The sequence below is a fragment of the Canis lupus genome, chromosome 16 (assembly GCF_011100685.1).
Source record: "Canis lupus familiaris isolate Mischka breed German Shepherd chromosome 16, alternate assembly UU_Cfam_GSD_1.0, whole genome shotgun sequence".
NCBI classification, from domain to species: domain Eukaryota; kingdom Metazoa; phylum Chordata; class Mammalia; order Carnivora; family Canidae; genus Canis; species Canis lupus.
Window position 1 is genome coordinate 11,783,993 of NC_049237.1, and position 144,179 is coordinate 11,928,171.

General features: G+C 40.1%; 1 non-coding gene across 1 annotated transcript; it reads left to right on the top strand.

Moving 5' to 3' along the window:
* The first annotated feature begins 22,733 nt into the window (after window positions 1-22,733).
* On the top strand, window positions 22,734-22,842 carry LOC119869665. Its single transcript, XR_005371757.1, has one exon. It is a non-coding gene; the product is annotated as a U6 spliceosomal RNA (small nuclear RNA).
* Window positions 22,843-144,179: the final 121,337 nt, after the last annotated feature.

Here is a 144,179-nt window from a genome sequence, read left to right on the forward strand (position 1 = left end):
CCACTGAATTTGTAGGTTAAAACAGAAATGAACAATTAAAAAAACCCTAAATGAGTTTGTAGGGTGGTACAATGTGCAAACAATTTTCTAACTTCAAGGTGGGTGCCTGAATGTATGTACTTCCGCTGCCATTTTGATACGCTTTTCTGGTTTCTCCTTAAATATTTACTTTAAGAATGCAGCCTCTCCAAGCTTTTCCAGAGTAGACAGATACAAACTTCTATAAGGACCACTACCTGAAATGTGCTTCACCAAATACTCCATGCTCAACTCTTCACATTAATTCCTGGATTTTATTATATTAGATATAGATTAGATATAGGTGATACCCCTGTATTTGAACCTGATCAAAAACCACCACTGATCTCCACCACGAAACAATACTCTTCCTTCCCTTTTCCCAGCAGCTCTCTCAGAATACGGTAACCAAACCATAAGAGGATCCTTCTTCCCAACTCCTGTATTTGAATTACTGAATTCTCGTTTTAGGACGGTGGTTTTCAAACATGGATGCATATTGGAATCACATGGAGAACTTTACAAGTTACTGATGCCTCAGTGACATCACTGGAGAGTGTGAGTCACTTGATCTAGGCTGCAGCCAGGGCACTGGGGTTTTTCAAAGCTTCCCAAGTGACTCTAAAGTACAGCCTGGGTTGAGATCCAGAGACTTTAGAAAGCTGGGACTGGAGGGACTCTGCTCACAACCATCCCTCTGGGAGGCCTCCCAGAACTCCCCACTGTTGTGTTGACCACATCTCCCTTCCTCAATTCCTTCTTTTGGAAGGAATTGGATCACTTTCCTCAGCACTTCCTTTATAGCATCTCTTCTGCTGATTTGCATTGGTTTGTTTCCATGTTCAGCTCTCTGTTCTTCATTATGAGCTCCTGAAAGCTGGGACTATTTCTCTCTCATCCCCAGCACCTCCAACAGAAAGCTGGAGAGGATGCCCCATGGATGTTTGTCGCATCAAACTGAAAGTGTCAATTCTCACTCCCTAACCAAAGTAACCAGGCTAGAGCAACCCCTTCCAGAAAGCCAGGACTATGATGCTACAACAGAGCCCTTGAAGGGCACCCCCAAAAGCATCCAGTGAATGAACTTGCCCCTCATCGATAAGTCAGAATCAGGTGTGGCAGCTCCGGCACCAACAGTTTATAATTCGCGAAGTCTGGAGGCTCCTCGGGTGTGAATATAATTAAAGCCTCTGCATATTACCTCTTCATTGTGCCTGGTGCTGGTCCCCGTTGGTTGTTCAGATAAGACAAGACTGATGAATGTGAATATGTCTGAAGTTAAAGCAGGCAGGAGATAATGAAAAAGGCTGATTGGAAAGTCCTTATCAACTAAAGAGAATTCTGAGATATACAGAGCACAAGGACTACACGCAGACCCGTCTTCCAAAGTCAAGAAGCACAACCGCAGTTGCTGCCAACCCTACAACCTTCTCCCCACTGACACCAGGGAGGCAGTAGGGCCACTTATGTATAACTCCAGGGGAATAATATTCTATGGGAATGGAGCCCTTTGAGGTTGTGTGACTCAGTTGCCCTTAAATCACCTGTAGTGGAAAGATTCATAGCACATGTAACACAAGGATGCTTCCCAGATGAATAAGCTTCAAAGCAATCAAAATCACTTACGGTAGTAATCATGATTTTTTACAACAGAGTTTTTCGGACCTCGCTTCTCCATGCAGATCCCATTATCAATTTCTGAGACCCTCTGGTTCTCAGTCCTGCTCCAAGCTTCTCAATCCTCTCACCCCCAAGCTCTACCCACCAGCCTTGCATCATGGATAGTATTAAAACCATTGAAAAAATTTGGTGGTCTTTATTCTTTGTCACTGTTGTTACCTTGCTGTGATGAGATGAGGTTTGAGCCTCAACTCTCATCCCATTGCTGCCATGACTGAGGCTGGCTCACTCTTTTCTTAAACCAAACCATCATTACCTCCGTTGTCCAAAGGCTCCTCTCAAGGTAGTATGGTGTAGTGATGAAGGGGATTGATTTTAGCTGGATTGTCTGGGTTCAAATCTTAGATTCATTGCTCATAAGCCTTGACACCTTCAGCAAGTAGCCATACTTCCATATTTTTACCTTTAATATGTGGGCAATAGGAATAGTATCTACCTCATGAGATCGTTACAGGGATTGAAAATGTTATCTTGTAGGCCAGTGCTGTACACATACATATCAGTACTCTTCCCGGGCCTGAGGTTTGGTGAGATTGACTAAGCCAGAATAACACTCATAGGACAAGCATGCACCTCATCATCCCTTTAGTTCCCAAGATGGGTAAATTCCTTTCTTGTCTTTCTTCTTCATCTATTCTAGAACTTACATTTCAGAGAATGCCTTGTTGTTTCCCCTACCCTCCTATTGATTAAATTTACTTAAAACTGAGATTATTTCTTACTGTTATCTTTCTGTTGTTAAAAAATGTCCGTGGTATCCCTCTGTGGATCTCAAGTGGTAGACACTTTCTCTACTGTCAGATTTCCAGTTCACCCTGTCAGCTTCCATTATATGCTCATTGGCTTCTTTCTTAAGTTACAACCTGCCCATCTCTACCCCAGCCATAGGTTTTCAACTCCTACCATAGCCAGGAAATGATTATTTCCCTTTATGATGTTTTATTTATGATTTTTGAAATCTGAACTGACTTTTGAAGAGCCATCATGACCAGAGCTTTAAAAAATTATTGAGACTATCCATTTATATTTTAACAGAAGTCTCCAGGTAGTTCCCACACTTAAAATCACTACTTAGGACATGCAATGTTTTCCCAAACTGGAAATAAGAATACAAAACTTAGGTGAATTCAAATACTAAAACAAATTAATTGGACAGGATACTGCTAGATAAGGACAGGAAGGAGGGATTATACTTTAGATTCCCTCTAAGACGTGGCAACAGAACAGTGACAGAATGATGATAAGTTCAATATGCTGATGAATGTTACCTCCAAGGCCCACTCTGACTCCAACTCTGCTTCTCCCACCAGCACATGCTTGGAAGTTATTTTCTACTTAGCTGTAACTTGAAGCTACTTGCTCCTTTGGGTGGAGAAGATGCAATTTTGAGAGAACACATTACTTCTAAGAGCTTTTCAGAGCAACAAGCTACTGTGTTTCATCCACAAATGACTCATCTGAAGAGCTTTTTAGATCCCAGAATGGCTGGGTGTGTGGTCTAAAAATGTCCCAAAGAATTGTTTTTCTCCTGCAGCTTCCTGTATTGCAACTTTTAGCCACTTGTCTCCTAGTGGTGTTTCACAGGGTTTCATACCTCCTCATGAGTATATCCCTATCTCCATGGTTTGGTATACCACAACATGGTGGGCAGGGACAGGGGAATGATGGAGATTTCTGGGAGAAAAACCATCTGGACATACACCAAAACAGATGACCATGTCCTTTAATTCAGTTCAGAACTGTGTCTATCCTCAACCAATACTTGCCCTTACCATGACCTGTTCCACTCTCTGTTAAGGAACTTCTTCAATTTGCAGTAGACTAGGAGTAACTTTGAATCCTGAGTAAATCAATCACCCAGTTCTGACAACAAATGCTTCCAATGTACCTCTGTATGTTTCAGTGAATGCAATCTTTTTAAGAGGAATGGCATTTGGGTGGGTAGTAAGAAAGGTTAGTGGATTTGAGCAGAAAGGGAGACAGACAAAAGCCAAGGTATAGGATAATTGGAGATTAGGGTCTTATGTAAAAACTTGGAAAAAATATGAAAACAAATATAAATGTGGAATGTTGAATATTGTGAATATTGTTTTGTGTTGAAACAGCACTAAATAGAAATTAGGCAAAGATTCCTTAATTTAAATGAATCTGGAGAGCTGGATAAAAAGACTGAATGCCCTGATTGGCTGTCCAAAGCTATGGAGAAGTAGGGAAGCCCTCTGTAATCGTGGGAATGGAGAGTGAACAACGTGTAAAAAAAAAAGAGTGAGTAATAGAAGACAGACTTTAACAGCCTCCTATCACTGCTGCAACAAATTACCACAACATGGATAACCTAAAATAACACACACTTATTGTCTTTCATTTCCTGGAGGTCAGAAGGCCAAATGGGATCTCACTGGCTAAAATCAAGGTGTTGGAGGTCTACATTCTTTCTGGAGGGTCTGGCATAGAACTCATTTCCTTGTCCTTTCCAGCTTCTAGAAGCCCCTGGCATTGCTTAGCTCATGGTCCCTTCCTCCATCTTTAAGTCCAGCAACAGCCAGTTGAGGCTCCATCATATTCTATTGCTCTGACAGACTTTGGCCTCCTCTTCTATATTTCAGAACCCTTATAATTACACAGGGCCACCCAGGTGATTCAGGACAAGATCAGGATCAGTCCTCAGCAGTCCTACTTCCATCTGCTACTATTAAGTCCCCTTTTCCAAGCAAGGTAACCTATTCATAGCATCGGGGAATTAGAATGTGGACATCCTTGGGAGGGCATTATTCCACCTACCACAATAACTCCTTTAAAAAAGCATTAAGAGAATGATGGTTCAGTGAGAGAAGAAAACCCATAGGTGGAGAGGAGGTACAGCTCCAGAGTTAGTTTAAATTAGGAATTAGAAATTGAAACAACCTTAGGACTAGTTCTCTAAAGGAACCGCAGCAGAGCAGACATTCTCTTCTAACTCAGGATTATTTGTAATGTCAAACGGGAAGGAGAGGAGTTTTGTAACCTTTTTTCTGTGTCTCCATGTTAATTGGAATAACATTCTTGAACAAAGATTACTAATCCACTCATCACTCAAGGAATAATTCAAGCACTGCCTTCCTGTGAAGCTCTCCCTACTCCACAGGCAGAATTAATTTCTCTTCCTTGGATCACTGTCCTGATGCTTTCCTTTCCAACAGTACTTATCATTCTGTAATGTAATTTCCTGTTTTCATGCCTGTCTCCCTACTGGATGATGAGGTCCTTTTGAGGACAGAGACCATGACTTATACATCTTTGTATTCTAAGCACCTAGCAAGGTGGCTAGCATAAGAAAGGCATTCAACATGTTTATTGAATGAAAACCTGCAGGAGAATTAAGAAGATTCTGAACCACCTCCAGCCTTAGGGGAAGGTGAGAGGGTGGTATTTGGGATTGAACACTAGATGATAACTTTAAAAATGAGAATAATACACTCAAAATCTCTAAGTCTTGAGGATACCTCCAAGAGGGAGACAGGAAACTGATAGGAATTAAGAAATGAAGAAATTTTCCTCTGAAACTCTGCAGATTGAAAAAGCAAGGTCAAAATGCAGACAGGAAAATTTACCTGCTATGACTTTATACATTGTGGACCACATTTAGCATACAAATGAGTGTTGAAAAAAGACAAAACAAAACAAAACACCAAAACTACAGTTCTGAGAAGAGGAGTAGGATGTTATATAATTTTTAAGCAGCCATAACATTCAGTCAATAGATGATATACGTTAGAAAAATGTTCTTCATGCACAATTTTTTCCACATTACTTTCTGAATAGCATTAACATGAACTACCTAGGAAGAAGAGCAATTTCTAAACTGCTTCCATCCTCCCTGGATATACAAGATCAATTTGAAGTTTCATTGATTCTCACTTAATTTAGGGAAAAAAGGAAATGACAACTCTGACCCAGCTCTCTGCAAAAAGAAATGGAAGAGAGGAGTTGAGGATAAAGAGAAGATAGACTATCACAGAATTCATATTCAAAGTTTCTTTCCCTCATGCTACCCTTCACCGAGATCCTTCTTCTCCCTCCATACCCATCAAGCATGCGGTTATTCTATTTTATGTGTATTAGTCATTAAAAGGAGAAAAAGTTAGGTAACAGTTAAATTAACCTAAAGCTCAACACTAATAAAGACTGGTATGATAATTGAGCAATACCATTCTTTCTCAGTAATACTGGAATTTTCTTGGATGCCTATACTTGATCTGCCTTCTCCTGCCTGTTCTGCACACTATTCTCAGACACACATGGTCTCACCATTTGTAGGCTCATGGAACCCCAACTTGTTTTTCCTGGTTCCCCTATTCACCTACTCTTCCTAATTATCTGTTGCTTATTAGGTATGAGGAGAAAAATGGAGACATACAAATTCTTTGCCCAAAAAAGGAGTCTATTAAAGTACTTGGTAAGGATAAAATGAAGAGGTTGGAGTAAAATTATGAGAAAAATGTCCAGAAAACCAAAGGAAAATGTTTCAATCAGCCAGTTGACAATAGCAGGTACTGCCAAATAAAAAATACATATATGGTAAATGGGATAAATGAGATAGGCCTAAGTATTTCCATTGTGCATAGCACGAAGAACTATCTTCTAGAAATACTAGCTCTTCCTCCATAAAGTGTATTTTTGTAGCATATAGTCCTCTGTAATACTCCATGCTCATCCCGAATACATAAATTCAACTGTGTGCACACACACACACATACCACATTCTTGTTGATGCCTCAGGAAAAAGGAATTGGAGTCAATTCTGACAAACATTCCAATAGGTAAGAGGAAAAGACAAAATACAGCTCTCTTCATGGCTGTTTTCTTTTTCATAAAGGTCAGTAGACCAGTTGGCTCCACTGATTTGGAAAGAAAACCATTCAACCACAAAGCTAAAGGTTAAGGCATGGTTAACTTACGCAACCTTGCCATTTTTAGGGCAAGACCAACAACTAGCTAATTTACTAGCTAATCAAAGGTGAATTGTCTTCATCAGGTAAATCTCATTAATTTCAGATTATCTCAGAATATGACTTTTACTAAGTTTAAAGACCCAAGGCTATGGATTAGAAGCATTGTGCCAAAGGAAAAAAGAAAATGACGGGATATCAGCAATTAATCATATGTAAAACATTTTATATTCATCATGAGGTAGGAAAGGTAGCTATTATTATTCTAGTATCCAAATAAAGAAATAATCTCAGAAGTTATATTACTGGAACCTTCTACACAGAAGGGTAAAGCTGAACGTAGATAACATCATGATGACAATAGCAACAAAACCGAGAACCTCAGAGGAAGAGCTCTAAATCACTGTCAGCTTTCCTACACATATAAACAAATCTGAGTTGTTGAGAAAATTGGACAAACATACCACTTTGGAAAAAAAGACTGGGTGCCATGTGAAAGCTGGCTCACATCGGCCAGCCAGAGCCTAATAATGCACAGGTTTCTTTCCAACTCTATATGCAGTACATCATGCTGGTATGTTTAAATCAGTCTTAATGGGAGTATTTTTCTGCTTTATGGAAGTATGACTGACAACTAAAAATTGTATATATTTAAGGTGTACATCGTGATGTTTTGATATATGTATACATTACAAAATGGTCATAAAAATCAAGCTAATTAAAATATCCATCACCTCACAGAGTTATAGCTTTCTCTGTGTGTATGTGTGTGTGTGTGTGTGTGTGTGTGTGTGTGTGTGTTTGGTAACATTGGACATTTACCCTCTTTACACATTTCAAGTATAGAATACAGTATTATTAACTCTCATCATTATGCTGTACATTAGATCTCTAGACATGTTTAACTTATAACTGAAAGTTTCTACCCTTTGATCAATATTTCCCCTTTGCTCCCACCTCCCACCTCTGGTAACCACTACTCCATTCTCTGTTACTATGAGTTCAACTTTTTTTTTTAAGATTCCATATCTATGTGAGATCGTGCAACATCGGTCTTTCTGTCTGACTCACTGCACTTGCCATAATACGCTCCAGGTTCATCTATGTTGTCAGGAATGGTAGGATTTTCTTTTTACGCTGAGTCATATTCCATTCATTGTGCGTGTGTGTGTGTGTGTAACTCATATTTTATTTTTTTAAATTTTCATTTATTTATTCATGAGAGACACAGAGAGAGAGAGAGATTGAGAGAGAGAGAAAGAGAGAGAGAGAAGCAGAGATACATAGGCAGAGGGAGAAGCAGGCTCCATGCAGGGAGCCTGACATGGGACTCAATCCAGGGTCTCCAGGTCCATGACGTGGGCTGAAGGCAGTGCTAAACCGCTGAGCCACCCGGGCTGCTCAATATTTTCTTTATCTCTTTGTTGATGGATACTTAGTTATTTCCATGTCCTGTCTAACGTGAATAATCTTCAATGAAAATGGGAGTACAGGTATTTCTGTACTTTGAGAGAATTATTTTATTTCCTATGAATATATACCCAAAAGTGGGATTGCGAGATCATAGAGTAGTTACAGTTTTAATTTTCTGAAGCATCTCCATACGGTTTTCAGTAATGGCTATGACAATTTACATTCTCACCAACAGTGTACAAGGGTTCCATTTCTCTACATCCTTGCCAACAGTTGTTAATTTTTGACCTTTTGATAGCCATCCTAACATTCTAAGTGAGATAATATTTCATTGTGGTTTGATTTGCATTTCCCTGAATATTTAGTGGTGTGGATCATTTTTTCATATACCTGTTGGTCATCTGTCTGTCTTTCTTGGAAAACAGCCTAATCAGTTCCTTTGCCCAATTTTAAACCAGGTTAATTGTCTTTTTTTTTTTTTCCTATTGAGTTGTAGGAGTTCCATACATATTTTGGATATAATCTCCTTCTCAGATAGATGGCTTGCAACTATTTTCTGCTGCTCTATAGACTGCCTCCTCATTTTATTGGTTGTTTCCTTTGCTGTACAGAAACTCTGTAGTTTGATGTAGTCCTACTTGTTTCTTTTTGTTGCTTGTGCTTTTGGTGTTTCCCTATATTTTGTGCTCCAGTCACCTTAATTTGCTTCAATCTGGTCCCAGTCTTGCTTTTTTAACAAAAGAATCCGCCAAATCTAATTTACTTTCCATGAAAAGATGACTTCCATTTTTTTATTTAACAAGTCATACATATTGTCTTGAGAACCATGTCACCCCTGCATACTAAACTAAATTAAAAAAATTCAACTGATGGATCATTAGGCCAATAGATGGATAGAAGACAGGGAGTAGGGGCACTTGGGTAGCTCAGTGGTTGAGCATCTGCCTTTGGCTTAGGTGGTGATCCCAGGATCCTGGGATCAAGTCCTGCGTCAGCCTCCCCACAGGGAGCCTGCTTCTCCCTCTGCCTATGTCTCTGCCTCTCTCTCTTTCTCTCATGAATAAATAAATAAAATCTTTAGAAAAGAAGAAGAAGAAGAAGAAGAAGAAGAAGAAGAAGAAGAAGAAGAAGAAGAAGAAGAAGAAGAAGAAGAAGAAGAAGAAAAGGAGTAGCAGAATGAACTTGGCCGTAAGTGTGTTAACTAGAATAAATAGGGTGCTCTGACTCCACTATTCTCTATGTGCACTCCCTCTCCTTTGTTTACAAAGAATTTTCCCAATAATCAGTGTCCCTTTAAATAATCAACAAGTTTGCTGCTTCTCCAGGCTGGCAAGTAGAGGCTGGCAGTCTGTGAACAGAGTCTACACATACAAGCACTTGGCTTTATGCAGGTGGACCTGCCTCCTGCTTCTGTCCCTGCACGGATATTCCACCTTCATCCTTCACAAGGCCCTACATCTAATGGGAAACCTCAAGGGGACAAGGTAATGAATGCGTTCAGTTTACCCTGACCAGCATGACTTTGACTTTTCTCTAGGGATTCTCCTTTTCTCTCGGTTATGTGTGTGTGTGTGTGGGGGGGGGGGGGGGGTGTTTCTCCCAAGTAATTTGGTGTATTTTTTTTCCCAGCATTTCCATACGTGAAAATTAGAAACTCGGCCTATGCATGTCATTTCTATCTTCCATTAGGCCAGATGTGTCATTGATTTCACAATAATTAAATGTTGGTGGGGAAATAGAGTATTAGTTATATATTGCTGCACAGCAAATTATACCGAAACTTCTGTCTTAAAGCAGCAGTAAATATTTATTGTTTCTCATGATTCCTGTAGGTTGGAAATTCAGGAGCAACTTGGTAAGTGGTTCTGGCTCAGGACACCCCTGAGGCTGGCCACCTTCAATTCTTTAGAGGGCCTTTTGTTTCAGAACAAAATGGTTCTCTAACTTCCTCACAAAGAATTTAGTAGTTACACTCTCAGCTTTATCTTTACACTGGGTTTTTCTCAGAGTACCTTGGATTTTATCTTTGCACAAAAGCCTATTTTTCATTGTAGCATATTTGCCATCTGAAGAGGCTTGGAATTTTCTTTTCTTTCTTTCTTTTTTTTTTTTTTTTCTTTTGGCTTGTCTCTCTCCTTTTGCCTTTCACTGGAAGCCACAGAAGGAAACCAAGGGGAACCTTCATCATTCCTCTTAGAGATCTCCTTAACTAGACAACCCAATTCATTATGGTACATTGTCCATATTACCACAGGTGATGATGTTGCGGAACCCCCTGCCATTACTAGAGGAGAATTTCCTTTCTTTTAGTTTCCAAAAACAGTTTCCTTCCCATTCCTGAAAGCCCTCACCAAAAGCTTCCGCAAGGGCATTCACATTTCTGGAACAGTCTCTTCAAGGAAGCCTTTTCACTTCCCTCACACACTCCTCAAAAATTCTTCCCAGTATCTACCTCCCACCCAATCCCAATGCCAATCCCACAAACTTAGCTTTTTCTTACAGCTTTTTCTTACCCATTACCAAAATCTATATTAGTTAGCTACTGCTGCATAAACTATCACATCTAAAACCTTGTGGCTTAAAACAACAATAATCACGTCTTACCTTTCACAATTTCTGCAGGCCAGAAATTCAGGAACAGCTCGATCAGGTGGTTCTAGCTTAACACCTATGCTAAGGTTGCAGTCAGATGCCAGCTAGGATTGTAATCATCTGAGGGTTTGACCAAGGCTTGAGGGTTTCCAGTGTGGCTCACTTTCATACCATGTCATGCTGGCTTTTGGCACGTCTCAGCTTTTCTCCATGCAGGTCCTTCTGTTGAGTTTTCTCACAGCATGGTAACTGACTTACCCCAGAGTCATAATACAAGAACCACAGCAGTGGGGCAGGAGCTGTATCCTTTGTGTGACCTAGCTTTGGGAGTCACATAGCATCGTGTTTGCCATATTCTATTTGTTAGAAGTGAGTCCCTAAGTCTGGCCCATAATGGTGGGGAGATTAATTAAACTCCACTTTTTGAAGCAAGGGATATCCAGGAGTTTGTGAACACACTCCAAGACCACCACTCTTAGAACTATAACAAGCTCACACTAATAAAGCTGCACTTCTTATACATTTTTATTTGAAGAAAAAATAAAATATTGATAAGGAATATCAATATATCTTGAAGAATATCTTGAAGGATCAAGAATCTAGAAGACAGTATAGGAGTAAGGGGTCAGAAGAATTAGGTTGATTCTTCACACCTGGATTTTCTCATCTTCTAACAGAAGGATAGGTGCTGGGATGAAGAGGTCCATGGGCACAGAAGGCCAACCTGTCAATCATACTTGCACAAAATAGAAAGCTGGTGGGTGCCAAGCTCTGCTAATGATTAGCAAAGAACGCCAAAAAAGATCTACTGCACAGGCCACATAGATATTTGGGAGGTTCTAAATTCCCATTTCTGCACTGGGATGCAATGGACTAGCACGACGTTTAAATTAACAGAGAAATCACCTGGTTTTGAGGTCTCCCTAGTTAGTCTTACAGCCGTCTCCCTTTAAGTGCAGCTGCAACTCATCAATCCACAAAATGCAGATTTACTTATCAAAATGCTATCCAGATATCCCCAAAATATTCCTTAATTTCGTAACCAATATATTATAAACTCCTCTAAGATCCTCTTTTATCTTCAAACTTACAAATCCCACCAGTCAATGCTCACACACTGCCAGCGTCTTGGAAGAAAAAGACTGTCTGCTAACCCTTTCTTTCTCCGCAGGAACCAAGGAAATCCACCGGGGGTGATTTGTTGGACACTCATCTTCTCACTTGTTTATCCTTCCCATTTAACCATCCTAATTCCATAATCTAAATGGACATTCATCTCAAATTCCTTCTGCTTTCTTTACCTATTCCTTTGAGAATTTAACAGGTAAACTTTATCACAATGGTATTATGGGAACAGATTGTGGCCACAGGACCACTTCCCCAAGAAATTTGGACCTCTGGGGTACTGAATCATACACATACTATGAATGTGAGGGATGGTTCCTTGTTCACAAGGCAGTTTATATGAAGGGCTCTCAAAGAGAGAGATTTCAACATACTTTTAACTCACTGAAACTATTTGTTCACTACTAATTGACTCTTTGGCTACAGAAATTCAGCAGCTGCATAGAGTGCCCAAGAAAAGTTCTACCACTAACTTGCAAAATTTGCTGGAATTATACCTCAGATTATTTACCTTTGATCATTGTTTTGCATTCTTCACCTTCACGTGTTCCCCAGTTCTTCCCTGTTGCTCATTCCCTCCATTCTCTTTTACATTTTCTTTGCTGCCATGCCTCCACCACCTTGCAATTCACTCTCTGTGCCCCCAAACAGTCACCCCTGCCTTAAATACCATTAAGATCAGTTTTAAAGCATTAAAATATTCATGAGAATAGAAGTATAATCTCTTTAATACCAAATAAGTCCTCTGACAATGGCCAGGCTTGGGGAAAACATAATTAAGAAGTCAGCTACAGGAGTTTCTAAGGAAATTAGTTTTAAATGAATGGAAGTAATTAATCAGTAAGGACAAATACCTGATGGAAAGAGAAAGGTTGACCTAGTGATCGGAAAAGAGCAATTAAGTCAGGATTCAGGATAGTGTCCAGTGTGCATACTGTGGTGGTAATCATTCCTTTCTGGCCTTTGAGAGGCTAAATAGAGCATAAAGCAATCTTTCCATGATTCAGATAAATACGGATTAAGCAAGCTGAATAGAGGGTAGCAGCACTGGACAGCCTGTAGAGATTTTTAGTTAAAGGAAAATAGTAGGAGCTTTAGCATTGAGAAGGGGTTGCCAGGGGTCTTAGAGCCATGAATAAGCCTCAAACCAGCAAGGAAATATTGAGAGCACATTGTTAAATTCAAATACAGGTACAGAGCTAGGGTTGGATCAGGTAAATTTTGAAAACAGTAAAAAAAAGTTAACTACCAATGTATGGCAGGTGTATATGTTTATTTTAAAACTGTTTTAAGTGGGGCACCTGGGTGGCTCAGCAGTTGACTATCTGCCTTTGGTTCAGGTCATGATCCTGGGGTCCTGGGATCGAGTCCCACATTGGGCTTCCTGCATGGAGCCTGCTTCTCCCTCTGCCTGTGTCTCTGCCTCTCTCTCTCTCTTTCTCTCTCAGTTTCTCTCATGAATAAATAAAAAAAAATATTTTTTAAAAAACTGTTTTGAGCTGTAGCAGAGTCATGTAAATAAATATATTAATATTGAGCAAGGGGTGCAAATCTAGTTACCCATGCCTCTGAGAAACCTCATTGTTCAATATGCCACTCAAATAAGAGGCAATCAGCTTTGCCTGGGAGCAGTTCCTCTGAACTGCAGCTACACCCACTCTCTGTTATTGTTTTGCCCATATTGCTTCCTATCATATAATAGGACTTATTACATATCCTTGACCTTCTACCACTCTTTCTTCAAGTGTTTACTTCTTGAGGGTAGGATTTTACTGACTTTGTTCACTGTTATATTCTCAGCACTTGAAAAAGTGCCTGCATGTAAAAGCTATTCAATAAATATTAGTTGAATGAATAATCTGTCAGTGTAGCACTTAGGATATTAACAACATTCTTAGGTGTCCCATCTGTTGCAATACCCAAAACACACAAAGCAAGGCACCATTCAAACTCAACTTCTCGCCTCTCCTTTACTGCTGTGCTTCATTCTGTTCTCCATTTCCATCTTGAGTTTACTTACATCCTTTCTCAGATTTTCACTCCAATGTCAAGTACTTTTTTTTCCTACAACTTCTCAAATGATTAAAAAAAAATCATTGTTTTAACCTGGAAAGTGATTGGTTAAGGAATACATAGGTAAGTTTCTCTGTAATCACAATAAGGAACACCCTTCTAGTTCCTGTCTATTAAGAAGTTTGTATGAGGGGCGCCTGGATGGCTCAGCGGTTGAGCTTCTGCCTTCGGTGCATGGCATGATCCCGGGATCCAGGGATTGAGTCCCCCATTGGGCTCTCTGTGGGGAGCCTGCTTCTTCCTCTGCCAATGTTTCTCACTCTCTTTCTATGAATAAATAAATATTGTTTAAAAAAGAAGTTTGTATGAAACATCAATTAAGTGTATTACATAAGGCACCAGGAATACAAAAAGAAATTAGAAACCTTGTGTTCACCTGAGAAAATAAAGTGCTATATGCTCATATTCCAACTACAAATTATAATTCTAAGAGTTATCTTGAATTCTAACCTTGAAAATTCCCTGCTTTATGCTTTTGAATTTTTTTGCTTTCTTTCTCATATATTTTTATTTAATGGCTGTGTTATATGGGGCGCCTAGGTGGTTCAGTCAGTTAAGCATCTGCCCTCAGCTCAGGTCATGATCCAAGGGTCCTGGGTGGAGCCCTGCATCACACCATCATCATATCATCATCATCATCAACATCGGGCTCTCTCCTCAGCAGGAGGCCTGCTTTTTCCTCTCCTTCTGTTGCTCCCCCTGCTTATGCTCACATCCTCTCTCTGTCAAATAAATAAATAAAATCTTTTAAAAAACCAAAAGCTTTGTTGCACAATGCTAACTTGCCTATGCATACCATCACATATGGCTACCAACTCCAAACATTCTTAACATGGAAGCAAAATAGTAGGCTCTGACTCATCCTCACCAAACTTCCAATTTACAAACCTTTAATGATACAGACTGAATATTTGTTTCTCCCTCCCCAAATATCTGTATGTTAAAATGCAATGACATTAGGAGTTGGGGCCTTTGTGAGGTAATTAGGTCATGAGGAGAGAGCCCTCATGAATGGGATTATAAAAGAGACTCCAGAGAGCTCCCTTCTTTCTTCTGCCTTGTGAGGACACAATGAGAAAACAGCCATCTCTGAACTGGGAAGCAAGCTCTTACCAAACTGCCAGCACCTTGATCTTGGACTTCCCTGCTTCAAGAACGTGAGAAGTAAATTTCTGTTGTTTACAAGCCACGTGAGCTATGGTGTTTTGTTTTGTTTTGTTTTTATAGCAGTCTGCACAGACTAAGATATACGAAGATGCAGAAAATGACAAAATCTAGCATGAATCACACAGACAATATCTGAAATGTCACAGTTATGTCTGCTAATGACAAGTTTCAAATGTAAGTTAAAAGATAGTTCCTGAGGAACTTTTAGGACTCAAAAATTGCCTTGAAAGCACGCAAAGCTATAACTGCTCTGAACTTCTGGGATCCATGTTCTGAGGCAGAAAGTGTCATATTAACTTTTCTCTCTTTGGGCCTTTGGACTTTATATTGCAGATTATAAAATGCTGATACAGAAGATGAGTGTTGCTGAACTGTAGCCTCAAGTGGAATGACACAACAAGACAAGAATAGAAGAAATAATGAGAAACTGAATAGCCCCTTTGAGGAGCATGTGCAGGAAAGGGAAGGAGGAAGATTGTTCCAAAACATGTGAAGAAAAGTGGCATGCTTTGTCTGACTGCTGCCCAGAGAACTTAAGAGGTGCTACAAAAAGCCTGGGTGAATTTGGTAGACTTGTACCAGATAAATGCTTACTGGGCCATAAAAACTGGGATACATTTCAAGGCAATATTTGGGAAAGAACACATGCAAGGACCAGTATGGACTATGAGAGGGGCTAAGATATTCCAGAAACACTATTTTGTGTCAAGATTTCTTCTCCTTTAAAAATTAGTAAAATAGAAGGGGTATCACATTTGGAAAAATACTTAGTGTAGGCAAAGTCTTTATTTAACAACAACAAAAAAAAGTTTAAATTATCAACTCTGATAAGAGAAAAAGTAAGACAAGAACAAGTTGTGCAAAAGATAAATGAACTGAAGAGGGAGCTAGCTCAAATGAGGAAAGATTCCAAGGTCACCTAAAATACAGTCATAGAATTGTAATCTATAAAGATATAAAAGACAGAACAAATGCTACTGAAAAGAAAATAAGTAATATGGAGGACAAACGAGTAGGATTTCTAGAATATAAATCAATAATTTTAAGGTACAAATGAGAAGATTTATGAAGAATATTAAAAAATTAGTTAACCTGAGGATCCCTGGGTGGCGCAGCGGTTTAGTGCCTGCCTTTGGCCCAGGGCACGATCCTGGAGACCCGGGATTGAATCCCACATCAGGCTCTCAGTGTATGGAGCCTGCTTCTCCCTCTGCCTGTGTCTCTGCCTCTCTCTCTCTCTGTGTGACTATCATAAATAAATAAAAAATTTATAAAAAATTGACTATGCTACATGAGTATGAAAAGGCAAGTAATCTCAGAAGGAAAAGAAGACTCAAAAAATTAAAATCATAATTTACATTAGAAGAAAATATCCTTCACTTAAAGAAATGAGCAAACTCTGCAAACTGAAATAGCTGACCCATACTAAATAAAAACAAGGAAACACTAAAAAAACAGATTTTTTAAAAGTTGAAGAAAATAATCATGTCAGTATCCAAGCAAGAAAGATACAGTCATCTTCAAAAGAAAAGTGTCATTCAAGCTGAACTCATCACTACGCAACCCCAAACCAGAGAAAATACAATAATGTGTTGGTTTCAGATGAGAATAATTGTGAAGCATGGCAAGCTATTTTCATTTGCTTAGGAAAATGAAGGTATTCATGATACACAAGCATTCAGAAAAATCTTTTAAAAGAATGAAACTGGTATAAAATAGTTGGTAGTGAGCATGTGGGTTTAAATATCTATTTTAATCATGGTACAATAATGGCTATACATGCAAAATGACTGTTAAAAGATATATAATATTAAAATAATGAGTGAAATCTACCTATAATCTCACTTAAACTAGCTATTATTGGAAACCAGGAAGAAGTAAAAAAAAGGACAAATTTTTTAATTTACATGCATAAGAAGAAGTCAAAACTAATTCTTTTACTTTTTGCAAAAAGAAATATTTTTCAGGTTTAAAAAAAGCAAAAACATTTCTAGTAGCATTTAAAATAGCATTTAAAATAGGACATATAAGAAAGATCCTATAGATTAATATAAACAAGTTAAAAATAAGTTCCAAAAATAAATGTTAATTATTTTTGTATATTACTAAGAGAACTCTTCTTAACTGAACTTAAAAATAAATCTCAACTGCCTTCAATAAAACATGTAAAATAAAATCACATAGAATCAACAAATTAAAAGGATTATCATAGAATTATATTCAAGCACAAATGAAATTAGGAATGGCAATATTAGTATGGCAACAGAAATGTAGGCTAAAGGTCAAATTATAAAATAATTTGTTTAATTAATAAATAGGTATTATTTAAGACTTGATATTTATTGATCTTTGAGAGCTTATTAAAAAGCATCAAAATATATGAAATAAAGTCATAAATACACAGAAAAGTTATCAAAAATACAATTGCACCAATAGACCACACAATTTTTAATCTAAGATGTATAGAAAATGTTCAAAAATAAAGACAAAGTTGGAAACAGAATAAAACTGAATTCTTACATGAGAACATCATTTATAAGAGAACCAAAATAATGAGTGCATCCAAACAATTAAGTTGTTCTGGAATTATTTTTAAGTTCTTTGGAACCACTAATGGCATACAGCGATCTCCCCAGACATGAGTGACTGGGTGATTTCTCTGGGGCTCAGTCCAGGCAAAAGCAAATGCCAGTTGGGGCACCTGGATGGTTCAGTTAGGCATGTGACTCCTGGTTTCTGCTCTGGTCATGTTCTCAGAGTCATGAGACTGAGCCCTACATGCAGTTCCATGCTGAGCATGGAGCCTGCTTAGGATTCTCTCTACCTCTACCTCTCTCTCTGCTCCCATCCCCCTCACCCACCCCTTCCTTCCCCCTCCACTCACATGTATGCTCTCTCTCTGAAAGAAAGAAAGAAAGAAAGAAAGAAAGAAAGAAAGAAAGAAAGAAAGAAAGAAAAAAATGTGTATCTGAAACACCAGTCTGACACCACAGCAAGGTGACATATTACAAACACGCAGTAGTGTTTTTTCATTATACTAAGTGAGGGAAACCAGGGACAAAAGAGTGTCCAGTGTATGATTCCATTTATATAAAGTTCTAGAAAATGTAAATTAATCTATAGTGACAAAAATGGGTCAGCAGCTTCCTGGGGCTAGGAGTAAAAGAAGAAATGGGCTGCAAACAGGCACAAAGAACCTATTAAGAATGATGGAAATATGATATTGCAGCTATACTTTTGCAGACATATACCTCTGTCAAGACTTATCACACTGATATTTTATTTAAAGGAATGTAGTTTATTGTACTTAAATTATATACAGTTGATACAGAATAAAATTTCAATATAGGCAAAGTAACACTACATATCACAAACATAATTATCAACTCATATCTCTAAATGTTAACAAAGGAAAATGGCATGATCAAGTCAACAGACCCTAAGGGCATTTGCAAAAACTCTGCACCAGTTCTTGATTTTAAAATATATATATAAGAAATACCTGATAAGGAGCATCTAAAACTAACATTCAGCTATAGTCTCAATAGTGACACACTACACGCATTCCTCTCAAACCAGGAACGAGACTGGCCATCGTCCCTTAAGTTGATAATTGAGTCTGTCTACTGAAAATGAAGAGTTGGTGAGATAAACAAAGGGAAGTGACAAAAGGAAATTCAACAACAACAAAACTTTACAGCTTTCAAAATAATTGGATGCAAGAAAAAAGTGTAAAAGCCAAGTTTAATATGTTAGTAACAACCAGTTAAAAAAGAAAATGGAAGATAAATCCTATTCATCATTGATAATTGTAGCCCAAAGCATAAAAATCCCAGGCTTTAATAATAAAATGTGGTACCCTTATAAAGAAAATTACTAAACATAACTGAGAGACATAAAAGTTAATCTCTAAAAACTCTACAGATATTATAAGATCCTAGATAAGAAGTAAATCCTCCACAAGTTAATTAATAATTTTATTTCAATACCAATTAAAAGCTCCTCTGATGCCATGAAACTGCCCTTAAATAAATCTAGAAGACAGGTGGATTATACCACCGAAGAAGAAAATTCTGAAAATAAAGCATAATGAAGTGTTTTTCATACCAGGCAGGAAAATCATACAATTACAATCAAAACCACGGAATACAATAACTGAACAGATCAGCCAAAAACAAACCCTAGTCTATATCAGAACTTAATATATAATAATTGTGGCATCAAAATAATGAGAAGACCAAACAGAACTAGAATAGCAGTTAGCTATTTTTAAATGCCTTAAAGTTATATAAAAATCACGAAACACACTAAAAAAAATTATAAATGGATTAAGGAGTAAAGGTTTTAAGAACAAAATCTAGAGCATAAAAAAATGTAAGAAAATATAGGTGAATATCTAATTTCAAAAAGGAGAGTACTAAGTATTAAAACAAGAGAAAAAAGTTAACTAAGACATGATACATAGTTTTAGATTATTCTTTCTTCTTTTTTTAAGTTGCAAAAGTGACACATGCTCATGACATATTTTTAAAAGTAGCACAATTACTTTTGTAGTGCATCCTTTCCTCTACCCCATGTCAATTTATCACACCTCCCAGAACTAAAAACCATGTATATCTTCCTAGATTTTTTCAATATTGCACAAATGTTTTTAATGTGCGTAAGCAATTAACTTTAAACTATTTTTATTCTAAAATAATTATCAGGTGCCTGGGTGTCTCAGCAGTTGAGCATCTGCCTTCCGCTCAGTTTGTGGCACCCTGGGATCAAGTCCTGCATCGGGCTCCTGTCAGGGATCCTGCTTCTCCCTTTGCCTGTATTCCTGTCTCTCTCTGTGTGCTTCTCATGAATAAAGAAATAAAATCTTTTTAAAAAATAAAATAAAATAAAATGATTGTAGATTCCCAGGTGCTACAACTAAGTGTACAAGGAGGTCCTGCACACCCTTAATACAGCCTCCCCCAACACAGATAACCTCTTACATAAACTATAGTACTCTGTCAAAACCAGCAAATTGAAATTGGTACAAAGCACAGAAATTATTCATACTTCACCAGTGTTATATGTGCACTTGTCTGTGTAGTTCTAAACAATTTTGTAATATGTGTAGATTTGCTTAACCACCATCAAAATCAAGAAATTTAAGTATTCCATTACCACAGGCTCCTTCTGTGGTAGAGCCACATCTATATCCTCCTCCCCCCATCCTAAACCCCTGGTCACCACTAATCTGGGTAACTAATCTGTTACCCATCTTATAATTATGATATTTCAGCAATGTTCTATAAATGGAACCATGCAATACATATTCTTTTGAGATTGACTTTTTTTCACTCAGCATAATTTCCTTAGAGTTCATCTAAGTTATTGCATATATCAGTAATTACTTATTATTGCTAAGCAGTATTCCATGGTATGAATGGACCAAAGTTTGTTGGACTGTTCAATCATTAAAAGAAATTTGGGTAGTTTAGAGTTCTCAAATATTAAGAACAAAAATTTCCATGAACTTCTATGCTCAAGTTTCTGTGTGAAAATGGGTTTTTTATTTTTCTGGGATAAATTCCCAAGAGTGCAATAGTACATTTGGCAGGTCATATGGTAGTAAGCAAAAAAAAAAAAAAAAAAAAAAACTTATATACAAATATGTTAATGCAATATGACTCCAAATACATGTATATAATATACATGTATATATTTTTTTTTAGAAAGGGAAGAGGGAGAGGGAGAGAGAAAATCTCATGCAAGCTCTACACCCAGCATGGAGCCTGACCTTGGGTTCCATCTCACAACCCCAAGATCATCCATCACCTGAGCCAAAATCAAGAGTCAGATGTTCAATTGACTCAGGTTGACATTCAGCCACTCAGGTGTTCCCCAAAAAAATCTTTTTAAAGTATATTTTTGTATAGAAAAATAAACTGTTGAAAAATGTCTTAAAATTTTGAACAATGTCTTAATAAAATATCTTAAAATTTGAATCATTTTTCCTTTTTATACTCCTCTGTAGTGTCTGCCTTTTGTACAATAAACATGTACCCATTCTATAATCAGAAAAGTATTCATTAATAAAATGCCAAGCAATTTTGGTCATAGACCTAATTTTCCTAACTCAGATTATGGGCTGATGTAGCAGCAGCCTACTTATGAAGTCCTTCTGGGGATTGGTTGTGTGGGAGTAAGGAGTCTCATTCCCTCAAAAGTAGAAATATTTTTCCTCGTGTACAATTTCAGGAATGAGTTGTCCAATTAAAATTGAAAAGAAAGACTATAATGAATAATAATTTTTAAAAATAGCACCAATATTAAGATTTTCCCAATAGAAAGTAATGTTCCCTTTTAGAATATTTGGTGCCTATATTCTCTTGATCTGTTTCCAGAATATGTCCCTGTGTAAGTACCACTGACGGAGAGAGCTAGGAAAAAAGTAAGGCACACACAAAGCCACACTTGTCTGCTTATTGGAAATTGAGTAACTCAAAGATTGGTAGCCTGCTCTAAAAATGCCCTGTAACTGCCAGAAAGGTACATTGGGCTCACAGTTTTTAAATAATAATAATAATTAATAATAATAATAATTCATATGCAAGTTATGCCATGATGAAAACTTTAAGCACATTTCAAAGTTTTAAAAGTTCAAGCCTCATTAACCTCATAACTGCACTCCATAATTACTTAACAACTAAAACAATCTTCAGTTGCAGATGCAGAGAAATGCCGGGACACCTGCACCCCGATGTTTATAGCAGCAATGTCCACAATAGCCACACTGTGGAAGGAGCCTCGGTGTCCATCAAAAGACGATGGATAAAGAAGCTGTGGTCTATGTATACAATGGAATATTCCTCAGCCATTAGGAACAACAAATACCCACCATTTGCTTCAATGTGGATGGAACTGGAGGGTATTATGCTGAGTGAAGTAAGTCAATCGGAGAAGGAAAGACATTATATGGTCTCATTCATTTGGGGAATATAAAAAATAGTGAAAGGGAATAAAGGGGAAAGGAGAAAAAATGAGTGGCAAATATCAGAAAGGGATACAGAACATGAGAGACTCCTAACTCTAGGAAACGAACTAGGGGTGGTAGAAAGGGAGGTGGGCGAGGCTGGGAGGTGATTGGGTGGCGGGCACTGAGGAGGGCACTTGATGGGACGAGCACTGGGTGGTATTCTATATGTTGGCAAATTGAACACCAATAAAAAATAAATTTAAAAAAAAATGAGAGTGGAAGAAAAAAATAAATAAAAATAAATAAAATAAAACAAACTTCAGGCCATATCAAATGTTGTCTTTGAATATTTATCAGATTGATCATCAGGACACTTTTTTGCATGTGAAAATGGGTGCCATTAACAGTTAAGCTGGGTCAATAAATATAAACTAGAACAGGCTGAGCAAATTGGGCTGCATGATTGACTGTCCTGTGGTATGATGAAACTTGCATGCAGCCACATTCCACAAAGGGTTCAACATCATCTTGGGTTTACATTAAAGTAATAAATAATTATCTCCCAGTCTAATCTATGGAACTGACAGAGAAATCCTTAACAATAACCTGATACTCCATTACCATACAAATATTGCTGCCTGAGTAGTATTTTTACTCTGATTGGTATTCATAGGTGTTCAAAATGCCATGATTTTGAACTGGTAACTGTGGGTCTAGGGCAAACACATGAAGTTGAGCAAGCACATCCATGTTAAGTTTAAGGCAGTTTAAAAGGTATCTATTTAGTACTCACTTTGGCAATGCATATGCTAAAGAACTGGACTGATGCAGAGAAGATTAGGGTGGCCCCTGCACAAGGGTGACAGGCAAAAATGTATCTATTTGGAAACGGTTCCTGGATGGTTCCATGTTGATGATTTATCCTCCATGGACCTTCACCACATTTTCCCCCAACATTCAATTCTATCGCCAGGCCCTAAATTTACTCTCACTCCAAAGTACTGCATTTCATTGCTTTCCGATGGACACACCTATACTCCAGGCTGCTTACTCCATCGGAACCTATCCTCCTACTTTCAATGTTTCGAGCACATCTCTCCTTCAAGTCATTAGTTCTCTTGATTTTCCATCTGTCCCTGAGCCCTATGGTATATGTGCTTGGGGTAATTAACACAAGCTACTATATTGGATAATTCCAACATCTCACTGACTGGATACAACAAAGGGCCCTTCTTACTCACTCAACACCAACTGTAGTTTGGCCAGTTCTCTTTGGCAGAAACTCTAGGATCGGAGGCCTTGTGTGCTAAATACATGGCCTCAGATATTTTTCAGAAGGAGAAAGTGGAAAGCCCAAGTTTTGCTGGGGACTTTTTTTTTTTTTTTTTGAAGATTCTATTTATTTATTTGACAAAGAGAGAGAGAGAGAACACAAGTAGGCAGAGCAGCAGGCAGAGGGAGGGGGAGAAGCAGATCCCCACCAAGCAGGGAGCCCAAAGCAGGGCTCGATCCCAGGATCCCAGGATCATAACCCAAGCTGAAGGCAGTCCCTTAACCGACTGACCCACCCAGGTGCTTCTGCTTGAGACATCTTAAGGGCCGGGCCAAATGTGGATTTCTATCACTTGCACTCAAGCTTCACTGGCCAGAACTGAGACAGACCCTTACCTAATTCCAAGTAAGGCCAAGAAATGCAGGCTTCCTGTGTGTTCAGAAAGAGAAAATCAGATTGATGAGCATCTAACAAATGTCTGTCACTATATAACTTGAGCTTTCCATACAGTGAATTCTCCCACCATTTGTCTCTCTCCTACAACTATTCAGAACCTATTTGAGGGGAGGGGGAGCAACATGATTCAAACCCCAGAGAGAGAGCAAGTGTGCCAGCAGCCGTGTCTCACCAACCTACAAACAGACTCACAATGCTGGACACACAAGTAGACAATTGACAAGCACAGGCAACTTCACTAGTATTCAAAGAAATAAGTTTAGAAAAAAAGATACAATTTTCACCTACAAAATTAACAGGGACTAAAAGATAATACTAAATACAAAAGGGGAAGCAGTGAAATTCGGTGCCTGGGGGTGGCAGGGGTAGCATTGGAGGGAAATATCCAGAATATACAATCTGGATTGTATGCAATACAATCTTGCTGAAAGACAGTTCAGAAATAAGCATCAAAATCTTCATTCAGATCATTCAAAAATTTTCATTGAATATTCACTAAGCACTGAGTGCTGGTCTAAATCCTCTAATCTAGTAATTCAGTTTTAGAAATGTATCCAAAGAAAATGAGTGGAAATGCAGTCAAATATTCATGTCCAGGGAATACACTAGAGTATAAAAATAGCCCAAATAGCTACTGATAGGGAAGTGATTAAATAATTTATGTTACACGATATTTCAACTGCTATGGAATTATAACAAAACTATGAAGACGAGTGATGGTCTAGGAAAATTCTACTAGTATAATTTTATGGAAGAAAAGACATAATTAAAAATTGCATTTACAGTATAATCCTAATTTCTGTATTTATATCTCTGTATATGTGGTTATATAGAGATATATGTGTAGATATATATCTACATTCAGCTAATATATACTTATTTACTATCAAATATGTGCTAGGACTTATAAAGAGAAAATCTGTAAGATCTCTGGGTTAAACTGAATATTAGCTTGTATTTTTCCCCTGATTGTTTCTCTATTTCACAGAAATTGCTGAAGAACAGGCCAGCATATAGTATAGTACTTGGTGCTTCGGTCATGAATAAAAATTTGTCCTAGGATATAATGGAAGAATAGAAGTCAGGAAAAAGTGTAATTTCAGTTTCAAGTACGTTCTATTTAACAAGAAGTGGAAATTTGAATTTGAATTTGAATTCACCTTTGAATTCACCTATGAGGACAGACAGGCCCTTTGGAGAAAAAACAAGGCTATAGTGAGTCTTTTAAATTATGCAGGGGTAAAGTGAAGAGAGGCCTGCTCAAGAGAAGTTTGGAAAATGTGAGGCTGAAAATCTGAAAAGAATAAATGGAAAAGACAGGAGAGGGAGGTGTTCTGGGGAGACCCGTTGAACCTCAAGGAAAGAAAACCTATGAGGAGGGCATTGGTCAGTTTGTTGGGTTGTGTCGCGCCCCGAGTTAAGGGATTCTGGGCAGAAGCACAGGGTGGCCAAGGGTGGTGAGGGTGGCCCTCACTAAGACCAGAAGCCATCTGAGCCAGGCTGAGCTTCCTGGAGGCCAGGATGGCCACACACATATGCCTCAGAGTCGGAACAAGGCACACCTTGGGATGGAGCTGGGAAGTTTCTGAAGTGTGTCCTCAGCACAGAGAGTAGTGTTCTCCTAAGTGGTGGCAGTGAAGAGCTTCCAAGTACAGTGTGGCCAACAGACATGGACAGTTGAGACCTGAAGCAAGGATGGTAAAACAGAGATGAGAGCATCAGTGCCAAAATAACAGATACGGGCACTTTGAGGTGGGCCCAAGGCTTTGTTACCACACAGAGAGAGGCTTGAAGCTTTGTGATCAAAACATGAATATTTTTATTTTAGAATCAAAGGCTACTAACACCAAGGAACAAGAGTGTAGAGTCAATTTTCAATTTTATCCATGCTTTTCCATATGAATGTGTATTTCTTTTACAATCAGGAAAAAAATGAACACTCTCTCTACCCTGTCTCATTTTCCCCATTGAAAGCAAGGACTTTTTTAAATAAGATTTTATTTATTTACTCATGAGAGACACAGAGAAAGATGCAGAGACACGGGCAGAGGGAGAAGCAGGCTCAATGCAGGGAGCCCCATGTGGGACTCGATCCCAGGACCCCAGGATCATGACCTGAGCCAAAGGCAGACACTCAACCACTGAGCCACCCAGGTGCCCTGTGAGCAAAGACTAGTTGAAGAACTTCATCCCCATCTCCTCCTCTGAATCATTCACCACAGTGATGGTCTTAGGAAGAAAGTTCGCCACTTTCTGATGCTCAAAACCAAAGACACTTGCTAGCCATATTTTTGTTGGTCTTCTTAGTCACCCCAGATACTATTGACCACCCCATCCTTCTGGAAACTTTTCCTCTAATGCCCTGACTCTTCTCTCTCTTACTTCCTCTCCCACTGCTTCCGTTGCTCCTTGCCCATCTTTTGGGGGCCTCCTCTTCTAAAGTCTGTCTCTTAGAAGCTAGTGTTTTCCAGAGTTCAGAACTGGGTAGTCTTCCCTTCTCCTACACATTCTTCTGGGTCACTTCATCTGCATCAACCTTGATGTTCTCACGACTTCATTTACTGTGAAGTCTATAGAGCCAAGAACCATTCCTCAGACACTGGAAGTGTGTAATAGTGGTGCAGTGGTTTGCCTAGCATATTTGGCATTAGGGGCACATTGTTTCTAATAGCCCACTCCCCTATATGAAAAAAATGCTTTGTTTTTTTTTAAAGATGTATTTATTTATTTGTGTGTCTGTGTATGTGTGTGTATGAGAGAGAAAGAGAGAGAGAGAGAGAGAGAGAGCATGCACACAAGCAGGGAAAGGGGGGAAGAGGGGAAAATCCCCAAGCAGACTCCCCACTGAGCATAGTGCCCAGAGCAAGGCTTCAACTTGCTGAGACCCTGAGATCATGACCTGAGCTGAAACCAAGAGTCAGACGCTCAACTAACTGAGCTATGCAGGCGCCCCACAAAATAGTTTTCAGTAATCATCACAAAATGTTAGTTGGACAGTTAGGTAGTCAAGGCCAGGGTCCCTGACAAGAAAATATGGAGTCAGGACAGCTAAAATAAAACAGCACTGACATTCTGTTTTGCAGCTTAGGACAGGACCACACTGACATTCTGCTCTGCAGTCTTTGGAGAAATGAGTTCTGCAAAACATCCCTAAAATAAGACAATTACCCACAAAAGCATTTGTCAATGTCACAGGCAAGGGGCAGTTAAGACCTAAGACCCTAGATGTCAGAAAAAAAAAAAAAAAAAAAGATCATCAGTACATGGACATTAACCTCAGAGGTAGACAGATACATGACCAAAGCCCTAATTGGCATGACTCAGCACACCCTGATTACTTAAAAAGTTCCTCAAAAGAGCTCATAAACTGCCCCCAAACCTAGAAACACCAAGGGCAACCCACTCGGGCCCCCTCCTTCTCTAGAAGCTTCTTTACACTCTTGCTCAATAAACTTGATCTCGCTGCCCACCCCTCTTCATCTGGTCTACCCCTTTGTTCTTCAAAGCAGTGGGACCAAGAACCGTGGTCACCAGGGGACACAAATCCTGTAACAATAATACTTAGTAGCAATCATGATTTTCTTGAGTGGCTTTTAATCTTAAAACTATGTCCGATAAAGATTAAAGTTCCATTTTAAAATGTTCAAATGGAGTAAAATATTTCATATGTAAACCAAACCTTCAGACTTAACAGTTTTACACTGTTTTAAATAGAAGCACAAATTGAAAAACTTCAAGTGTCAAACAGTATGCCAGAATTGGCATAGCCCAAGTACAGTCTCTTCATCTCCACAATTCACTGTGCTGGCATTGCTTATTTCCCAACTACTCTATCAATGCAAAGATATGTGGTATCACAGAGGACAGAGAAAAGAACTGTCAGAGTCCAAACAATTCCATGTGATCATAATCTTACTACAGAAACAAAAGCATGTGGTTGAGCTCCTGTGCACCAGGGATTGACTATTTAGCAGAGAGGTCTCCAAATCAACTTCCCCACCTAAAAGGAGCAGAATAAAAATGTGCTCAACTGACTATTGCAGATGCATTGTCAAAAGTCAATAGTCACCATGGCAATTGTTTAGGACTTAAACTAACAAAAGATTTTTTCAGGAGGAAGTATTTTTTTTACTGGCATTGTGGCACATAAGGATAACATATTTAGTTTTATTCTATGCAGACAATGCATTGTCTTACTGTCTGTACCCTGGGCTGGCTGCTCAACCCACCCCACCATTGGTATAGAATTGACAATACGTACTTGTTGAATGGATGGGTGAAGATAACTATTGCATGATGCTAATGTTGATTCTTCAGCAAGACTTCTCTCCTAACTTCTAGGCCTGCATTTCTGTCATCTGACTTGACCTGACTGTCCCCCAGGAAACCTCAGATTTGAGGTCCACAGAGCTTGCTCCTTTTTCTGCCCTACATTGGTAAATGGCACCAAGTTCCACTGAGTGGCTCAAGCCAGAACCTTGAGATTCCAGTCTTCCTATTTCTCCCAACTAGACACAAAATCCATCTATCGTATCTCCTATGCATTTCTAGAATCTGTGCTTCATTCCCACTAACCTGGGCTAATTGAGTATTGGATCATTCTGTCCAAAATCATTACAATGCCCACCTGTCCAGTCTATCTACTCCAGTCTGTCTGCAATCCAACGTCCCTGAACTTCCCCAAGTCCCTCTTCTTAAAAAAGGCTAATGAATTCCTCTACTGCAAATGATTACAGGGTTAAATAATGTGTGGACTGCCAAGTGTAGGGTCTTATCCATAGAAGATAGTCAAGGAAAAAAAAAAAAAAAAAAAAAGAAGATAGTCAAGGATCACATTGGTTTTCTTTCCTAAAACATTTCTTGATACTCTACTGCCTCCCAAATCTTAATTTTTTTGAGAGAAAGCAGTTATCTTTTGAGACAAAATTGATGAAGCATGGTGAATTCATATTGTTATACATTTGTCAAAACCTACAGATCTGTATAACACAAAAAGTAAATCCTAAACTAAACTGTGGATTTTAGTTAATAAAAAAAATAATTAATAAAATAAAATAAAAAGAGAAAAAAAAATTGATGAAGCATCATTTATTTGCATAAAAAGCCAAATTATGCAGATAATTTCAGTTATATAAATATGACCTAATTCAAAGTACTCCCAAAACTCATTTTTATTATAACAACAAATACTTACTGATCATCACAAAGAAACAAAACAAATTTGGGTCTGAATATATTAAAAGATAGATGATAGATAGATAGATAGATAGATAGATAGATAGATAGATAGATTAGATAGATAGATAGATAATAGATAGATACAAAAAAAAAATCTGTGCTCTCAAGGACTTTGTATTCCATACACACGTAACTCATAGTGAAGCAGGGTAATACATAAGTGTAAATGAATACCACAACCATCCACAAAAGAGGGAGAGAAATTGAGAAAAGATAACCTAATACATTGAGGCACCAGAATAACATTTAGAGAGAGAATCTGAGGTATATTTTAAAGGAACATTATACAGCTACATGTACATAGGAAAAGGAGAGGTAAGTATATTTCTGATGCAAAAAAAAAAAAAAAAGAAATCACAAAGTTGTGAGATAGGAATGCTAATAGGACATACAACCCAGCTTGAGGAGGACATAGAATTCATGAAAAGATGTAACAAAAGTGAAATCTGGAAAGACAGCAGTGAATGGATGGGATTAAGTGCCAATGTGAGGGTTTACTTTGAAAGTAATGAACTATTGTTATAGAAACTGTGAGAGCCCCCTATCTAGTTGCCCTGTGGTTGGTCATTTCCCATTGTGATCTTTCCAGAACTCAAATCTGACTATGCCATGTCACTGTTTAATAGATCTGTCATGTATCCAAAGATGATACATAAATGGTCAATAAGCACATAAAAAGATGTTCCACATCTTTCATCACTAGGGAAATGCAAATCAAAACTACAATTACATGCTACCTTACACCTATTTGGATGGCTACAATCAATAAAATAGGAAACAAGTGTTGGGGAGGATGTGGAGAAATTGGAACCCTTGTCCACAGGTGATGGGAATGCAAAATGGTGCAGTCACTATGGAAAACAATTTGATGGCATTTTCTCTAAACATTAAGAACATAATTACCATATGACCTAGAAATTCCACTTCTGGGTATACAACCAAAGGAACTGAAAGCAGAATCTCAAAGAGCTTATTCACATACTCGTGTTCATAGCAGCGCTATTCACAATAGCTGAATAGTGGAAGCAATTCAAGTATCCATCAACAGATGAATAAACAAAATGTGGTATATGCCCACAATGGAATATTGTTTATCCCTAAAAAAGAAAGAAAATTCGAACACATGCTACAACATGGATGAACCTAGAGGACATTAAGCTAAGTGAAATAAGCCAGTCACAAAAACACACACACTGTATGAAGCCACTTATGTGAGATATCTAGAGTAGTCAAGGTCATAGAAACAGAAGGAACGGTGGTTGCCAGGGGCTGGGAGAAGGGAGCATAGGGAGTTGTTGTTTTACAGATATAGCTTCACATTTGCAAGATGAAGAGTTCTGGAGATTGCCTGCATCATGACCCAAGTACCTAACAATACTGAATTACACACTTGTCAAATAGTTAAGACAGGGCACCTGGATGGCTCAGTCAGTCAAGTGCTTGGCTCTTGATTTCAGCCCAGGTCATGATCTCAGGGTCATGAGATGGAGCCCTACATTGGGCCTGTGCTGAGTGTGGAGTCTGATTGAGATTCTCTCTCTCCTTCTCCTCTACCTTGCTGCGTGCGCACTCTCTCTCTCTCTCTCTCTAAATAGATAGATGATAGATAGATAGATAGATAGATAGATAGATAGATAGATAGATAAAAATAAAGTGGTTAAGATGGTAAATTTTATGCTGTGTATGTTTTATCACAATTAAAACTAAATTTAAAAAAATCTCTTTCGTCAGCTTCCACCAACAGGATCAATTTGAAACCCTGAAGAGCAACACACCAAGCTCTCCATGGCTGACCCCTTTACTCTGTGGAAGAAGAAGTAAGCATAACCAAAAGCATGAGATTATGTTTAAATTTCAGGAAAAAACAAATAGTCAAGTATTATTTTATTTTTTTATTTTCGAATGTATCCTGCAGTGGGGACATAAAGAATAGAATGACTTGTACAACAAAAAAATCAAACACTGAGGTATTTACAATCTTTAATATAGTGCCCCTTTAAGAAACACTCAGTAAAATTCATGTTTACATCAACTGATGCAATTTTGAACCACCGTTAATTTTCACAATAACTATTGTTTTACGACTTATAATTTATTCAATGTTTTACAAGCATTTGGAAGAAGGGGAATCTTCTAAAGCAAATTAATGTGTGTAACAAGAAAGTAAATTAAAAAGTTTATTAGCACCAGGAGAATTCTTATCTTCTCTCTGCATGTCAAAAACTTGACAGAAGTCTTCAATCTAGCTAGTAAGCACTTTACTCATTAAAAGCTAATTTCCATTTCTAAAGGGTGAAGTCACACTTCTGATCCTCCATTTCTTTCTAAAAGGAGAATGGATGCTGTCTTAGCTCAGGCTCCCATAACACAATACAACTCCCTGGGGAGCTTAAACAACAAAAATTTATTTTCTCCCTTTTCTGGAAGCTAGAAGCCTAAGACCAAGGCGCCAGCCAATTTAGCATCTGGTGAGGGCTCTCTCCCTGGCTTGCAGATGGCCACTTCTTGCTGCGTCTTCATGAGACGCAGCATGCAATGCTCTCATGGAGAGCACCCATGCAATCTCCTGTCTCCCCCTAATCCTATAAGGACAATAATACTATCAGATCAGGACCCCATCCTTATGACTTCTTTGACCCTACTTACTTCCTTACTCCAAATACAGTCACACTGGGTGGGGGGGGGGGGGGCAGGACTTCAACATACAAATTGGGAGGGCACAATTCAATCCATATCAAATGCCTCTCCTACAGTTTCTCTCCAGCATAATTTCATCTCTAGCAATGCAATCCAATCCCCCGACCTTTGTATTCCAGAATACCAGTTGAACGGCCACTCTTCTATGTTCTCAAAGGGTCTTGTGAAGGCTCAGAAAATACTCGATTCTTAAGTTTTTGCTAGTTTTTGCATTTTCTTCAACAGAATGTAAACCACTAAGAAGATAAGAACCATTGCTTCTTGCTGTCTGTCTCCCCAGAACTAGCACAGAACTCAGCACTTGGGAGATATTCAATAGGCTTTATTAAGCAAAATCGAACTGTTAAACCTAGCAAGGAATGATATGCTTTACGAACATTAACCTAGCCCAAATGTGTAGGATGAATCAGAGGTGCTATATTCGTTTTCTATTGCCATCCTAACAAATTACCACAAACTGGCTTTAACAACACAGATTTATACTCTTACATTCCTAGAAACCAGAAGTTTGAAATCAGTTACAATGGGCTGAAACCAAGGTGCCAGCAAGGTCATAAGTCTCCAGAGGAAAACTGTTACCTTCTCTTTTCTGGATTCTAAAGCTATATTCCTAGAATTCCTTGGTTCAGGGCCTCTTCCCCATCTTCAAAGCCTAAAGGGTAGCATCTTCAAATATCTCTCTCTCTGCTGAGATCAGCCCCTTGTCTTCTCTCTTCTGTGCACGGTGAAAATCTCCCTCTCCCTCCCTCTTAAAAGGACTTTATGATTACATTAGCTAACCCAGATAGCCCAAGATAATCTCCCTCTTTCATGATCCTTAACTAATCACATATGTCAAGTCCCTCTGACCACAGAAGGTCACATTCTCAGCTTTCAGGGATTAGGAGCTGGCTATGTTGGGGACCATTATTCAGCTCACTACAGGTGGGGAGAGTAGCAATGGATCAGTTAAGAAACTACAACATAACATCTGCCAGACGCTTCCCACTTGGCTGGTCTTCTGGTCCTAGATTTCATAAATAGGTTTATATATATCACATGACTCCCATATTCCAGTATAATACCACAAGCCCTTTGACAATACTTGGCCTAACCATCTCTGCTAAGTGAATTGAGGCACTGATCACTGACCCAGTGAATTTACCAAGCTAATCTGTATCAATTAGACCAAACATGACGAAAAAATTAAATTACTATTCTTAAATACAAATTTTCAGTTGAATCATTTGGCTATTTACTTCAACTCACTTTTCAGCTTTAGGATAGAGTCTAAGAGTTCATCATTTTAACCCAGATGGGAACCAAGCCAGTTTCCATTTTGTTCAAGCCTCACACATCACGGACACCCTCTGAACCGTAAGTAATAATAAGGGTAAGGCTAGATATTAAAGCAGGAAGAAAACTCATAACCAAGTGGCTTTAGACATTTATCAGGAGATGATGACATATGGTTCCTGTCACTGGGATACCTCCAGGGCAGAAGTGTTTATCTGCAGAGTTGACAAACAGATCTTATAGGACTCATATAAAACCGAGTTTCTTAATTACAAACTAGTAAAATGTCTGCTAGCACGGCAGGGCAAGTTTAACTGCTAACAAGAGGATGCCATTTGAAGGACAACAGCCTCAAACAGACCATGACAGAAGAGAGAAGAGGGACTTTGAAGAGTCCATCCCAATAAATGGCAAACACCACAAGGCTCACAAATCTGCCTGCCAAGAACTGTTCCCAGTGTGCGTTGGGACCCCGCATAGCGTGCTGAGATACACACCCTCTTTCAAGTTCTCTGCCTTTCAAACAAAAAGCAGAATTAAACCTTCTGAGGTCGCCACATGTTATCTATGATTAGCCTCACTCGGTGCTGAATAGCTTATTTATCTATAGCTTTTAATCAGCTACACAAATGACCAAAAGATGAACACAAAACACACACACACACACACACATATACACATACATACACACTTGCCTCTTATCTGAATGGACAGATGCAGAAACACACAGCCCAGAATAAATTAGAGCAAAATGAGCTCAAGATGAAACGAGCCTGGGGAAAAAAAAATCTAAGCACACCACAGAATGTGCTGTCATCAAAAATGTCAGGACTCTGCCCTGATCCCCCTGGAGAGAGGGAGAGACTTCAGCTCCTTGAGGCAGGTAAGGCCTGGGGCAGACGGTACCTGAGAGTCTCCCCAGGCAAAGAGCAGTCAGGGTCCCCTGGGAAAAGGAGCTCTGCTCTATTTGTGTATTCTCTTTGGATCTTGGCCTCCAGGAGACTGCTAAGACCATGAAGGGAAGGAGCAGCCTAAGGAAAAGAAACTTCTGGAAAAAAGTTCATTAAAGAATGCATGGCTCTCATTGTTTGAAAGGAAACCATTAAAGGTTGTTGATTTTCTTCTTTTGTTGTTCTTAAATAATTTTTATCAGTCTCATTTGCTGGTGAAACACAATTCCTTATCATCCATCTCTACCTGTTAATATCCAGAACAGTATCAGACACACATAAATAGACAGGGAAAGAGGAAACAAGCAGAGCAGTGCAGGAGCTCAGGCTCCAGGGTAAGAGGTTCTTGTCTAGAAATCTGCTCCCCAACCAGAGAAGAAGAGAGGTCCATCAGACAACATCTATGTGCTAAATCACTCGGGTCACAGATAACCATGGTTTCTGATCTGGTGTGGATACTATCTCATAATTCAGCCTCACAATAGATTGTAAGAGTTCATCATTTTAATTCAGATGGGAACCAAGCCAATTTCCAATTTAGAAACGGAGAAACAGTTCCCCTACTCAAATAAATAATATGGACTGTGCTCCATGATTATGGTTCTCCTCCTAATCCTACCTGCAGATGCCCTGAAACACAACGCCAAAGACAGGTACAAAAGTCAGCTCCTCCTGCCATCTCTAGAAACAATATATTTTCGTAAGAAATTTCATTTTACTGTGTCTTATTATCTGCTAATGAGTAGAGTATTGCTATCGACAATAACTTTAACTTTTGTTAAAGATAAAAACTATGCACTGTGTGGAAGCAAAATGACTACCGACAAGATACTTTTCTCATCCTTTCTTTTTAAGAATTCTCTGCTTCATGTCTTTTTTTTTTTTTTTCTTTTTTTTTTTTTTTTTTTTTTTTTTTTTTCTGCTTCATGTCTTATCACTAAAATGGCATAAGCCCTGTGAGGAGAAACATTTTTGTGCCTTTTTTTTTTTTTTTTTTTTTTTGGTATAGCTAAGTCTTCCACAAAGCAGACAGACATGCAATTAAAAAGAAACATTGTTATAGGGCATCTGGCTGGCTCAGTTGGTAGAGCATGGGACTTTTGATCTCAGAGTCATGGGTTCAAGGCCCACCTTGGGCCTAGAGTTTATTAAAATATATATATACACCTATATATACAAATACATATATATATATATATATATATATATAAACATTGTTAGTGAAATTAAATAAGGGGTCTACTATCTAAGAAATGTAATACCGATACATATGAATAACACAAAATTATATAATCCTAGGGCAAAAGCAATCCTATGTGTTGCCTGCCTCAAACGACTCATTTTATAGGTGAGAAAAATGAGGACCTAAGATTTGAAGTGCAAAGTTTTCTAAGGTGACTCAGTTTGCCAATGACAGACTATCTTTTCTGGGCTTGTGTTGTTCATATCACTTACAGAACATTGTACCCTGTTTTAGATGCCATGCTGAAAAGAGAAATTGGTATTCTAAACTGTGTGCAGAGGGATGAAGAGTCTTGAGACATCTCTTGGCAATAGTAGTTCAATGAACCGGACTGTAAAATTATGCTGGGGAAGCAAATAGAACCAGTAATTGATTAATGAGACCTGAGCTACAACGGAAGAGGTGTCCTCACAAAGTGATGACCTCTATGTGCCTAAATATTCTCAAGTACAGGCTAGACATCAAATGTCAAACCAAATGGCTAACAGCTGAAGCCAGGCACTGTGTAAGAGGCTCCATATACACCATATCCAACCCTTAAACCAACCCATTAAGGTGGATATTATCCTCACTTTACAGCTAAGAAACTGAGATTCAGAGGTTAAGTAGCTTAGCCAAGGTCACACACAATTTGCATAAGAACCATAAGGAAAGTCCACCCACAAGAACCATAAAGGAAGTCTGCAGAACTTCAGAGATGATTAAGTAGTTGACAAGTATGAGTGCCACAGCTCTTGGCTCTTCTGGACCAGCCTCACCAGGACTGGTATTTGGAATTAAACGAAAGCAGGAGGTAAATTCCATCCAATGCTAAATTTTGACCTCGGACCAGTACTTCACTAGCCCACAAAGGAGCACTGAGAAGATAAACGGCAAGACCAGCATTCAAACCTGGCTCTCTGAGACTCCAAACTCCAGTCTTGCCACTCTCTCCAGTGGCTGCAAGGATGTCTCATCCCTAACACTGCCTTTGGTGAAAAGTAGAGAACAGCTGTAATAACAACAAAAAACCCACAATACTTAAATATCCATAGCCAAAATTGTAAGGATTACTGTGACTCCAGGTGTCTATGAACAGATAACTTGGTCTCCAGTACGAGTCAGATGCAGCAAGAGTTTATTTACGCTATGGCATTACTCCCATCAGTCCAGCATTCTTGCCTATTTAGCAGGCTTTCGAGTTAAACAGTAAAAAAAAAATTAGTAAGGAAATACTCTTGCCTGTGTTCACTAATTTATACTTAATCCCCCTTTTAATAACATGTTTTAATGAACCATATTGCCAAATTTTGCTTCCCTGAACTGAGAGAGGACAGTAAATAAACTTTGGTTGCAACAGACCTCAGCTACTGTCTGTTATTGACTCATACTCAAGATAGCTCATGGGACACAGGGCTTCAATAGCAATTACCTTTTTTTTTCTTCACAGATTCTGCTTTTTCTGGATAAAAGGATTTATTCTAATACCAAAAGAAGTCATTTGCAGATTAACATTTGATTTTATCCGAATAACGTGAGCCACTTCACTTTTCCTAAGGACTTTCCTAATGCAAAGAAAATGGCTCGGTCTGTTTCTAATTATACCCAAATCTTTCCATACAGTTTTCAAGTAATCCTTGTAGAGGAAATAGGATGGCATCACCTATGCCTCCTCCTCAAACACCAGAGAAGCCTGGAAATTAAAATTTTTGAGCCATGGCCCTCTGTGAAAGTTCAAGAAAGCTATGGGTCTCGGTCCCACAAAAATTCACATAACGCAGATACACAAAATCTTGGAACCGTTTCCTTACAGTGCAGCAGAAATTTTTCTTCACGTAGAATGAAGGGGGAAAAAAATCTCGAGCTCGGTTTCCATTTTCTGACAAGCATGGGCTGCATCTCCCCCTTCTCCCCAAAAACCTAAGGCGGAGAAACTATAAAAATAGAACATATAGATCCAACACAAAATCTCAGATGGTAGGGAGGGCTGTCGGTTCCCAACCTGCCCCCTTGCGAGGTGGAGAGGGTGGGGAGAGATGCAGGAAGAGGCGGAGCGGGGTGCACAGACTGTAGGGTGGCAGGTGCACCCATACCCATCCTGAGGAACCCGGACTTAGAGGCTTGTCTCTGGCGCCTGTAAGAGGAGTAGCTCTCCGCATCCTTCCGCCAGGATCTCGAAAGTTGAGAGACCTTAAGAGAACTCACTCACATTCAGTCCAGGCCTCAAGGTCACCTTGCTCACTGAGAAATGCAGGAGGAGCCTCTGATTGCCCAGGTCCAGCTCGGGGTCACCGAGAGGTCACGTCCTCTCCATGACCTCCTCCAGTAACCCTTTGTTACCTGTAGCATCTTTATAAGCGAATGATAAATAGCGTGGATTTTCTTCCCGTGGTGAAATGATCAATTGCATATGTTTAAATTGTTCGTTTCCGGGGTCAACTGCTCCATCAATGCTATGGGATGGCAGTGGGGTTTTTAATATATATTTAAACACGTTGCATTTTCACAGACTTCATGTTCCGCAAAAAGAAAAACCTTGCCCTTCTATGAGCAATTCTCTTAAAATAGCAATAATCATGGTATCCACATAGTAGTCCTACTGTGATTTCTAAATAGGACAACATACCTAGTTGTGGGTTCCTGGGTACCACTCAAGCTAGTACCTGTTTCTTTATAAGTAGTGTCAAGGAAGGAGCTTACTCAATTTGTTTGGCTTTGTTCTGCTTCAAAACGTCATAAGGTTCTCATTTGGCATCTATTCTCTCCAGTGCTCTGATTTGTCTCATGAGATTTACAACAATTTAGTAGCTGCCATTTCAACTATGCCAAGAAAATCTTTAAAATTCCTGCAGAACAAGACTCTTGATCATTGGCCACATAACAAAATTGTCTGTATCTAGAAGGGTGGGCTTAAAAATTGTCAAGTGCCACCCAAGTCCACCATGCCCCAAGGCTGGCCACTTCATTACAAAGATAACATAATATCTACAAATTACAACAGGGAAAGGCAATTAAAAACAGCTCTGTGATCATAAATATCGCTGTTATCCTGATTGATGACTCGCTGTTTTGTAGTGTTCTATTAGGAGATAAATCTTGCCTTACAGGGGCACCTGGGCAGCTCAGTTGGTTAAACATCTGCCATCGGCTCAGGTTGTGATCCAGCCCCACATTGGGCTCCATGCTCAGCGGGGACTCTGCTTCTCCCTCTCCTTCTACCCACCTAGCCCCCTCAAGTAAATAAATAATATCTTTAAAAAAATTAAATAAACCTTGCCTTTCAGGAGAAAGAAAAATTGTGATTAGTCATTGTAAGGCACAATAATCTTTATCTTTTATAGGAGCAAAGGATGAACCCAGCCGTAAGCAGGCAGTGGTCAAGATAACAACAAATATCTGGACCATGAGAAGCCTCTTTTGACCCTTTTAAACCAAGACAGAAGGATTTACCACTGTTCACAGTTTGAAAGCAAAGGAAGAAATCTCAACAGCAAAGGGCTAAGAAACCGGTGGGGTATCTGATTGTTGCTTGATGGAAGTATAAAATAAAAGGGACTTCATTGGAAAACATTTTTGCCTGGAACTTCGTATCTTATAAGGCTCATTGCATTAAAAAAAAAAATGTGGGTGTGTAGTGGGGGGAGAACCAAGTGGTGTGTCCTGGCAAAAAGAAAGAAGTCTACTCAATCTCTGGCCTAAATATCTTAAAATTTTATCCTAGACTCGTAGAAGTTAAACTATCAGTAAAAAATATAATCTTAATATCAAATGTGTAAACAAACCATCAAGGAAAAGTATAATTTGTAATAACAGTTCTAAAGATTGTAACTTCAACATGAATCTTTAAAAATTAAAAGTATTGAAAGCAGCCTTATTAGGTGAAACTTTTTTGTCTGTAATAGACATTAAATGAAATATACAATGCAAGGACACCTCATTCTTAAGGAATCTAATTTCTGTATTTTTTAAAAGCATTTAATACATTTCGACAATAATTCAATTTAAATATATCAGTACATTGTGTATGTCCATTTTCCCACCTCAAAAAACAGTTCATTCCATAGGCTAAATTTCTAAAACAAAACAAAACCAAAAAAAAAAACCCACAACAATAAACAATTTTAAAATATTTTTAGAGAAGCTGTGAATCAGTTGACATATCCTTACTGCAGATACTTATCAGGTGCTTCACCTGTGAAGCAGATGATAAAAATTATATAATTATGAAGCAAAATAGCAGAAATGGAAAGGCAGGGATGTTTTTAAAAAGACAAAGTACAAGTAGTAGTGAATATTTTAGAAACACTCTAGAGCAGCTTTTGTGTTGTGATATGCCAATAGCATCACAGGTCTGGGTCTGAGGCCAATTCTTGAAGTTCGTTATACTTTCTTAGCGATTGTGACTATAGTTTGGATAAGCTGTTTCCAGAGCACTAGGTCTCAGTGGAGAGCCTTATTGTCCAAATTGTTAAAACCCGTCCTGACACAGTTACCTGTGCATTAATCTACCTCTCCACTCACTGTGCTTTTAGAATATAATACAACACAAGGCACCTGGGTGGCTCAGTCGGTTGAGTGTCCGATCTTGATTTTGGCTCAGGTCATGATCTCAGGGTCCTGGAATCGAGCCCCACATCAGGCTCTGCACTCAGCTGAGAGTCTACTTGAGGTTTCTCCCTCTCCCTCCCTCTCTCCCCCCACTCATGCTTGACTCTCTCTCAAATAAATAAATGAATCTTTAAAAAAAAAATATAACACTATGTTTTAAAATAAGCACACCTAAAAATAATAAAATGTTACTAATTAACATTTCTATTCCTTATTTAACCAAAGGCGTACAATTTGAGTGACTTTTAAAGAATTTCTAATATTTAACGATACTCTGTTCTCCCAAATTTCTGAGAGATTGGAAGGGTTGAATTTTTGTCTCTCTATATTCAAAAAAATAAAATGAAGCATATGTTTTCATAACTAACTAGATTCCTTAAGAAAATTCCCTGAAAATTGTAACTATCAGACCCAGTTTTCTAAGAGGGTACGGAAGGGACCATCCAGGTGAGGGAGGTAAAGCTACCCCAGGCTCTCTTCTTCCTCCTCATTCATCCCACATTTACACTTTATGCACTAGGATCCCATTAACATTTTACCTGAAAATGGAGTCCTGTTTTAGAACAAACGCAGTTTTTTTAAAATTTTTCTTAAAGATTTATTTATTTATTTATCTGAGAGTGAGTGAGCACGAGCAGAGGAGAGAAGCAGAGGGAGAGAGAGAAGCAGACTCCCCGCTGAGCAGGAAGCCCAACGTGGGCCTCGATCCCAAGACACTTGGGACCATGACCTGAGCTGAAGGCAGACACTTGACCAACTAAGCCAAGGTGCCCCTAAACATTTTTTTAATTGAAGTACAGTTGACACGTAATGTTACATTAGTTTCATAATGATTGGACAAGTCTATATGTCATGCTGTGCTCACCACAAGTGTAGCTGCCAGTCGTCACCATACAGTGCTAGCATAATACCATGGAACGATACTCCCTCTGCTGCACCTTTCACCCCCATGACTTACTTGTTCCAACCTGAAAGCCTGTATCTCCCACTCCCCTTCACTCATTTTGTGCATTCCCCCACCCTTTTCCCCTCTGGCAACTATGTTTGTTTGTTCATTTGTTTTATTTTTTAGATTCCACATATAAATCAAATCATATGTTATTTGTCTGTCACTGTCTGACTTATTTCACTTAGCATAATACTCTCTAGGCCCACCCAGGTTGTTACAACCTGGCAAGATCTTATTCTTTTTTATGGCTGAGTAATAGTCCAGTGTGTGTGTGTGTGTGTGTGTGTGTGCGCGCGCCACTTTCTTTATCCATTCCTCAATGGATGGGCACTAGAGCTGCCTCCATAGCAGAACAAAGGCAGTTTTTTAAAAAATCACTAAAGTCCTTTTGCCGAGCTGAAGATCAGAGCTGTCTCCCGGCCAGAGTCACCCTCCTCTTCTTGCAATCATCTTTTTTTTGCACTTAATAAACTTTATTTTTAAAAATAATAAAAATAAATAAAAAGATAAAAAATTAAAACATAAAATGCATTAAAGTCAGCTGACAATTTTGTAAGACGAGGAGAATTAAATAAAATGATAAATAAATACATAATTGAAAAGATTCAGCAAAAACATGTAAACCTGAAAAAGGGACATGGAAAAAAAAAGGGATATAGTATCGGGGCAAGATACTATAGCCAATCTCTTTCAGACTTTCTCTAGCTTAAATAGTCAAAAAACATACTAGTTACATCATGTGATCCTCTGTTTCCATCACTCTCAATCTGGGGAACTCATATAGTCATGTGCCAGTACAGGATAAAACTCAGCTTTTGTTTTTATTATTATTCCTGGAGCACCAATCTCATTTAAACCTAACATATTAAATCAAATTTGGATATTAAAATTCAAGTAAATTTTAAGATAAAACACCAGTATTCTTCTTGGAGATTTTATACTCTCAGAGATTCACTGTGATCTATACTCGTAGGCCCCCAGGGGGTGAGCATTTGTTCTTCACTAACTATCATTTGAAATACTTTTCATTGAAAAGCACTAAATTACAGTAAAATCCTATCATAACACGCCCCATGCTAACTAGATGCTAACTAGAATACAAAGTGATAAGCTAATGTTTCCCAGCCCCTGTTCTCAAAAGAGCCAAGCTAGTGTTCTTACCTTCTGCAGTAGGGAGGGGACAGAGCAAGAAATGGACGTTCAGTACACATTCAAGTACTTGTAGTTGTCAGCCTATCTCTATATAGCTAATAGATTTTTAATTTTTTTTCAGCTTTTTTTCTTATAGCAACAAGCAGGCTGACCAAAAAGAACTGTTTTTCATTATTCTTGCAATAATGAACTTCTTCTGCATGTTATGCAATTGAAATTTTTGGGACCTTATTTATAGCATTAGACAGGGTTTATTGTGCCTATCTCCTTGGAGATCTTATTGGCCAAGACAGAAATCTATCTAGATTGTAGTTATCTTATCTATAAAATTAAAACTTGAAAATACTAAGTATAACGTAATGAGACACAGATGCTTCCCTCTCCCTCATGACCGTGGCAAACATGAGCCTGGATATAGTCTCAAAATCCTTCTCTCTGTTTTCCAAGAAACCACATCCAATCAGTTTAGGGACAGATCATAAGTTATAAGCATTTGCTCTATCTGAACAAGATGATCTCCAAGTACTCTACAAACACTAAATTTTATGAATGATATATTGGAGAGGAGTCACAAACATAGAACCTTTCTAAGAAGTGCCAGTGTAAACTGTATGTTTTTATTGAATATATATGACATATAATATGGTGTAAATTTAAGCTGTACAACCTGTTGATTTGATACATTTATATATGGTAACATGACTGCCATTGAGGCAATATATAGTACGTCTTGTATTCTTTATATAGACCTCCTTTGGTCATGCCATTTGCAAGGGGTGATGCCACGCAGCACCCTGGCCACAAATGGTTATCAGGGTAAAGATCCTAATTCAAAAGTAGTTCCATACAAGCTGGGCACGGGAAGACAAGCACCTCTGAGAGCTTCTCTTAGGAAGCAGATCTCTCCTGGGACATATGAACAAGAGATACGTGCGGCAAAAGATTATCATCAACTTAAGATCAGGCCAGATGCCATACAATATAAAACTAAGCTATCATTCCACTTCTCCATAGGGTTTTGTATATCTTAATTAAAAAAGGAGCCAAGTCCCAAAGTAATGGGGACATTCAGGGGAGAAATGTTAAGTACTTTCCCCAACTTACACAGCAGAGGAGTTAAGTTCAACAATGGCTTCTAGTTGTTTCTCATTTCATGACATGCTCAAAAAGGGCACATTTTTAGATTTGAGGACTAGAGTTTGAAGTTATCTTCTATCATTAGGTTATGGAAGTTAGTTCCCATTTCTGCATCTATACTTTATTTAGTGGAAGATGGATAATGGCTCTTCTAAATGTTGCCCGTGAGGATTAGCATTTAGTTCTGAAAAGCAGCATTTGGCATAGTACCTGATACTTACCCAACATTTTCAATGTTGTAGCCATTTGTAGTAGGTCAGTCCAGTGCGAATGTGGGTGTGGTAAGAGGGAGGGATGAGTGAAAGAGCTGACCTTGAGATTTGTCAGATGGAGGACTGTGGGAACTGGAACACTTCTAACCAAAATAAGAAACCATAATCTCCATTCCATTGCAACATATCTCAAGGGAAATAACATTAAAGGAACTATCAGAGAATAGAAATATGTAAGCTTCAAGGTTCTTCCAGAAGCCATCCACCCTCTCTGCCTGTCTGCAGGCAAACGGCTCACAACAAATGGTTGTCTCTTTTGTCATTTAAGGTCACTAGGGAAAGAAAATAAGTAGCCTTCCTGAACATTCCATTTCAGGAGCCAATCTCATTATAGTCCTGAAGATCCTCATCAGATCCAACTGGAATCTCTCCTGCCTTACTGTAAGCCCTTTTCATCTTATTCTGTCCTTAGCAGACAGAACACCGGTTCATTTTTTTGTGACTAAAACTCTTCCTGGATAGTAGATACCTTAGCCTTCTCTTCCAAAAGCAAATCAATCTCCATTATTTCCATAGTATCATCCTCCATCTCATTATTCATCACTCTCATTCATTACTGAATCGTATTCCCTTTTGCTACAACTATTATTTTACAAAGGATGATAATGATGAAAATTATTATATTACCTTGAAAAATCAACTTCCTTATCATTTCATGGATTGAATTTTTCCCCTTCTCGATCCAGACAGAGCACAACAATGATCTAACCCTGAGGTTTCACTTGCTGAGAAGCTTGAGTTTTGAGTAATTAGCTGTTACATTACCTTAGTGCAGAAGGATGGGGAATATCTGGGAATACCTTTTAAAAATTTTTCCTCTTATTGTCAGAACATGCTAACAATAAGACTTGGAGGTGCTGAAACAATGCTGCAGACATTACAGGTGCATAGAGATTAAGAGCTAAAATATGATTCTTGTTTTAAACCTAAGGTCTTGGCAATAACCCCACATTCTTACTGTTCCTTGCAAAGTAAACACTGTGTTGAATACAAAATAAGAGAACTTAAGCTAAAAATATCAAACTGCTGGCTGACAGCTCCTACATTTGGAAATGAGAGAGGGCTGCAGGGTCGTGCTGGTGTGGATGGAAGTACTTGGCAGGGTCACCACAACAGGAGGTCAGGACCCTGGGGCAAGGTTGAGGAGGCTTCAGGTAAAGAGGGGCATCTGATAGATGAACTCTCTTTCAGCTACGGCTAGACAACAAAAAGGAATATACAGTGCTCAATAACCATGCTCCCAAAGGGCCTCTGAAAGAAAATGGAGTAAAGAAACTCAGATGTTTCTCAGAGCAAGCTTAATTAAAGTTTTTCTCAAAGGCTGGGCTGATTTTTGGTGGTACTGAGGGGTGGGGGAAGAGTAGAAGAAAAAAGAATGAAGTTTTTATAAAATCTGATTCTTTTCTCAATCTTTCACCTGGGGCTAAACAAAAACAAACAAACAAACAAAAGTTCTGAGTTCTTTCTTTATATCCTCCCCCTCTTTGCTTCTAACATATATAGTTTTCATTATATCTCTCCCCCGCCAAAAAAAAAAAAAAAAAAACTTTCTTCGACTGATGGCTTTTGCCAAATGCTTAACCTACGATTTTTTTTTCTTGTAAATAAATGGCACTGCATCCAGTATAGCCATCACCGTCAATAAATCACCCTTTCCTGCATCTCCATAATACAGCCAAGAGATGTCAGAATTATCTCCGAGGTAGCAGTTGTCCCTTATCTCAGGATGATAGAACTGTCCCCAGTGAAGAAAATACCTCGTAACTGTTTTTAAAGATTCCTCTGCAATATTCAAATAGTTCTGCATTTAAGAAAATAACAACGTGGCACTTTTAAAGAAAAAGAACCAGCTAGAAATCATAAGTAGAGTCTGGCTTCAAAACTGCAGAATTTAGGGGCAGAGTTAGGGGTGGCTCAGTTGGTTGGGTGTCTGACTCTTGGTTTTCGGCTCAGGTCATGGTTTCAGGGTCTTTGGACTGTCAGGCTCAGCAGTCAACTTGAGTCTGCTTGAGAGTCTCTCTCCTCCTTCTCCCTCTGCCCCTCTCCCCCTCAAATAAATAAATCTTAAAAATAAAACTGCAGAATGTGGTAATTAGGTGATCCATGGCTGTGTCATGCCAAGAACTCTTACAGAGCTCTGAGCTTCTGAGGAGCAAGGCAGTCTGTGGAGCCAAATGTGCTGCATCCAAGATCCTCTCCTGATTAGAAGCCAAATTTGTTACAGGTGAACTGGTACCTTTGGGAAAGTTTATAATTCACTAAGAAAGTCGAAAAGCTCGAAGCAGAAGCTTTCTGAAGACCATGTCTTTCTAAGCTGCACCCAACACATGTACCATGGTAGAGCTTACCTTCTCTCAAGCCTCCGTTGGCCTTGAAAACCACAGAGAGCCCTTTCTGGACAAATAGTAAGGACATCAGATTTCAGAGTTTTCTCTCTGTGATTCCTTCCTTTCCCTATTTTTCTAAAGCTCTTTGGGCAATCCAGTGAATATCCTGCTTATCTTCTCTGCAATCAAATTAAAAAAGAACTAGACATCAATCATCCCTAACTTTTCATCACTGGACAGATTTTACTTTAGGAAGAAATGAATAGTCTGGGTGACATCTTCCAGACTTTTCTATTTTTAAATATAAATAGAAAGTTAAATAGGAAGTTTTCCATATATATATATATATATATATATGGAAAACTTTTAGTTTTAGAGACTCAAGTGCTTTTCCTGAAATCTTACTGTATTTTCTAATACTAGATTCTGTCTTTTTTTTTTTTTTTAGACTCTTTCTTGGATAGAAATAGAAGGGACACTTCTTCAAATGGTACCACACTTTCCTAAAAAATGAAGCTGATCGATAGATCTGTTGAAGCCCATGAGCAATCCTTCCCCGTCTGGGCATTGCTTAAAGGCAAGAGCAATTGTCTAGCTACTCATTTTGCATTCTCAGGTGTGAAAAGTGAGCCCCTGAACCTCACAAAAAAAAATTCCCTCATAAAATTAATTTCATTGCAAGATGGCAAATATCACTCACCTTAGGCTCACACTAAGCTGACCTTTTGTGTATTTATTTAGCTCTGATTTGTGTCTATTCAGAAAGCCTAAGATATATTTGTTTTGTAACTAGAATAAAGATGAGACATACATAATCACTGAGCATCCCTGAGGCCCCATGATATAGCAGAAACTTATCAGATCTACCAGATGGAGTGTCTCTTCTCTAGGATAGTAATTATCAAATATTTTACCACTAAAGTTCTTATTATCTCATCCCATAGACCTCATGGTTTAAAAGATTTTGTCTACAAACAAGTACATATTAAGTCATAATTCATTTTTCTTTTTCATTAATCTAACAAATGCAGCTGCCAATAATGAGAACTCTGGATAGATTGAGAAGAATATATTACAACAATGAATTTATATAATCGCAGCCCACAGCAAAAAAAAATTAATTACTCTGTGAATGTTACTATGAATAAATATGTATAATATGTACAATATGTAGAATTCCTCATAGATTTTTAGAAACATCAAAAATAGCTTACAGACTGTCATTACAGTCCTCTGGACCACCTAGACAGGAACAGAACTCCGAGCTTCTCCTTCCTTCTCATCCCTTTTATCTATGGCTAGAACCTGAAATGCCAATGGAACATACTGGCTTATGAAACTATTAATGGCTTATTCACTTTATTCTCTATTCTCTTAAGTCCTAATGAAGTATTCAACTGGACTCCTAATGTGGTGACATCCCTTACGCCTGGCTTGGCCCTGATGCTCACATACTTCCAAAACACCTTCACAGATTATGATATCTGTGAGCTAACCTTGTAGGGAGGTAGCTTTGCCAAGAATGCCCAAGTGTTTCTTTTTTTTAAGATTTTATTTATTTATTTATGAGAAACACAGAGAGAGGCAGAGACGTAGGCAGAGGGAGAAGCAGGCTCCCTGCGGGGAGGCTGATGCGAGACTCAATCCCTGGACCCCAGGATAATGACCTGAGCTGAAGGCAGATGCTCAACGACTGAGCCACCCAGGTGCCCCAACCCAAGTGTTTCATTTGGGTTGGAATACATCTTTGGATAAAACAATTTTAATTCAGTGGGGAAAATACAGTTGCTTTCAAGAGCAAAATAGTTGGCTGAAGGATTTTTTTTCTTTAGTGTTATTCTATTTATTGATTGATTGATTGGCCAAGGAAGGGAGCATTATATAAGCAAACCATCACTTAATTAATTGCTCACTGTGCCTTCAAGTGATTTGACCCTAGGTTGTCTACTCACAGTCTGATAAAGCCATCAAACAAAAAGGGAATGAGTAAATACAATCCCACGGCCCTCCTATAAACTCCAAATGCTATGCTTAAAAACAAAAAAGACTCTTCTTCTGTCCCTAGACAAACATTTACAGTACACATTTAGCCTGTACATGGTACTCTTTTTAAATTTCTATTTTACCTTAATATATAGCAGGGACTTAAATGTTTGACCATATTGGAGTGATACCAACATATCCTCTGCCTGGTGACCACTCCTAGAATTGGTTCTCTCTTTAACTGGGAACGGGCATTTTAGAAAGAATCCCATTTGCTTCTTTACATGAAAGGGATTTCAAGTGCCAAGCCTATAATTACCTACATTCTATCCATTAACCTTTCCTCTATCAGCAGCTTGAGCCAGACTTTTGTCTCCCCTCTTCCTGAACCCTCATTTGCCTGGGTTCAGTGAAGGGAAGAGCTCCCTCTCCACTTGGCCATTCCATAACCTCCCTAATGCTGGTCAGATTGCTGAAATAGTCCTTCACCAACAAGCTAAAGAGGCCAGGGCTATGATTATGCATCATCCATGTTCCTTACCAGGACTACATATATGTCACAGAAATAGGAAATGAAAGACAAAGCAAAGGAATTATTAACACTTACATGATTCAGTAGAGAAAAGCTCTGTTGAGTCTTTGGGGAAAAAACATCCTACATCAGCACATCCAAGACAAGTTTCTTTTCCAATGTTCGATATCCATTACCTATGGTCTCTAAAGCCTATAAATCTAAGGGACTTGTCATTTGTGGTAAAACTCTAGCCAATACTTTAAAGTAATTGTATGGAGATTTGATGACACTGAATCTCTCCCTAGGACTTTTACACAGATTCATAACAGCAGGACGTGACAGGGAGATTTGTCTCCTCTTCTGACAGAATAATATGACACCAAGAGGCCATTTTTCTTGGGCTGGGACTGAGCTCAGCACTTGGCAGGTTGTCCTGCTTTCTGTGCTATTCAGCAGAGCACAGGGACCAGATTCCACCATCAGTTCCTGCTTCTTGTTCACCCTGGTTGGTCAAATGTCATCACACCACTATTTCACCTATAACACTATCTATTCCCTAGAATTCAGGAAAATTGAATGAGGTCAGAAGCTCCTGACTCTTCCAGAACATTGACTCTATGTTAAAACTTCCTGCCATGTCATGAGATAGCTTCTCCTGAAGGTCTATCTGTCTCTGTCAGATACCAGAGCCTCCAGAATCCTTCCAAGGAATATTTTCCTATAGATATTTTTGTCTCTTGTGTCATAGGATCTGATCTGCTCACCCACCTCCGGCCCCTGTGCCTTCAGGGTCCCTGGAGTGACATCTCGTCTTTCCTGGTCTAGGCTCTGTGATTCACCACCTCACGAGATCGCAGACTAGGTTGTAGAATCCCGCCCTCCCTTCTGGTACTTAATGCCACATCTCCTGCGCTCTGAGGGCTTGCCTTAAAATAACATAACTCCTCACCCCCAAAGTTAACTTAAATGCCTAAAAGTTTTTGCCAGTCAGTGTAGTTATGTATTTATCTGTACCATCTCAAATTAGAAGTTTCCTTTGGGCAGACACCATATCTCTTCAGCCATACTTTCTAGAAGTATGAATTCGAGAAATGTTTGAACTTGATTGAGACAGACACTTTAATTTTTAAATGTAAAACAAAACAAGACACTATGTGCCTTCATCTGAGCAGAGCTGCTTCTGTGTGCAGGAAGTTGGGTCATTCAGGGCTCAAATCCCAGTGTGCACGCAGGCCAGGCTGGGAAAGCCCAGATGGAGCTTGTCTCCTGTGGTCTGCTTGCAGGGTCTCCCCACATATCCCGTGTCTCCTTTCCTAGCCCCTTTGAGAATCACTGCACGACAGATGTTACTGAAGGTGGCATGCTGTGCCAGTGCACATCAAAGATAGAGAACACAGAAAGGGTGTGGGAATCACCCAACAGCTATTTCTTGGTGTAAGGCCACAAGGGGTTTCTTGTTGTACTTTGTTGTATTCTCTAAGTTACCTATAATACATATATATTTATATAAGATCTTTCTGGTCTTTAAATCAGAAAGAAAAAATGAGTAAAAATGTTTTTAAATCTTGAACTCTAGTAGGAGAGCTTGGATCCTTGACTCTCCTTTACCGTCAAACACAAGACACCCTTGCATTTTTGTTGTCCTGGATTTGACACAGGGATCCTTCTCCCATACTCTTTTCATCTGGATCTAAAAGCCTGGCTTCCACATTAACTCCCTACCTAACATCCCAGTTCTGACATCCCTGTCCTAGGTCCTAAACCACAAGTAACCGAGAGCCCTGGTAGCCTGCTTGGTTTTTCTTAGTCATTCTTCCCTTAAAAAATGATGGTGTTCTCCAGAGCTTTTGGTATCACCTCCACAGATGGGAGTAAATCAATAACCCCTGACACTGACCAAATTCTGGATCCCCTCTCTCCTGTCCCCTACATTCTTGGAAACAGCCTGAGTTCCTCACTAACCTCACTCAGTCTGACGATAGTACTGGGAAGACTTGGCTTCCCTCTCAGGGCCACCCTTCAAGGCCATCTCTCTACCAGCCTGATTTCCCCTCTAACCCCCTTCTGTTATGGTTCCCAATAAAGTTTTTGACAATTGTCACTCCCCCTTAGCACACTGGTACAAGAGCCATATGGACAGAGCCCTGTCAGGAAGAATCAAAATATTTCGTGCATCTTTTCATCATGGATCCTCTCTACTATTTTTTTTTTCTGCATGGCAATGATGAGATGGCCCTGAGAATAATCTAGACTAAGCAATCTTCACTCATCTCATGCATGTCAAATAGGCGGTATGTCTAATGTCAAGTCAATAGTTCTCTGAGAGAAACGAGGCCCTGCCAGTTATGAGGAGAATTCAGATCCTTCATTGATCATTTTGAGTAACTCAAGCCGAGGGGAAGTTTTAGGAGATAAACTCATCGGAGCTAAAGGAAGAAACTGAAAGACCTATTCAATAATGACTTAGCGTGACAAGAAATGGAGACAGAGAGAGTCAAAGTGCCCTAAAATGCATATATGGCTAGAGAAATACTTGGCACCATGTAGGGGAGGAGATGTTGTTCTTTAAAAGTTTATAAAAATGGGTAAATGTTACTTTATAATGAGTTTCGGTGATACAGTGTTGACTAAAGTTATATCTACTTGCCTTTCAGACATTATCAGAAAGCCTTTTCCTCAGATTAAGGGGAAATCAAAAGTGACAAGCCATTATCTGTTACACAACATTCCAGGGCCATTTTGGAAGAGAGGAGGGGAAGAGCATTAGGAGGACAGATTAAATATAATTCGTTATTAAGCTGCTGCCAATATATACAAGATTGTGGGATAAACAAACCTTAAGTCACAAACTAATGTTATTTTTTCTAGGACGTCATTTGATATCAGAGACAGGCAGAAAAAATAAATTTTTTATCCTTGCAAACCCATGTCCAGAAACTTACCTTAACTATTCATTCACCTGAGATAGCCCACATTTGAAATAAGGAGCTAGTTCTTCTTGGTTGCCAGAAACTTGGTATCCCTCAGGGCAAATGGTTAGAAAATCATCCTTAGATCCTTTTGTGCTTTCCTCTCCACCTCGTAGCCCACACAGAGGAGACCCCCACACCCATTCTCTATCCTGGTCCCAGAACCACCATGTTAGATAATGCCCCGTGTTGGAAAGAGCACACTTCACCCACATCCAGTATCTCTTTTAACAAAATCACAATTGTATAGGACCTGGCACAGTTCAGTCCCAATCAACATGGGAAGAAAGAGTTAATTATTTTTAAAAGGCAAGTCATTTATTTACTCCAGCTGCCAAGGTAGTAACTGTTTCCAATAGATGGATGAGTGGCAGGCATTTCCATTACTGATAAGGTGAAGTAAAGGAAGCACTAGTTCTGTGCAGGTGAACAAGCCCACCTCAGTGCTTTGTCTTCACTTATGTCAATTGCCTTTACAATGACATCTCTCAGAGGAACATTCCATAGAAGCAATAAGATATGACCAATTTTCATTATTTGGGACACTACCTTTCAGAGAGTTTAAGCTTCTGTGGACCTACCAACTAAATGCTAGCATTTTTCTCAGGCATAGCGATGACCTAAAAGCCCCCTGGACATTTCAGAATGCCCTGAAAGGCATTCTGACCCCAGTTGAGAACCACTGGTGAATAATTGGTCTTATTCGGGGTCTCATGGACCTAGCAACTTGGGCTCCTTGCTTGATTTGTAAATAAATGTAAACTCTTTTGCCTCGAAATACAGTTGGAAACTAGATCAAGTAAAAATGCCAAGCAAATATCAAAGGTACCTGGATACCTTTGATACAAGTGAATTGCTAAATTTCAACAAATCTGAATTTGCTCGCTTCTTTTCCTTCCCCCAGGAGAAAACTGGAATCAGACACCCAAAGATTGATTTTTATCAGCCAAGCTTGTCTCCAAATTTTTTATTTTTTAGAATTCTTCCAGCTTTATTGGAGTGTAATTGACAAAAGAAATTGTATATATTTAAGGTATGCAAATTGATGTTTGGATACACAAACACAGTGTGAAATGATCACCATAATCAAGCGAGTTAATATATCCATCACCTCACATAGTTGCCATTTTTTGTGTGTTTGGGACAAACACTTAAGACCCACCATCTTAGCAAATTTCAAGTATACAGCACAGTATTATCAACTATACCCACATTGCTGTACCTTAGATCTCCATAACTTATAAGTGAAACTTTGGGGGCACCTAGGTGGCTCAGTGGTTGAGCCACCTTTGGCTCAGGCCGTGATCCCAGGGTCCTGGGATCGACTCCCTCTTGGGGATCCCCAAAGGGAGCCTGCTTCTCCCTCTGACTACGTCTCCGCCTCTCTCTATGTGTCTCTCATGAATAAAATAAAATAAAATATTTTTAAGAAAATAAGTGAAACTTTGTACCCCTTGACCAGTGTCTCTCCATTTCCCCCACTCCCCACCCCCTGGCAACTACCACTCTCTTCTCCACTTCTATGAGTTTGACTGTTCCACATGTAAGTGAGATCACACAGTTTCTGTCTTTCTCTATCTGACTTGTTTCACTCAGCACCATGTCCTCCAAGTCCATGTATGTTGGTGCAAATATCAGGATTTTCTTTTTTAAAGCTGATTAATATTATATGTTATACATATGTACCATGTTTTCTTTATTCTTTCCTATATTGATGGACACGTTTCTTGGCTATTGTGAATAATTCTGCCATAGACATGGAAGTGCAGTTGTCTCTTTAGATACTGATTTCATTTCCTTTGGATAGATGCCCAGAATAGATCCTTGTCCCAGGTGGCAGGTAGTAGTAGTTATATGGCTAAACTAGGAAGACCAGAAATGTCAGTTGATAGTTGGCTCACTATGAGAGAATCAAGCACCAGCTAAAGGCAGAAACAAGGCGATATGCTACCGAACTGCAAGAGGAAGAGCAATACAGATCTACAACTTGCTACTGAGAACATTCTGCCCCTGGACATTTGCACTGCTGGCATTTACTCAGTATTCAGGTCTCAGCTCAGTGGGAGTTAGGCAGATAGGCTTTCCCAGCTTGAGAGATAGTGCATGCCATGGGCTCTAGAGCCAGATTCTCTGGATCTGAATTCTAGTTTTGCCACTTACTACCTGAGCATTCTTGGGCAAGTCATTCAACCTCTGTGAGTCTCACTTCTCTCATCTATGAAATGAGAGTATTGATAGTAATTAATAGTTTTAGCTGTAAGGATTACATGGGTTAATGTGCATAAAGCACATAGAACAGTGACTGAACAGCACTCAGTAACATTAATTATTGTAATAGGATGATGATGAGATTATTGACAAGATGGAGAAGATATCAAATTCCGAGTAAGATATCAGACCAAGATGTCAATATTTGAGACATCATGAGTTTTAGTTTCACAACACTTGAACATTTTATTCACTTTGAAAATAGCAAATAGTCAAAAGAAGATATTGAAAGAAGGAAGGTTTGTGAGGATATTCTCTATCCTTCCCCATTTGGGGTTGGAGAAGAGAGATGCCCCTGCACTGTCAGCCTCGGGTCTACTGGAAGACCTTGGTATGCAATCCCTTAGGCAGGCAGAGAGTGAACAAGGTCTGATTTCTACCTGGGAAACTGAAGAGGCAAGAGATGAGTTGTACTAACTCCTTGGGATGAAAGAATCAGAATGGAGATGCTGAGTTAGCTTTATCTGACTTTCTCAGAGTCTTTTGGGCAAAAGATGCCTGTGGACTGGAAGTGAGTCATGCATATGGGGAGTGAAGAGCTTCAGCCAAAGGCGAATGTGCATCATGCAGAGTTGGAGTCAGAGGAGCCCAGGGAGGAATCTCTGAAGAGCCATGAAAGCACCCAGCAATGTCAGCATTCATCATCGATCAGTCATCAAAGAAAGGAAAAGCCAAGGGGGCCTGGATGGCTCAGTGGGTGACGTATCTGCCTTTGGCGCAGGTCATGATCTCAGGGTCTTGAGATTGAGCCCCAAGTCAGGCTCCCTGCTCAGCATGGAGTCTAAATAAATAACTAATATTAAAAACAAAAAAGAAGGAAGGAAAGAAAAAGCCAAATAGCTAAGTAAGAACTCCCCTATACCTTTATCTCCTCTCATTACTCAACCCCCACCTCTTGATCCAGGCTGAGACCAAATTATATGCATGTTGTACAACTATACATGGTGAGGATGAGTAAAGGTAAAGAACAAAAGCCAGCCGCCACCACCACTATGTCACTGCCCCCAAAGGCCTGGCATGTAGAAAGGAGAAAATGAATACTTGAGGATGGTTCTGAATGAATATTTAAGGATGGCTTAATATCTAAGAGTAGTCATTCCAATTACAGAATGGAGACTGTGTTTGTGACATCACCTAAAAAAGAATGGAAAAGTCACTCAACCTGTCCAAGAATTTATCTGCAGTCAGAGAAAGATTACTGTCATAAAATAAAATTTCTAAAGGATAGCAAGTGACAAAAACTAATTTGCATTTTGATTACTTCATGAGTCATGCTTATTCAAAATATCTCTTATACTATTTTGATTATTCCCAGACCACCCAATCTCAATTAGTCACTGTGATATGATAGTCATTGCCTATCATACAATTTTTTGCTTCATAGCACTGATTCAAGATGAAATTATCATCTGTATTTATTCGTTTGCTTCTTTACTGCTTTCCACTCTACTCTAGAATGTAGGCTTAATACTGGCAAACTTTATCTACTTCTCTACTGTACAAAGCACCTAGAATGGGGCCAGATACATCATGTATACTCAATAGCTGTTTCTTCAATGAATGAATCCTGACCATGCAGTTAACCTCAATGCTCTTTCAATTCACCTTGTTACTTCAATTACATTTTCATGCATAATGATCATAGCTTATTTGAGCCCAAAATCTGAAGAACTGAGGACCCTTTTGACAATGAAGACAACAGGCAGAACTTATTCGCCTGGGTGGCTCAGTCGATTAGGCGACTGCCTTCGGTTCAGGTTGTGAAGCCAGGGTCCCTGCTAAGCGGGGAGTCTGCTTCTCCCTCTGTCCCTCTTACTCCCCACCACTTGTGCTCTCCCTCTTTCTCTCTCTCTTTCTCAAAGAAAGAAAAAAAATCTTAAATTAAAAAAAAGAACTTACTCTCTTTAAACCAGGGGTGGAAAAGGTAGAGATTTGAAGAAAAAAAGAAACCTACAATAAATATGAAGCAGAGCATCTCAATGGAGAATAAAGCAAACTGAGTGCTATAGTCAATGCTTGCAGATGCCTGGGTCTCTATCTCCTACCTTGTATGTCACCCCACCCCACCCCCCAGCTTCTCCCTATAAATCTCCATCCAGCAAAGCAAAGTCTGAAAGTCTACCTCTCATATATTATTTCAGGGGAGGCAAATGTGTTTAGCAAAGCCCTAAAGAATTCAGAAAAGAGTAGGACATCTGATTGGAGAAAAAAGGAAAAAAATTAGAATCTGTAGACAAAAAATATATAAAAAATGTATAGTTGAAAAGGGAAATCAACCAACATATGTCATTCTTCTGATCCTCTGATGTACTTAAGAAAGTGGGAGCTAATTTGCCCTTGATGCTGAAAGGACACTTTCCCTGAAAAGATTCAGGCTTGGTCCCCAGGTTCAATCACGGTCCTTGCAGTGATTAATGTTTATGTAACTATAATATTGGAGATATGTTTTGGTTTTCAATTTTCAAAGTCTCTAGACAAAGCAAAAAAGGCTTAATTATAATTCCAGAAAAGAATAAAATGTAAACAGCATTCCGAGAGAAGTTGGAAGGTGATGAAGGACAAGGTAAAAGTGAGTGAAGAGTGCTAATTTCATTTTAAATAGCTGAGAAGGAAGGAAACAGTGTTGTCGAAAGTGATGGATCAAGAAATAATTTACCTTTATTATTTGAGATTATAAATTATATATATAATATATATGAATACAAAAATATATAACATAACTGCATTATCTATATGCAACACTTTGGATAAGAAGAGAAAAAAGATAAAGATGATGCAAATATTACACATAATCTAAATTCTTCTTCTATATTGGGAAGTCAGTAAATAATATTTAAATTTGATAAGCCAACAAATGCCAGTATAAACATATAATTTAGTGTTAGAGAGGTAACCTCAATCCAAAACAAATATGAGGTCTGAAAATGAGTGTTCAGGAGAGTGGAAAAAGATTTTAACTTTGGCTTTAGTGTGTGTGTGTGTGTGTGTGTGTCTGTGTGTGTGTGTTGAAGACTTTAACTTTGATTTTCATCTCCCTATTCTGCTTGAATTTATAATATCATGAGCATATGTTACTTTAACAATTATAATTTTTAAATTCAAGTTCCAATCACTGAATAAAACTTTATTGCATGAAATAATAAAAAAAAAAAGATGTAAGCTACCAAATTGGAAGATAATCCAGATGAAAAAAGAAAAAGAAAAGAAAATCAATACTGCATGTACAAGAAACAAAAATAAAACAACCCATTAAAATGTATATTAAATTAATGTATTCAAACATAGATGGAAGTAAATTAAAGGAAATGACGTCACTGCATATCAATATTCTTTGAAATAATAAATTTTTAAAATGGAAATAAGTGCTCAATATAAGACAGCCAGACAGGACTTTAATTTCACAAATGATGAAAATGTAAAACAGCACAAGTATTCTGAATAACAACATGGACATTTATACTAAAAATGACAAGAACAAACTTTTCTTTGAAAATGTGAATCTTGCGGGAATTAGACTCCAAGAAAGTAAGAATAATAAAAAACTGATCTTAGGCATTATATTGGTTGCAAAATATTAGCAAAGGCACACATGATTCAATAAATTATGTTCTTTAATGACCATAAAAATACACTACACTCAGCAATAATACTTATGAAAAATATGTTTGGATATGGAATTTTAGATTTAACATAAAAAATGAAAGCAGAGGAAAGTATTAGAGAAAAAATTCAATATCCATAAACATGAAATAAAAGTAAACTTTCTCTCTACAAATAGAATCAGAAAAGTAATATAAATAGTAATTAAATCACCAGAATCATAATAAAACCAATATAACCAAAAGAAATATTTGAAGCTTCTAAAGTTCAGTGGTACCACTGATTTAGAGGTGTTTAAAAGATTGAATAGACTATGTATATTAACTTTTCTAATTTTCTAATAAAAACCAATTTACAAAACATTCTTCAACGCGCACTTTAAGTACATAGCTCTGAAATACAAATATTAGCTTCAAAATGTCCTTTAAACTATGATCAACCTAAGATGCTTAAATATGTTAATTCTAGGAGCCATTATTTACTGCCTCTGAGAATAGAGGCACTAGCAAGGTGGAGGAGAAAAATCCGAGACAAATAAAGCATCTTGAGATGGTTCTGGTAATTGGGTTGTAGTAATCGCAGAGTTGAATTAGGTTAAAAAACTCTCATACTAATGTAATTTTTTTTTTTTAGCTGCAATGAAAATGACCACGATTTAAAAAAATAAATAAATAACTTAAAAGAAATTGAAAATTAAGAGGAAAAATACAAATAAAATCCCCAAGTGTAAGTATGCCTGAGCATATAAAAATACAAATGAAGAGTCCAACCCAGAAAAGTGTCTGATGACAGAGAGCAATTTCTGTTATCAAATGAATCTCACTTGTTCCTCTAGAATCAATCTTGATTTAAGGATCTGTAGGACAACTTAGCCAAAGTGGCCTAAAGAATGCTCTTGTTCTCTACCTGGACAGTAAGTTCTCTCCCCATTGCCCATAACTGAGCTCCTGCCTTTGAAATGAATGAAATTTTTGTCTTATTAGTGGGTTTGCTCCTTAGAGTTCTTGGTCTTTCTGGTTTGTAAGTTGCCCATGGTCTAAATCACTTTTCATGTTATGATACCCAAACAAAATTCATCCTTTCATTCACTCATTCATTCATTCAATGTTCTTTGAGTGCCTGGCACTGTGCTAGTTAAGGGTGAACAATGGTGAAGTGGCGGGGCTGTCTTTTTTCTTTAGAGATAATAGGCAGGTGTTAATAATTTGATATAAAAAAACAAATATGAGTCTCCTTCATAATAAGCCTCCAGACATCAAATTTTGATGGCACCATCTCCAGCTTATTGATAGAGAGGTGATGGATGTGTAAGGAAAATAGGACCCACATATTCATGTGGCTGATTCCAAAGTCAACAACACAAATCAATTGTCCTCAGGTTGCTAAGGACAAGAGTAACAGTCGTGATGCTCACACTTTTAATCAGACAAAATGCACCCACTAAAGTTTCAGAAGGATAAACAAAGGAAGTCTTAAGAGAAACAGTGGCATTGTTTTCTGGCCAATAAAGAAAAGTTGCTTGGATGTAATAATTGACATGTAGTCATCGGAGTTATCTCCTTGGCTTTACAGGTTAATTAAATCTGGAATAAGATGCACTTTTTCCCCCCAAACAAGATAAACATAACTGAGACATAAACTATAATTTCAAAGAATATTAAAGATAAAGAAATGGACTCAGACTCAAAGGGTCAAAGAGATGCTAAAGATAACAGCAAGGTTAGAACATGACCCTGGATCCCCTACCCCTCAGGCATCGTGTTGTTGTTGGTTGGTTGTTATTGCTATTGTTTTTCCCACCTTAACTCACTTCCTTTGGGAAGGAGAGACAGGAGAATGGATTTTTAGTTTTTTTCTTACTTTCTTATACTTGTCAAAGATAAATTTCTCATACACAAGTGACATCATTTCATTTAGTGTTATGCACAAAGGGGGGGAAAGAGACAAAAGACAAGACTCTTGTGTCTTATAAAGAGAACGCCAATAATATATCTTCCAAAGTTACAATTAATAATTTTGATACTCGTATCCATGATAATCAATTAGTATGAGGTGCCTTTAGAAACTGAGGTCTACATTCTGTACTCAATATACTAAAATGTATCAGATGTCTCAAAAGAGGTTTAAAAAAAAAAAGGCTTCAAGTACATGGTCACAATTACCAAATGCACAACAGAATTTCAGTCCTGTAAATGTTTTCAATATGTGACTTTACCCAAAATGTTTCTTACAATTGGCCCTTTGAATATGAATTTCCAGAGTTTCTTTCTTTACTGGAACTGCTCATTATGAAGGACTACATGTCCAAGGCCTTCAGGCAAGACAATTTGTTAGAATCAAATATGAAAGTATAAGGCCAAAGAAATCTAAGACTTCATTTTAAAATATAGATACTATTTTCGTTTTTATACATGAAATAGGAGATCTATAATTTTCTACCCTAGCAATCATCTGGGATTTGTGGCTATGTAATTTTCAGGAATATTTGAAAACAGAAGGCAGGGAAAAAAAGCAAAGAAACACTTGGGTAAACTTTAGCATGTATGACTTCGGAGCTACCACTGTTCATTCATTTATTCAATACATGTTTATTGAACACATAGTATGTACCAGGCAGAGGGTCTAGGAGCCCAGGATACAACAATGAACCAAGAGCCCTGCCCTTGTGGAATCTCACTGGAATAAGTGGGAAGGTATACCATAAAAATAACAAACCTAATAATGAATTATAATATATTATATCTGAGAAGACGGTACATGTTATTTAAAAAGGAAGAGCCAAGCTGGGCAAATGGCATCAGCAATGCAGGGTCAGAGCACTTTGTAGGGTTAGAGAGTGACCAGTATAGGCTTATGGAGAAAGGCAGATATGGGCAAATGTAAAGGAGTTGTGTAGTTGAGCTAAGAGCACGTCCAGAAGAGCATTCCAAGCAAAGCCTAAGTAAGTGAGTGAGGGCAGAAAAAGTCTGAGCATCAGTAAGTGGGCTGTGTGTCTCAGGGGTATCACAGTGAGAGAGCAGAAAGAGAGAAGGCTGGGAGACATCGGATCCCATGACTGGCTTTTGCTCTGAATCAGAGGGAATTCTGAGGACAGAGGCATCATGAACTGACTTGCATTTTAGAAGGGTCACTCTGCTGCTGGGCCAAAGAGTCTGTAGGAATGTAGAGGAGAAATAAGAACCTAGAGGCTCTTTCAGTCACCCAGGTGAGAGATTGTGGCTCAGAATGAAGGTGGTTACAGTGAGTTGGTAAGAAACGCTTCTGAATATAACGTAAAGGTTTTCTGATAAGTTGAATGGTGGAATGTGAGAAAAAGAGAAAAGCCTAAGGTGACATTCTTTCTTTTTTTTTTTTTTTTGAAAGATTTTATTTATTTATTCATGAGAGACCAAGAGAGAGGCAGAGACACAGGCAGAGAGAGAAGCAGGCTCCCTGTGGGGAGTCTGATGCAGAACTTGATCCCAGGACCCCAGGATCATGCCTTGAGCCAAAGGCAGACGCTCAACCACTGAGCCACCCAGGTGGCTCTAAGGTGACATTTCTTATAGGTTTACTGAAAGAACCAAAGGGCCATCAGTTGAGTTTGGGAAGGCTGCAGGTGAAGCAGGTAAAGGGAACAGCTGCAAAGCAATCAAGAATGACTTTCACACAAACGGAGTGTGAGAGGTCTTTAGAACCCCAAACAAAAATGCCAAGTAGGTGAGGATATACTGGGGTAGATAAGTCTAGAATTTAGGAAAGAGTTCTGATCTAAGGGTACAAGTTTAAAAGTCATCAGTAGGGGGCAGCCTGGGTGGTTCAGCGGTTTAGCGCTTGCCTTTGGCCCAGGATGTGATCCTGGAGACCCGGGATCGAGTCCCACATCAGGCTCCCTGCATGGAGCCTGCTTCTCCCTCTGCCTGTGTCTCTGCCTCTGTCTCTCATGAACGAATAAATAAAATTTAAAAAAAAATAAAAGGGATCCCTGGGTGGCGCAGCGGTTTGGCGCCTGCCTTTGGCCCAGGGCGCGGTCCTGGAGACCCGGGATCGAATCCCACGTCGGGCTCCCGGTGCATGGAGCCTGCTTCTCCCTCTGCCTGTGTCTCTGCCTCTCTCTCTCTCTCTCTCTCTCACTGTGTGCCTATCATAAATAAATAAAAGTTTAAAAAAATTAAAAAAAATTTAAAAAAATAAAAAAATAAAAAAAATAAAAAATAAAATTCATCAGTATATAGCTATTATATGGATCTATATGTTATAGAGACAGATCTAAATAAAATCACCAAGAAAGTAAGCAAACAGAGAGAAGAGAGGGGGGACCTAAGGTCTGAGTTCTAGGGCTCTCCAACATCAAAGGTTGGGGAAAGAGGAGAAAACCACAAAGGGAACAGTCATGGAGGGAAGAATCAAACAAAGACTCATCACATGAACAAGTATAAAGGAGGAGGGAGGGACCAATTGCTGTCTAGGAGGAAGCCCTTGCATTGACCACTAGAATTAACAACATGTAGGACACTAGTGGCCCTACTGAGAGCAGTTGTGATAGAATTTATGGTAATGATAGGCTGATCAGACTGTTTTAACAATGAAGGGGAAGAGAAAAATTAAAAACAGTGAACTTTGCACAAAGAGAGTAAAGAAAGGTGGTAGCTAATGGAGGAAGTGGTGCCAAGATGATCTTGTTTTGTTTAAGATGGAAGAAATAACAGTATGTTTAAATGCTGGTGGGAACAGTCCTGTCCAGACAGGGGCAAATGAAGCATGGGGGTAAGAATAAAGAATTGCTAGAGCAATATCCTTGAGTAGGCAAAAGGGGATGAGATCTTGCAAACAAGTGAAGCAATGAGCTTTAGATAGAAGCAAAGATGCTTTAAGAGGAATAAGCAAGAAAGCAGAATGCAGAGATGCCGAAGTCGGTAGGGAGGTAAATGGGATAAAATTGTCTAGAAATTCTCTTGTGATTGCTTCAATCTTCTCATTGAAATTAAGGTTTACCACTTGAGAATGAGAACGAGGAAGCAAAGCAGAGAAGGTTGGGAAAGAGTCTTTCTAGATGAGCAGGGGAGAAGAGAACTGCAGATGGATAGTTCAGTGGCCTAAGCACATCAAGAAGCCACTTGAGATTCATGGTCGTAATTTAAAGTGAGACAAGGAAGCACAATTGTGTGTTTTTCTCCAGAGATATTCAGTTGCATAGGTACCGGTGTGGCAAGGCAGAGAGGCTGCATTTTTCCAGGGTCATAGCTTTGCCAACCAAGTGAGAAGAAGCCAGGGAAAGGCAAGGGAATTGATGATGAATGCACAAGAGTCATTATGATGCTGGACCATGAAATTGAAGCCTAAGCATTAGAAGCAATCAAAACCTATGCACTCTGCGTACCCTTGTGCTTTTGTCTTCCCAAAGGTTTTGAAGGACAAGACCCTATTTTCTACTTGTCTATGTCTACTTGTCTACTTCTACTTGTCTATGACTCTTTACAGCTACTAGACTTGTATCTGTGATGACTACTCAATTAATATGTATTGATTGTCTAGTCACTTCTGAGTGTGAACATGTAGCAGGTTCTCCAATCTTCAGCGATCCCTTCAGAGTCAAGCCCCACTGGAACTGACAGATGGTCTATAAGTTCTATATTTGAAACACCGTATGTCATGTGCCAAAGTTCTATACATACTTAGCTTTAAATTTTCAGGTTTGGGTGATAATGTAGTTGATAGCACCTGTGCTTCAAAAATCTGTCATCCAGAAGCTTCTATTTTCTCTTCCCCACACACTTATCACCTCAACCAGATGCTCCCAATTTCCTGCTTCCTCAGAACACGGTCTGGCCATCCTGGGATTGAATCCTGTTTCACCAGGTCTTATGTAAAAGCCCTGGTCTGGGAGCACAGAGCTGCCATCTGTCTATTCCCCTTCTCGTTTCTCATAGATCTCTTGATTCCTAGCTGCTGTTTCGGAAATATTGGAAGGATTAATTGATTTTTCTCTGGTCTCACAGAATGCTTCATCTCTGCCCCACAGCTGTCCCTGACCCTTTCTGTCACTGCCATGCATGATTTGGGTTATCTACCTAGGTTCAACTCTTGCAATTGATAACATATCCTTCCTTCTGCTGTCTGAATTGTAAGTTCAGACACTACTAATCCTGTTTAAAAGATATGAAAACTAAAGCACTGTGGCATTTTTATCTCAGGTCACTCAGGATTGAAGGGCTGACACATATTAAAAAAAAAAACAAAAAGCTGAAGTTCTCCAGATTCCCATTTTAATTAATTTGGGGAAAATAATATTTTTGGTATGTATCACTACAGGATATGGATCTTCAATTGGCTTCTTTGAGAGCAAATCAGATTGCCAATGACTCAAATAAGAATTTACCCCATTACAGTTGTACCATCACCTTGAATCAATTTTTTTCAGGCACAGAATCAAAGTGTTCCAGCAGGCATGTTCACCCATTTCCCTTTGACCTCCAGTTTTAAAGCTGAAATACTTCATATTGTGTTTTTTTTTAAGATTATTTATTTATTCATGAGAGACACAGAGAGGCAGAGACACAGGCAGAGAGAGAATCAAGATCCTCACAGTGAGCCTGATGCGGGACTCGATCCCCAGACCCAGGATCACACCCTGAGCTGATGGCAGATGCTCAACCACTGAACCACCCAGACATCCCTGAAATATTTTATATCTTGAAGACAAAGTTGGATGTGGATATAATGAAATCGCGTTGCAACAATGCAGCAAATAATTTCATTTAAAGGCAAATGTTCTATTTTGTACAAGACTCTTCATGATTAATGATACAGTAACATAGACAGGTGAGCATCAAATACACTGTACTAGGCTCTGAGCATGGGGGAGGTAAAGGAAATAGACACAGTTCTTGCCTTCAAGGATTTACAGTCGGGAGGGGTGGTGCAGATGAAAAAAATACATGATTTTAATGGAGTTGTATTATGAAAGCATTTCTAGGCCAAACCTATGCAAAAAAAAACCCTGGACTTTATTGGACATGGTCAATAATTTTTTTTTTTCTAAATTAGAAGAAGATGCTAGCAGAGCACCTGGTAGCTCAGTGAGTTAAGCATCTGACTTGATTTTGGCTCAGGTCATGATCTCAGGGTCGTGAGATCAAGCCCGGTGTTGGGCCTTGAGCTCAGCGAGGAGTCTGCTTGAGATTCTCTCTCCCTCTTCCTCTGCCCCTCCCTCTGCTCATGCTCTCTCTCTCTCTCTCAAATAAATAACAAATCATTTTTTAAAATGCTACCAAGTAAAAGGTTGAAATTAAGATTTTAGTCCGGAACCAAGAGTCCCGGTAATGAACTCACTGACCTGTTATTCTGCTGTGAAGATATAGATTATCTGCTATAATTAATGTAAGACTTGTCTCAAATACCTTAATTTTTCTAGTATGGCATCCAAGGTTACTCCTTCCCAATATTGGCCTAATTTCTACATTTTCTAATTACCTCTTTCCAAGGATCTTCACTTGTCAGTGTCTGTTACTGCATCCTGGGCAAAAGTCACATCCATCTCTAAATGAAACAACCAGTTTTTGCACATTCACAATACCATTCCCATACAGGAAAGTGGAAATAAACCCCGGCTACACAGGGCATATAAGTAGGGTTTTTTTGCATACAGTGCATGAGTGGCTACCTACTTATACATGTATAGGTTTCCTCCTTTTCTGTCACCAATCAATTCTGATACTTCTTAAATTAGGAAGAAAGCCACTTTGTTCCATTGTCAGAGCTTAAGCTCCAAGTGCAAATACAGGAGCCCTTTCTCTTTCAGTTTTGATTCACAGTTTTGTTTAGAGACTTCCCCAAACAAATGAATTCATTTTTTTTTAAATAGTTATTGAATGCCTACTGTACATAAGACATAGAGGTTTACCATGAGCCACCAAAGAAACCGGTTTGGTGAACCAAGTGGATATTCAACACCTCATAATACACTCACCAGTCCCACAAATAACTAATCTGAGGACAATAAAAGTCACTTCCCTAAAGCCATCTGATTTGTAAGAACAGTCTCACTGCTCCGGAACCCCATTCCTACCATGGAAATGGATGGGAGAAAAAAAAACACCTGAAAATTACAATTTGGTACCTTTTTGTGATCATACATACTTTTTCAGATTGGTGTTTGATGCTCAGAAAAGTTGAAAGTTTTCATTTAGAAAGCTAGATTAACTTCCTTGAAATGTTCATCAAAGGTTTCAACTCCTTGGGTGGGAAGAAATTCAGATGCCATGAGTGGGCACAGGAAAAGAGAAATGGGAAAACATTCTAAAACATACCAAGTTATAAATATTTGCTGCCTGTTAGTTCTCCTTGTTTTAAACATGAAAACTCTGGCATTTTGCTTCTAGTAGCTAAACACCTTGTCTACTGATGATGGAACCCCGCAGGAAAGCCAGAAAACCGAGACCTCCCACCTAACACATCCCAGGAGAGGGCATTTAGTCACCACAGAACGTGATAGGAGAAGAAATGTGTTTTTTACCGCTGTTGACAAATGGATCTTGTGAGTTGGCCTGTCTTCATTTGAAGCCAGCATCTTGTAATTAACCCTTCCATCTGGCAGTGTCTTTTCCACACTTCTAGTCAAGAGACATTTCACATTCCTAATAGCTGTGACTTCAGGAGTCCTCTCGCTAATGATACTTTTTGTTTCCGTTCCCATTTGCTAAAATGCTTTCCTCTAATTTGGTGACCTGAGCAGGGATATTAGGAAAAGTGGAAAACAATCATTCAGAAACTCATTAAAATATCTCAGTGCAAAATGAGAGTGGCAGGCATGAGGAGAATGCAAACACTGGGAAGGCATTATTAAGACCTCAAGGTCTTTACGGGGGCTGTCAGTCTGGTGTTAGTCAATCACAGATTTGGAAAAAGAAAAAAGTCCACCTGGAGTTTAAAGCCAGCAGGGGCTACTCACACGAAGTGTGAAAATAGCCTTGGACCCTCCTAGCTCTATGCTCTGGCTACCAAGAAATCATCTTCATAAAGCAATCCAGCCCCATCTTTCTAAATTCACATGCTATTAATGTGAAAATTAAAATCAACCTCTGCTTTTTGCTGGAAAGCATTCTGATGGAGATGTAAAGGACAACATCCCCCAAAATGGGTCTATCTGGATTTTAATCTAAGCAAGCTAATGATATTTATTGAGGCAGGTTTTTTTTCCCCTAGTGAAAATAATGAGACTATGAATTAAGAGAGGGGATTTTGGGAGGCACCTGGGTGGCTCAGTCGGTGAAGCAACTGCCTTGGCCTTAGGTCACGATCCCAGGATCCTGGGATCAAGCCCCTAGTCGGGCTCTCTGCTCAGCAGGGAGACTGTTTCTCCCTCTCCCTCTGCTGCTTCCCCCGCTTGTGCTCTGTCTCTCTCTGGCAAATAAATAATTAAAAAAAAAATAGGGAGGGGATTTTTATATCACAAAACCACTTACTTGTTACTTGATCTTAACTCAATCAGTTTTTCTATGGGTACTTTAGTGTTCCCATCCATATAAAGGGCATTTAACCATTTAGATTGCTAGTAGCATATTAGGAGGTAAAAATTCTTTTCTAACCAAAAAAATCAAGGTGGCTTTTTTTTTTAACTGTATTAAGGTTTAATCAATAAAATTGTAAGATATTTACATCTACAGTGTGCTGATTTGATATACATATACATTGTAGGAGGATTCCCGCCATCTAGTTAATTAACATACCCGTCACCTCATAGATTTATCTTTTTTTTTTTTTATTTGGTCAGAACATTTAAATTCTATTCTCTGAGCAAATTTCAAGTATATAACACATGTTATTGACTATAGTCATCATGTCTTACATTAGATCCTCAGACTTTACATTTACAGCTGCAAGTTTGTACCTGTCTACCAATCTCTCACTATTTCCCTCACCATCCAACCACTTTTCTTCTCTTTCTATGGGTCTGGCCTTTTTCTTTCTTTTCTTAAGATCCCACATATAAGTGATACCACGCAGCCCTTGTCTTCCTCTGTCTGACTTATCTCAGCATCATACCCTCATGATCCATCCATGTGGCCACAAATGGCAGGGCTTCCTTCTATCTCATGGCTGAAGATTCTATTGTATATACATATCACTCTTCTTTATCCATTCATGTGTCCATGGAAACTTAGATAACTTCCATCTTGGCTATTGTAAATAATCTAAATAATGTGAACACGGGGGTGCAGATATCTCTTGAATATCTTGTCATTGCCTTTGGATCTATATCCAGAAGGACTGACTGATCGTATGGCAAGTTCTTTAAGATAAAGGTAGCTGACCTTAAGATCTCAGGTCAATTGTCATATCTTAAAAAAAAGACTTCTGGGTGGCTCAGTGGTTGAGCGTCTGCCTTTGGCTCAGGACATGATCCTGGGGTCCTAGGATTGAGTCTTGTATTGGGCTCCCTGCATGGAGCCTGCTTCTCCCTCTGCCTGTGTCTCTGCCTCTCTCTGTGTGTCTCTCATGAATAAATAAATAAAATCTTAAAAAAAAAAAAAGACTTCTCTGCCTACCACCCCCATCCCACAACAACCCCAACTTCTGCACATGATACATTCTTAGAACATCACATACTTCCTTCATCGCATAGTTTATAGTTGTTTATGTATGTGTTGGTTGCATCCTTCTAGTCTATACCCTATGAGGGCAGAAACTATCCACTTTGTTCACTGTTGTATCCCATGCATATTCCCAACACAATGACCGGCATATGGCAGGTTGTCAATAAATAATGAAGTAAATAAAAGTTTTAAATCTTAGATCTGGAGACAAGAATATTTAGAGTTCTGATAAGTGACCAAAGAACCAGTTCTTTCTTTTCTTATTCTCTCGGTTTATACCATAGAGATAAAGGCTCAAACCTATCAAAACATTGCCCAGAGTCCTACAGGTCAACCCAAACTGGTCATTATGGACTTCTTTCCAAGCAGTGTTACATCTGGAGCTCCTGAGCTGGCACTGCCTGTCCTACATCTTGCGGGACTCCCTATTTATTATTTTCCTTACAAAAACCAATGCTCATAAATTTTAATTCTAGTAAGGCCTTCTTTTACTTATCCTAAAATGAAAATAACCAGTTCGAGCTCACCCATACAATTCTGTCTTCCAGCTTTTTAGATGTACATTATACTCACCCATTCCAGTCCCTCTTTTGTTCCTATAATAAATAGACATATGCATACATCAATTTTGACCATGTGGATTAAATACATAACATATCTAAAAGAACCCAGTTCTATTATTCAGTCATACATACTGAAGCAGACAGTTGATTTTCTTAGCTAATTCAAAAATGCGGTGAGAATTTTTTAAAATTCTGTTTATTTGGTATAAAGGAAAATATTCAGATTACCAATTAATCACTTTTCTAGATAACATAGCCAGCCTGATATATCTTCATAATGTTGAAATAGGATTTGGCATCATCTGGGAAAAAAATTGCTGATTCTTTGTACCCAAACAACTTGTCAAATGGCACAGTGGTCTAAATATTTCATTTTCTCAGTTATTTTGGCTCTGACAAATCTCTTTCAGTCCTCGTCTTTAAACAGAGGACCTCACGTGATTGGTCACAGGTCATTCATTTGTTTAATCTTTCAACTAGCCAATCTTTATTGATCATCTGCAAAATACCAGGAATAGCGCTAATATTCTGTGGGTTCAGAGAACCACTTTATGGAAGCCAAGAATTTTCCTCTGATCAGAGCATCTCCATTTTTATCCACTTTCATATAGAATCTGAGTGTTTCCAAATTACCTGGGCTTTTAAGCATGCCCTTTTCTTAATACACAAATAAATTAAGCCAAACTTCAAACTCGTGAATGAGGAGGCCGAGAAAATTAAGGCCATTCCACTTTAAGTTCAGTGTTAGCACAAGTCCGGCCATCCCAGGCCCCTGTGAATAAGAGCTGAACTTTACCTTACTTCAGCTACAGGAAGAAAACAGCTTACAGCTTAGTGCCCTAGAAAGCCCCATATTAGAATGAGAACAGAGCTCAATGCCCTTGAAAGCCCCATATCAGAATGTAAACAGAACTTGAGAAATTCCTCCACCCCTTCTGGGGGTCCCCTAGACCAGCCCATAAAACTAAGCTGAAATCCACCTCGGGGTCCAAGTCCCTGCTCCCCTGTGTCGGGTATACTTGGACCCAAGCTCGAGCTTGTAAATAAATCCTCCTGTGTTTGCATCGGTGTCGGCTCCTTGGTGGTTTCTCAGATTCGCAATCTTGGGCGCAACAGTGAACAGGAAAATAGTCATTTTCCAAGTATTTCCGACAATTCTCTGGGAGTGCTTACATGTCATAGTAGATTCTAGTCTTCTTGGAATGCAAATGGCTGTTCCCCTTTCTCCCTAAGCACTCCTGGATGCTCCAAGAATTGTCCTCTCCATAAGCAGTTATTATTTGGGGGTTAGGACTGAGGTGGATGGAGCACAGAAGGCAGCATTTCCTAAGGCAGCCTGCAAAAAAAGACAGGCATTAGATCAATAAATTAATCAACTTCACTGAAATCTGACGATATCCTAAGGGAATGATACTGTAGGAAAGGAAAACAAAACTCCAACATTACTGCTCCTGATGTTGGGGTGGATGGTGGGGATGGGGAGGCTACAGCTCAGAAACCCATTCATTCCCAGGCCCTTGGCTTTTTCTACCCCCACCTTTTTCTACCCCCACCTGCCACTGCACGAAGCTAAAAAATCAGTTAATTATGTTTTGAGGTGACTTAAACCAAGAAAAACTACCCTTTTGCTTAATTATGATTTTCTCTGTCTTCACTCCTTCCCTTCTGGCCATGCTTAGGCCCTACCTTCACATAACCTCTTGTTTCCCCAAACAAGAGAATATTCCTGCTTCTAGGATGAATTCTGACACACTTCTTAAAAAGTAGAAACACTTGCAGTCAACATTTTGCTACAGTATTTGTTGTTTCCCTATACTCTCTATATTTATCCTATTCTACTTTGATTTTGTTTAAACAAAAGATTTGTCATACAAAACCCCCAAAATGATTCAATAGGAGTCATTGAAGTTTTCAGAACAACTAAGTAGACCAGAACTGTGGAAGATTAACTTGCCTGAGGTCCCTTGCCCTGAAAAAGGTTTTACTTTTAAGACAAAATAACATTTTCATTTCTGGATGCTTTTAGGTTCTGTCCTGCTAACAGTCTTCATTGTTTCTAAAGACTAGGAGTGCAAACTCTTAGTGGGTTCATTCCCATACAGTGTGTCTTACCTTAAGGACTGGTATACAATAAACATTTAACACACAAAGCAAGGTCAACTCCATCTTAGTTGCACTATTTTGGCCTAAATTAAGGATCTACTTCTTCAACAGAAATCTATGAGACGGAGAATATGTGTTCCTGTTTCCCCCCAGAGATCTTCCTCCAGATGGCCACTTAGTCCTAATTAATAGGAAGAGAAAAGATGTGGTCTTATTCACATGCCACATTATTTCCCTTCAACTCCTCTCCTTATCACTCTATCTACAAAATGTCAGAGCACCTGAACAGAAAACCAAAGCTAAAATCACCTGGATATATGGGCTAAATACATTAAATATAAGTATTGGATGACTGACCATTTTTCACCTTTTGCCTGGATATTTTGAGACCTTGTAAATACCAAATGAAATCTTGTTTTTTTCTCAAAGGATTTTATTTATTTATTTGAGAGAGACAGAGAGACAGAAATAGTAACAGAGAGCATGAGTGGGGAGGAGAGGGAGAAGCAGCCTCCCTGCTGAGCAGGGAGCCTGACACAGGACTCTATCCCAGGACCCGGGGAGCATGACTTGATTCGAAGATAGACAACCGACTGAGCAACCCAGATGCCCCACTACCAAACCAAATTTGAATTCATCCAATGAGAATGAAACATAACCGTTCCTGTTGGGTCTGCTGAACTGTCTTGGTTTTCTCAGCGTGCATGAAAACAGGCCAAGGATTACAAAAGTATTCAGCGATTTTGGATGTGATCTTTGTATTATATTGTCATTCTAATCTGTCAACTCTCCCTCTATCATTGATGGCTAACCTTGAATTTCTGATATTTATTCTCTTTGAAAATAAAGTTAATGTTTTTGTGAATATGAAAAGTATGAGTGCAATCAAAAACCAAAATGGGAAATATAAGAACATAAAAAGGAAATAAAAATCAGCTATGATGGGTGCCTGGCTCAATTATTTAAGCATCAGACTCTTGATTTTTGGCTCAGATCATGATTTCAGGGTTGTGAGATTGAGCCTCGAGGTGGGCTTCATGCTGGGTGTGGATCTTGTTTAAGATTCTCTCTCTCCTTCTCCTTCTACCCCTCCCCATCTCTCTCTGTTTCTCTCCCTCTCTTAAAAAAAAAAAAAAATTCAGCCATGATCCCAATAGCTCCAGAGATAATCAGTGCTATAATTTAGTACATTTCCTTCCCATTTGCAAATGTGTGTGTATACAAACATGTTTACTAGGATATAACATTCATTATATGTTGATGTTGTCATTTAAATTTCCATGATTATCAGTCTTTCATGACATGTTAAAGTTTTGATCATTTCCAACTCACAACCATCCTGATGAGCAAGAAACTAATGAAGCTCTATTGCATTTCATCCGAGTCCCCAGAGCTTAAGTCCAGCCTGAGCCAACGCAGTCCTTTCCCCTGGACATGGCTGGATGCCGAGGAATGGCCCAGCAGAAGCCTGAGAAACACTCATCCCAAGGTGTCAGAGACCTGGTGTAATAGCAGGGCCTCAGGCTTTGGAAGGGAGGTGCCATTCTTGCTGCAGTGTGGAGTCCCTGGGTCAGATTTGCCTTCTACTTTATGTCTCGTAGATTTGTGCTCAGCATCCCAAGAAGCAGTAGGATTACAGGTCAAAGCAAATGAAATACTGTTCACTAATAGTTCTGCAAGACATTGGGTAAATGGCTGTTCTGCTTTGGTCCTATGGGGAAAACTTTACAGCAAAGGAGGGAAGATCTACTTCTGCGCGGAACCCAGCTGGCTTTAGTTCATTGAGAATCCAGAAGATGCTCCTGAGCTTTGGTCCATGGAGACCCCTCGTGAACCTGTAGTGGAGTCACCACAACTCCATGACAGCTCGAATAGCGGCATTGCAGGTAGTAGCTATGCACTAGAGACAGTGAAAACTTTGTCAGTGGTTTCCACCCACAGGCTAGAATAGGAGAGGAAGCAAATCACAGGCAGCACAGAACAGTTAATTAATTAGCAAATATGAGGTAGGCCAGGGGATGAGTGTTAGGGAGTAATGGGTAGAGAAGGCATTTTAGATAGAAGTCCATTAACAAATAGAAACAAGAACATGGACTCTATCTGCGAGAGGGGTATTCCCTTAGTCCAAGGAAGCCCTTTTCTAGAATTTGCTTAGCTCATACCAACTATGTAAAATTCTATTCTTGAAAACTCAACAGATACTCTTTTCTGTCTTCAGGAGATAAGTAAATAAGTGGTTACCGCATTCTCTACATATTTGCTATGCATATACTTAATCACTATGAATGGTCTTTAATTCCTATTAAAATCCAATTATTTTTGCCTTTTCTAAACCCAATCCCAAAGCCATTTCTTCTGGAATGAATTTAAATATCGTTGGCTCTGGAGTCCAGCCATGGAGAGGCCCTAGATGAGAGTCAACGAGGCTTCCTTCTGCCCTTCCCACCAGGGAGTTTCTCGTTTTGCCCTATAAAGCCAGAAGGAGAACAGAGCAGAATGCATCTAAAATAAACCCATTTGCCAATTTCTCTTTCTAAAACACAACTGCTACTTGCTTCAACCCTGAGCAAAGAAGGAGGCAGAAAGACTAATGTTGCTTCTGTCATTTGTGTCATCTGTGAATTAAATGGTTGTGAAATAGTAAGTAAGAACAGTATGTAAGTGATGAGCAGCATGAATTGAACATTTGTACAATGGTGGTACCCACAGGCTATAGCTGTCTTATCACAGACAATTTTGGTTGAACTTCTCTGCAAAATAAATAATGCAAATTCACTCTTCATTGTCGAAAAAATGTTTGGTGCTGAGTCAATCAATCTACCAGGAGATGATGATGATGATGATGACAACATACTTACAAAGGATACTCTATATCAGGGACTCTTCTAACTGCTTTATTTGAGGAACTCATTTCATCTTCCCAACAACCCTGTGAAATAAGTGCTATTATTATCTCCCTTTACAGCAACAACCCTGTGAAATAAGTGCTGTTATTATCTCCCTTTACAGATAAGTAAAGTGAGGCATGGAGAGGTGAAAAAACTTATCAGGGTGATATAGTAAGTGGTGGAGTCAGATTTCAAACCTAGAAATCTGATGTTAAGGTTAGCCCCATACCAACATCTAGATCAAAAATAAGTTTAATCTATTACCTTGGCATGACTGATTTTTCAGAATTCTGAAGTTGCTTCAATTAATTGAATTGTTTTCTTTTTATCTAAGCAACTTAATGATAACAAATAAAGTTATTACATCAAAGACAAAATATGAGAGTTAAATAGATTTTGCAAATTGGATTATTTTTCATTTCTTGATAATTGAAGTTTGGTTAAATGACCATATAAGAGCAGAAGATTCGACCATTTATTTGCATTATGTATCACACAGCTCAGTACTTATTGGGATGAGATTTATGCTGTAAACAATTCCATTTTCCAAAACCAGAGGGAAAAAAGTATAGGCTTGAATTATCAACATAAGAAGGCTTTGGAACAAAATCCATTTTTTATTTCTTTGTTGAGAATTAAGCCTGAGTAAAGCAAGGCATAATTTCCCCTTCCTTCTTGTGTAGCATTAGTACCTGGGGTCCCTTCAGGGAAGGGTCTGTGATTTTAAGCAGACATACTGCTCACAAGCAGCACACTATCCAGATAGCAGCTCTTCACCTTCCACCTCTCTCTCTCTCTCTCTTTCTCTTATTCTCAATTCCTTCCAGATTTGTTTTTCTATGGCCAGGTCTCTGTAACACAATTGCCTTTTGTATGAGAAAAATAGTAACTGAAAAATTCAGTCTTTTTCTTTTTTGTACTAAATTTTACTAAGTAACAACCATCATCAATGATATTATTAAAAATGGACTCAGTTTATCCAACAAACCAAAGGATACATAGAAGTCACTCTACTCAGAAGACTTGGCAATAGGAATAGGCATGTAGGCTGGCCTTTTGGGAGCAGAGGCTGCTAATCCCTGTATGTACACATCTGGAATTCTCAAAAATGTTGATTGGATGTAATTGACCCCAAATGTGAACAGCAAAGTAAGAAACAGCTAAGGTTTTTTGTGCTGCAAAACTTGAATCTGGTCACTACACATGTCCTGTTATGAAAGCTAGTTCTGGAGAAGCTTGATATGTGTACCTAGAGAAAGAGAGAGAGAGAGAAAGAAAATTGGGGTAGAGTGGGTTGGTTGTGGAATACCAGACAAGTGACAAACATGAAGAGAGCTGAACCAGGGTAGAGGAAAATAAGAATATTGGGACATTCAGGGACACTGGAAGAAGTGCCACCAGAAATAAGCTGGTGCCAGATGTAACTCTTGTGCATTCTGTCTCAGATCATTTGGGCTCTTATGACAAATATACCATCTATTAAACAACAAACATTTATTTATCTGGGGCTGAGAAATCCAAGATAAAGATGCTGGCAGATTTGGGGATGCCTAGGTGGCTCAGTGGTTGAGTGTCTGCCTTTGGCTCAGGGAGTGATCCCGGGGTCCTGGGATCGAGTCCCACATCAGGCTCCCTGCAGGGAACCTGCTTCTCCCTCTGCCTGTGTCACTGCCTCTCTCTCTGTGTGTCTCTCATGAATACATAAATAAAATCTTTTAAAAAAAAATTTCTGGCAGATTTGGAGTCTGGTACTGCCCCCTGCCTGGTTTGTAGATTGCCATCTTCATGATGAATGAATGGTGAGGGAGCTCCCTGGGGCCTCTTTTATAAAGGCACAAATCCCATTTATGAGAACTCCACCCTCATGACCTCATCACCTCCCAAAACCTCCACATCCTAACACCAGCACTTTAGGATTAGGATCTCATCATATGAATTTGGATGGAACATGAACTGGATGGAACATGAACACTCAGTTCCTCCTCAGGTCTAAGTCCTGGGATAAAGCAGAAGATAGTCTTACTGGCTCTTGGCTCACTACCTCAGCACTCTCTATTCTACTCGGCTTCCAGTCTGATATCTCTGTTAGTTTATTATCAGTTGGGCCTTAAAAGTACAATACTTAAAAGTATGGGCTTAAAAGTTCCAGTTCAATCCATTTTAGAGAGCTGGTTTCTCAAGAAAGCATCTATTCATTACTTAAGTAAGCAGCACAATAAGTACACATCTTAAAAGAGAATGATAGAGCGGTTTGCAGCAAGGAGCAGTGCAAGTTCGTTGATGTGGATTTGACCCATAAACATAAAGCCCATCATCAGCAAAATGTCATATTCATCTTAATACTGGAACCACTTTACTCTCCGATAGACTCCAAATTGCACCTCACCAGTGTTTGATGGAAGTTCTTTAGCTTCATATACTGCAAAATCTGTCTGTATAGAAACAGAATCTTAGAGCATGCTTCCACCAAATGGTTCCCAGAGCTTGAAGTTCTCTATTGCTTCTGAACGTTTCCTCCTCTCTCTGACACTTTTGCATAAAAACATATAAGGGGGGAGAGGAGGGACAAGATGGCAGAAGAGTAGGGTCCCCAAGTCACCTGTCCCCACCAAATTACCTAGAAAACCTTCAAATCATCCTGAAAACCTACGAATTCGGCCTGAGATTTAAAGAGAGAACAGCTGGAACGCTACAGTGAGAAGAGTTCGCGCTTCTATCAAGGTAGGAAGACGGGGAAAAAGAAATAAAGAAACAGTCAATCCCATTAACAATTGCACCCAAAAGCATAAGATACCTAGGAATAAACCTAACCAAAGAGGTAAAGGATCTATACCCTAAAAACTATAGAACACTTCTGAGAGACATTGAGGAAGACACAAAGAGATGGAAAAATATTCCATGCTCATGGATTGGCAGAATTAATATTGTGAAAATGTCAATGTTACCCAGGGCAATTTACACATTTAATGCAATCCCTATCCAAATACCATGGACTTTCTTCAGAGAGTTGGAACAAATTATTTTAAGATTTGTGTGGAATCAGCCAGGGGAATTTTAAAAAAGAAAACCATAGCTGGGGGCATCACAATGCCAGATTTCAGGTTGTACTACAAAGCTGTGGTCATCAAGACAGTGTGGTATGGGCACAAAAACAGACACATAGATCAATGGAACAGAACAGAGAACCCAGAAGTGGACCCTGAACTTTATGGTCAACTAATATTCGATAAACGAGGAAAGACTATCCATTGGAAGAAAGACAGTCTCTTCAATAAATGGTGCTGGGAACATTGGACATCCACATGCAGAAGAATGAAACTAGACCACTCTCTTTCACCATACACAAAGATAAACTCAAAATGGATGAAAGATCTAAATGTGAGACAAGATTCCATCAAAATCCTAGGGGAGAACACAGGCAACACCCTTTTTGTTTTTTTGTTTTTGTTTTTGTTTTTAATTTTTTATTTATTTATGATAGTCACAGAGAGAGGGAGAGAAAGAGAGACAGGCAGAGGGAGAAGCAGGCTCCATGCCGGGAGCCTGATGTGGGATTCGATCCCGGGTCTCCAGGATCGCGCCCTGGGCCAAAGGCAGGCGCCAAACCGCTGCGCCACCCAGGGATCCCCAACACCCTTTTTGAACTTGGCCACAGTAACTTCTTGTAAGATACATCCACGAAGGCAAAAGAAACAAAAGCAAAAATGAACTATTGGGACTTCATCAAGATAAGAAGCTTTTGCACAGCAAAGGATACAGTCAACAAAACTCAAAGACAACCTACAGAATGGGAGAAGATATTTGCAAATGACGTATCAGATAAAGGGCTAGTTTCCAAGATCTATAAAGAACTTATTAAACTCAACACCAAAGAAATAAACAATCCAATCATGAAATGGGCAAAAGACATGAACAGAAATCTCACAAAGGAAGACATAGACATGGCCAACAAGCACATGAGACAATGTTCCGCATCACTTGCCATCAGGGAAATACAAATCAAAACCACAATGAGATACCACCTCACACCAGTGAGGATGGGGAATATTAACAAGGCAGGAAACCACAAATGTTGGAGAGGATGCGGAGAAAAGGGAACCCTCATACACTGTTGGTGGGAATGTGAACTGGTGCAGCCACTCTGGAAAACTGTGTGGAGGTTCCTCAAAGAGTTAAAAATAGACCTGCCCTACGACCCAGCAATTGCACTGCTGGGGATTTACCCCAAAGATACAGATGCAGTGAAACGCCGGGACACCTGCACCCCGATGTTTCTAGCAGCAATGTCCACAATAGCAAACTGTGGAAGGAGCCTCGGTGTCCATCAAAAGATAAATGGATAAAGATGTGTTCTACGTATACAATGGAATATTCCTCAGCCATTAGAAACGACAAATACCCACCATTTGTTTCGACATGGATGGAACTGGAGGGTATGATGCTGAGTGACATAAGTCAATCGGAGAAGGACAAACAGTGTATGTTCTCATTCATTTGGGGAATATAAATAATAGTGAAAGGGAATATAAGGGAAGGGAGAAGAAATGTGTGGGAAATATCAGAAAGGGAGACAGAACATGAAGACTCCTAACTCTGGGAAATGAACTAGGGGTGGTGGAAGGGGAGGAGGGCGGGGGGTGGGGGTGACTGGGTGACGGGCACTGAGGGGGGCACTTGATGGGATGAGCACTGGGTGTTATTCTGTATGTTGGTAAATTGAACACCAATAAAAAATAAATTTATTAAAAAAAATAAAAAATAAGCATTAAAAAAAAACCAAAAAACATATAAGGGACCCAAATGGAGATGAGTTGAGTTATTGTAAAATATGGATTTTGCTTTCCTTACCATCCTTAAGTATTTCTGTGCTTAGATATTTCTTTCTTTTTCTTTATTTTGACATTTTTTTTTATTGTGGACTATACCATGCAAAAAGAAGTATATGTAACGCTTATACACATATACAGTTTAAAGAATAAGACACATGCCTTCCTAAGCTTCCTTTCTCTCTTAATGGAATGTTTAAAAACATATACTGGATAATTTGGGAAATAAAAATGAAAGCATTAAGTCCAAAGGAAAAAATAGATATATTTTAAACCCTCTTAAGAAAGTTAAAGGGGCACCTGGGTGTCTCAGTCGGTTAAGCATCTGCCTTTGGCTCAGGTCATGATCCCAGGGTCCTGGGATCGAGCCCCACATCAGGCTTCCTTCTCAGTGGGGGAGACTGCTTCTCCCTCTCCTTCTGCTCCTCCTCCCTGTTGTACTCGCTCTCACTCAAATAAATAAAATCTTTCCAAAAAAAAAAAAAAAAAAAAGATAAGAAAATGTCTGAGGATTGGGGAAAATTTCCTCTAAGTTGAAAAAAGTTGAAATAGACTCCAGTTGCCTGATTTTACTTCACGCTCTTTGCTTTTTTATTTTCACTCTTCTTTTCCTTCTTCCCCCCCCCCCCGCCCTTTTTAAAGATTTTATTTATTTTTTCATGAGAGACACCTAGAGAGGCCAAGACACAGGCAGAGGGAGAAGTAAGCTTCCTGCGGGGAGCCCGATGCAAGAATCGATCCTGGGATCATGCTCTGAGCCAAAGGCAGATGCTCAACCACTGAGCCACCCAGGGGTCCCTCTTTTTCCCCTCTTGTAGCTCCTCTTCCTCTGAACCTTTCGTGACACTAGACGAACAAGGCACCAGGCAGATGGCTCTCTAAAGCACTGTTCCCACAGCTGCTCACAGAAGGCTGGACTCAGTTCCCAGAAAGAGACAAAATGGTCTCCCACTGCTCCAACCATTTTACAGCAATATCAACCTAAACCCAGGCCACCATCCCATACCTGGCTCTTCTCCCCTTCTATGAAACCTCTGAGGTGGTCTCTGCTGAGGAAGTGACCTGTGAGGTGCTTCAAGGTGCATCCACTAAATACAGCCTTCATCCTCTTTCTGATTTCCTGACAACTATTTCCTTACAAAGTTAACATTCAAACATCCATGTTTCACTGCATCATCTTTCCTTCCTGCCCGAAGGACACGCAGCTTTCCTCCCAGGGTGGGATTGCCCTCACGGACAGGAGGGACACCCAACATGGAGACTTTTCTCACCATTCACTAGGCATTGCCAGTAGAGGGCAGTGGAACATTTGGAACTGGTAACAATCCTCTGGGAGGCCCCCAAAACTGTGGCCCACTGTGTCTGGCATCCTTGGAATCTTCCCAGCTTCATCTTGGGTAACTTCCTGATCCTGAGTCCCTCCACTCACTCTTTCCAAAAGATGCTTCCTCTCCTGTGTCTCCAAGTCATCTAGAAAGACAAGCAACCATCTGAGGGGAATCCTGTGGGGCAGGATGGATTGCTCACCTCCTCACCCGGGGAGCCCACCTGGTCCTGTGTAAGCACTGGATGGCCAATGATGGTGCCTTCCTCCTCCTGCCCCCGCCCCCCCAGCCCATGCAGAAGAGCAGAGTCAGAGAATGAGGTTTCCTGCATCCTCTTGATAAACACTCAGAAGCCCAGGGAGCTGAATCGGTCCGCCCAAGGTCACAGAATTAGTTCGCGTCAAGGCTGAAATTAGAATCTGATCGCTGTCCCAGACACACTGAGTGCTGATTATTAATGATAATTACAACAACAAGAACGGTAATAATAATGTTTATTGGGTACACACTATGTGTGTGCCAGGCACTCCTAAAAACCTTACATGAGTCAATTCCTTTAATCCTTACCCAAACCTTATGAGGCAAAGATCAGTATTATTTCTATTTCATAAAGAAGAAAACTGAAACTCAGAGTAATTAAGGAACAGCTCGTGAGTGGCCAAGCCCGGATTTGATTTCGGGAAGTCTCATTTCAGACCTAGAACTTATAAAACCACTGACATTTTCACTGCTCTGTGGTACAATGAAAGAAATAAGGACAGGACAGTGCATTTTTCTTAAAGCAAGACATATTCCATTTAAAATACCAACCTTTATTATATTCTGTATTTATTTTAAAATACCAAAAATTTCCTTTCTTTATGAGAAAATAGAGTAGATGGTACTTGCTGGTGTTCTAGGAGTTTTATTTTTTAATAAAAATATATTCTGGAAGTTGTTTATATATATGAGATTGCAGAGTCTGGAGAGCACTTCTTGCATTTTGCATTATCTGTCTCTTGTAGGAATTCTGGGGAGGAACCCATCATGTTTCCTCTGCCAGCTTCTGGTTCCTGGGATGGGGGCGGGAGGGATGGGGCGTTGCTGAGGTAGAAAATGATTAAAATTTATTATGTATTTTTATCAGTCAGGACTCGTTTGATTGCAATAAATAACATGTAGGAGTGAGTATATATTGGTTAATTTAGCTGAAACATTTGGGGATCAGTGACTCAAATTATGTCTCAAATGTTATCTCTTGGCTTTGCTCTTTACCATATACTGGCTTAATTCCCAGGCTCATGGGGGCAACATGTCTGCCTTCAGCTTCAGTCCTTTCCTGTGTTCAAGTTCTGAGGGGAAAAAGGGATCTCTCTCTAGTAGTACCCATGTTGGGTTGTACCCTGAGTGGCCTGAGTTATGGCAATCCCTGAAGGAATCACTACGGCTAGGGGTCGATTTAAGCCACTTGTCCAGTTCTAAGCAATACATCATAATCCTGAAGCTGGTGGTAAAATAAGCTCCATCCACTCTGATGGCAGGAGGAGGATGGATCTCAAAAGGGGAAATTAGACACTATTGCCAAAGGAACGGATGCTTGATCATCAAGCCAGCAAAGGTTCACCATTCACAGTCGGTGAATGGTGAACTACGTTGGGTGCTACTCACTAGGCTGGGTGCTATTCACTCTCACTAGGCTGGATGCTACTCACTCATCACTTCATTTAATCTCATAATAATCCTATGAGGCAAATAATAATTCACCAATGAAGAAACAGGCTCAGAGACACCAAGAAACACACAAAAGGTCAAACAGCTAGTCACAGAAAATTCAGGAATCAAAATCTATTCCAACCAATTTCTAAGCCCAAGTTTTTTATTTTTTTATTTTATAATTTGCTTCTCCTGCCCATTCCTTTACCATTAATACTGAAGATAAAATAAGCCACCCTGTGTATTACCATGATGGCTTGTCAAGGGGCTCAGTAACTACCCTTTTCCTGAGCATGCTCTTACAGAGGGTGGAAGACCCTCTGTAAGACCAGAGACCATTTGACTGCTTCCCTCTCCCACTTCAAGAATTAAGAATTCTTTATATATTTGTTCCTGTCCTCCTCCCCACAGTTCAGAGAGCTAAGATTAGAGACACTTATTAAGTCTCACCCCTGAGTTGAACAGAAAATATAACAGGGAACAACTCTAGAAGGACTTTGATCAAAAAAAAGGGAGCAATGTTTCTTCTACATTTGATTTAGAATCTTCCAGAGTGTTAAGCACTTGTTACCACACCTCCTAGAATATGTCCTTTAGCCCTAAAAAAGAAATTTGTCTATTTAAGTGGCCAAGAAATACACGTGAAGAGAAGAATTTCATTACTGATATATTTGAGAACAGTTTCTCGATTCAGTCTACAGCAAACACAGTAATCACAATCACCGCACAACAGCTCCAGGAAACTGTTCCCTGAAATAGTAAATCTGTCCAATCAAAATGAAATGTTCAGAGTTGTAAACAGTATTCAATGCTTTGTTCAAAATCTAAACCAAGACCATCATCTGCAGCACCAGGTAATACTAGGCACACAGACTGGGGTCATAAATAAGATTGGTAAATAAGACTTCATAAAATACAAAGCCATGACTGAATTTAATATGGAAGGGATCATTAATTTCAGCGTTAAAAAATTACTTTTTACTTTTACTCAGTGTTAAAAATTAATTTTCATTATTTTCCAAAAAAATGTTCACATTTGGACAAAAACATAATAGTCATGAAATAAAAATATGGAGAGTCCCTCATAGATGTTCCCCAAAGCACCTCAGCAGTGATCAGGCCACATATCATGTCCTTGTGGCTCCAGAAAGCAGACTATGGTCTACTTCTTCTCCCTCCTTCTGTCCATCCCCTGCTCCTCTAAATGTAGGTGGCAACTATGCTCAGCAGACAATTTTTAGTCACACACATCACGTGGCTCCAGGGTGCACAACTTTCACATCTCAATTGACATTTCTTCATGGTTGGATGAGGGGCTTGAGCCTATACTATGTTCACCACTAAGCTCAGATATGTGTGGGCATGTCTGACAAACTGGATGGAGGACTTGCCAAAAAATAATAGAGAAAATAAAGACAAAGCACTCCTGGGGAGAGAGCACATGGCAAGAGAATGAGAGGCAGCCAGCCATGGCCTTGCTCTAGTTAAAAAAAGTCTTGGGTCTTCAGAGGGTCCTGGGTATGGATAGTAGTGGCCATACCTGCTTGAAGCAGTAGGAGTGATGGCAGTTCCCAGCAGGGACACGGTGCCTGATGGAAAAGTGGGATGTGGTATTCGGTGGACTCTTGAGGTACCTCAAATTATCTTCTAAGCAATGGAGCTGGGTCAGGGCAACAGGAGTGGAATAGCATAGGACCATAGGGCAACTGCCCAGAACCTTCATCGGATGTATGCTTTTCAGTTACAGGGAAGGGAAAGAGCAGGGGACCGTGATCCTATCTATAGTGGGTACTAGCAAAACAATATAAAGGGTCCTGAATAGGACCCCTTCCCTCACCCTTGAGAGATTCAGGGTGCTAGTCTTGTTCATCCTAATTCCAGCTCAAATTCCTCCCCTCTTGTAAAGTGATCTCTTCTCTCCATTGGCTCCTCCCCTGTCTCTCAGCTCCCACCGCTGCCTTGGGCATCCCACAGCATTAGGTTTCCAGAGAAAGGGTATGTTTCCTTTTGTGCCTCTGAACCTCACTCCAGCTACTTCCATTGAAAAGTAGATATAAAGAGCTTCTGACCCTCCTTTGTCCTGGTCCCCGAAAATCCCAAACTCAGGTTCAACTTATGAAGAACATTCCAACGTTTCACGTGTGGACAGTTTATGAATGAGTTTTAACTTAATGGGATTATTAACATGAAATTATCATTTTTCAAATCCTTCTTTCCATGATATTTTGTCAAATAACCCTGTCCTACTTCCTAGTGATGACCTTTTGGTACATTCCATAGCTCACCAGTCATTTTTGATTATTATATTACTCCTGTTAGAAAGTCAAGTATCTTAGCTGGCTGCAAATTGTTCATCTCCACTTCTTCAAGATCACTAGGCCCAGAGCCCTGGAGTGAGGAATGACCATGTTTTGGCTGACATAGCTTCTCTCTTCTCTCTCTTTTCAAAGTCTGGCTCCTTTAGCTCCTTAGGGGCGAGGAGTTAGAAATAAATGAAGGTAACAATCATGTCCATGATAACAGGTGTTCTGGCCTCCCAGTCGCTGCATAGACACTGTGCTGCTTTTCTTGGGGCAATGCTCAACTTTACCTTGTCCCTCCCCAATCCCCCAGAAACAGAGACATCCCTGTCTCTCATCTGTTCCATTTGTAACACATGCCTCTAGCCCTTTCTCTGGGCTGGGTGCCCCCTTCTTTGGCCCAGCAGCCACCTGGGCAGCCCTACGTACCTGCCTGTCCCTTCTTCTCTATGTGCTCACCTCTGTGTCTTCAGAGGGCCACGAGGACTAGAGTGGGTATGGTCCCATCCTATTCTTCTTCAGTGCCTTACACTATGGCCCCTTCTTACTGTGCTGAGGATGACTATTCCAACAAGCCCTCCCTGCTCAGAGACCTCCAGACTAGCAGCAGCCAGGTCTCTATGTCCCACACCTAAAGAGGCATGTGTTAGACTCACATAAAACTTTCTTGTCCTGTTCTGTACCACTCCAAGGTGAGTACAGAACGAGCCCACAGGGTCTGGAGCTTGGTACCATTTCATTAGGAAGGAGACACAGGTCTCTCCTCAAGGATGATCCAACCTCTTTGACTGATTCTCCTTGGAGACCCTTCACTTGGCTTCTTGGAGAAGAGAGAAACTTTCATGGGGAAGGGGGGAAAACCTCTTACCTGGGCCCTAATGACACCCTCTATCCTCTTGAAACAGGCATGGGACACTGGGGATTATGTGAACGAGATGGGTTTAACTACCTCTTAGTAAACAAAGCTAAATGGATAAAGAAGATGTGGTTTATGTATACAATGGAATATTCCTCAGCTATTAGAAATGACAAATACCCACCATTTGCTTCAACGTGGATGGAACTGGAGGGTATTATGCTGAGTGAAGTAAGTCAGTCGGAGAAGGACAAACATTATATGTTCTCATTCATTTGGGGAATATAAATAATAGTGAAAGGGAATATAAGGGAAGGGAGAAGAAATGTGTGGGAAATATCAGAAAGGGGACAGAACGTAAAGACTCCTAACTCTGGGAAACGAACTAGGGGTGGTGGAAGGGGAGGAGGGCGGGGGGTGGGAGTGAATGGGTGACGGGCACTGGGGGTTATTCTGTATGTTAGTAAATTGAACACCAATAAAAAATAAATTAAAAAAAAAAAACAAAGCTAAGGGGGCTTGATGGTATTGACTCTTTGGTAACTCTCTTTAGGATGTGAGGTACTTAGGTGTTCTTATCCTCCCTCAGTTTTATGCCTTTGCTTTAATTCCAGCACTAACGAGCAAAATTACTCTCAATATCCCATTACAAAGTGCACTGGGTCGGTAAGAGCTAAACTCTGTGAAAAAACTCTCACATGGTGCCAGTCCTCTCTGCACCATCAGAAAGCCACACCTCTACGGGATAGAGTCCCACTTAGGGATAAAGTCGTCCATAGTCAATTGGCACAATTACAGTGAGACCCCCAACCATTAGGGAAGGAGACTCACCATCATTTGTTTATAAGCCAATACAGCAATTCTTTTTGATACAATAAGTTCACATCTAGAGACCATGAGAGTAGTATGTACACAAACAGCAAGATGACTTGCAACATACATCCTTATTCCCACATCCTTACTTCACCAATCGGGAAATCGAGAGCCATAAATTCTCCAATTACAAAGACCAGAGTCAATCACTCGAGACCTGCAAAGACAAAACTACTCCATAGTTCAAAGAGGAACAGCATTTTTTAAAATCCTAGACGAAAGTTCTAAACAACGTTCCCAATCACATTTCTTGCTAATTTTACCTCAATGTCTTTGGAAATCATCTGAATTGATCTACCAGTTAGAAAGAAATTCCATGTTAACGGTAAGCCTGATACCTTCTGGGCCTGAGTAAAACTGTCCATCCGTGAGGTTGCAGTTCATCACTCAGGGGGTGGCACTCTTCCCTGGAATGTTCTTTTAGTTCAAATATGGCATCTCAGGAATTTTATAGTCTGGCATAACCTGACACATAGAAGAGTGTGTGAGTGCTAAAATATTTCAAACACCAAACGTGCTTCTCATTTATCTAAAAATAGACATAAAAGATCAAAAATTTTTTGTTTGCCTATAGCAAATAATTTTCTTAGCTTTTCTGACATTTGTAACCATTCTGCTGATAATGTACAATTAGAACATGATTCATTAGCCCGTGGTGGTAATGTGAGAGTCCCTATTTGTGTTTTTCTTAGCGACCTCCTATGGAGATTGAGGAATGCAGCATCCGAATTAGAGTAAAAACCCGCCCCCTTTGGAGGATGCTTTTGTAGGCCTACATTTTTGTTTCTTTAAATTGCACACTAATGAAGGCAGACTCCCCAGCCTGCAACATAGGGAGCTTGCCCTCACACCAGGTCACTCTCTAAGTTGCAGTGGCCACCAAATACCTTATCAGCTTGTTCTGTGTGGTTGTTATTAGTGTCCTTTGTCCTATGCTACACCGCTGGCAAGGTGTGGTGCACAGTAGCCTGCCCCAGGTGCCACAGGTTCTCAATCTAGGTAGCACATGAGAACCACTAGGTGCACTGGTGAACTTTTCAAATCCTGATTCCCCAGGCCAATTTACCTCTGAAAGTAGGAAGCAAGCACAGAGAGTCCCTAAAGACCCCGGGTGATCTCAGTGCATGCAGCAGACTGGGAACCACTGCTGTTACACAGTGTGTTGAATATATCCAGAGAAATGTGGAAAAAAGGCAAGAGATGTTGATCCCTAAACATGAACAATTCAAAGTTGTAATCAAATATATTTTGCAATCATACACATCATATTTGTACACATCATACATCAAAATTTGGACATCATGTACCTATAAAGAGTACCATGAGTTTCCCTGAAGGTGGGGTTCAAGAAAGCCAAAAGACGAAAGTAAGACTGAGCAGGTGAACTGGGACCATGTAATGAAGGACCGTGAATGTCACAGTAGGATTATGCATTTTATCCTTCCATCTACTATTTAGTCGTGGAAGGTTTACATGCAGTGATGTGACATGATGAAGAGGATGTTTTAGGAAGACCAGCCTGCCAACAATAATAGATCATAATAATGATAATGGTCATTGATCCAATAATGATAATGATAATGATCCAATAATGGATCAGAGAGAGAGACAATAGAGTCAAGGAGTCCAATTTAGAGGCAAGCAGAGTAGTCCAGGACCAAGGGGCTAAGAGCCTCAGGAACAGAAAATAATCATCACCACCAGAGGCCAATGAGTTATTGAAAGACTAAGGGGAGAGGGTTGGAAGTTGAGATCTCAGGCCAGGTCAGAGAGAGACTGGGAAGTCGGGAAGAGAAAGAGTTTGAAACTAAGAGAAAGCAATTTTGACATGTTCCATTTGTCGTTACCATGAAATATCTAGGGTAAAGTTCTCCTGAGCAGCCAGAAATATATATTATTCAAATGCAGGACCACTATTATTCAAATGTATAGAGACATTGTTATAATTAATAAGCATGCAAATTTTATGTGAAAAAGTTGTCCTCGCGCTAAAATATTTAGGAACTAATGGTGTATGGATTTTTTACAATGAAGTGGTCATTATTTTTTCTCAAGTTTTAAAACTTAATTGTGAATAATTTCAAAAAGACCCTTTTTTAAACCCTTTTTTAAAAACTTAAATGTATTAATTTATTAAATTATATTATTAATTGTATAATATTGTGTTACATTATTAATTTAATAAATTTAAATGTAAATTAAATATAAATATTTTGTCATATTTGTTTAAAAATCACTTCCTGTCTTCTCTAAAGGGTAAATTTTTTTAAAAAGATTATTTATCTTAGAAAGAGAGTGTAAGCACATAGGAGGGAAGGCAAAGAGGAGGGGGGAATCTCAAGCAGATTCCCCCCGAGCACAGAGCCCCATACAGGGCTCAATCTCAAAATCCTGTGTTCACAACCTGCACCAAAATCAGGAGTTGGATGCTTAACCGACTGAGCCACTCAGGTACCACTAAGGGGAAGTTTTTTATTTTTTACCTCCTCTTTATCCCTCTCTTCCTGGAATTATCTCTTTCCTGGAGATTGACATATGACATTTTTAGATTTGTAGGTAATATTCTTACATATGTATGTATGCAAAACCACCACATGTTATCTTCTGTGGGTTTTGGAAACTCTTTAAATAATGATGGGGCTAAGTTATACCCAAAGCTCACCCTACAGACTATTTCCTCAGTACCTTGCAGAAAACATCAAACAAAAGTACCATTTTAAAAGAGGTGTATTTTTTTTCTTTTAGAATGTAAGCTCCTCAAGAGAAGGGACAGTATTTTCAGTATGGAGGGTTACAGACATCTTCTCCATCAATATGGTACCCCAGAGAACCTCACCTCAGAACAAGGAACTCATTTTATAGCAATGGCAGTGGGCTTTTGGCCACAGGATTCCTTGATCTTACAATGTACTAGCCATCAACCAGAAGCAGCCAAGCTGATGGCCCACATCTAGGGGTTGACAAGAACTTATCCTGTCAAAACTTGGCTAATCTGCCAACTGGGGTTCAACATATGTGAAGTTAGGGAGCTCATGGCAAGAATGCAACATGTGCATTGAATCAACAAGTTATAGAGTCTGGTTTTCAATGGCTAGAATTGAGCCAAAGGCCAATATACTTTAGTCTCTGATCACAAGAAAACCAGTCCACTCCAGTAAGCAAGGAGTGAAATTCAAAGCAGCCCCTTCCATAATCATACCTAATGAGGCATCTGTGGAACTTGGCCCCCAAGTGTGGACTCTGAAGAGTTAGAAGTACTGCTGTTTGGGGGCAGTAAGAACACCACAGAATTGAAGGTTGTGGCTACCACTTGGTCAGGGAGCTCCTTAATGGCCTGAAGGTGAAGGAGTAACCATCAGCCTGGTGGTAGTTGATACCAATATCTATGAAGAACTTGTATTACTACCCCACCATGGGAGCAGGAGTGAGCAAGACTGAACGCTGGGGGCTCAGTGGGTGGGGGTGGGGGTGGGGGGTCTGGTGAGCACTAACAAGCCCAGTATTAACTGTCAATGAGCAAGTGCAGCAAATGTGTCCCCGTGGGGGTTCCCCAGAAACGAGCCCTGCCAAGGATCTGCATGCAAGCAGTTTATGTGAGAGTAAGCCCAGGACACATCAGTGGAGATGTGAGAATGAAGAGGGAAAGAGCCAGTATTATGGACTAATCCGACCCGGTGAGTAAGGAGCACGCCCAGCTGCCTGCCAGCTCCGAATCCATGTGGAACATAGACGAGGAGCTGGAGGGTTGGTTACTCCTCACCTCCAGGTGGTCAAAGGCTGCTTCCCGGAAGTTACTTTCCTATGTTTACAGTTTTTCTCGTGGTGAGTGGGCTCCTCAGAGAGTTTGCAGATGTTCCCAGCAAACAGCCTTTGGTGTGTAGAGGTGAATTCTGAGGATAAGCAGGGCACTAAAGCATCTGCACAAAGCACAGCCCAGGGCCACCTGGGTGGCTCAGCTGCTGAGCATCTGCCTTCGGCTCAGGTCGTGACCCCGGGGTCCCAGGATCGAGTACCGCATGGGGCTCCCTGCAGGGAGCGTGCTTCTCCCTCTGCCTGTGTCTCTGCCTCTCTCTGTGTGTCTCAGGAATAAATAAATAAAATCTTAAAAAAAAAAAAAAAGCATAGCCCAGCAAGGGCAGGGCAGGACAGTGAAAGGTTTCGGTGAAGGTCTGGGCCACTACCCCAGGCAAGCAACACAAAGCAGCTTGTTTGCTGACCAGGCAGGAGGGGAACCCAGGCCTGGCGGTGGTAAAGGGAGGCTGAGCACCCGGAGCAGGGCCCTGGGAGCCCATAGGGCAGCGGGACCCTCAGGCATCAATCGAGGCCTCCTGCCTTATACCTTTCAAGGCATCGCAACTGGCCACTGCCTTGAAGAGGACTTTTTCTCCTCCCCTCCAAGAAGAACCGAGAATGCCACAGTCCCAGAAAAATACAGACGGATGGGCAGCCCGGGTGGCTCAGCAGTTTAGCGTGCCTTGAGCCCAGGGCCTGATCCTGGAGACCCGGGATCGAGTCCCACGTTGGGCTCCCTGCATGGAGCCTGCTTCTCCCTCTGCCTGTGTCTCTGCCCCTCTCTCTCTCTCTCTCTCTCTGACTATCATAAATAAATAAAAATTTTTAAAAATAAATAAATAAATAAATAAATAAATAAATAAATAAATAAAATCTTAAAAAAAAAATACAGACGGAGCCTAAATGAAAGGAAGAGCCTGCTTAGAAAGGAGCTGATGAGACACAGCTTCTCGGAGATTCCCTGCCCCCCCCTGCTCCTGGACCCTGCTGCCACATCTGAGGGATGACACGAATCGTCCTGTGTGTGCCTGGACCCCCTCCCCCCAATCACTGTCATGTGGTCCAGGCCACGAGCCACACATACGTGTCTGGCCTCTTCCACTAGTTTCTGATGCAAAAACACCCCACCCCAATGCACAGCATGGACGGGGCATCCCAAATGGCTGCAGGGGTCCAGATGAGCCACCTGCCGGGAGGCGGGATGAGCAGGAGATGGGAGGTGCAGGTGCCAGGTGCCCCTCCTTTCCTCACCTCGACTGCCCTGAAGCAGCTCCCATCGGAGCCCTCCCTGCAGGGCTTCCCTCCCCTCGCCCTAGCTGCCCGGGTTCGCACTTCCCAAATGAATTCTAAGTCCCTGGGTCAGGACCTGTGTCACCCAAGACCCAGCCAACTGCCTAGCGCTTCCTCGGGGTCACTCCTAAACCCAGCGGGCACCTGCACACTTTCCGGATCACGGCAGCCTGCCCATTGCAGCCCACAGCCATGCGGTATAGACTCAGGGTTGAGAATTCTTAAGAGCCCCTGGGGGGCTCAGTGGTTTAGCACCTGCCTTCGGCCCAGGGCGTGAGCCTGGGGTCCCCAGATGGAGACCCCCATCAGGCTCCCCGCAGGGAGTCTGCTTCTCCCTCTGCCTGTGTCTCTGCCACTCACTCTGTGTCTCTCATGGATAAATAAATTTAAAAATCTTTTCAAAAAATTAAAAAAAAAAAAGAATTCTCGAAATTTCATCAATCACTGTCCCACTCTGTGTTTCACCAAGACAGACGGGTCTCCCTCTTTGACGCTGAGCAGGCTCCAGCTGCTCAGTGGACCCCTCTCCTTTCAGGGGCTGGGCCCACTCCCTTTCCTTTCTTTTTATATATTTTTTATTTTTTTAAATTTTATTTATTTATTTATTTATTTATTTATTTATTTATTTTTTCCCCTTTCCTTTCCTGGGAGTGAGCAACTAAAGCTGAAGCTCCAGGGCACAAAGTGAGCTCCGGGGAAGCCAGAGCCCCAGAGCCCACTCACTCCTGGGGAATCAATCCTTCCTGACATTTCTAGTCTCTAAATATTTCTTTTTCTTTCTATTTTTTTTTTTTTTTTTTACTGCATGCTTTTAAGAAGTGCTTTTGCTTTCTATTCTGCATTTAAAGCATCCTGACCTAGAGGGTTTCCTTAGGACACCTAGTCCACAGCGCTGCCAGAAGAAAAGTTTTAGAGAACATTTTTTAAGATCCTAAAACGGGCTGACTTTTATAGAAAAGTTGTGAGCACTGTAGGATTTTTCCAGAATCATTTAAGCCAAGTTGCCAGCAGGATGCCAATGCCCAGATGTTGATGTTTTAGTCCATGTTTCCTTGCTGGGGCGGGGGGGGGGGGGGGATAATTCCACCTAGGAAACCTCACATGACCATCAAACTCAAGAAATTCACCATGAGATCCCAATCCCCATGCTCTACTCAACGTCCTTCATGGTAAGAGGATCTACTTCGGAGTCATTTGCTCCCTTTCGTTGTTGTGCCTTTTTATAGTCTTGTTGGTGTTCAACAGTTCCTCTCTCTTGCCTTGACAATTTTGATGATTAAAGGCTAGTTATTCTGTAAAATTCTCCCCAGTGTAGATCCGTGTGATGATTGTGCACCCTTGGCAGGCACACCCCAGAAGGGAGGCTGCATCTCTTGTCGCTGCGTTTTTGTAGCTGGCACATCCCGTTTCAATGTCTTGGTACTACTGGTGTCTGCTTTTGTTCACTGGATGAGGCTGTGCCTACCAGGCCACTCCACTGGAGGGTCCCTCTTTTTCGGTTGTTGTCATTAATGAGTATTTCATGGGGATTTTGAAATTATGCAAATGTCCCCTTCTCATCAAAATGTCAATGTATTCATTTGGTAACCTCTGTTCACCCACATGCTTGGTGCGATGATCTATTACTCTATCTCATGTGACAGTCACGCTTGCCAAGATGCTCCAATTGTCCCCTCTCTGGCGCCCATGCCATCCGAGTGTAGTGGGCTAAGAAATATATGAATGCAGGACGTACATACATGCATCTAAGTCTACATTTACTGGGGCACCTGGGAGGCTCAGTCAATTAAGCGTCTGCCTTCAGCTCAAGTTATAATCCCGGAATCCTGAGATCAAGCCCTGTGTCAGGCTCCCTGTTCAGTGGGGTGTCTTTCTCCCTCTAGCCCCTGCTCATGCAACTCTCTAGTTAACTCTCTCTCTCTCTCTCTCACATAAATAAGTAAAATCTAAATAAAGATATAAATGGCTTTTTAAAAAATAAATCTACACTTATTCTTAAAACTATCTATTCTGAAGACTTTGAGTTCACACTGACACCTCCAATTCCAAATCTTTGGTTTCTTTCTACTTTGCAATTCTCCCCCTCTCTCTCATGTTGAGATGTCTAGCTCCCAATTTTCCTTAATTAATTAATTAATTTGTTTTTAAGACTTTATTTATTCATGAGAGACACAGAGAGAGAGGCAGAGACACAGGCAGAGGGAGCCTGACACGGCACTTGATCCCAGGACCCCGGGATCATGACCTGAGCTGAAGGTAGACGCTCAACCACTGAACCACCCAGGCATCTCGATATATTTATTCATTTAAACAACACCCCTTTGTGTAACTAATTTCCAATCTCCACTTCCCTATGGACACCCTCCTCAGACCAACACTATGTCAGACTGCCACCCCCAGCCCACATAGACTCCCTCCCTGCCCGGCGTGGCCTCCACCCTCCTCGTCAGGCAGCCCCTATATAAATGCCTTCCACCCATGGCTGCCTAGACACCCTCCTTACCCCACCCGAGCTTCTGTACCCTGCACCAAGCCACCCACAGCTTGGGCTTCGCCTTCTGCTTGGGCTCTGGTCACCCCCTTTCTGTGTCACCATGTCTAGCACCTATCCACCTGAGCATGATGTCTCTCTTGCTCTCCTACCTTTAAAGGTGAATTATTCAGGAAGAAAAGCAGAAGGAGAAGAGGTACCAGAGATTTTTAATGTGCACACCTAATGAAGTATAAAGTTAGCCCAAGTTCCTGTCTTCACCCTAATCAATTCAATTTAGAGAGTTTAATACCTGTACCTCTGTGTCTCCCACCCCACGGTCTTACACATGGTTATTGTCATGGGGTTTTCCCCTTCCCTTTTTGTATCTCCAAAATTCACAGCTATCTGAACTATGACTTTGTAGAGTCAATGCTCATTTATATTGATCCACACTTTCTCTCATTTATTTGAACCCCATTGCTTCTGAGAGCCCACTCTCTCCTGAGCTCTACCCTTCATGGGCTGTCCTTCAATGGTTCTATCATACAGTGTCAGCAAGGGTCTGCAAGGGGTGGACTTTTTCGGTCTTTGTCACATGTTAATTTTAACTCTTACTCTCTGAGGACACTTCAACTGCTGGCAGTTGTGTAGGGTGACCAGCTGTCCCAGCTGCTTGCTTTGGATTTGGGGGGGGAGGTCTCCCAGCATGAGGACTTTCGGAGCTAAAACCAGGACAGTCCTGGACAAACTGGGCATTCATTCCTGTTTGAGAGGAAATTTTCCCGTTTAATAGCTAGTTAAATTATACACACTTTTTTTTTGGGGGGGGGGATTGTAGTCTGTTGTCTTAGCTATTATTTTATTTACTTCCAATTCTTGATCTTTGTGATTGTTCAAGTTTGGCACAGGGGACAAAATAGATTATTTCTTTTTTGGGCAAACCTCGTGCAAGATCTCTTAATTCCTCATAATCCCCCAAACAGCTACTATAGTAGCTGCTAGTTCTTCATGGGACCTTTAAAAATGACTGTCCTTTTCCAATCTTGGATCCTAAATCCTTTCCACAATAGTAGCACACTTGGTTTCACGTCATATAATCTTAAAGCCCTTTTAGTTCTAAAGAAAATAATTGTTCCAAGTGAATGGGGCTGTACCAGAATTCATTTTCAGTTGGTTTGCAGTATCTACTTTATAATGATAACTGAATTTTGAATTTAATTATTCTGATTTGAAAAATTCCATGGACCTCCTATTTATGGATTATCTTATTCACAGATAAGATGGTTGGTCCTCTACTTGTATATTTTATTATTTTCCCGCAGCAGTATTAAAAATATTCTGTTGTCTGCTGGTCAACACTTCTGAGAAAACTTGGGTGTGATAAACTTGTTTCTTTGAGGGTAACTCTTGCTTCTCTCTGGCTTCTTCCATGGTTTTTCTTGTGCCTTTGAAACTCCACTGGAGTGTTGCTGTAGAGATTTGTTTCTTATTCACTCTGTTCAGGATTATCGAATATGAATATTAGTATCTTGTTATAAATTATGAAAGTTGATAGCTCTCATCAATTTGAAAAAATGTTCAGCCATTATCTCCTTAAATATTTCCTTTCTCTCTTTCTATTTATTCATTTCTTTTGGAAATCCTGCTGCATATATTCTGTATCTTTTCATTATATGCAATGTGCTTCTCCACTCCTCTTTCACTTTCCAGCTCTGCATTCCCAGTGCTGCGCCCCAGATAACTTCCTCAGCTCTGCTTTCCAGGTAAATGGTCACCAGTTGAGGGCTATTTAATCTGATGTTTTACCTATCCACAGAGTTTAACTTCATTGGCTAGATTTTCACTTCTGGAAGTTCTATCTGGTTCCTTTTCAAACATTTTTGTTATTATTTTTCAGTGTACTGTGACCTACTTATATAGATTTTTTAAAACTCTAAAGAGATCTTTTCAAACACTTATTTTGTATTCTCATTCCCAACATTGTGTTGAGTTCAGGAACTCTACTCTCCTTGTGTATTGTTTGCTTTCTCTCTCCCTCTCTTTCTCTCTCCCTCTCTCAATTATTTTCTCTCATAATTGATAATTTTGAACATGAGATAAAAGAATGATTTTGTCTTTCTATGAGAAACCCATTGGCCTCTCTGTGGACGTATATTTTCAAGGCAGTTTTGCATTTGCTACTGCCAGGTACCCCAGGGGTATCAGCACACAGTGATGAATTTTATTTGTTCAATTTAGAGCTTTTGTGCACACCTACAGAGTTCTTAAGAATCCAAACATGTGAGATACAAGCCTGAGTTATAGGTTCTTCTGAGGAGAATATTCTTTTTCTTTTCCTTTTTCTAATATTTTATTTATTTATTTGACAGCATAGGCAAGGGGAGTGACAGAGGGAGAGAGAGAAGCAGATTCTCTGCTGAGCAGGGAAACTGATGTGGTGCTCGATCCCATGATGCTGGATCATGACCTGAACAGAAGGCAGATGCTCAACCAACTGAGCCACCCAGGTGCCCCAAGAATTTTCTTTCTGTAATCCAAAGCTCAGGTCAAGAGCGAATTTCCCCTTTATCTCCCAAAAGTGGTGGATTGTTTTCTAATACCTCTTGCCTAAGGAGAGTTCTTTGAGGTTTTTTGCTTTATGCAAGGGTCTCATTTACAACACATCATTTGACTCAAGCTTAAGGTTAACAAGACAGAAGCTCTCACCCCAACCTATACCCATATCAAGAGCAGATACATCAGCATTCCTTACTTTCTGGTTTTACTCATTTCTTCATTTCTGGTACCGAATATGTCTTTCTTGTGACCAGAACTATATATTCAAAATTATTTTTTTTCTAGTATTTCTGAGTATTTGTAGCAGGAGGTTTTAGACATTGCCTTGGTCCACCTCTTGCCAAAGTTGTAATTTCGTACCATAGCAGGTACCTCTTAGGTACCACTAAAGAAACATCTCGACTGCACCTGCCTCTTCTGGTCTCTGCAGTCTCTACAAGCTCTGCTTAGATTCTGGCCAACTTCATCACACATGACTTGGCAGATTTTTTAAAATCCCTCCCATTTTCCTCTCAACAAGGAAAAGAGATGGGGTAGTTGCTCTACGATATTGACAGTAGCATTAATAACAATTTCTAGAGTGTTTTGTGCATTTCCATGTTCTTTCACATGCACATCTTATCCAGTGGCTCTAACAACGGTGGGCTCTTCTTCTCTGGCTCTTGTCTATGCCTTCCAGCTCAAATCAGAGCTCTCAGCACCAACACTGATTCACACGTCCTTGCCACACAGCTTGACACCACCCCCACTTTCCTGTTTGGACACCAGACTTTCTCATTGTTCCAGTGTTAGTCTGCACCCCAGGTTCTAACTTGACCTTCTTCTAAGTAATTATACTATACTCATTCTACCTGCAGATCTTGCAAGGAAAATTGTTTCCTACCTTTGAAGAAAACTTGACAAAAGCCAGGGAGGGCCATTTGCACTTGTTGCAGAATCAATGGGACCTTTTAAAAAAAAAATTATTCTTGTCTAAAACACATTTAGAATTCTAAGTTAGAACCCCCAAACATTAAGTCAATTAGGAAAATATTTTACTCAGTCTTTCAGTCTATCCTTTAGCTGGTATATAGTGGTAGCTACAGTGACCAGAAACTCCAGCAGCCAACTACCCACACCCATACACACAGAGACACACAATCACATACACACTGCCCAAGGACTATTGTCTGACCAGGTCCCATGACTTCCATGCTTCTTCCACCTCTGTCACTTTTCTTCTACCTTTATTGAGAAACTACAATCATGTTTCCCAGCACAGCAATAAGTGGAGGGCCTGGCTGTAGCATATTTTGTCCTGGTTGTGTGGACCTCTTCAAAAATGCTCCATAGACAAAAATAGAGTTAGAATTTCTGGGAGCCATACATACAAAGGATGTAAGCTCTCATATATAAACAATTGCATACATGCAAAAGAATTAAATACTATTTCTTATGTTTTATTTAAAAAAGAGAGAGGGGGACGCCTAGGTGGCTCAGCAGTTGGGCATCTGCCTTTGGCTTGGGGCATGATCCTGGGGTCCTGGGATCGAGTCCCACATCAGGCTCCCTGCATGGAGCCTGCTTCTCCTTCTGCCTGTGTCTCTGCTTCTCTCTCTCTGTGTCTCTCATGAATAAATAAATAAAAGAAAGAGAGAGAAAGGAAGCTGTAAGAACAGATGTCCCAGTCAATTCCCACAAAAAAAAAAAATAGAATTTGCACTGAGGATTCTGATCATGTAAACCATGCCAGGTCTGAATCACAGAGAGTTATTTTTACTCAGAAAGATAATGGGGACACTGGGACCCTGACTTTTGACAAAACTGAGCCAGGATAAATCCTACTAATGCTGGAGACAGTTAACAGAAAAATAAGCAAATAAAACAGATGGGCAAATAAAGTATTTTATTACAAGGGAAAGGAAAAATTACAAGGAAAAGAATACATAATGAAAATTATTTTCTGTAGAAACATAATTATATATATATTTATTGTAGTAAAATATACATATCGTAAAATGGATCATTTTAATCATTTTAAGGGAGCACTTCAGTGCCATTAAGTACATTCACATTGTTATACAGCACAGAACCTATTTTAAAAATTCTTTTACAGTATTCCTATGCCCACCCAAAATAGAGAGATAGCTTCTGAGGTGGAGGACAGTACAGGGAACCAATGAAAGAGAACAGACTGAAATTAAGGTGGAGATAACAGAGAGGTGACCAAAAAGTTTTGGGTTTTTTGTTTCTTGGTTTTTTTGGAGGTACAAAGAGAAAGAGAGAGAGAACGTGAGTCTGAGTGGGTGGGGATGGACAAAGGGAAAGGGAGAGAGAGAGAATCGTAAGCCAGCTCCACACCTAGCTGGGACCCATTTTGGGGCCTGATCTCACAACGCTGAGATCATGACCTGAGCCAAAATCAAGAGTCAGATATTTAAATGACTGAGCCACCCAGGCATCCCTAAAAAGTTTCATTGAAGCTGCCTTTAACTTCACATGGAGGCAGTAAAAAGTAAATCCGATAAAGAAGAAAATCTATTCAGTGATGTGGAAGACAAACGTGAAAAAGCCTCCCAAACAAAATAGAAAGGGGTAAGAAATACCTATAATGAGAAAGGCAGTAACAAAATGAAAGAAAGAAGTTACTAGTCTAAGCCAACCAAGGCAGCCCGACACCCCCCCAACATAGTGATTGGTCCAGAACAGATTTGTGATCTGTGATTATCCAATCAAAGTGAAGCACCAAAGTTTTATTTAACAAATGTGAGAATAGATGTCCTCCCTTCTAGACGTGAATAAGAAAGGCTGCTGCCCTGTAAACTACTGGCCACCATCTCGCCTAAATGTGTGCGGAGGGGAAAGTTTATAAAGGATTAAGGAAGGGGAGAGCCAAGAGAATTGACACCCTTTTAACGACATGAATCTGGGGTATATGTTGCTTATATACTTTCCTATCTCCGGATTGTTGTTTTGAATCTAACAAACCTCATTTAACTGTTTTGGGAAGTTTTGAGATTTGAGTTTTCTCTCTTTGGATTCAAAAATCTTTTAATGAATAATATCAGTAAAATCCTTCCCTTAGTAAAATTCTCTCAAATCAGAATGTCCAATCTGAAAATTATAAAACTACTAGTATTTCTAAGATAATTAATTTTGAAAGACCAGTACTTAGGTCTAACCTAGTGGAAGTTCTAAATGGCAATGGAAAGAAAAAAATACTAGAAGCTTTAAGGCAGAAAGATGCAATTAAATACCAGGCTGTCCTTAGACTTCTTGGAAATACTAAATACTGGTAGACAGTTAAATAATGCTTAGTAGAATTTTGAGGGAATTCTTGTTTTGACTCAAGAGTTAAAAACAGAAAAAAATCTCACTCAGGTATGGAAACAATAAAAATACATCCCTAGTTATAAAAAGTCCATGGAAATATAACAGTAGACTTCCTTAAAAACAAACAAACAAAAAACAAAAAAATAAAATAAAATAAAGAAACCAACTTTGCACAAAAACACTGTATATGTGAACAAGTGATCAAATTTACAAATGCAAGAAGAAAAGCTATAACATGAACAGCTTAGTATAAGAATAAACATTGATAAGCTGGGCTTAAAATGCTTGAAAAATTCAGTTCAAAGTCCAAGATTCCAGTAAGTCTTAAAAGATAATTTCCATTATTAAAACAATAATTGATATTTAATTAAAATATGGCTAAATTAAATTTAAAATATGTTAATTTAAACCAACAAGCTTTCAAAGTAGAGAAAGGAAAAGCATGGGGACTTAATGACATAGGCATACAGGTCAACTGGTATTCCTTAGGAATTCCATAAGAAGGAGTCAAAAGTTGCATTCTGTTTTTGGCTTCGGTAAAGGGAGAAATGTGAATTAATTCCATTTTCGGTAATCTTAAAGGCAACCACTAGTACAAATAAAGGCAAAATATTTAATTTCAAAAGCGCTGCAAAAGACAAAACAAATATTTCACATGTGTAGTCAAAATTAGAAAATAATAGAAGGCATGAAATAAGAAATACAGGAACATAGCAAAAAAGCAGCAAAGAAAACCAAATACAGGTGGATGCTGAAAGTGTAAAGATAATCTACTGTTTTATTAAAAGGGATTTTTTCACAAATTAGAATATTTTAAAATACAAATAATGCTTATAAGTTATAGTAAAATGAAAGCAACAAAGAAAGATTAAAAATAAAAGAAACAGCAATGGTAAATGTTTGATATTGAATAGGACTTTTCCTATCATCTCAGAATTTTGTTTAGCACCGCATAGCTGAGTATATACATATTGCCAAACTCTGAAGAGAGGACTAAGTGGCTTTCATGCACCCTTCAGGGCTTACAGAAACCACTAATACCATGTCCCAACCTGCTGATGTAAGGAAAAATGAACATTTCAAAGGAAGTTTTGTTGAATTGGAAGAGATGTTAGAATACGTCTCACTGGGCAAGTATGCTGAGATTTTCTTCCCCCTTGCACAAGGGAAACAGAGCATACCCAACAGCTCTGTAAAAGCAATTTAGAGAGTTTGAGGTGCCTTTAAGAACAGGACATCTGCATCTCTGTCTCCCATATTGACCCGCAGAGACTTGCAAACTCATCGTGGTGTTGCCCTCAGAACAGAGGGGCATGTGGTCAGAAAGTTCTTTGAAGCTTGATGTGTATCCCTGGGGGTCTGGGGACTTATATAAACATAGAGACAAGTGTCCGGTGCTCCCCTGGAAAAGTCTGAAAGCTGGATCCTGGCTAGGGTAGCACAGACTGGGAAAGAGGAAGAGAGGCAACAGTGTGGTGGGACAAGATGGGAAAGTTTTGTGTGGCCTAAGAGGATGCAGGGAAGGTGGACAGCCTTAAACATTCTTAAAGATGCCCCTCCAAAGAGGGTAACTTACTGAAGTGAAGAAACTCAGCCGCAAGAAGTGTTCTGCTGGGGTAGGAGCTATGGCCAGGGATCCTAAGACCACTGCAGACCTGTGCAGAGAGTCTGTGATGATTAATTTTATGTGTCAGGTTGGATACTTGGATAGGGCATAAGACCCAGATATTTGGTCAAACACTATTCTACATGTTTCTGTAAAGATATTTTTAGATGAGATTAACATTTAAATCAGTAGACTTTAGTAAAGCAGATTATTCTCCACAAGGTAGGTGGGCCTGGTCCAATTAGTTGGGGGCCCTAACTGGAAAAAAGGAAGAAGGAATCTGCCAACAGAACCTTAGGACTCAAGCTACAACATCAATTCTTTCCAGGGCCTCCTGCCTATTGGTCTATCCTATAGACTTTGAGCTATCAGCCCCCACAAATCATGTGAGCCAGCTCTTTAAAATCAATCTCTTGTTCATGTCCTATACACACACACACACACACACACACACACACACACACACGACCTATTGGCTCTGTTTTTCTGGAGAATCCTGACTGACACCGTGTCCTACCACACAGATAGTATCTAAGGCCAGATGGTGTTAACCAAGAGACTACTACAATGCAGGACCTCTTATACCTAAAACAACGAAAAGAAATTAAGATTTTTGCATTTTTTTCTTATTGTTTCTCTTATAGGCATCCCCAACACATCCCAGAAGAGCCACTAAAGAAAGAGGGAAGAAAAACAGTAGGGGGGCAAATTAGACCCTGCCTGTCCATCACTGTCCTGAGCTTCAGGTCGTAGAGGGCCTGGGGAAGGGGCAAATGGATGAGAGATTTAGAGTTTTACATCAGACTGGAACAGACATTTTTTTGGTCCAAGCTACCAAAGAGTAGGGAAGAGAAACGTGCAGGGCACACTTGAAGGCAGCAACCTGAGAGAAATAAAGTTGTTCTTAACTATGTCCCAACCATTTCACCAATTTCAATAAGCCAATTACAGCTCTATCAGAAAAAGCCCAGAAGGTAAGAGACAGAATAAGGAAGAAAGCAAAGAAAAAAAGGAGAGAGAGAAGGGGAAGGAGAAGACACACAAGTAAGCAGGTGAAGCAATGTAATTACCAAAGTAAAAAGAAGTTAAGGCAAAAGGTCATTAAATTGGACTATGGATCATTTTCTATCAATTAGACTGGAACTCACAATGACATTTAACAGGCATGAACCTAATAGGTTAAATAGAGTATCATCGAGATGAGGACAAATTGGAAGTGAAAGAAATCTAATCTTCTAAAACGGATTCTAAAAATATTAGTGTGAAGAGGTCACTAACCCCAGGAAAAAATGTAAAGCATCATCAAATAATCATTTTCCGTAACAGATCTAAGTTAAAATATTTTATGGCTACATATCTGCATATGTGAAGGAACAGATAATTCCCAAGCCACATCATTTTTTCAGAGAATAGAAAAAGATTAAAAGTGACCCAATTCATTCGGCGAATCTAGCATAACCAAGTCAGACCCCCAAACCTGATGAAAATAATTTTAAACAAGAAAATTATATACTAGTCTCACTTTTAGGATGCTAATCCTAAATAAATGCTGGTAAATTTAATCCAATCAAGCCTTAAAAGAATAATCTGTCATGATCAAATAAAGCAAATTCAAAATAGGTTCAATATTAGGAAACAAAAAGCATCACACCAATGAGCCAGTAGAGAATAAAACATAAGATCATGATAATATATGCAGAATAGGCATTTAATAAAATTCCAAGTTCATCCCTAATGATCTATCTTTAGCCTAGAGCTAGTATATTTAACAGTGAACTTTTAGAAATAACCCCATTAAGATAAGAAGTAAAGTATGTAATATCCAATACCATCACCATTAGTTGACATTGTGGATGCTTTAACCAGTGGAACACATAGAACGGAGTAAGAGGCATACATCTTAGAAAAAAAGGAACCTTTCTCTGCAGACAAGAAATGGTAATATGCCTACAAATTCCAAGAGGTTCAATTGAAAATCCACCGGAACATAAACACATAAAAACCTATCACCTTTATGTATGGTGGTAATAACCAGTAAGAAATTATTAAAAAAATAAAATAAAATAAAATAAAATAAAATAAAATAAAATAAAAATCATAGAAAAATTCTCTTTGCTCTGCAGCAACGACAACAAAAAAAGTAATACCTAAGATGAACTTTAGAAACATGGGCTTACATGAAAAAGAACTAACCTTTACAAAAAGACTTTGTTGTATAAAAAAGCACATAAAAGATAGGGAATAAAAAGCACCCCTCAACCTATTAGTGAACCAAACACATGACCATGTGTTAAAGAGGCAAATTCCTGAAAACGTATTTTTTAAAGGAAACTTTATTAGTAATCAAAGAAATGCAGATGAAAGCAAAAAGGATATCACTTTTCACCAAGCAAATTAAAGGAGGCTTTCTGTGCGTCTGGTTAATTCTGTTTTTATGGGTACTGCTACTTAGTACTGGCAGGAGTGAGGTAAAAACACATACCTTGTTCGTACAGCGTTCATACACTGCTCCTGCCCCTGTAATCTGAATCCTCTTTCTGAAAAACAACCTGGATGGGTGTGTCATTAGTTTTAGTTCCGATATACATTTGCACCTAGTAATTCTTCTTTTTGAAATCCTTGGGAAATTTTTGTATCTATCAACAAGGGTTATGTTCCAAGGTGTTCACAGCAACTTCATAGCAAATAAAAGGGGAGAGGGAAAATATGTAAATCCTCAACATTAGAAAAATGCTTCAGCACATTGTGTTTTGGGACCTCATCTTTGGTGGTTATATAACGTTAATATTGCAGTGCATATGTTTATCAATATGTATATATATTTTTTTACCATTAAAAATAATGTATACAAAGAGATTTTAATTTCATTGGCAACTACTTACTAAACATTGTTAAGCCAAAAATCAGGATGTAAAATCATATGAATAACGTAAACTCAATACATTTTTTAAAATGAAAATATAAGGATCAAAGATAACTATGTCTAAATATTATGAAAAATAGCTGTCTCTTGGCACTGGAGTTGGAGGTAATTTTTCTGCTTCTTTCCGCTTTAGGTATTAAAAATTTAAGAACATGTAGTATTACTTAAAAAGAAAAATATGCAACAAGCATTCATAATCTGGGGCTGGTTGATGGATGGGCTTCAGTTTATGATGACTCCTCTAAGGCAGCACATTACTTTTTGTAACTAAGTTTGTCTGGAGAGAGAATGATAGTTTTCAAAGGGTTTCATCATCTCAGAATTACTAAAACCCATAGATTGAAAATGTTTAGAAAGTGGTTTAAAAGAGTCATAATAACATATCAATCGTGTTCCAGATTTGCCCCATACATTTATATTAAAAAGTTTGATATTCTAAATATCATTCAAAAAGCGAAACCAGCAAAAGTTTACTTGTTTGACATTCAAATGAAAAAACTCCTAAGATATTCATGAATATCTTTCTCATTTAAATTTTAACTGCTACTAAAACTGTTATCCCATAAATATTTATTGAGCAACTGTAGACGGAAGGTACCAGGAAGCATGAAAACCTTTTTTCAGATAAGAACTGCAGGTCCAAGGTACGAGGAAATGAGGAAGAGGTACTACACCTTCACAGCATGATTTGTTTATGAATATGTATGTGTGTATGCATGTAAGCAGTTAAGTATTTGTTTTTATTCATGCTTTAACTTGCTCAAAAAAAATTTTAGGGTCACTTGGGTGACTCAGTCGGTTAAGCACGTGACTCTTGATTTTGGCTCAGGTCATGATCTCAGGATCCTGGGATTGGCCTGCTTTAGGCTCAGAGGAGTCTGCTGGAGGATTCCCTCTCTCCTTCTGCCTCTGCCCCTCCCCTCGCTCTTGCTCTCTGTCTCTCTCTCTTTCTAAAATAAATCAATAAATCTTTAAAAGAAATTTAAGGAAGCTTAGCAAAATAAATAGAACAACATAAAATAAAATTTAAAACAAGTAAGTGAATCCATTGGGACAAGGGTTAAAATGAGGTAGAAAAAGTAAGACAAAGCCAAGAGTAAGGTCAGTACTTTTAGTTCATGCCAAAGTTTTAAATTTCCTTGGAGCCTAAACAAAGAAGTAAACATGATCTGTTACATGATTCGTGTTGCCCAGAAGATGAAAAGAAACCAGTTACTCAGGAGAAGTCCAACTATTGCTAGTTCTACCACCAAAGGGAAAGCTCCCCCGTGGGTCCTCATAATGAGGACACTGTGTAATATAATGAACATCATCTTCACAGGATTGAATACTGAACAACATCCTGATGTAAAATGTTCAGCCAAATATCTGGGTCACTGTAGGCATCACTGGAGAAGTCCTCAATGGCCACCTACTTAAAATCACAACTCCCTATCCCCCTTCCCAGCTCTGTAGCACTGACCATCAACTTATATTTTATCTCTCTTTTAATCTGTCTTCCTGCCACTAAAATATAAATTCCATGAAGGTAGAGATTTTTTCCATCTCATTCATCCGCAGTCCCAAAATTTAAAAGAATAGCTAGCATATAGAAGTTGCTCAATGTCTATTTATTGAAAGAACGAAGGAATTTCCTGAATTATTATCATATAATAAATAATGTTATTATTATCAACATATTATCAGGAGGATTCGCAGAACTCTTTTGAATAATATTCTTTAAGGTATACAAGACAAAATTAAAATGAGGTAAAATTTTAAAAGGCAATTCTATGAAAGTCACACAATGTGGCATAAGAATGTAGCTTTCGGTGGTCAAAGATACGAGTTTTATGACGTCTAAAGGAATCGATAAGCTGTGTATTTTTAGATAACCCTTTATAAATATAGGTTTCATCATGATAATGAAGCTGCAATTGGGGTTGTATTTCCCAAACGCAGTTAGAGAAGAGATATTCTATGTTCCTGAGAAGCATACAGCTGTATGGCTTGGCTCAGCTAAGCTGGGTTAGAAATCAGAACAAGGAGTCTAAATATGACATAACCCTGAACTGAAAAATAAGATTAGGTGTTCATGGTAACATAAAGACAGTTTGATGATCGTGGCATCCAATGTTTATGCTCTAGTATAATAGCTAGTTTAATAGTTTTTAACCTAGGAAAAACGTAAAGCAGGATACCCAATGGCTCATCTGAACCTTACACCATCTTAGTAAGATTCCCATAAAGTAACATGCACTTTTAGTGTCTTGTAATTGCAGAATATACACTTAGGCAAATAAGTTTCTCTCCTGGCTAGCAATATTTTCCATAAGGGACTTAAATATCCAGAGACATTTACTCACATGAGAACTTGAGTTTGATTACCATTGCTCTGTAGCTCTTCTTGCTGAAACTATTACCTAACAAAATCCATTGTTAATCCAAGTTGGTCCCAGTTGCTGACAATAAAACCATACATTTGGGATCTAGGAGAAGATCTTTTTCTTTCTCTTGGAGATTAGGGAAGGAAGGGGAGATCATTCACCTCAGTCATCTTGAAGGACTATCTTTTTTTTTCTTTTTTTTACGTGAAAGAAAAGAACCACAAAACCTCCCTGTTTTATTTCCACCAAATCCTATTCTTTGATTTACAAAAGCCCATGCCCACCTACCTGATTCACACTGACAATCAATGGTGATGCAAAATGGGAAGTGATGTGTGCCTAGGACAGATGCTCAGCATGGATCCCCTGGGGAAAACTAGAAGACTTGTGTCCCCAACTGCTGGGGCTGCTGCCCACATTCAGTCCTTACTGTCAGCTCCTTTGGGAGTTGCCTCCGCTGAGACAACTTGTACCTGGCCCAAATGCACAATGACCTCCATGTACACACCCTACACACGCACCTCCATCTCTGCACATCCAGATCTAGCCTGCCCATCGGGGCCCTGCTCAAATACCATCCTCTTCTAGACAGCTTTCCAAATCCCCCCAACAACTGTTCCTTCCTTCTCTGAATGGCCCCGCTCCCTTCCCTCCCAGGGTAATCAGAGACAGTACAGGATTAAATTTGAATTAAAATTAAATTTGAATTTCAGATCCACAACTAATAATTTTTAGTATAGGTATAGTCCAAATATTTCCCGAGACACCCATGTACTAAAAAAACTATGCGTTGTCGATCTGAAATTCAAATTTAACTAAGCCTGTGGCATTCTTATTTGCTAAATCTAACAGCCATATACCTAGGCAGCTGGAACCCAATAAGCCCAGCTTCCTCACCCCAATGTGGGACAACTCTGAAGGGCTATCCTAGTTTCAGAATCTCCTTTGGGGCCAAACTAGGTTTTCACCTAGTTTCACCTAGTTTTCACCTAGAATACATCTCAGCCCAGCTTTTCTCTCTGCCCAATCCTGCTTCCTTCCCTGTATTGGTCATTAATCCCAAAGAACAGTCCTGAATAAATCTCCCTCACACTAATCTCCCTCTCAGAGTCTGCTTCCCTGGAAACCCAGCCTGGGACACTGCCCTGAGAATGGATAAAGACCAGTTTGCTATAACATGATGAGGGCAACAGTAAAGAGGAGTGGGAGGTAGTCTGGAGAGAAAGATTCAGGTAAACTTACAAAGAGTACGCACACACACTGTAGTTAAATGTGTAAGATGGGGTAGATCATAAAATACACTTAGGCCAATAATGTAATTATCTAGAAAATCCCCACCGTTCGTCCCTCCCTGTGGAAGGGATGTGGAAGAGGTGTCATGGTGGCAGGTGATTATTGCCCTACACCAATGCTTCCTACGCCTTCCCACCTATCGAGGAGCAGAGAGGGAACCTTTGTGGTCTGTGGCTGCGTGAAATTCCTTTGAGGTCTCTACTTTGAATGTGGGTACAGATCATGCCTTCTATTTTATAATTTATTACTTCGCATTTAAAACAATATGCTTTTCCCAAAAATCATTCCATTCATTGACATCCATGAAGATGATCCACAATGTTCCTGTAGCTTTCTCTCCTTCATGACATTGGCCACTCACCCCTAAAGGGGTTCTTATCCCAAGTTGCATAGCACAGTCCTTCAAGGATTGATATCTCTCCTTCCTCACAGGGTTGATTCTGGGGTGAGTCACACTAGCCTCCCCTGAGTCTGATTTCTTTCTCCCTTTTTTCTCCCAGCTAAAAGTTTTCTGCTCCTGTGAAGAGGAAAGCTGTCCATTTTTATTCTACACTAATTCCAGATGTGATAGGCATACAATGCCTGAGGTTAATGTAAAAGTCTTTTGTCTGGGTTGTCCTACCAGGTGGACACCTGGTATCAACACCTGGTAACTAGATTCAAAATGTGTATTAAAGATACCAGGTCAGAAGGTAAAAGCAGCTCATAAAACATATGTTTGAATGCTATTATCACTCCCTACTTTGGGTCATTTCCCCCTCAAGTTATTGTCTGCCACTTGCCACAGAGATGTTCATCTCCCACTTTGGCAAAGTTTGACGTTTCATTATCTAGAAAAGAACATAATTATAAGGAAATCTGGAGCTTCTCTGGGCAATCCTAATTCTAAATTATCTCTGAAAACCTTAGTTTTAAAAGTCCAGGTTCCACTACCACTCCTCTAAGGTCCCACATGTTACCACCTGTCCATCTAAAGAAAAGCCCATCAACCCCTCATTTTCTCTTAGTAAATAGAATCTCCAATTGTATGGATTTTTCTTGCTGCTGTAACAAATTGCCACATATGTAGTGACTTCAAACAATACACAGGTGTTATAGTGGTGGGGTTACAAGTCAGACACAGGTCTCATTGGACAAGAATCAAGATGTCAGCAGGACAATGTTCCCTTCTGTAGACTCTAATTGGTGATCCATTTCCTTGCTTTTTCCAGCTACAGAGGCTGCCCACGTTTCGTGGCTTATGGCTCACTTCCTCCATCTTCAAAGCCAGCAACACAGCATCTTTCTGACTCTTCTTCCATCATTCTGTCTTTCTCATCAGAGCCTAGAAAGATTCTCCTCTTTTAAGGGCCTATGAGATTGGACCTATGCAGGGCACCCCTGCTCCCCAGAAAACCCAAGATAATTTCCCCATCTCAAAGTCATGAACTTAACCATACCTGCAAATTCTCATTTGCCAAGTAGGGTAACATATTCATGGGTCCCAGGGACTTGAAGGGTGGACAATGGGCATGGCATTATTCTATATACCACATCCACCCATAACAAACAATTCTTTCTTATCCTGGCGTAAGCCATTAAAACAGACTCAAAAATGTTGAGAGAGTTTTAAAAATAAACTAAATATAAGTGTACCAGATGGGAAAAAATAAACAAAATTACAGTGAAACACACCAAACCTCTCCTTCTCTGCCCAATTTTCTTTTCTGCGAGAGATGTTGGTTAGATAACCAGGATAAAAATCTCTCCTTGTAGAAACCCATCCCCAAAATTTCGTATTGGTTAGTGCAATTTCTAACAATGCAACAACTAACCCTGAATCCTAACAGTTCTTCTATGAAGACTAAATCTATGTAGAATTAACAAATCATATTATTACTTGTAGAATCCTCCTGAAGATGAAAAATCAAAGAGTGTTCATTGACTGTGAAATGAGTCCTGTGTTGATCTGAAAGGCAGGTAATTACCTCACCTATAGGAAGATTTTTCAAAATGTTAAGATAATTCTCATTTCAAACTCTCAGCTATGGAAGTGACTTAGTTCTATATCAAATAAATTTCTGCCATAGCCCTATCAATGTAATAATTATATTCCTCAAGTTGAAGTAGTAGAGGTACATATTTTTTCTGCAGCAGGTATAAGTGAAGAATGCTTATCTCTAGTTATTTGTGAAGCGTTAAGATAATCTTCCACTTGGGATTTCATAAGAGTCCTAGAAAAATAAATAGCAGAATACCTACTGTATGGGGGAAAATAATTATCTATTACTTTCTTCAGTATAAAAGATAATTCTGTTCCAAGCTCATCCCCAAACCCTTTGCCTTCTTCAAATTTCTCAAGAAATCTTATTTACAAACTCTTATGCAAAAGGCAGCTTTTGTAACTAAATACAACCAAGATTTATTCTTTCCTCAGTGAAAATCTATCATGCCCGTTTGATTTTCTAAACAACTCAAGAAAATAAAGCTCTGTGGGCATTTTGGGAATGTTTAATGCAAAGTTATGAGCATTCACTTCCGACAGACCTCAGACACCCCCCTAAAACTCTTCTTGACACCCCACCATGACTCAAGAACTAACAGGAAGCTAAAGGTAGTGAAAATGAGTCTCAGAAGGGAGCGATAAAAAGGTCCCAAGGGGGAAAAAAGCCACTGAGAAAAATGAAGAATATGAATATGCCACTCTCGCAACATCAGTGCCTAGTGTGTAGAGCAGTGCCTGGCATGTAGTCAGCACTCAAAAGATACTTACTGAAAAGTGAGGCTCTTCATTTTCTATGGAACAATTTTTCACTGAGCAATTGGCCACACAGAGACCAAGTGTTCAGGGATGATCATGTCAGTGGAAGAGGTGTTGGTGAGGGGTTGACTGGAAACGGTGTTCTGGTAACAGCTCTGCCACAACTAGATGTCTTTTTTTTTTTTTTTTAAGATTTATTTATTTATTTATTCATGATAGTCACAGAGAGAGAGAGAGAGAGGCAGAGACATAGGCAGAGGGAGAAGCAGACTCCATGCACCGAGAGCCCAATGTGGGATTCGATCCCGGGTCTCCAGGATCGCGCCCTGGGCCAAAGGCAGGCACCAAACCGCTGCACCACCCAGGGATCCCTAGATGTCTTATTTGGGGAAAGTGCCTTACACATCTGGATCTCTGATTCCTCCACTGAAAAATGAGGGGATTAGCCTGTGATCTGAAAGATTCCTTCAAATGCAAAATCTGTGATTTTTTTTGGACACAAGAAGAAATGCGGTTGTTATAATGCTCTGTCTAGGCCTTAGCTCAGAGTCAGGTTTCGCCTCTCCTCCCTCACACTCTCCATGGTGTAACCTCTGGCCTGTCCTATCACTAGCTCCAGCCCTACCTGAGTTCCTCTGACCCCAAGGTCAACCAATGGTAGAACCAAGAAGAATAGTGACTGGTCTGCGCAGGGACCCCTAGAAACTACTCTCCCTTCAACTCATATTCTCGAAGATTTTTTGATGTATATGTTGGATCCATGATTCTTTGTGTTTGCAAATGACCCTGCTAGTGGATACATAAGCTAACTTTTTGGCACAGTTATAATGAAGTTAAGAATACCAGGCAGATGTTGCATTTCTGTTCTGTGAACAGATACTATACTCTAATCGTAGCTATCTATCTCATTAACGGTGGGTATTAATCATCACAATCCCAAGAGAAGGAATTCAGGCATAACCCAAAGTCCACTCTGGAAAAATGTTTCCAAGAGGATTCCAATTCTCCATTGCTGATAGCGAGGTCTATTTGGCTGCACAGAAAATGAAGTACGTTTCTCTCATCTCTTCTCTTTCACTTAACCCCGGCATCAAAACGGCAGATGCCTTAAGGACTGGGGAAGCATTTTTAAGAAAAGAAAATATTTATGTAAGCCAGTTCTTGAATAATACTCAGCTTTTGATAATGGATGGAAAACCTCCCAGATGTTTTTATCCCAAGGCTCCCTTAGGCTCCTTAAACACAAATACAAATCATGCTCAGGAATCCTTACTAAGGTTGATTAACCCAGTCCTTTGAGTCTGCCCTGACCCTGAGATATGATCAAGTGAACTCATTAGTAAAATACCTTTGTAAACGATGCTTTTAACACAAACCAGATGAGCAGACATGTGGCCGCAGTCAGATCCACCATTCTGCTTCATTTTTACTGATCAGTCCATAACCATTACAAGCACTCAGTGAATTATATGATTTCCTTAGGGGGAAAAATGCAGGGGAGAAAAACAAGCTTTTATTCTACAAATATGACTTTAAAAATTCTAGAAGAAAAGACTTTGGCTTATTAATTTTGAAATGTGATGAAATGTTCAATTAGTGGCAAAGCACATCTTCCAAGTCTAATTTATGAACACAGAATCTAACAGTGCAAATTTAAGGAGACCTAAGTCAGTAAGGTTGGCTCTCGGCTAAAGTAATAATCAGTGAGTTTTTCCAGAACTAAAAATGACTGAAGCCAAGGTGTTTTCAAGAAAATATCATAGTAGATCTTAAATAATAATTATTTTGCCAACCAAAAGTCTCTTGGGCTCTACCATCTGCCTGAGCAGAAAACTCATCTACCTCTTTCTACATACAACTTTGTACAGGGTCACAAAGCCAAAGCATTTCCATAGATTAAGGTACCAAGTCCTGTTTGATGCACTGTGATTCCCCAAGAAGATTGAGGAATTTAAATCAGTGACCAACATACACTGAGACATTTTCCTAGGGTAAAACAAAAGGAAGATTTTTAAAATCAACTGGTTTTGATTTTACAAAATAGAATGCTTCAGATCCTAATTATATTTCCAGGGGAATGATTAATTGAGAGAAGAAAATCAATTCCATCTCATTAGATAATGAAAGGCATTTTGCATCAAGCAACAATACATTGAACTTTGCATAGTTAAGTCAAAACAATGATGATAACTCAAAACCAATTTACAGAATAAACCAATGTGAGGGGGAAGTCCCTGAAGTAATGTAATACTGAACTAAGATTTAGAATTCCCTTCAACAGAGCATACATCAGCATAGACATCAGGTATTTTCCTGTATCCAGTCTTACATTTGAGTTTATTATAATAGAACAGAAAGTGAGGGTCTTAGTATCCTAAACAGAGTATTGGGCCAAATATAAAATGGCCTCCAATTTGTGGGAGTCAGAAGAGCAAATGAATTTCATCAGGTTGCTTTATTTCCTCCCAAAACCAATCAGAAATATGGTTTTGGGAGGAAATAGAATTTTTCCACAATAGAAATGGGATTTAATGGGGGGTGATTCTAAGTGTCTAAAGAAAGGTTGGGTCAAAATGGAGGAAGGGGTTGGAAAGGGAAGGCTGGAGTGGCCAGAAGGCATCACAGGAACAATGGGTGCTGAAGATCATGAGGTAGATAAGATAAATTTTCCCAAACTCCTGCTTGAGGGGGCTCCACATGGAATGCTCCCAAATCTTCTTTTGCTCCACCCCACCTGTCTTCCTTTCCTAAAGCTGAATTTGGAAGTCATTTCCTAGCAGTGCCTGTATAAGAAATAAGAAGAGACTCCCTCTTATCAAACTCCATCCTCAAGATTAAATAGTTGTTTTATCTCCATTTTATTAATTGCATTACAATTTATCCAAAATTTCCTCCATGTAGCGGGAAGTTAAGAAACAGCTATAAACATCTACTTCTTGCTCCTTTTCATCTCTGGTACTTGGCCATAATACACCTTCCTAAGGTGGACTTCCTAAGTCCACCTTCCATGGACTTAGCAAAACTAGCCACAAAAATTGGGACCTCTTTCTTTCAGTCCCATCATTTCCAGAAACTACTAGAAATGACAAACAGATTTTTCTCTCAGTAGGAAAACATATTAATATATTTCAGATTTTCTAACCACTGGAAATAGGTGTACCTAACAATAATTTACATCAAAAAAGATTCTGAATAGGTATGCCCTTGAAGAAACCTTTGTCAAGGATCACCCTCACAACTGACCCCCTAACTTTATCTCCCAAACACACAGGATCCCATGTAGATTCTCAGCTCAATGCTCTTAATGCCCTGGGATCAGTTTCTGCCTTAAGAGTCTGCTTGCTCCAGTTTGGATATGATCTGCCCCATATTGACCAGACGGGTGTGTATACAGGTGCCCTCCTTGGAGAAGGAGGAGATATTATAAGCTAGAGGCAATCAGATAGCAGGTGTCTGCCTCAGTCTTTGGGATTTCTCTGTGTAACCTAGCTATTCTGGTCCTGATGCTTACCTGATGGCCTTTAGGTATGCCTACTGCATTCCTGGTATCCCTCCAACACTCCGGTGTTGTGGAATGAATATCCAGAAGACCCACAACTGGCTACAGCTTTCTATCAACAGGAGACTGTTGATGGGTTAATGAAAAGGAATCTCATTAAAAATAATTCTTTACGTAGTACTTGACATTCACAAATCATTTTCATAGATTATATGATAGAATCCTCAAAATGACATCATGAGATGGGTCAGATAATTTAATTGCCTTTTTTAAAAGCAAACAGACTCAGGAAAACCAAATGACTTGTTTATAGTTGCAGGATTGGTAGGTACTAGCGACAGAACTTGAACCCAGGACTCCAGATTTCAAGATTGAGTGTGCTTTCCAAGGTGCCCCGGTGCCTGTCATATCTGAAATGAAGGAAATCAAAACTGGAAGCCCAGCACACACCACCTGGGATACTTGCAGACCAGTTATGAGACAGCAGTGCCGACCACTAAGAAGTCAGTAAAGCCAGAATCCCACCATTGGCCCATCTTCTTTTAGACTTAGGTACTGGAGGATCACCTGTGGTTTATCAAGCCCCTTGGCATCCTAAGTGATATGTCAGGGCATCCAGTGAGGTCCAGAACAGCAAATCTCCACCCTGGCAGTTTATAGAATTTTTTGTTGAATATTATTAAAATGCAGATTCCCAGACCTAGCCCTTGATCTACTGAATCAGAATCTCCAGATACATAACCTGGGTAGATGTACTTTTTAAAAAAAAAAAAACTCTAAAGGAGCAACTGATGCAAATCTAGGATTGTGAACCACTTTTCTTCAGCACAGTGAACTCTATTTGTCAGTTATACTCATAAAAAAGCCATCAACTGAAGGGAACTCAAGGTTTATTGGATATGGTAATAATGGGCTTAGTTATATGTATTAATAAAGATTTTTCAGTTTTCATAGCCAATATTCATACTATGATTTTCTTTTCTCTCTCTGAAAAGCTACAGTCAGAGAGAGGGCTTTCTGTTATGCTTATCATTGAAGCAAGCTCATTAAAAACCAGTTAAACAGGGGTGCCTGGGTGGCTCAGTCCAAGAGTCTGACTTGGTTTCAGCTCAGGTCCTGATCTCAGGGTCATGAGATCAAGCCCTACATCAGGCTCCATGCTTAGGGTGGAGTCTGCTCAATATTCTCTCCCTCTCCCTCTGCCCCTCCCCCCTAAGTGCTCTCTCTCTCTCTCTCTCTCTCTCTCTCCCTCTCTAATAAATAAATAAATATTTAAAATTTAAAAAAATTCTTCTAAAAAAAACCAATTAAACCGTTCCCCTGGCTTAAACTCAATCTAATATACTAGAATTTCTGCAACCATAAGGAGGCAGAGCTCCCCTGAAAGCCAGTCTGACACACTGAACTTGATTTAGATAGCACAGGGCAGGGGACAGTAGACTGAGGCATTTCAGTCCAGAGACAGTTCTGAGCAATGTGCTTCTACCAACAAATACTTTGAGCCATCTGCATATCCAACAAACCAAAGCCAGACAGCAAAAGAACCTCTGTAACTAGCAGTGACCACCCCCCCCTTAATCCCTGTAGGTAATTAGTTAGAAAATGATTGTTAGATGTGCTTTAATCAGACTTTTCTTCTACTCATGATATCATCTAAGAACAGACACTGCATCATGTAATTGACTGTGCTATCCTCTGCACTGGCTGCTAAAAAGTTTAAATATACAGTATATTCCTATCAAAATTTATAAATCCTTAAAACATTGATGAATTTATTCTGTTTACTAACCCCACATCTGATGTCCTCTTATTTTTCTCTATTTTTTTTAAGATTTTATTTATTTATTCATGAGGACACAGAGAGAGAGAGGCAGAGACACAGGCAGAGGGAGAAGCAGGCTCCCTGTGGGGAACCCCCTGCAGGACTTGATCCCAGGACCCTGGGGATCAGGACCTGAGCCAAAGGCAGATGCTCAACCACTAAGCCACCCAGGTGTCCCCACCCCATTTTTCTCTTGATGCAATTGTTCCACTCTCGTATTCAATTATATTTTATCTTGTTGCATACCATCTATTTTTGTAAGTTGCCCCACATACTTTTTAGGAGCCAGGAAAGAGAAAGAAGAAAAAGAAAAAGGGGGAAAGAATAGAAGGGAAGATGGTAGGAAAAAGTATTCTAGAGCAGTCCGAGCTTACTTTCTCCATCCTCTCTAGAGATTTTGTATTATCTACTAACTACGGATGATATTCTTACACATGTGGATATTATACTTATTCAGAACTCAGTGCTGTGGTTTTCTAAAAATCTATTCCTCTGTTCTAGTAAGACCAAATATTCTTATCTTTTTCCACTTAGAGCTGTAAAATAAGTGAAGCAAGGGAGTAAAACTCATGGATTTCTTCAGCAAGTTCTATAGTGAGGGATGCAAGGTGGTGACCACTTACCACACTCCATTATAACTGCATGTTAACCTACCTCCCCCCAAAGCCATGCCACTCCTGCCCATCACAGTGTCCTGCCTGGCACATGGCTGCCATCCAACCCATCTTTGTTGAATGAGTGACTATGATCTAAGTAAAGTCTTAGATATTTGAGGATGTAATCATGCCTAAACCAGGCCCTCAGATCTCTGGAATCTAGTATATAGACTGTGATAAACATATACCAATAAAACATATACATAAGTGGGGCACCTGAGTAGCTCAGCGGGTTAAGCATCCGACTCCTGATCTCAGCTCAGGTCTTGATCTCAGGGTTGTGAGTTCAAGCCCCATGTTGGGCTCCATGCTGGGCATGGAGCCTGCTTAAAAAAACAAACACACATATATAAGTCTATACAAGTGATTGTCATAGAAGGTAAGTTGTGATAAATATTATGTAAATGGTTGAGAAAATGAGTGTTATAGAAATCCCAAAATAGGAGAGATTTCTTTCAGGGGAGCACTCAGGGAAAGATTCGTAGAAAAGTGATTGTCACCACCTGGAGGCAGTATGGGACATTCCTTCCAAGTGGAGAAGACACCACAGGAGCAAAGGAAACGTGGGGAAATGCAAATGGGTTCAGGAGACAAGTTGACTGCAGAAGTAAATTAAACTGCAAGATGATGGGAAATAGTGATTGGTATGAAAGAAACTGTCAGTTATTTCTCTTTCCATCAGCACCTTCTTCCTTAACGACAGAAATCTGAGTTTAGCTGGTCTCCTTGGTGTCTCACTAAGGGACTACACTCCCATCCTTTCTAGAAGGTAAGTGTATCCACAGAATTATTTTTTGGCTAGTAGAATGTTATCTGAAGTGTCATGTGGGACTTACAGCAAGGCTCTCTAAACATAAGGGGACACATCCTCCTCATCTTCCATCATGTACCCATACTTGTTTGTGTAGACTGAAGCCTAGGAAGCCATCTTTGGCTATGAGGCTGGTCAGTCCTAGAAGAAGCCTTGGTCCTTAAGGACTTCACTGGACCACATACCAGGCCTGAACTACCTACAACTGTTCTCATTTTACAGGAGAAAGAAATAATTTCTGTGTTGTTCAAGACTCTTTCATATTGGGTTTTCATGTCGTGTGGAGCAAAACCTAACTGAAACTGACACATTAGAAAAATATATAAGCATAACATGCACACAACACACACACACACAACATGAAACAAAAAATATTACCCTCTTCCCTTCCCTTCCTTTCCACTCATCACTTTCTTGACTTTCCTAAACCCAAATGACTCACTCTGCTACATTTAAGTAATGCTTACCACAAACAGAGCCCCTGAGAAATCATCTTCAACAGCAACGTCGAAAGCAATTTTCCAGCATCTGATTTTGGTGTAAATCATTAAGATTTTCGCTTTGGCATGCTGCAATTACAGCCAGGCAGGGCAGCAGTGTGGAATTAATCAAAATGTAGTAATCAGGTCAGCTGCAAAGGACTTAGTTCCAGCAGAAGATGAAGGCAAGAACAAGGGAGGGGTCAACTCTAAAACTTAACCAACCAGCCAAGGAGCTGCTGATGATCCCTAGGCAGATTTAATAAACACCTAACTATTGTGAGCCCTTGACTGAAAGGATCTGTTTGTGCAGCAAGATGAAATCTTTATATTTCCTTACAAAGCAAAATCCGTAGTGTTCTGAATAAGTGCAGGAAAGAAGGTTCTGTGGTAGGAGCTCTGTGAAGTTTTTGAAAAAGAACAAAAGATGCACAGTAGTAGGCAAACTGGAGTTTGAGAAAGCATGGTGATAAAGAACAGGTGCCTGTGGTGACAGCAATTAACTAATAATGGAGGAGACCAGCATCTCTCATTTGATTAATTATCAGCTCCCCACTTCCGGGCTGTGGGGGGGGGGAGAACAGAGTGGCTTCAGAAGTTGTGTCAACTTTTGCCAGTGGCTTGGAATGTCCCTTTTGAACAGAGGGGGACAACAGAAGAGAGGAAGGTAGCACTGCTTCCCATTGACTGCACTTCCCATGAAACACTTGGCTGACAAAAACTGAAGTCCAACCTTGGCTTCTTGTTGGCTTCTAACCAACCACCGCCCCCCTCCCCCCGCCCCCATCAAAAACTTAAAACCCAGACTTTGGCTACAGTTGCAAAGCATTTCCATATATATCTTTTGATGCTAATAACAATCCCAATGAGGAAACTGAGTCACAAAAAGTGACATTTAATTCCCAACCATCATGGAGCGATTCGGTGGTGTATTTTGTTTTTTGTGTTTTTGTCAGTCCATTCAAGGTTATGGAAGTGCTGATGAGAGGGGGAGGAGAAGAAGACAAGAAGAGAGGAGCCTGCACAGGCAATAACAGGAACCAGAGTAGAAGGCACACTCGAAAAGAGTTGTTTGATTTGGATGAGAATCGGATGCATGGAGAAGGAAGAGGAGGTAGGGATGGAAAGGTAGGCAAGGTCCTTGTGGTGGAGAAATTTCTCAAATGCCAGGTGATGCAGGGTCAGGGAATGTATCAGTGCAGGCCAATAACATGCCTCCAGAACTGACTTTAAGAAAATGAATCGGATCAGGATGTGTAGGTTGCACACAAGTGGGAAAGCTTGAGACTACACAGAAACTTTTTTGGGGGGGGGGGGGTAGTTGGCAGGGTAACAGGTATAATTTTCTCTCTCTCATGCATATATACTCATGAGTTTTCTTTACAGTGAAAGCTATCCCTAAACTGAGGTTTCCTCTGCTCTGGGATGGTGATCATGCCAGATTCCGCTCCTGCGTGCAAAGCTTGAGTGAAAATCCCGTGTGCCCATCACTTAAGGGACCCTACTCCTTCTCCAGCAGCTGGCCAGTGTCGCCACCAAACAAATATGTGGGACTGTTGACAAAAAGCAATAAGCCTTCCTACAGCTGTTGAATAAATTGCCTATTAGCAGTCCCGCACCGTAATTCATGTCAGATCATGTAGATTCAGCCCTTATGAATAACGGGGAAAATCTTATCATTAAATGAAGTTCTATACCAAATCCCTAAGCATTTTCTTGTTATTTCCTAAAGCTGTTCCTCTTTCCGGCTCATCCCTGAACTTTCCAAAAGCTGGCAGGATCAAAGATAAGCAAAAAGTTCATACTCTCTGTATACTGTTCCTCTGGGGACAGGCCTCTTGGGTCCTTGGGATTTATATTTTAGAATCACAATTTAAATGCAGATTTTTAACTCCCATGTTGAGCAGCCAAGGAGGTTTCTGACTTGATTAAAATACTGATGCATAAATTTTATGCTTAGCATTTTTCTTCTATAGCATGAACCCAGCTAAGCAGGGATGGTGCTGAAGAGATGTTTTTAATGAACTTTCAGGTCGTGCAGAAGGTCTCCAAGAAAGTTTATTTCCACCGATCAGTTCTTGAAGTCTTAAAGAGACAGAGTTCTGCTACTTTTTAAATGGTCTTTTAGCAACAGCTCGTAACCAGGGGGGGAAGGCCATAAACTGGTGGGACATATTGCTACTCCGTCTTGTCGGTGGGGGACAGAGGCAGAGAGGAAATGTGGAATTCGCAGTCTAGCTGACCAGTGTTTTGCAGTTTGGGATTGGGAAGGTGTCTCAAGCATTTTGAACCTCAGCTTCACCATTTACGGAAGAGGCGGGTGCTTACCATGCTGACACCAGGGCATAGTCGGACAGCAGCTGAAGCATAGAAGTCCCACAATAGATGCTCATTCCTTCACACAGGGCACCTGGATTTGCTATTTACTTTGTGAACTTGTCCAAATCACTTCACCAGTCTGGGCCTCAACTTCCTCTCTTCTAAAACTGGGGAAGGTTAGATGAGGTGATGCCCTAGGTCTCTTCCAGTCCTAAATACAATAACCCTCTGATCCCGCTCTAAGAGGAACAACCACCAATTTTATGGATACAAATGCTGCAGTGGCAGAGATGCAGTGAAGGTGGCTCAGCATGCAAGAAAACGTGTAGAATCCAAATTGTATGGAAAAGTAACACAGCCTGAGAGAAGGGCGAAAGCAAGCCGACTTGAGCTTTTCTGGCTTTCCTTCTCCTCGCACATAGAGGCCATCATTTCAAGGAAAGAAAGAAAACAAGATGGGAATGGGGGGCAAGAGGATGTCATGGCAGAGGGGGTGATAGATGGAAAAAGCCAGGAAGGAAATTAAAAAGAGAAGACATACTACATATAACTTAAATATTATATAAGACGTAACACATAAAACAGAAGCTATACAAAAATTCTATTTTAGAGGCAGCAGACCTTCTTAGCAGCAACCCCCAAAGGCCAGTATCTCTTCTTCTCTTGCATACGTCCAGCCCTTCTAGTCATGAATGCAATCTCGGGATCTGAGCACAAATCATGCTCTCTCCAACAAATGCAGTTCTAATTCTACTTGATCTCATTCACAACGACTAGGCAATCTAGTAGACAAAGAGAATGGATGTCATTTGTGTTTCCCAGCTGCCAGATGGAGACTCTTGGTGAAGGATTTCAAAATTCATAAGGACCGTCCATCCCCACTCCTTAAGAAGCTAGAGGTCCTCCTTCACTATACAGAAATGTTCTTGGGAATATACCAGGAGTCATGTCTCAACCACAGACAATACTCAAGCAAAAGACTTGTGACCTTCTTCAAGAAAAGTCACCCAAAGACATTGTTGGCATTTTACCACTCTGATACAGATAATTTTAAAAAGGAACATGTTAGTCGATGATGCCAATTAAAAGCCAGAGTGACTCTTATCTTCAACTCAACAAGGAAAAACCAAGAAGCATGTCAATAATGTAATTTGAGATCTCAAGCCAAAATTTATGCAACTTGGTTACTGTACAAAAAAAAATCCTAAATATTACATCTCTAGCAATATGATAGAGATACTTCATAATAATCTTTCTCTGCCACCTGTCAGGATTGTTACCCCTTTTCTTTACTAAGTGGATTTATCAAGGATCATGCTCTGTTAGGTTTTCGTTTTATGTCTGACTTATATACAGGCTACTGCTTCTGGTTTCGCCTTTTGCTGTTTCTGAGTTTGAATTCTGTGCAGTAAAACTCCAGTCTGCAATTCTGCCTCTGCCATCATGCTCATCCTGCGTTGAGCCTCTCCCTCAAGTGAGAGGTTTTTCTGGCTCTCAATGGTAGCGGAAGGATCTCCGGGCAGCTGCACTCCACCTCCTGGAGAGCCGTGGCATGCATCCCCTTGGGAAGAGGTTCTCACAGAGTCTGCAAGGCCAAAACTAGATCCCCAACAATACTGAGGACTTCTCGCTGTTGAAGTTGGCACTGATGATTCCAGTACTGAAACTGTGCTGTCTTAGTGAAAACAAACTCATGGCAACAGACTGCCAGTAGTCACTATATTGTGCACTCCTGCCTACATACTAACAGGTTTAAAAAAAAAAAAAAATTTTTCATTTTGAAATGTCCCTGATGAGTGTAAATGATGGATTCAATGACATCTCCATCCCGAATACATGTCTTTTCAACGTTCTGCGTGGTAAATGGGAAGCTGTTACGCAAAGTTCTTCTGTTATGCCCAGGAGCACGATGTTGTCTCAAGGAAAAGTACTTGTTTAAAGGTTTGGGTTGGGGCCTGACCAAGCTGCTTTTCCATGGGACATCATTTTGACTCGGAACAACAGTGGAGAGTAAACTACAGTTACTCAGACTCGGCAAACATTTTTTTTTCTTGTCAAAATTGGATTTTATTTTTAAATGTTTCTACTAGTTTAATAGTTTCAAAATGTTAACTTTAGAGTTTTAACATTTCACCTATGATCAGATTATACTATCACAATGCTAATTTTGCATGTCTTTAGTTAGGAAGGATTTTTGACACTTCCCTCACATATATGTTCACTATTTTTATTTCCTCTTGTTTGACCTTTATGTATTTTACATATCTCTTCGAGTCTTAATGATTTTAATTACTTTCCTGACATTTTATGGACAATAGATTTCAAGATCTTGTTTGTCGTTTGATGAAATAAACTTTGCAAATATATTTCCTGTTCCTTTTAGTTTGTTTTGGATTCACGCATTTTATTGTTTTCACATAATCAAGTTTGTAAGTTCTTTCTCTATAGTATGTTCCCCAGTTTCTTTTTTTTTTTTAATTTTTTTATTGGAGCACTGTGTGTTATGCTATATGTTGGCAAATTGAACTCCAATAAAAAACATTTTATTTTATTTTATTTTTTTATAAATTTATTTTTTATTCGTGTTAAATTAGCCAACATATAGCATAACACCCAGTGCTCATCCCATCAACTGCCCCCCTCAGTGTCTGTCACCCAGTCACCCCCAACCCCCACCCACCTCCCCTTCCACCACCCCTAGTTCATTTCCCGAGTTAGGAGTCTCTCATGTTTGGTCTCCCTTTCTGATATTTCCAACTCATTTTTTCTCCTTTCCCCTTTATTCCCTTTCACTATTCTTTATGTTCTCCAAATATATGAGGCCATATAATGTTTGTCCTTCTCTGATTGACTTATTTCACTCAGCATAGTACCCTCCAGTTTCATCCATGTCGAAACAAATAGTGGGTATTTGTCGTTTCTAATGGCTGAGGAATATTCCATTGTATACAGAGACCACATCTTCTTTATCCATTCATCTTTCAATGGACACCGAGGCTCCTTCCACAGTGTGGCTATTGTGGACATTGCTGCTAGAAACATCGGGGTGCAGGTGTCCCGGGGTTTCATTGCATCTGTATCTTTGGGGTAAATCCCTAGCAGTGCAATAGCTGGGTCGTAGGGCAGATCTATTTTTAACTCTTTGAGGAACCTCCACACAGTTTTCCAGAGTGGCTGCACCAGTTCACATTCCCACCAACAGTGCAGGAGGGTTCCCCTTTCTCCACATCCTCTCCAACATTTGTGGTTTCCTGCCTTGTTACTTTTCCCCATTCTCACTGGTGTGAGGTGGTATCTCATTGTGGTTTTGATTTGTATTTCCCTGATGGCCAGTGATGCGGAGCATTGTCTCATATGCTTGTTGGCCATGTCTATGTCTTCCTCTGTGAGATTTCTGTTCATGTCTTTTGCCCATTTCATGATTGGATTGTTTGTTTCTTTGGTGTTGAGTTTAATAAGTTCTTTATAGATCTTGGAAACTAGCCCTTTATCTGATACGTCATTTGCAAATGTCTTCTCCCATTCTGTAGGTTGTCTTTTAGTTTTGTTGACTGTATCTTTTGCTGTGCAAGAGCTTCTTATCTTGATGAAGTCCCAATAGTTCATTTTTGCTTTTGTTTCTCTTGCCTTCATGGAATGTATCTTGCAAGAAGTTACTGTGGCCAAGTTCAAAAAGGGTGTTGCCTGTGTTCTCCTCTAGGATTTTGATGGAATCTTGTCTCACATTTAGATCTTTCATCCATTTTGAGTTTATCTTTGTGTATGGTGCAAGAGAGTGGTCTAGTTTCATTCTTCTGCATGTGGATGTCCAATTTTCCCAGCACCATTTATTGAAGAGACTGTCTTTTTTCCAGTGGATAGTCTTTCCTCCTTTGTCAAATATTAGTTGAGCATAAAGTTGAGGGTCCACTTCTGGGTTCTCTATTCTATTCCATTGATCTATGAGTCTGTTTTTGTGCCAGGACCACACTGTCTTGATGACCACAGCTTTGTAGTACAACCTGAAATCTGGCACTGTGATGCCCCCAGATATGGTTTTCTTTTTTAAAATTCCCCTGGCTATTCGGGGTCTTTTCTGCTTCCACACAAATCTTAAAATAATTTGTTCCAACTCTCTGAAGAAAGTCCATGGTATTCTGATAGGGATTGCATTAAACGTGTAAATTGCCCCGGGTAACATTGATATTTTCACAACATTAATTCTTCCAATACATGAGCATGGAATATTTTTCCATCTCTTTGTGTCTTCCTCAATGTCTTTCAGAAGTGTTCTATAGTTTTTAGGGTATAGATCCTTTACCTCTTTGGTTAGGTTTATTCCTAGGTATCTCATGCTTTTGGGTGCAATTGTAAATGGGATTGACTCCTTAATTTCTCTTTCTTCAGTCTCATTGTTAGTGTATCAAAATGCCACTGACTTCTGGGCATTGATTTTGTATCCTGCCACGCTGCCAAATTGCTGTATGAGTTCTAGCAATCTTGGAGTGGAGTCTTTTGGGTTTTCTATGTAGAGTATCATGTCATCTGCGAAGAGGGAGAGTTTGACTACTTCTTTGCCAATTTGATGCCTTTTATTTCTTTCTGTTGTCTGATTGCTGAGGCTAGGACTTCCAGTACTATGTTGAATAGCAGTGGTGAGAGTGGACATCCCTGTCTTGTTCCTGATCTTAGGGGAAAGGCTCCCAGTGCTTCCCCATTGAGAATGATATTTGCTGTGGGTTTTTCGTAGATGACTTTTAAGATGCTGAGGAATCTTCCCTCTATCCCTACACTCTGAAGAGTTTTGATCAGGAATGGATGCTGTATTTTGTCAAATGCTTTCTCTGCATCTATTGAGAGGATCATATGGTTCTTGGTTCTTCTCTTGCTGATATGATGAATTACATTGATTGTTTTACGAGTGTTGAACCAGCCTTGTGTCCCGGGGATAAATCCTACTTGGTCATGGTGAATAATATTCTTAATGTATTGTTGTATCCTATTGGCTAGTATCTTGTTGAGAATTTTTGCATCCATGTTCATCAGGGATATTGGTCTGTAATTCTCCTTTTTGGTGGGGTCTCTGTCTGGTTTTGGAATTAAGGTGATGCTGGCCTCATAGAACGTGTTTGGAAGTATTCCATCTCTTTCTATCTTTCCAAACAGCTTTAGTAGAATAGGTATGGTTTCTTCTTTAAATGTTTGATAGAATTCCCCAGGGAAGCCATCTAGCCCTGTACTTTTGTGTCTTGGGAGGCTTTTGATGACTGCTTCAATTTCCTCCCTGGTTATTGGCCTGTTCAGGTTTTCTATTTCTTCCAGTTCCAGTTTGTGGTTTGTGGTAGTTTGTGGTTTTCTAGAAATGCATCCATTTCTTCTAGATTGCCTAATTTATTGGAGTATAGATGCTCATGTTTTTAAAATCGTTTGTATTTCCTTGATGTTGGTAGTGATCTCTCCTTTCTCATTCATGATTTTATTAATTTGAGTCTTCTCTCTCTTCTTTTTAATAAGGTTGGCTAATGGTTTATCTATCTTATTAATTCTTTCAAAGAGCCAACTCCTGGTTTTGTTTATCTGTTCCACAGTTCTTCTGGTCTCTATTTCATTGAGTTCTGCTCAAATCTTTATTATTAACTCTTTTCTTCTGCTGGGTGTAGGGTCTATTTGCTATTTTTTCTCTAGTTCCTTTATGTGTAAGGTTAGCTTTTGTATTTGAGTTCTTTCCAGTTTTTGAATGGCTGCTTGTATTGTAATGTATTTCTCCCTCAGGACTGCTTTTGCTATATCCCAAAGATTTTGTTTTTTTTTTTGTTTGTTTGTTTGTTTTTTTATGATAGGCACACAGTGAGAGAGAGAGAGAGAGAGAGGCAGAGACACAGGCAGAGGGAGAAGCAGGCTCCATGCACCAGGAGCCTGACGTGGGATTCGATCCTGGGTCTCCAGGATCGCGCCCTGGGCCAAAGGCAGGCGCCAAACCGCTGCGCCACCCAGGGATCCCTATCCCAAAGACTTTGAATGGCTGTATCTTCATTCTCATTAGATTCCATGAATATTTTTAATTCTTCCTTAATTTCCTGGTTGACCCTTTCATCTTTTAGCAGAATAGTCCTTAACCTGCACGTGTTTGAGGTCCTTCCAAACTTCTTCTTGTGATTTAGTTCTAATTTCAAAGCATTATAGTCTGAGAATATGCAGGGGACAATCCCAATCTTTTGGTATCGGTTAAAACCTGATTTGTGACCCAGTATATGGTCTATTCTGGAGAAAGTTCCATGTGCACTCAAGAAGAATGTGTATTCAGTTGCGTTTGGATGTAAAGTTCTGTAGATATCTGTGAAATCCATCTGGTCCAGTGTATCATTTAAAGCTCTTGTTTCTTTGGAGATGTTGTGCTTAGAAGACCTATCGAGTGTAGAAAGAGCTACATTGAAGTCACCAAGTATAAGTGTATTATTATCTAAGGATGTCTTAACTTTGGTTATTAATTGATTGATATATTTGGCAGCTCCCATATTCGGGGCATATATATTGATGATTGTTAAGTCCTCCTCTTGGATAGATCCTTTAAGTATGATATAGTGTCCCTCTTCATCTCTCACTACAGTCTTCGGGGTAAATTTTAGTTTATCTGATATGAGGATGGCTACCCCTGCTTTCTTTTGAGGACCATTTGAATGGTAAATGGTTCTCCAACCTTTTATTTTCAGGCCATAGGTGTCCTTATGTCTAAAATGAGTCTCTTGTAGACAGCAGATAGATGGGTTCTGCTTTTTTATCCAGTCTGAAACCCTGTGCCTTTTGATGGGGTCATTAAGTCCATTCACATTCAGAGTTACTATTGAAAGATATGAGTTTAGTGTCATCAAAAACATTTTCTTTTAAAAGTGAATGAAGGAAGCCTGCCGATTCAAGGAAGACAATTGCCAGTGTTTGTTGCCAATAATAACATTTGGGCTTTCAAGCAAAAGGTAGGTTCCAGAAAACTTGAATCCACGACCTGAGATTGACACTTGCCCATTCTGAAAGATTTTTCCGTTAAAATCAGTGATGATATTGATGAGTACATGTTTTTATATTACATAATGAAATGCGTAGATATTTAAAAGATCTGTATAACTCTGAACCAACATTTTCCAAATCATCAAAGCATGGCATTGTTTAAAAGATCCAAAGTACAAGACAGACCAATAGACTTTCATGTAATAAAGTAGGAAAAGTTCATTAATATGGCTTCAGATTCCACAATGCAAATAACCTTTAAGAAAGTACAACTGGCCAGGTCTGGGTAGTACCAAAGTATGATATCCACAGTCATCTGAAAATTCGCTTAACACACTTTTCTTTTTCAACTACATGTTAGTGTGAGGCCAGATTTTCTTCATGTAGATTCATCAAAACATATCATCTCCACAAGCTGAACACAAAGTCTGTGCCTCATCGAGACCAGCCTCAACAGCCAGCCAGACTCCCCAGCTTCTTGCTCCCTCAGTTTCCCCTCAGGGACCTCAGCACTCGTGTTTGGTATGAAGACCCTCCATACCCCTTCTACAGCATTTTTCATCAGCCATTTACTCCTCCAGCACCACTTGGCATTAAGTACTATCATCCTTGGCATTAAGTACCATCATCATTGCCAATAACCTGAGTCACAGATGATTCCCACTCATCTGGCTGGTAAGTGGCAGCTCAGAGCCTCAAACTAAGGTAGGCCAGTTCCAGGATCCAGCCTCCTTCCCACCACACTTCACTGCTTCTGTGCAGGGCACTCTCCGGTTGAGGGATTTGCTGTATCATCAACCCAGAGCTGGTTCTTTGGCTTTGGATGAAACCACCTTCTCCGGGATCCCTGGGTGGCGCAGCGGTTTGGTGCCTGCCTTTGGCCCAGGGCGCGATCTTGGAGACCTGGGATCGAATCCCACGTCGGGCTCCCGGTACATGGAGCCTGCTTCTCCCTCTGCCTGTGTCTCTGCCTCTCTCTCTCTCTCTCTCTCTCTCTCTCTCTCTCTCTCTGTGTGTGACTATCATAAATAAATAAAAATTGAAAAAAAAAAAAAGAAACCACCTTCTCTAAACCTGCTGAAAAGAACTCCTGCCTCTCTGCTAAATCCTTGGAATTGAGACTTTTCCTCCTACTCTTGCCACAAAACTGAAAAACGAGCTGCTGCAGGCTGAATTGCATCCTTCCTCCCGATTCATACACTGAAACCCTCACCCCGTGTATTTGGAGATGAGGCCTTTGGGGGATAATTGGGTTCAGATGAGGTCATGAAGGTGGGCCTCAGGATGGGATTAGTGCCCTTTATCAGAGATACCAGAGAACTTCCTCCCTCTCTCCCCCTGTCTCCACCAGCTTCTGGAGCCTTGATCTTGGGTTTCTAGTCTCCAGAGCAGTGAGAAATAAGTTCTTCTAGTGTAAGTCATACCAGTCTGGTATTTTGTTATGTTGTCAGCCTGACCTAACACATGAGATAACTCGATTTTTTTTATTAATTCTGCCCCTTGCTTGACCTGCACTTAAGGTGTCTTCTGGTTCAATTTTTCTCATAACACAAGGCTGACGGCGATGGTCTGAGAATGAACACGAATTGATAGAGGACCCAGTTGATAGCTGGGCCCTGACCCAGCTCTGCCTGCAAGTCTTCAGCCTCTGGGAGACCCCCAGCACTATCTCCAGTCACAGAGAGCCACAAGAGGCTTGCCCTCAGGGTTCCTGCCCACATAGGGCATCCCTGCTGCTTTTAATCTTTCCATTCCTTAACCTCCAAATTCTCTTAAACTTCTTGGGATACATGTAATGATATTTAATTTTAATTCCATAGCTATGGTGGATTTTGCTGACTAGAAATGGAGACTTCTGGATGCAGTGCCTTAATCCTCTTTAAAAAACAGCTCCTGGGGCTCTCTGCAGCTGTAAATTGTAAAAACAAAAGCAGGATTTAAAAAATACACATGTGTCGTGGTAATTATTTAACGGGTAAGACATCAGGTTTAAACAGTGATATGAAAGCATCCTTAGGATAAGTGAGGCCTTAGTGGTATAAATCTTGATTATTGGTTACCATTCTCCGGTCTTATAATGTAGTAACAATTTCAATCCCTCCGACAGGAAAAAATTAACCCACACCTGCCTCTTCTTGGGCCAGGAGACAGACACAGCTAACAGGCCTGAGGGGGCTTCTGCTTTTGTGACACTAGGCACCATGTTCTCTATCCTCCCTTACCCCCTTGCTGCCTGCATTCACAGACCTGGGCTTTTCTCTCAGAGCCTTATCTAAATTCATCAACACACATGCAATGCTTCACCAGACTGTAAGCTCTACAAGGGCAGGTCAGATGTTTATTTTTATGACCATCGTATTAACCTAGGGTGATGGCCAATTGAAGTCTGCCTGGGACCCTCCCAGTTCCAGTTCTCAAAGCCCTGCACCCTGGGAATCCCTCGGGACTGTGGGTTCCCATGCCCTTGCACCGAGTCTGCAAACAGTTTTTGAATGAACAGACTTTAGGAGGAGCTGATGTTATCCCAGAGGGAAGAGTATGTATGAAGAACAGCATAGTTGTTCAGAGTGTGACTGTGGAGCTGGATAGCTGGGTTCAAGTTCAAGCTCTGCCGCTTGCCAGCGATGTGACCTTGGGTAGCTCAACTTCTCTGTATCTCTGTCTCCTCTTTTGTAAGATGGGAAAGTAATGGTACCAGACGCAAAGGGGTGTTTGAAAATCAAGTTAGTTAATGTGTGTAAAGCATCTGGAACAGTGTCCAGTGCACGCTGTCAGAAATTAGGAAGACAACTGACCTAGTACTTGGTCCAGAGTAGACATCCTAGCTTGCTTAAAACAGTAGGGGTGGGAGCAGCTCTCGGCCCAATTGTGAACAAAATGAAAGTATTCTTCAGTTTCTTTCACTCTTTTTACCCCCTTAGGCTTGTCACAAACCAGATCAGGTAATTCCCTCCTGCGTATTCAGTACATAAGTCCCAACAAACTGCCTCACCTATAGATCACTCTAGCCTTCCTCTCTAACAGGGCACCACATTCTCTGGACTCATCCCTTCTTTGCTCGTCAACATGCCGTCTGCATCTACCACCGTGACAGACCTGACCTGCTGGTCGCTGATGAATTTGTTTGTACCGAAATGCCTCTACCCCACTGTACCTCACCCCCCACCCACAGGGGTTTAATGTTCAAAGGGAACTCCAGAAACCTCATTTTTTTAACCTAGGGAAACTGATCTCTAACAATTGGGATTTGAAGCTATGTGGGGAGGGAGGGGAGAGTTGGGAACAGGGCCATTTCGGTGGCATCTCACAAATCCCTTTGAAGATCTGTGCCTGCCAACATGGAGGACTGGTTTCACCCTAGGCTCTCTCCATTCTTGCTTTGAGACACACATTCACTACCGGTTACCTAATGTGTCCTCATGCTGATTATATTGGAAAGTTGCAAACAGGTGAAGACCTAACTCTTATACTCAAGTAGAGATGCAAGGAAAACCAGTCCAAAAATATAATTTGGAGAGAATAGATGCTATCACCATGCCACCCATTCACAAGGGTGAATTTCTGGAGGTGGACAAGGCCACAAGAGAAATGGCTGAAAGTAAATTCACCAGGATGAGTGAAGAACACCTCTACTTGGACCTTCACCTTTCCCTGGGAAAGGAGTCTTAGAAATGCCCAGCCAAACACAAAACCAAAGTGACCAGAGATGAACTTAGAATTTCCCTTCGAGGAATAAAGGGAAAGGAGAGAAAATGAGTGAAAATATCAGTGAGGGTGACAAAACATGAGAGACACGTAACTCTGGGAAACGAACAAGGGGTGATGGAAGGGGAGGTGGGCAGGGGGTTGGGGTGACTGGGTGACAGGCACTGACGGGGGCACTTGGCGGGATGAGCACTGGGTGTTATGCTAAATGTTGGCAAATTGAACTCCAATATTAAAAAAAAATTTAAATTAAAAATAAAACAAATAAAACAAACATATGAGATTCAAATTAAAAAAAAAAAAAAAGAATTTCGCTTCGATTGCTAACTCCCTCTCTTTTCACAGCCAGCTAAACACTTTGAAGTCTGTGTTCCTATACAGTCTCCCAAACCTCCAACCCCCTCTCTTATCAAAACTTACCTGTTCATGTCTCATTTCTTGAGAACCTTATTCTAAAGCAAATCTAATAAATTGTGTAAGAGCTGGTGGATATTGCCCCTCCCAATTATATCTCTTTAGTGCCTTACTTGAAGGTTAATGGCAAGCACAATAATGGATTTAAAGCACAATGACCCATATATTGAGGAAATAATGAAGAGTGAGATGTTGTACCCTAAAAGCATACCCCAGAGCTTTCCATTGATAATTAGACAAGGTATAGCTTAATGACCACAGTGAATCACTTTTTGGATGATACGATTTTTGCAAAATACTATTTTATTTTGCTGAGGACTACTTAAAGATAAAACCATCTTTAGTTTGGTATTTTATTTTCAAAAACAAGAAAGGTCTTTTAACAAATCAGTTTGAGACTTGGTGATACACCTTCACCCCTCCCATCCTTCCAATGCTGCTTAAGAAAACTTAGACAGGGCAGCCCAGGTGGTTCAGCAGTTTAGTGGCACCTTCAGCCCAGGGCCTGGTCCTGAAGACCTGGGATCCAGTCCCACGTGAGGCTCCCTGCATGGAGCCTGCTTCTCCCTCTGCCTGTGTCTCTGCCTCTTTCTTTCTCTCTGTGTCTCTTTCATGAATAAATAAATAAAATCTTTAAAAAAAAGAAAAAGGAAACTTAGACAAACAGTAATGGCCCTAAGACACAAGACTCTTACCTCTTTCCTTAATAAGCCTGGACAGGTCCTGCCCAAGAACTGGGTCACACACTACTGCCAACAAAGCTTAATATGGAATTGTGTAGACATCCTGAAGTTCAAAGTTAACAAAAGAACTTCAACAATATTCAGAGGTGCCTGGGTGCCTCAGTTGGTTGAGCAACCAACTCTTGGTTTTGTCTTAGGTCATGATCTCAGGGTCCTGGGATAGAGCCCCACATCGGGCTCTCTGCTCAGCAAGGAGTCTGCTGAAGATTCTCTCTTTCTACTCCTCCTCACAGTCTGTTCTCTCTCTCTCTCTCTCTCTCTCTCCAATAAAGAAATAAAATCTTAAAAAGTGAACTTCAACAATATTCTCAGTTAACACCTCCTGCTCAGTAACCCACAAACTTGAGTCAGAAAATGGTGCGTAACCCAGTTACTTGGGTTACGATATAAACTCCTTTCCCTTTATTTAGTTTTCCAGAGTCATGGAGAAGCAAGGTGTGCTGTCCAGAGCAGTAGAGTGAATCCTTTCAGAGATGATGTCGTCTGCGGAGCTCTCAATTATTCTCCTGGCAAAATATTTCCCCTTCCCAGCTGTCACAGAAGCTGAAGTTTTTATTCATTCCTTTCTACCAAGGCTGAATTTCTCGAAAATTCCCAGAAAGTACTGCAGAAGTGGTAACATGTTAACCCAATGTCTATCATTAAGACATGTCATTCCATCCTCCATAGCAATAAGAGGAAGAGTATGGCATTCAGACATGGAAGATCTATTGGATAAATTGGCAAATGAACTATTAGGTACTTAAAGTGAGATATTAGGGATTTCCCAATAAAAGTAGATTGATACACAAGTGTTACAGGCTGAATCATGCTCCCCCCACACAACTCTTCTCTTGAAGTCTCATTCCTGGTACCTCAAAATGTAACTGCATTTGAAAACAGGATCTTCAAAGAGGTCATGAAATGAGGTCCTATAGGTGGTCCTAATCCCTGAGACTGTATTCAGGGATAGAGTCTTTCGAAGAGGCAATGAAGGTAAAATGAGGCTAATAAGGTTAGGCCCTCACAAGAAGAGGGAAAGACACACCAGAGGCACGTGCACACAGTGGAAGAGGCCACGTGAGGTACTTGAGAAGGCTGCTGTCTGCAAGGCAAGGAGATGGGCCTCAGGAAAAACCTGCTGTGTTGACACCTTGAATTTCTACCCTCCAGAACGGTGAGAAGATAAATTTCCATTGTTTAAGCCACCCCGTCTGGCATTTTCTTATTACTCATCTGACAAAGGTCCTCCTTCTCTATGAAATGACATTGCATTTAATTTATTCCTAAATACAGACACCATGTATGTTGGGCTCAGGGGAGTATTTCAGGGCCCAGGAGCATCAGAGCTCAGCAAGTACACAGCTGCTGAAGTGATATGATAGAGGAATAAGAAAGCAAACTAATTATATCAAGTATATTTCAAGTGTTGCCTGACTAAAAGATAAATAGAGGAGAGCCAAAACATGGTTTTACATTAGTCCTCACCATTGCGTTACATGGTTGACTCGGGTCAACTTGTTCAGACCACAAAGAGTCTACCTCTCACCACTAATTCATTTGCTGGCCCTAAACCACTCGCTATTTTAGGTGACTATTAGATCTTTAGTGACTGTGTCTCTGTAGGTGGCTGTCTCTGTGTGTGTCTCTCTGTCCTCTCCATCTCATAGCAAATTATTTGTACAAAAATGAAATAGTAACAAAGAGCCAAAACATAGTGCATGATCCAGGGAGGCTGTAGCAAACGCTTTCAGTGACCAGTTCACATCCCTTTGGGCCGAGCACATATCAAGAATTGCCAACCGGCCCCTGTATCTCGTTGCTTGGGTGATTTTTATGACTAGCAAAACCAGAACCCCACATCCATGCACTCTGGATAATTCACTCCACACACACACACACACACACACACACACACCATAGCACTGCCCTCTGGCTACCTTCAGCCAATGACTATAGGAGGTGACATATAAATATGCCAGCCCTTGCCCCGTCACTGGAAGAGCTCTGAGATGTGTGCTGCATAGCAGAGAAAAGTGCCCATTGCCCACACCAGTGGCATACTAGGTGTGTGCCCTTGGTTGTCTGTCTTCCTCTTGTCTCATTGCCCCACTCTTCCTTCACATCCCAAATAAACGACACGTACTTGAATCTCTGACTCAAGGTCTGCTTCTGAGCAAAGCTAAATTAGGGTAAAATAGACCTGGTTTAGAATCCTGGCTATACCACTTACAAGGTTAGGCAAGCTAATGATCTCCCTCAGGCTTCATTTACCTATTTGTAAGTGGAAAAGATTAATACCTACTTTGTGTGTCTCAGCGAAATAACATACATGAGGCACTGAGTACTATGTCTGGCACATAGCACATACCTAATGAGTTGATTTCTCCTCCTTTGGTTTGGCTCTCCCCAAAGGAGATTTCAAAGGAGACTTCAAAGAGTTACATCATTTGATGTGCTATGTAACAACCCCTCCATCCTCCACAATTGAGTGGCATTGTTATTCAGCTTGCAATCCCGAGGGCCAGCAATTTGGGCTGGGCTCAGCTGGTTGGTGGTTCTGCTGGCGTGGGCCGGGCTCACTCACGCAAAGGTGGACCATAGACAGTGAGTTGGGTGGCTATGCTCCTAAGGGTCAGCTAACCACCAGCGGGAGCAGGATGGCTAAGCCACCTGTCTCCTATCACCTGGAAAGCTGGCCCAGGCTGCAAGTGGCAGCTCAAGTCCCCAAAAGCCGCAAGATGACAAGGCCTAATGTACTGGTGTTTTTGCAGGTGTCTGTGTCATTTTTGCTAGAAGAAGGACTCTGTTTCTGGATGGGAAGAGCTACCAACTGATATTGCAAGGGTGTAGATATAGGTAGTATGGCAATCTGTGGCCATTTTTGTAGCTTACCACAAAATATATGCCTTATATACATCTGAGGGGCTTCCGCAAGACATCGGGGGCCCATGAGTTTTTGGTGGAATCTCCCCACGCTGGGCAGCTTGCTAGTGATCAAAAAGCAGGCAGGCTCTCTCAGGTCAAAAAAGAATCCCTCAGCTGCACTTAGTAGGTAAATTACAGAAGCGAGATGCATAGCTTTTATCTTTGACCAAAGTTAGAAGTTTTCATTAGAAGACGATAAAGAAAAACGGTTTTTTAAAAATCTGGAACTGTATTTGTTTTACTAAATTGTTCAGATATGTTATCATTGTTTTAACCACCACTGATGTAGTCATATTAAACACTGGAGTGGTTATTTGAATACAGATAGTCACACAAACATGTTCTTCAAGATGCTGCCCAGAGATGTAACTATAATCAATCCAGGGAGCCGGTTTAAGCTAAGCTGCTTCTTCTTTCCACCAAAACCAATTAACTGCAAGCCTGAAGACTCACAGAAAGATTGTAATAATTGCTACTTTCTTGTAAAAGCAAACCATTTTTCTAAGTTGATTACGCGTCATAATTACTCATCTTAATTTCAATAATAATTACCTTTATAAAATTCTTTATTAAAAAACTCTTTATAGAGCCTTGCTTTATAAAAACTTTTCTAATAGGGGAAGAAAAATATTATAAATAACCTCGGGGGAAATAGTGCCTTGGATTCGGTAAATTGCAAGCAGCATTTATGGCTGCTGAACAAAAACTGGTCTCTCAATAAAGTCCAGAGAGGCCCGGGGCACTGCCATGAGATTGAAGTAATTCTCATGCTCTTGTAATTGCATTTATTTCCTATTAACTGCTACATATATACTTCTGATATTTCGTTAAACTCTGTGTAGAATTAGGGTAAAAGAATTAAGGCTTGACTACCCTCTAGAAGGTTATTGAGAGGACCTAGGCTGAGGTGACAATCCCCACCCCACCCCACCCCATAAGCATGTGTACCCACCACCACCTTGAGCAAGACCCATAAACTTCCCCTAAGAAAGGTGGTCAGGCCCTCGGGACTCAGGGCAATGGCTAAGGCACTTTATTCTAAGTATAATTCTCTGGTGCCCAGAAACAGAACAATTCGATTTCTTGCCAGCTGCAACGCAATTCTCTCTGGGCTCTGCTGGAGGGACACCTCTCCAAGGCAGGGCTAAGACTGGAGTCTCCCTCTCTGAACATGGAATCCATGAGGACGGCTTTTTCAAAGGCAGAGCAAAGCGGGGAAATCCCAGGCATGAAGCCACTGTGGATTCAGCTCGCCCATCACCAGAAGGATGAACCGCCCAGTGAGGCCAATGCTGAGAGGAGAGGGTGGCCATATGGTCTGTCACCCACACCAAGATACTTTGAATCATGCCAGGACACAGGCCTTGAACCAGGGCTTCCCCAGTGTGGGCGTTCTCTAATTGGGAGAGCTGATCACTCATCTGATGACAGGAGAGGGTGTGCTTCTGACCTTGGGAGAAATGCTGGACAGACGAAGCAACAACAGAGCAGAAGCCAGTTGTTAACCTACCTGAGGGCCTCTGTCAGCCCCTGGCCTCCCAGCAGGGCTGTCCCAAGCTCCACACAACCGGCTTGACCCTCTGCTTCAAGGAAGCAAGTGCAGTCCCCAGGACAACACAGGAAAACACATGGCCCAGGCTCACGTCTAGCCCTGGTTCTTCTACCCAACTCACACTGTGAACCACCGGTGGGAGCAAGAGAAGGCTTTTCCTGATGTTCAGTGAGGCCAGATGGGTGGTTTGGCAGGAGCGCTCCAAGACTAAAATGTCCTCTGGGAAGCCTAAGGAATTCTGACCAGCCCCATATGGACCTGGACGCAGGGGCGTCTTTCCAGTATCTTCCTTCCATGCCCCTTGGGAATGATCGATCACACAGCATTGGTCTGCACCCTGGTGAGGCCAGGCCTTGAGGTCTCCAACCCCAGTCAGTGCTCCCATGGCGGGCCCTGGGCCCTTGCGCATTGATCTCAGGAGCTTCAGACAGCAGGTTACACTGCAGTTTTCTGACCCTCTCCCCTTGGAGACAAGAGAAGGATCAGAATTTCAGTCTCCCTTTGATTATTATAGACTTCCTTTTCATCTAGGTGCTTCCCGGGAGGAAAACAATACCGTCTCCTGCCCTAAGTGAACGCTTACACCGCAGATGACAGTCGGAAGATCTTACGGGGGCTCAATAAGTATTAAAGTATTAGAGGTTTATCTCATTGGAAAGAGGACGGACTCACACCGTCTGCATGCCAAACTTCTTTTCTTTTTCAAAGTTACCAGGTATCACTGCATAGAAGCAGGTTTGCTCCATGCTGCAGGTTACCATGAAATCTTTATAGCTAACACGGTCACTGCCAAACACCAGGTATTCTGATCCTGCCCATCACAGGAACGCCTGTCCTCTGAGGCCATGCTTTCTTGGATCCTCTTCTTCTCCCACCATCCACATCCACTCACCGTTGGACCTCTAGAAGGACCAGACCCTTCCCTTCATTTCCACTCCCAACACCCCACCCCAGATCTGCTAACCTCCTGACCTCACTCCAGCTCTAGAGCGACAGCCTTCTACCTGGATCCCCAGCCTTGGGTGTTCCCCACTCCCAACCAGCCCTGCCCACTAGCCAGATCAACATTCTCCAAATACTGTCTCCTGGAACACACTGTCAACCTGCTTATGATCTTTAGAGCTTCTCTCTTGCCTTGGAGAGACTGTCCAGATGCTTCAGATCTGCCAAAACCTGAGGTCAGCCCATTGGTATCACTTACTTTGCGCCCCTGCACACAAGCCAAAGAGATCCCCACCCTTGGTCATGGGTGTAGATGGCTTCACGCCAGGAACGCACCCCAGTTTTCCCAATTCTTGTACTGTGGTCTAGGTAGAGGATAAAGAGGTACAAGTGCTGGCTTTGAAGATTAAAGGAGCCCAGAGCCCAGGCACACAGCTTTTTTAGAAGCTAGGAAGGTGAAGAAATGAACTCTCCCGGAGAATCTCTAGAAGGAATGCAGCCCCAGTGATGCCTCAATTCTAGACAAGTGAAGCCCATTTCAGAATCCTGACCTCCAGAACTGTAATATGGTAATGGGCTGGGTTTTAAGCCCTCCTCCCATTGGTGGTAATTTGTTAGAGCAGCACATCCGCATGACTCACAGAGGCAGACACTACATGAAGGGCTTGGCATTCACTAGTTTCCTCACTGCCCCACAGCAATATGGGGTGGCCACTACTATTTCCCTGACATACAGATGAGGACATTGCCCAAGGTCACGCACAGAGCCAGTGAGTGGTAGGGCCAGATATCAAGCTGGGACTTCTGATGTCAAATCCTAGGCAAGAAATCCTTCCAAATTTTTCTCAAATGTGGGGGGGATAAAGGCTCACAAGATAATAATGATAGAGAAAAACAGCATTGCTACCCTTGGCTGGCAGGCCCATGGGAAAGAAATAAGTCTTTGTTCTTTTCAGTGGACTTTGTGATGTAGAAGAGGGGAAGGCAGCCCACCTCTGCAACCTGCAATCAGGCAACATCTGGGCACACGCTTACACAGTTCTTCCCTTTTGTTCTTGAACATTCTTAAACCCTTTTTAAAAAAGAATCTCTTGTAGACTGTGGGAATAAGGGAAAGGGAGTGAGGTTGCTCTGGGCAGAAGTTCGACTCTTTCCTCCACTAACCAGCCTCCCCTAGATAGGATGAAGGATACCAGGCTTGAGGAAATGGGGTGTTTCCTCTGCGTGTTGCTTCAGAACTGGGTTTGAGTCCAAAACCACCCTCACCCACTTGTGTCTTGCTTTCAATCCTTTCACAACACTGAAAATCTCTCTGAAACATTATCACTGTTCCACGTTTGCATTGTCCTTAGGGACTTACTTACTTAATTAAAGTTAAGGATTGTATCTATCTTGGTTCACATTTCTGTTCTCCAGGAATCAAGTTCTGTCTTTCCTGAACTCCTACCTGGAATCTTATCAGCAAATCCAATCAATTCTACCTCCTAATGTATAGCCTGAATCCTTCTCCTGCCCTCTCTCTTCATTGCTATGGTCCGTGGCCAACCCTTCGTCATCTCTCATTGTGGCTATTGTCACAGCATCCTGGTTCTACTCCCATTGTCCAAAAGGCTTCTCTGCATAGCAGCCACAGATCAAATCACAATAAAAGCCAAACTCTTTAACTTGACTTGCAAAGTCCTGAAGAATCTGACCCCTGCCTTCTTTTCCAACCTTGTGCCATGCAATCTCATTTTAAGGCCAAATGATAGGTCAAGTTCATCCCAGATTTATGGCCTTTGTCCTCCTGTTCTCTGCCAGGAATGTGCTGCTCCTGACCTTCCTTCACATGGCTGACTCTTCAGCCTTCAAATATTGCAAACGACACCTCCTCTGATGCTTCAATATAAAGTAGCCACCTAGTTGCTCCCTGTCATACTTCCTTTATAAGTTCTCTACGTGGAACTTAGTACTTATACCGCTATATGGTATTTTCCTTATTTGTTTCTTTGTTGATTGACTTCTTTCATTTAAATTGAGCTTCATGAGAAGAGTGACATTGTCTTTCTTGTCTCTTCTGTATCCCTGTGACAAGAACAGAATTCTTGCTAACTATTCATTAACGACTTCCTGGCATTTGCCTGGTGCATTATATCTTTTCAGCAAATGCTTGTTTTTTTGTTGTTGTTGTTGTTGTTGTTGTTGTTTGTTTTTAGATTTTATTTATTCATTCATGAGAGACACAGAAAGAGAGGCAGAGACACAGGCAGAGGGAGGAGCAGGCTCCATGCAGGGAGTACGACATGGGACTCGATCCCAGGTCTCCAGGATCATGCCCCAGGCTGAAGGTGGCGCTAAACCACTGGGCCACTGGGGCCCCCCTCAGCAAATGCTTGTTAAAGAAATGCACAGCAATTTGGTTTTAACTTATTAAAACTGTATGCATTTTCTATTTAGACTGACAAAATTTACACTATTTTAAAATCTGATTTCAAAGCATTAATTTGGCTATTCAGACAAAAACCTAGCAAACCTTAAAGACACAACTCTGAGATCCAGAGGTACTCAATGCAATTTCACACTGAGCAGTAAAACAAAACCTTGCCACTTTTGTTCCTGCTTTATCTGAAGTCTACCTACCAGATGGAAGCACAAGTGAACTGGTAAAATGCCTTCATAATGATCTCTTACATTTGTACAGCTACCTAACAAATATCATTCAAGTTTCCTCTGCCATTCCTGCTGGAATACAAATAGGATTACAGTCAAAGTCATAAAATGATAAACATTTGGGAGGTTCTGCTCCCAGTTTCTCTGAGAGGACCCTCTGACCAAACTTCCCACTTTATCTTCAAACTTGTCACAGAAGTCAATCCCCGAGGCTATCTCGCATGTGCTATCTGAACTAGCCTTCTTTTTAGTCACATACAAATATTAGTTCCCTCTATTCCCACTTCTATTCAAGCTGGTGGAATTTCCAGTAGCTGCTGCTAACACGAACCCACCAAAGCCACTGCTGCTGAATGGAGCCCAGTGGGGTGGCTGCCTCTCCAGGAACCCATTTTTTTCTGTGCTCATGTATTGAGGGTGCAGTTAAGGGGCTTTAAAGGACACTAAAATTGCTGCCCCCAACCTGCTGAAACCTTCCTTATGGTCCCAGTATTTCCCAGATATTTAAGAGAAACTATGAGCTTACATTTTGGCTTGCTAATTTATTGGAAACTAACCTCACCTCATCCCTTCTCAGGATATATCGAAGTTGTATTATGCTCTGAATCACTCTAGCTTCCTCTATGGCCACTACTCTCAAACCAAACTTGTGTATTTCAGCTTTCTCTTTCCTTAAAATAAGCTATTTCCCAAGTAAATCATTAGTAGATATGTCCTACCAGTCCTAGGAGTATTCCCAAATTGAACACAGCTTAGGCTTATGATCACAATGCAGTTCCACAATCATGTATATTTTGTTTGCTTTTAGAGCAACCACATAGGGGGAGCAAGGCGACAACTACCTGACATGTAAGGAAATAGAAAAAAAGACTCCATGAATCACCTGATCATACAATCAAGTCACTGTTGGAGCTGGATTTGGATTTAGGCCTCTGGACAACAGCTTGAGAGCTCTTTTTCATATATCAAGGTCCCAAAACCATCTCTGAGTCTCTACCTGCTTCCCCAACTCTTCCCCATCCTCAACCAGAGATGGAGTATCTGGAATCTCTTATAGTTCCGCTGATTTTGAAGTGAAAGTTTTAGTTTGTACTTTGCGCTTAGCATTGCCTGTTGTCAATTCTGTCCCTCAAGAATATTCACTCCTACTGTAAGGCCAAATTCCTACTGCTTCTAAAATGGGATCCACCAGCCCAAATCTCACAATATCTACAAGAATCATGAGCTATGCTTATTGGAATAAAGGCACAGATCTGAGCAAGTGGAGCCTCCCCCCCCCCATTAAATTGAGTCTCTTTGCCTTTATTTCATAACTAAAATAAATAATTTCCCTAGAAAGGATTTATCTTCCTTTTAGGAATACATGGATTATTCCCATATTATTCAAAAGATGATGTACTTTGTTTTGGTGGGGGCAGAAGGGAATGCTTCACATAGCTAATAATCTTCTCTGACCCTCAGTTTTCTCTTCTAAGAAAAAGGGAAAGTAACAGAAACCCATAGAGTCATTATAGGCATCAAAAAGATAATCAGTAAAATGCCAGCATGGGAGAGAGCACAGAATACACACTCAATAAATATTTCCTTACTTCCTGGCCTACTACAAATGCAAATTTAACAATGAAAATTTTCTATACATTCTCTGTTCTCTTCAAGTTTTCCCTAATATATTGTAAAGCATCTATGCAAAGTTCTTCCTCAAGTATTTTTTAGTCCTTTGTCTTTTAAGAGGATGTTGATTCCTTATGTGATGCAGAGTAAGTTGATTTGGGTCAGATTAAATGTGCTCATCCTGGCCTTTGTCACCTTCTTTGCTTTGATCTTACTAACAAATTCCACTCTGAGCTAAAGCAGTGCTTTTTTTTTTTTCAAAGATTTTATTTACTTATTCATGAAAGACACACACACACACAGAGGGGAAGAGAGAGAGAGAGAGAGAGAGAGAGAGAGAGAGAGAGAGGCAGAGACATAAGCAGAGAGAAGCAGGCTCCCTGCAAACTTGATCTGATCCGAGGACCCCAGGATCACGACCTGAGCCAAAGACAGACACTCAACCACTGAGCCACCCAGGTGCCTGCAGTGCTTTATTATTATATCCACATCCACTTTCTCTTACAAAAACTAAAGCTCTATTAATTAAGATATGAGACAGAGGAAGAAAAAATATTTTGGGTGGCTTTACCTTCCAAAATCTAACTGGTGATCTCTGTATTATTCCTAATTGTGGAAATTTATAATACTTATAATCTTTTTGGCAGTCAGCAAATCAACAAAATCTAGCAAATGTTATTCCTAGAAACTAAAGAAAAAAATGCATATCATCATGTACATTATTATACTGTGATGTTTTAAAGATAATTTATGTGGAATGTACAGCTGAAATGCTACACTAAATAGATACCCATTTATTATGGTAATAAAATAATTTACACACTCTGGAAAACTGTGTGGAGGTTCCTCAAAGAGTTAAGAATAGACCTGCCCTACGACCCAGCAATTGCACTGTTGGGGATTTACCCCAAAGATTCAGATGCAATGAAACGCTGGGACACTTGTACCCCGATGTTTCTAGCAGCAATGTCCACAATAGCCAAACTGTGGAAGGAGCCTCGGTGTCCATTGAAAGATGAATGGATAAAGATGTGGTTTATGTATACAATGGAATATTCCTCAGCCATTAGAAACGACAAATACCCACCATTTGCTTCAACGTGGATGGAACTGGAGGGTATTATGCTGAGTGAAGTAAGTCAGTCGGAGAAGGACAAACATTATATGTTCTCATCCATGTGGGGAATATAAATAATAGTGAAAGGGAATATAAGGGAAGGGAGAAGAAATGTGTGGGAAATATCAGAAAGGGAGACAGAACGTAAAGACTCCTAACTCTGGGAAACGAACTAGGGGTGGTGGAAGGGGAGGAGGGCGGGGGGTGCGGGTGATTGGGTGACGGGCACTGGGGGTTATTCTGTATGTTGGTAAATTGAACACCAATAAAAAAAAAGATATTAAAAAATAAAAAATAAAAAAATAAAAGAGGGGTGGTGGTAGAAATAACTTTATATTTTTGTGATTGGTATTGCAGAGAATAGTGAGAGAATAACAAACTTCGCAAACAGAATGTACAACTGAAATAATTTTAAGGGCAGTAAGATTGAAATACTACTATTTTTTTACTATTATCTATAATAATAAAGTACCTCTTCCCTTACACAAGCAAAAAAAAAAAAAGCAAACAAAATAAAAATGGAGACTCCATAAAAAAAATAAATAAAATAAATAAAATAAAATAATTTACAGTAAATATCCTTTAACTTTTAAAATGAGATTGAGAATGGCAGTAAATCTGGAGATCAAAGTGGATAACAGACTTCATTAAGTCACCTAAAAGGTGTTTTTTTAGCTTCTTTTTTATTTTGTTCAATAGTAGAAACCACTAATGGGACTATATTGCTTCAAGTATAGTATTGAGGGGGACCTGGGTGGTTCAGTCAGTTAAGCATCTGCCTTCAGCTCAGGTTGTGATCTCACAGGTCCTGGGATCCAGCTGCATTGGGTGGGCGCCCTGCTCAGTGGGGAGTCTGTTTCTCCTTCTCCCTCTGTCACTTCCCCCCATCCCCACTCACACTCTCACTCTCTCAATAAATAAATAAAATCAATAAAAAAAATCTTTAAATTTTTTTTACTTAGAAAATAAAGTATAGTATTTGAACAATACATGGGTCTCTAAATCACAGAACATATATATATTTCAGCCTTTAGAAACCCTTGGGCACCATCCCCAATATTTTACAGATGACTACACAGTAGCTCAGAGAGGAAAGTAAATTATCCAAGGGAAGAAATTATAATCTACCAGCCAAGAGTTTGAGGGGAAAAGCAACAAGCCCAACAAACATCACAACACACAGAAAGTTATCAGCAGAAGGCACAAGTGTACCCTAGTCCCCTTTCTCTAGCATCTTGCTAAGAGGTGAGACCAAGCCCAACACAACAGGATGTACCTGCAGGGCTCCAGCACAGGGTCTCCACTGCCTAGTTTCTCCCCACGTCTTGGGTGGCCTTATAAACAGGTTCAAACAAATGCCAGGAAGCCAAGCAACCAGTTTCTTAATTGCTGGCTGCACAGAGCAAACGCTGGAAAAGCATCAGAAGTCCGGGCTCATGAGAAATTGCAGCCCCTGCTGCTGGGGTCAGGAAGCCATCATCTCATGAAAAGCTGAGTTCACGTACTTTCTGCAGTTACCTCTGTCTCCTTCTGTGCATCACAGTACACTCCTTGTGCTCCCACTTCTAGACACACATGTGGTTACTGGTCACTGGGCTCACTATTGGGGAAAAGAGAACGGGGAGTCTAATCTCCCCTCTAGTTAGAGGATTCAAGGAGAGATAAATTTTCCAACTTGTTATATTTGTCTTCAGGTTTTAAATAACTTGAGTACAAGGACCATATTTTACATTTCTTTGCTACCTCTACATTATACCATAAAATAAGCCTTTAACACATACCTGTTGGTTGAAGAATTTGATAAAGATCTTTCTTATCCTACTGTCTGAAAATTTTGCATGTAATTTTCAAAGCCTGGTGGAAAGGGGAAAGAGATGCAGAAAATGAAATAATAAAATGTTGTGTTTCATCAAAGTCAATCAAAGAGGGAGATTGTTCATTTTCACATCTTATCCCTCACGTTAGTGATTTGTGGGAGAGGAAAAGAGGGAACATGTGCTGCCTTCTAGTTCCACACTGAACTTCTCTTTCCTCTGAAGGCAGTTGATTTCTTGAGTGAACACACTGTCTGCCAAGCTCTTTGCCCTCTTTGCCTGTGTGTGTAGAGAGAACCCTCCATGTCTGGGCAGTGACTAGAGATGGGGGCAGAGTATGGGTGAACATCCTGGCAAGAGTATTTCCCTGAAAACAGGCATACCTGCATATCAAATCATTTTGGTTTAGGTTTCCTATTCTAATGCTTTTGGTTGGCTCTTTTTTTCTTTTCTTTTCTTTTCTTTTCTTTCTTTTTTTTTTTTTTTTTTTTTTTTTTAGAGAGAGAGAGAGAGAGAGAGAGAGAAGAGAGTCCCAAGCAGGCTCCATAGTCAGCATCATGGAGCCCAATATGGGGCTCAATCTCATGACCCTGAGATTATGACCTGAGCCAAAATCAAAAGTCAGATGCTTAACCGAATGAGCCATCCAGGTGCCCCTGGTTGTCTCTATCTTAAGGTTGGTTTGTAATTTATACAGAGTCACCAGATTTTAAAAATGTAAAAGAGTATTATTGAGGTTGTCTAGTTCATTCCCTTTCAAATAGATGGTAAACACTTTTCCAGTTTATCAGGCACATTCAACAATTGGGGTTTCTCTTTTGGACAAGGTTACACATTCCATTTCTAGAAAATTCTAGATAACTCTTCGTTTAAGCTTTTATACAAGCCTTCCATATTTGCCCTATTGGGGCAAAAAATAAGAGTAATTGCCTTTGAATATTTGGTAGAGAGTACTGAAGATACTATCAT